Raw genomic sequence first — 144,179 nt, 5'->3', positions numbered from 1 at the left:
AGAAAGAAGGAGAAAGAAAGAAGAGAGATAGAGGGAGGAAGGAAGAAAGGAAGAGAGAAATGAAGAAAGAGAAAAGAAGAAAAATTAAAAGCAGGAAAGAAAGAAAAGAGAGAGAGAGAAAGGCAGGCAGGAAGAAAGCCTGATGGTGTGAATATTGTTTCATAGCTCTACAGCTGGAAGGGACCTCAAAGGCTATCTGGTCCAGTCCCCTGAATTTACAGATTAGGAAAGTGAGGCCCAAGGAGTTTAAGTGATTTTCCCAAGGTTACACAGGTAATAATCATCAAAGGAAGGTTCTCTGTCTACAGAGCCAGTGTGCTTTCTATTGTGCTACCCTGCCTCCCTCATGATGCTTTTTTGAAAATATATTTTATTAATGTATTTCATTATTATTACATCACCATAATTTCCCTCACTATCCCTCCCTCCCCCTCCCAGAGAGACATTCCATATAACAAATAGTATTTTTTAAAGACAAAAAAGGGGAAGATCAGATGAAAAGAATCAATATAACTGATCAATACATAAAAAATAGTCTGAAAAGGCATGCAGTGTACAGTACTTGTGGACCTCTCACCTCTGTAACGCAGTGGGGTAGAGGGGTCTTCTCCTAGCTCTTCTTTTGAGACCTGGTTGTTCTTTGTCATTTTACAACATTTGTATTTGATCGTTTTGTGGGTGTTCTTTCTGTTCACGTTGTTGTAGTCATTGCATAGATTGTTTTCTTGGCTCTGTTTCCTTCCATCTGCATCAGTTCATTTACCTCTCTGTACTTCTCTGTATCATGACATTCATCATTTCTTATAGCATAGTCCTGATGGTTTTTTAACATAATATTGACTTAGATTTACAAAACTTGTTTTATTTTTTAAAGCTTTTCTACCTTTCTTCTCCCATTTCACCCTCATCATAGCACTGGCAAAATCAAATCCCAGGTCCTTGACACATTGATGCCTGTGAGGGAGATGGAGCTATTCTCACATATACTCATTTTGCCAGTGAGAAAACAAGTACAGAGAGGGCAGTAGACTTGTGGGGTCACCCAACTGCTTAGTGGCAAAGCTAGGAGAAGAACCTCAAAGAGAATTAGGTGTGCTTTCTTTTTTTCTTGATTTGATTTAAAAGGACTACAAAGCATCTGGGGAGACAGTTTGTTAGAACTTGTTAATGCTGCCTTAAAGTATGGTAGAAAAGTTGTCTTGGAGGCATCAATAAGCAAACATTCAGTTCCAACCAATCCAACACATATTAATTAAGCAACTACTTTGTACAATGAACAATATTAAGTACTGAGGATACATAGAGAAAAAGGAAACCATGCTTGACCTCAAGGAGCTTATATTCTACTATGTGGACATAGATAACTACATGCAAACTACAGTATATACAGTTATAGAAAATAATTTTAAAACAGGGAGAACTCTAACAATTGAGGAGGGGAGGAAGGGTCAGGAAAGCCTTCATGTAGGAGGTGGCAGCTGTGTTGTGTTTTTAAGGAAGCTGAGGATTCTCTGAAGGGATGGTGAGATGGGAGTGCACTCAACAGAGTCAGAAGTTGCAATGTCCTTTCTGGGGAAGAGCTAACTGGCCATTGACTAGAATGTTGAATAAATTGAGAGAAGTAATACAAAGTAAGACTCAGAAGGTATATGGGATCCAAATTTAGGGGTGGTGGTGGTGGTTAATAAACGTCAAGCCAAGAATTTTGTGTTTTATCCTGCAGGCAATAGGGAGTGACTGAGAATTTTGAGTAGGGGTGTGACATGGACAGATGTTTTAGGAATATCAGTCTGACAACTGTGTGGATGATAGATCAGAAAGAAGAGAAACCAGCAAAATGGTGTCTGCTGTTTGATTAAAAACAATTCCACAAACATTAAGGGCCCAAAGGCCCACTTCTGACAATTACTGGCTGTGTAACCCTGGATGAATCACTTAACCTTTCAGTGCCCCGGGCAGCTCTCTATGACTCTGAATTGTCACACAGGTGCCAATCTTCATTGGTAGATGGAGTCTCTCACCAGGGGTTCCCTGTGCCAATTGAATTGTTCTATTTTTTTAAAGTATCAGTTACTGTGCTGGAGATACAAAGACAGTTCTTGCCCTCAATGAGTGTATTTTCTACCAGAGTTGGGGGACAGTGGAGATTTACACTTGTTCAGATAAATTGGATATGGTGAGGCCAAAGAAAAGATTCAGTCAATGTTCTGGTAGTCCTTGAGGAAGGAGAGAATACATTCATTTGGAGGTATCAGTGGTTTATAGACAAATTGGCTCCTGAGCTGAGCTTTGAAGGCATCTTGGCAACTAGATTTTTACAGGTAGTAATGAGGAGGGAGTGCAGTTTATGCATGGAGGACAGACCTGTGGGAAAGGGGTAAAGTTAGGGTTGGATATATACTTTTGAGAATCATTTGCCTAGAGAGAATAAAATTGAACCTTTGATAGTGTATGAGGAAGAACAATGAAATGATGGAGACAGAGAAGGAGCAGTCAAATGGGTAGGAAGAGAACCAGGAAAAAAATTGGAGTTATGGAGACTTAAAATGTTGCTTCTTCTTTTTGAATGAATGGCACGACTATCAATTACCATTTGCTGTACTTACACTTCGAGGATTTTAAGTGACTATATCAGCTCTCTTCAGCTGTAAAAATCAATATGGTGATGGTCATTCATTCATCCATTCATCCAGCAAGCATGTATTAAGCATTTACTTTGCACTGAGTACTCCTCTAGGCACTGGAAGAAAAGGCGAAATTTAGATGAGACATGGTTCCTACCCCCACAGTTAGATCAAACAGCACACAATATTAAAGAAATAACCCATGAAAGATGACAGAGAAAATGGATGGCTTTATGTCCCTAAGATGGAATGAAAGAATGAGAAGAAAGAAGAACCAACCCAGTCAGTTTCTCCCATTGGAACCTTGAGCTGGGAATCTAATTGCTAACAGTTTTGTTGACATGAGCATTTGCTCTTAAGCAAAGAAACTTACCCTCTGACAAGTCGGTGAGTCACCTTGACTCTGTTAGCACCATTTTTCTTTCTGGAAATGAATGGCTAAGCTTGTTCAGTCATTCAATCATGTCCGACTCTTTGTGACCCCATGGACCATAGCATGCCAGACCCTTCTATCCTCCACGGTCTCCTAACATCTGTCCAAGCTCTATTCATCCCTTTCATGGCACTATCTCACCATCTCATTCTCTGCCATCCCCTTTTCCTTCTGCCTTCAATCTTTCCCAGCATCAGGATCTTTTCCAATGAGTCCTGTCTTCTCATTATGTGGCCAAAGTATTTAAGCTTCAGCTTTAGTATTTGACCTTCCAGTGAATAGTCTGAATTAATTTCTTTAAATATTGACTGATTTGATCTCCTTACTATCCAAGGGATTCTCAGAAGTCTTCTCCAGTGTCTGAATGCCAATTGAAGCATACTTTTTTTTCCACTCTATTTTTTCATGTTTTTTTAATCTGTGTTTTCTTTCACAACATGACTAATATGGACATAATTTTGCATGATTGCACGTGTATAACATATATCAAATTTCTTACTGTCTTAGGGAGGGAGGAGAAGAAGGAGGGATGGAGAGAATTTGGAACTCAGAATTTAAAATAAATGTTAAAAATGTTTTTACATGTAATTGAGAAAAAAATAAAATATTATTTAAGTCCAGTACTACAATTTGAAAGTGTCAATTCTGTGACACTCAGCTTTCCTCATAGTCCAGCTCTTACAGCCATACATTGCTACTGGAAAAACCATAGCTTTGACTATACGAACCTTTGGCAGCAGGGTGATATCTCTGCTTTTTGGGTTGCCATCCAGATTTGCCATAGCTTTCTTTCCAAGCAGCAAGTGTCTTTAGAGTTCCTGGCTGAATTTGCTGTCTGCAGTGATTGTTGAACCCAAAGATATAAAACAATTATTAAAGGGAACTCTTGCTGCCTCTGTCCACATGCAAGATCTTCAGAAGATTTAGAATTGGAGAGCAAGGAAGGAGATTTAAATGTTAGCACCTCCATGATATTGCTAGTTTCTGGTTGTTGTGCTATGGTCCCGGGAGCAGCTTCCTGTGCTACTCACTCCTTTAGGCCGACTAGTAGCCATTTGGAAAGATATTTCAGGAAGATTAAAAAAAATACAATGTAACAAAATGCTCCAAAATCATCAAGAAAAGAAGTAGTTCTGCTAGATTTTTTCTGTTACCGTGTGTCAAACAACCTCTCTCCCTTCTTTGACCAGAATTGTGTAGCACGAATGAGGTTTGAGAGCTTCTTATTAATGAGTTTTGTGTGTGTTTTCGAAGCTTGTGGAAAGTCCAATTCTGAAAGAGACACTTTGTACTGGAGTGCGTTGAGCAAACTGTCAGTGTGCTCACTGGAGTGGTACAGATCTAAATGTGGGCACTGCACAGAGGGTGACTTGTATAATGGCTTCTAAATGGGATTACTTTCAGGAAAGCCATACCTATGTGGGATATAACACTGGCAAGGGCCTAGCTGCTAGGAGTGGACTTGATCCTTCGGATGGGCAAGATCTGCTTTAGATCCTTCCCTGAATCCCAGAGCTCTCTGGGATGAAGAATATGCATAGCATTTTGTTTATGATTGCTACAAAATGTGGCCCAGAAATAGACTAATGTAAACCAATCTCAACACATGAATGTCTCCTTAGACCACATTTTCTAAGTTTATAAAATATGCTTATTATTGAACTGAAAATTCATTTCAGATTGTAGCATTTCATAACAGGAGCTGAAGCCTGTTATTTCAGTTGGGCTAATGAAGAAATCTGTAATTACTGTAATAGTCTCCATCCTTTACTTTCTAAAATTAACAAGCATGTCATTAGCATACACTGGATTTATAAACATGTGCGTTCTCCTTCCTCCCCCTCCCCACTCTGACCCCCTCAGGGATGTAAAAACTTCATGCTGGGCTTCAGAAATCTTTCATAAAACCACAAAAAAGTGGAATGCATATGTACATCAGGGCAGCATCTCCTCTGTGATTTTAGCCAACCTCTTAGTTATGGCAGAAGTCTTTAAAGCAATAAGTATTGACATGCTAAAAGCAGCCTTTTAGAAGCAGCAGGAACAAATTCAGAGGCAGAAGATCAGTACCCTGCATTTGGCAATATGGGCAGGCTAAGTGATTCTGAAAAATAAAGCAAATGCAAATGAAATGCATTCAGTTGTCTTGTCCTTGAGACTTTACATGCATTTAATACATGGTTTGTCAGCACCTTTTAGAAACTGGGCCAACACAGAAGGATGCCTTTAGAGAAAAACATGCTTCAGCAAAGGCCATTTGGATCCAAACTGATGGAAATGTGGAGGCAGATGAGGGCACTTACATTCTGTGGGCTATGTTAGAGCAAGTGTATATTTCTTGATTCTCCAGCTTTAGCTTTTCTATGACTTTGAAATTGGAGATGGAAATGTGGTATGGTTTGAGGATGGTATCAAAGCCTTTCAGAACTGTTTTGCAATAGATTATTTTTTTAGGACCTTACCTACAGTAGGAGAGGGAGTGTGGTGTAATGGGTAGAGTGGAGCCAGAGAGACCTGGATTCCAAGCTTTGCCTTACTGGCTGTGTAACTTTGGACAAGTCATCTAACTTCTCAGTGCTCTAGGAAACTCTATGATTATATGTTGCAGAGAATGGGCCATCTAGCATCAAAGGAGGGAGTTTCCTCTTCCAGGAGGTCCTTATACCAATGCAATTAGAGGCACAGTCCCTATCTCTATCTCTACACGTGGTAAGGAATACACTAGATCCTTGACCTTCGTTGGTGAGAAGACTATGTTCGAAGTTCCATTTGTGTTTATTAAAAAATTCAAGCACATCAGTCTTACATTTCTTGAGTTGACAGAGAAGATGTGGCCATTTCTTCAGATCATATCATTTCTGAATACCTCTGTCCAAGGTTAATAGTTAGCTTATGAAGTCTATTGGGCTTTGATGAAGAAAGGCAGTCTCATGATTGTCAATAACCACTTAACAGATGGGTATCCCTGGAAAACAGAAGCACTGTCAAGGTAAGCCATAGTTCTTCCCTTTTTGGAAAATGCAGTCATGTATGCTTAGGAGCTGGTTAGCTTTATTAGAGACTTGTTCATTTCAGTAGCCACATGTTGGATTTTGGAATCACCATTTTCTTTCTACATCAGCTTCTATTTGGTTCCTGAAACCCACAAGTTTGGTTGTAGGAAGAATTCTTTAGATATTTAATATACTGCCATCCCTCTAGATATGCTGAATCAAACTTCTTTTATCCTGTACTTCAGCCCTGCAGGAAGGTCACAGCCAGCTATGATCCCTTTGACAATCCCTCATATATTTTCATTTTAGGAGTTATTCTCTCTCAGGGACATAAAGCCATCCATTTTCTCTGTGGTTTTTCATGGGTCATTTCTTTAGTCTCACATGCTGATTGGCCAAACTATGGGAGGCAGGAACTATGTCTCATCTAAACTTTGTACTTTTCTCCACTGCTTAGAGGAGTACTCATTACAAAAGGAGTGCTTAATCCATGTTTGTTCAATGAATGAGTGATCATTACCATATTAATGGTTGGCACTGAAGAGAGCTGGTATAGTCACTGACAGTCCTCAGAGTGCAAGTACAGTAAATGGTAATTTGTGGTCATGCCATCCATTCCTCAGAGAAACAAGACCATAAGGCTCTGGATTTTTTAGAGCTTCTTGTGTGGACCAATGTGTGATTACTGGCTGCTCCTGGGTGTTGTGCTCTACCACTTCTGTGGAGTTGCACAGGATTTGGAGAAGAATATTTTGTGTGGCATAGACATAGTGCACCTGTACTTTGAAGATGGTGTTACTACCAGCCTCTCATATAACTCTAGCCTGATGGGAGCTCAGTTATGCTATGCGGAAGATAGAAGCAGATGTGGTCCCTATTGGCTCTTGGTTCCTGCTCTAATGAAAAAGACAAGGAGCCTGAATGTATTTTGGAAGTTCTCCTACCTTCTTTTGATCTGGCTTCTAAAGATGGTCCAGGGCTATAGGCAACTAGGTGGAATCATGGATAGAATGTCTGACCAGTTTTGGGAGATGTGAGTTTGAATCCTGTGTTGGACACTGGCTAGGTGTGTGACCCTGAGTAAGTCATTTAACCTTTCTCATCCTGTTTCCCCATCGGTAAAATGAGGATTGTTGGGAGGATCAAATCAAATGAAATTTTATACACACACACACATATACACATGCACATGTAATGTTTTACAAACCTTAAATGTTAACTATTATTAATATTTCTCTGGAGAAACATTTTCAGAGGTCAATTTCTTGATTTTTAGGCTGAGAGAAGAGTTCTGACTGCAGTGCAATGTTGGGTGAAACAACTTGCTGGAAGAACAGCCATGGATTTTTCTGTTCCCTTTGTCACTCAAAAGTTCCCTTTTCAAAAATTGGCTCTTTTTGGCCTGTCAATTTCTCTTCACCATTTGTCCAGAAAATAATCCCTAGAGAGCCATTGTAGACAAAGCCTCATGTTAGACATGACTCTCATACAAAAAGAGAAGGAAAGGACAACCCTGGCTGAAGGCTAAGCAACATTCATTTCAGCTCTTTAACAGTCAGATCCACAACTAATACACCCAGATAATACACACCAAAATCTCTAACAGGCAGTTATCAAGACCTTTTTTCCCACCTTCATTTCAAAAAAAGATACTCATTCCCAAACCCTTAATTGGCTGTAGTTGCTGTTGAGTCATTTCTGGTATTTCTGACTCTTTGTGACCTCATTCAGGGTTTTCTTAGCAAAAATACTGGAGTGGTTTGCCATTTCCTCCTCTAGATTGTTTTACCGATGAGGAAACTGAGGCAAACCGGGTTAAGTGACTTGTCCAGGGTCACACAGCTGGTAAGTGTCTGAGGCCAGATTTGAATTCAGGAGGATGAGTATTTCTGACTCTAGGCCCTGCCTCAATAGACTAGAGAGAATGAATTCCATCCAGCTTTCATTATGACCCTAGCAGTTGTTCTGGCACTATATATATGGAGACAGAATGATAGAGAGAAAAGAGAACTGAGTCTGGAGTCAGAGGGCCTTAGTTTAAATATTACATCTGAAACTACCTGATTGACCTTAGACAAATCACTTAAGCCTCCATGTGCCTCAGTTTGCTCGTCTATAAAATGAAAGGGCTTAACTAAATAGCATTTGTGGTCTCTTCTAGTTTGATATCTGTGATCCAAACGGAGGTGTTTGTATCTGATCCTAGGGACAATAGGGAACCCCTTGCGATTTTTCGGTAGGGGACTGATATGATCAGACTTGGGCTCTGCACTCTAGGAATATCACTTTAGCAACTGTGCAGAATATGCATTAGAGGGGGGACAGACTGGAGGCAGGAAGCCCAGTTAGGAAGCTATTTATATAGTTTAGGTGAGAATACATATGAGCCTGAGCTATTGTGTTGGCTGTGTTAGTAGAGAGAAAGGGAGGGATTTGAGGGATGTTGTAAAAGTAAAATGGACAAGATTCATCAGCTCAGATTGGATATTGGGGGTGAGGGAGAGTGAAAAGTCAGATATTACTCTGAGTTTGGGAACTTGAGTGACTGGCTGGATGGTGGTAACCTGGACAGAAATAGGGACATTAAAAGGTAGGGTAGGTTTGCGGGGAAAGCTAATATATCTGTATTGGACATGTTGTGTTTAAGGTGCCTATAGGCAGTTAGTGATGTGGGACTGGAATTCAGGAAAGAGACCAAAACAAGGACTTGGGGCATATACTCACATTTGGGAGGTGAGACATGAATGATGATCCAATGAAGGAGACTGAGACTGACCTGCCAGCCAATGTCGTAAAAACTCAGAGAACAGCCAGAAGAATGGAGTAAATAGTAATAAATGTTGTAGAGACATCAAGAAGGATGAGGACTTAGAAAAGGCCATTGGATTCAGCAACTAAGAAATCATTTGGTATAACGGAGTTTGAACCCAGGTAAGAACTTCCTTCTCTTTTTTGCAGAGGTGAGAGACTATAGATAGGGAATATTGTATATGCTATCAGACATGGTTGGTGTGTTGATTGGACTTGTTAAACTGCTTTTTTCCTCCCTTTTTTATTTTTAGTTACAAGGGATAGGTCACTAGGTAAATGAATTGCAGGCTAAGGTGGATCAAATAGGTACAAATGTGATGGTGATGACAATACTTTTGTTATTTTCATGACTCATAGGAAGTAGAAATGACATTTGAGTTTTCGTGTGTTTTCCATTGACCTTATTCATTTTGGGGGATTTCAAGATTTATTTTTAACTTCTTTCTGTGAAAGAGGCAGTTGAGAACAAGAGTGGTTTCCAAATCTTATGCAGAAATGATCTTTAAAAATTTACTGATCCTTCCGTATATTTTCATAAAATGATACATGCAAATGATTTTCTTAGCTCATGTTTTACCCAAATAAAATAATTTGTAATTTTTATAACAATATGAATCCTAAACATCATGAAATAATGTGAATAGATATTGATTCATAAAAATCCTTTTATAATCTTTATATCTATAACTATTTGGGAGTTATTTCACTTCTTAAAGGTTTCAGTTTTTAAAGACCATTTTCTTATTCAACTTACCAAAATGACATTAAGAAATATCTCAGGTACTGTGGTACTTTTAACTTCCACACAAAGATCATTTAGCTTTCAATTTACATGCTTTGTGTTCAAATGCAGTAAGTAACATGAAGACACAGCCTAATAGGGTCAAGATCCTACCCCAACTTAAGATGAAGGTGACAGATCAAGCCTCTTGAGATTTGGCATGCTCCACCTCAAATGTGACCTTGCTTGATCATGTGATGTTAAAGGTCTTTGCCTTGCATTCACTGTCAGTTGGAGCAAATTCACCCTCTTTGTCTACTTTTTGCTGAATTTTATGTGAATTAAGTTTATTTGAAAAAAGTGGATGTATTTACTTGTGTGGGAGTTGTACTAAAAAATATACAATATATAAAGAATATTGACTTTTTCCCTCTTGTACTCCAGCTCCCTGCCATAGTGTATATAATGTTGACCTTGAAGTCAGGAATACTTCAATTCAAATCTTGCCCGTAACACTTGGTAACTCTGTGATCATGGACTAGTCATTTGACCTCTTTCAGTTTCAGTTTTTTCATCTGTAAAGAGAGGGATGATAACATCTGTAGTATCTACCTTCCGAGGTTGATGTAAAGCTTAAATCAAATAATATATAAAGTACCTTGCAAACTTTAAAATGCTAGACATATAAATGTGAGTTGTTACTATTCTTGTCTTGCTATTTTGTACCCACTTGAGACCAGAGTGAGGGATGAAATTAAATTAGACTTTTAATTTTTGCCTTCAAAATTAATATTCTCTTAGCTCTTGAAATAATATTAAATGGTGTCCTCAGTACCTAGAGTCTAATTGGTCCTTCTAAAGAGAAATTTCTGGCTCTCCTTCCTTGGGATTGCCTCACAATTTTGGTACCCAGCACAAGTGGCACAAAATATGCCAGCTTTGTAAGACAAATTGAAATTAGAAAACCAACTACTTAAAAACCTCAATTATATGCCAAACTAGAGATGCTGGATATCAAAGTAAAGATGAACAAAACCCCAATTAAATGAATAAATACAAGTAAGGAACTTTTTAAAAAGCATAATAAGGTTTTAAAATTTTTTAAAAATAAAATAAGGAAACTTTTACCTAATTTGATTTAAAAAACAGGAAAACCAAATAATAGTTTAAAAAAAGGAAAAGTGAATTCATAACAAATGAAGAAGAAATAAAATAAATAATTAGAACCTATTTTGCCCTATACGTGCCAATAAAGTTGACAACCTAAATGAAATGGATGAATATTTACAAAACTATGAAATACCCAGATTACTAGAACAAGAAATAGAGACCTTAAATAATCTATTCTCAGAAAAATCAATTGAATAAATCATACATGAGCTCCCAAAGGTGGAAAAAAAAACCTGGGACCAGATGGATTTATAAGTGAATTCCTACAAACCTTCAAAGCACATTTAATTTTAATATTATGTGAACTATTGGGAAATGAAGGAATCCTATAAAATTCTTTCAGATGCAAATATGGTCTTGACACCTAAACCAGGGAGAGTCAAAAAAGAGAAAGAAAACTATAGCCCAATATCCCTAATAAACATTAATGCATAAATTTTAAATAAAGTATTAGCAAGGAAATACAGCAACATATCAAAAGATTATACACTATAACAAAATTTGATTTATAGCAGGAGTTGGTTCAACATTAGGAAATCAGCATAATAAACCACATTAATAAATATCTGCATAATAAACCACATTAATAATAACAACAAAAATCATATAGCATAGATGCAAAGAAGTTTTTGATAAGATAAAAACTCATTTCTATTAAAAACACTAGAGAACATGGGTATAAATAGACCTTTCCTTAATATAAGTAATATCTGTCTAACACCAAGAGCCACCATTATGTAGTGAGGTAAAATAGAGGTCTTTCTAGTAAGATCAAGTGTAAAGCAAAGACTTCCATTATCACCACTATTTAATTGTTATAGTACTGAAAATACACATTAAGTATCATTACTAGGTCTATACCTCCAAAAGATCATTAAAAGAGGAAAAGGACCTCTATGTTAAAAAAATGTTTTAGCAGCTCTTTTTGTAGTAGTAAAGCCCTGGAATCTAAGGAGAAGTCCATCAATTGGGGGACAGCTAAAGGAGTATAATGGCATATTATTGTGCCACAAAAAATATAAATTATAAAATGAATAACTTCAAAGAGAACTAGGAAGACCTGTATGAACTGATGCAGATCAAAGTGAGGAGAACCGGGAGAAAGATTTATGCAATACTAAGGACATCATAAAGAAAAATAATTTTTAAAAATTTGAGCACTCTAGCCAGGGGTGGGGAACCTATGACCTCTAGGCCACATGTGGCCTCAAGGCTGCAGCTTCCCCACTCCTGCTAGTCAGGTCAATGACAAGGGACTCCTCCAGAGGATCAAAGATGAATTGTGTTACCCCCTTCCTGTCAGAGAGGTGATGGGCTCAAGATGCATAATGAAGCATATTTTGGACATGACCAAGGAGGGATTTTATTTTGTTTGATTATGCATATTGGTTACAAAGTTTTTGGTTTTGTTTTCTAATGGGAGAGGAGATGGGAGGAAGAGGAAATGGATTTTTGTTAATTAAAAAAATAAATTGAATTTTAAAAAGAAAAAAAGGCTTTCAAGAGGACGTGGGGAAGAAGTAGGCAGAATCAGGCTGGAAAACATCTATCTGGGATAGTCATTGACCATTAATACTAAAGCCTTCCCTTTGAAATTGACTCCAATTTATATATCTACATAGATATATATCTGGTTTGTACATAGTTACTTGCATGTTGTCTCCCTTGTTAGACTGTGAGCTTCTTGAGGGCAGGGACTGATTTTGCCTTTCTTTGTCTCACCAGCATTTAGCAGAGTGCCTGGCACATAGTAGGTGCTTCAGAAATGCTTGTTGACTTGGCCTTCTCTAAGCTTTTGTATCTTCATTTGTAAAATGGGAGTAGTGATAGCACCTATTTCACAGGGTTGTTGTGGGGCTCAAATGACATAATGTGTTAAAGCATTTTGCGAATCTTTAAGGGCCGTATAAATGTGAGTGATTCCTATTATTAGAAAACTTGGTTGAATTTAGGAGCAGAGATTTCATGGGTTGAAGCAGGATTACATAGAGAAATTTTGGTCTGGTTTGAACAACAAAGGTAGTACATGGGAAAATTAGATAAAGGAAAAAAGAAACCTTAGCCAAATCATTTCAGACAAGCTTCTGTAGAATTTCTCATCTCTCTCTTTCTGAGTGAATTTTTTTTTCTGTAAGAAACATATGGATACAAAGGAATGGCAACATTCCATTTTGGGTCAATATCTCTAAATACTTCAGCAAGGGCCCAGAACAGGGCCTTTAACCTGGGGGTCTGTAGATTTCAAAGGGTTTGTGAACCAGGATGGGGAAAAAAATTACAACTTTATTTTCACTAACTTCTAACTGAGATTTAGCATTTCCTTCAATTTTGGATTTTAAAAACATGCACTTTATCTTAAGAAGGGGTCCATAGATTTCACTAGACTACCAAAGGGCACAGAGCACCAAGTGACAGCAGAAAAGTTAAGAAATCCTGGCCTAGAGGAAAGCGCCTTTATTCCTAGCTGCTGGGTAGGTTTAAAACTTGTGAAAGAAAGCAATTGTCCAAGAGAGGTCAACCTTTTACTCATCCATCCATTCATCAACAAACATTTGCCAATAGCCTGCCATGAACAAAATTTGGTATTTGACACTGTTGAGAAACAAAGATGAACAGGACCCAATCTTTGCTCTCAAGAAGGTTACAGTTCTCCGTAAGTAATGAATATGTTCAAGGTTAAGGGGGATTGGTTAAGGAAGTTCCCTGATCAATTTGATAAGCTCCATGGGAGGTGGGTCATTGAGTATGGCCAGGCCCAATGAATGATATCTTATTAGAAAATAAAAGTTAAGTTCTGATTAAGTCTCGAGTGACTGGCATTTCCCTAAAAAGAATCTGTGGGTTTGGAGCTATCCCTTGATGCCTCCTAACAGATGAGTTTCAGTGACCCATGGCTACCCTCAGGTTGGTTCATTTAGATTCTTGAGAAGATGGACTCTTTTAGGAGGAGCAGTCCTTTGTGCTGGCCTATAAAAGCGAGTAGGCAGATCTGCTTATTCCTTTTTGGATTAATTTTTTCTTTTCCTTTCCAACTTTCTTCTGGAGAGTTCACAGAAGTCTACATGCATTACACAAATAACTATAAAACCAAGAAGAATTTTATAAGGGCATGGGAAGTACAAAAGGCTATGAGGCGGCACATTCTGTGGTAGCAAAGAGCTAGAAATTAAGTAGAAACCCATTGATTGGGTAATGGCTAAGCAAATTGTGGTACATTAATGTAATGAAATAGTACTGTGCTATAAGAAATGATGAATGTGAAAAATTCAGTACATGGGAAGACTTACATAAACTGATGCGAAATGAAGTAAGCAGATCCAGGAAAAAAAACTAAACACAATGTCTACAAAAATGGTAACAGAATGACAACTGCAATCACCTGAACACTGTATAATTATAATGACCAAATTTGGCCCTGAAGAAGAGTTGAGAAAATGCATTAATTTCCCTTCATTGCAAAGGCAGAGGATTACGGATACAGAGTATTGCATACTTATGTGTTAGCTGGTCTTACTGAACTTCTTTTTTTCCTTCTTTCATTTTAAATTCTTTATAACAACGAATTATTCTTTGATAAGGGAAGGGGGAAGGATATATTTGGAAATGAATGTGATATGACAACAAAGGGCTCGAAGAACAAAACAAAGCAATGAGCAGAGAAAGTTTAGAGGAAAAATTCTGTGTCTCTAGTACCCTGGCATAATCTGGTTCTGTAGCCTTATTGAGCAGTTTTGTCCCTCACCCTCCTTTTCCTTCTCCTTTTCCTTCTCTTTCTCCTCTACTTCCTCCTCCCTGCCCTGCTGTCCAAACTTTTGACTTTTACTTCTTCATCTCACTTCCAGTTCTGAAGACCATGGCTTTTAAGGCCTTGAGGAAGGATTTTTCGGTCTTCACGGTTTGATGAATATCTACTGAGTTTGGATGTTTTTGTTGGTAATAGAGCAGCTGTTCTTGGACCCAGCATTCTTCATTTCCTGTCCTATAAAGTCCTATGGAAAAAGTGTATGGTTGCTCAGAAGAGTTGGGATTTGCAGTGCTAGGACTTCCTTCATGAGTGACAATCTTTAATTCCATCATGCTTGGTTTTTCCCTATGCTTTGCACCTATGTCTCAGGATCCATGACCTCACCATTTGCTCCTCTAGAATCAGGCACTAAAGAGTGATGTTCATGTATTAACCTATAAAGGGATTTGTGCCTATGTTTTGTTTCATTAGTAATTTAGTGATCTGTACTAATTCTCTTAAAATCAATAGACAAATATGATTATTTCAGTCCTCATATATTTTATTGTATCTTGCTTCAGTAAGTGGTGGGAAGATTTTTTTTGAACAGAACAGGGAGACGTACTCACTGCCCAATAATTACCTTAAAAGGGTTAATGTAGTCTGTAGAGGTGACTTATCACACATCTTTTTAGTACAGTAATAGTCTTGCAGAGGGATGGTATTTTTATCACATTCTCCATTATTGCTGTTCTAGCCCTATAATTTAAAGATTACAGCTCAAAACCTAAAGGAAAATGATTTTACAGCTATTGGTATTTAACATTTTAGCTAGTTAGATTAAGAAAAATGTGCCTGCTTTGAAATGTATTGTCATTCACTGAACTTTTAAAAAAAAACCCACAGATGAATTAATGCTTTAAAAACAATAATCAGAGCTCACTTTCCAGGCCCATGTGATTTTAACAAAGCTCCTTGCTTAAGATGACCTTTTATCTCAGGGTCTCTTTTGGACTTTTTGTGAAATGAGGTGGTTAGTGATTAATGGGGTTCTTGTCTTCTGCCTCTGTCTTACTCTTTCCCCAAAACCAAATCTAGAAATTTTGTTTGTTCAGAGTAGAGTTTCAGGAGGACTTTCTATAGATAGAAGTTCCTATAGATAGGCACTTGTACTGTTGGCATCGAGAAGTTTCATTGTTACATTGTGCTGTAAGAAATTATGAGGATGGTTTTGGAGAAACGTAGGAAGACTTGTACAAACTGATGTGAAATGAACCAGAAGAACAATCTATACAAGAAGAGCAATATTTTGAAAGACAAACAGCTTTGAAAGATTTATGAACTCTGATCATCACAATGACCAATCCCAAGTCCAGAGGACTCAGATGAAACAAACTACCCACCTCCTGATAGGAAAGTAATGTTCTCAGAGTACAGACTGAGACATATTGTTTTATGGACATGGCCAGTATAGAAATTTGTTTTGTTTTATTATACATATTTGTAACAAGGTTTTGTTTGTCTTGCTTTTTAAGTTGAGGGTAGGAATGGAAAGGGAGATAGAATGCAGATCTGAAAAGAAAATAAAATATAAGTAAAAAAAGAAGTTTCATTATTTTGGGGTTAGGTATGACTATGCTTCCTGGGAGAGGTAATATGCAGGGTGGGAAGTGATTATAGGATATTGGGGAGACTGTTTAATGAGAAAGAACACCCAGAAATGAGGAAAAACAAAATGGCACAGAGCCATCTGACTTTTTACTGCTTTCCTTCCCCAGCTCCTTTCTTAAAAGGTAAAATAAAATAAAACCTTAATTGTGAAGCCAAATTCTTTGGGCATGAGGAGGCTCAAGAGTATGCAGTGCATGTATGTAGTATCAAAAAACAAGATGCTTCATGATCAGAACAAAGTGAGAACCTAGTGGAGAAATGACAAAGGAAGGAGCTGGCCAGCATCTTCAGCGCCCAGCCCCGTCTGGGTACCCTATGAGTGGTTGAAGCTTTGCTAAGCAATCTTCTGACTTGGTCAGAATGTATCTTTTTAATTCTGAGTTCCATCATTTAGGAAGATGTTAATGAGCTGGAGAGTATTCAAAGAACAACAGGATGGTGAACACACAAGTCCAGGTCATGATGATTGGTTGGAAGTACTGGGGATGTTTAGCCTGGAAAAGATAAGACATGGGGGTAGGATCTGTTTGAATGGGCTCACGGGAGACTTTGATAGATATTGTGGGAATCTTGCCCACCCTTCTCTGTAGCAGACTGATTTCTTCCTGGAAGAGAGCAAGAGAAGGGGCCACAAGGCTAACTGCTCTGTTCCAGGAAGGGAGTGCCAGACTAGAATTATTACTATCTGCTCCCCTAAATATTGCTAGTCCAGAAGAATGATTTTTGGGAGCAAGACACTTTACTGATCACTATCCCTGAAAGGGGAAGGAGTATGCAAAGCTTATATCCTCGGTCTTGGTTCCTTCCCACCAAATGCTAGTTACATAAAGAGACTATCACAAATAATGAATAGCAAATAACCCATTTATCCAAGCAGATAGAAAACAGAAATCAGAGAAGTTAATACTGTTAAGAATATGCCAGAAAATATAGAGGAAATGAGCTCTTCCATTGGGGAGAAAATCTTTCTGCTCAACCAAGTGAGGTTCCCTGATTACACCCAAGGGGAAAATTCCCTTAAGTCTTTATGAAGGCAAGTTGGAAATCAAGGACATACTGAGGCACTAGCTACTCTATATGTCTGCCACTTCCCAAAGTTCTCTCTTTTTCTGTCTCTCTCTCTGTCTCTTGATTTTTCCTGGAAGATTTGTCCTGTTTGTGTTCTCTCTCAAGGCTCTCATACTAACTCTCTCCCTCAAGCTGACATTCACTGTCATTATTCTTTCCACCAGGTAGCAGTTATCTTATGGAAATACTCCAGTCTTTAATTCAGGGTTACATCAGGATAAACTTCCCAACAATTAGAGTTCTCTGTAAGTAAGATGGGCTGCCAGGGAAGGTGGTATGCTTTTCTTCCTTGGAGGTCTTTAAGCAAAAAACTTGATGACCACTTATTGTATTGTAGTAGATAGCACTTTTTGAGTGTGAGCTGAGCTAGATAGCCACTGAAATCCCCTATAAGTTTAAAATTGTATGATTCCCTGCAGAAGTTGAAGGTGGAGTTTTGAATCTGTGTACCATCATTGTGTTTCTTTGTACTCCTGGGATTTGGTTTGCTTGCTGAATCAAGGTGGATAGTTGCTTGGTCTGTGAAATAGCTACAGGCAACCGCCACATGCTGAATACTTTGGTGCGTTTGAGTTTATTCTTTTTTCATATTGTTATGAATAAAGAACTGTATACAATTATGCCATACTGTTGTGAGTAAATTATTGAAGCACTGCACAAATAAGAAGGGTAGAGTTTTTGTACTGAGGTGGAAACTGAGCTGTAAAAAGTTTGGTTGACACGTGCCAAACCCTTAGACTAACATGGCATTGAAAATCTACAACTATATATTTTTAAAGCTGATTTTATTCTTTTTATGTTCATAAATTAGAGGAGTTTAAATTTTTGTTATCTGAAATCATGTTCTGTTTCTTCCCAGGGCCTCTCTGTTTCTATGTCTTTGAGCATTTTTCTTTCTCCCTTCCTTCCCTTCCTTCCTTTCTTTCTTTCTTTCTTTCTTTCTTTCTTTCTTTCTTTCTTTCTTTCTTTCTTTCTTGACCTTTCCTTTCCAGTCCTTTATCTAATTAGCTACAAACTCTCTTCCCTTAGATTCAGCTAAAGCAGTCCCAAAGATATGGAGTTTGTTCTCATTTGCTACACAGATGTCTGACTTTGATATATTGATGGGATTCCAAACTTATCCACGTAGTTGCTACCATCATAGGTAGAGATCACTAGCCCTCCATGCCTTCTTATCCTGTGTGATTTCTGTCCATGTGCTTCCATAAACCTTCCACACAGGGTAGATCTAGAGTGCTGGAGGCCTTCTTCTTAATCTTTTCATATCTCTAGGGTACCAGTGTGGCATATGGGATTTATGTCTGTTTTCTCTCATTTTCACCATATGACTGACCCACTTAAGTTTTAGGTGAACCTATCTTCAATAATGTCTTTTTATGACAGTTCTCACATCATTGTGGATAATATGCTGTAGCCAACCTGTGCCTGCCATGTGTCTTTCAATTGCCCTCAGGACCATTTGTAATTCTGATTCTTCTGAGATCATGGTGTTTCTTGATTTGGAGCCATATAACATTGCCTAGAAAATGCTCATGTGAAATACAAGTTCTCTCAGCTACAAGCAGTTTGATATCATTGAACACATGACACAATTTCCCAAATGTAATCCAGTTGATTTCCTTCTCTTTTCCATTCTGTCAGAAGACTTGTATCTGTGCCTCATGAATATTTTCTTTGAGAATAAAGTCAGAAAGCACTGGCAGGCCCTAAACTATATCCTAACAGTCAGGAAATGACTGTTTATATAGAAGTAGCAGTAATTTCAGAATCAGTGGTAGGTGTATAGTCAGATCATCACCTGGTTATAGTAAGGGTTGAAATAAATTCCAAATTAGAAGACTGAAAATTCCTATGAGGCAAACCTGGATTTTGACAAGTGTGAGCACTAAACAATCACTTAGGACATATTTTTTCCTAAGGTTTACTGCTCAGATGGCAAACTGTTATGACCTTTGGGAAAATCAAGTTGGCTACTAAAAATACTAGTACTTTCTTCAGGGGAAAATATTTCACAAATCGGAAACAGAAAAAAAAAGCACATATTACTTCAGCAAACCCTGCCATGGGATAGAACCTGTAGCCAATTAGAACAGAGAAGTAACTCCCTTAGGCAGTCAGTGATCGCTCATTTTTGAGCTCATCTTTCTGAAACTTCCTGAAACATTGATATAGATGTAAAAGAACTTTGACAGGAGCTTCTAGCAAAGAAGTGACCAGGAGAATCTGTATACTCTGTTGAGACCTGCCAACCAGACTGAGACTGCTTCTGTTGATTGTATGCCTTTGTCTTCTTCGCATTAGGGAAGGGAATCGGGGATTTGGAATGGAGGCCCGATATTAGCAACTGTTCTAGGGTTACTAATGATCTCTGAGAAAAAGCTGTTTACCTCTTCTCCTCTCACTTCTTCTCTGGCCCTTCTGCAATCTGTCTTCTGAAGCCCCCCCCCCAAATGAAACTGCTCTCTCCAGAGTTATCAATGATTTCTTAATTTTCAGATCTGAAGATATTTTTGGACTTCAACCTTTTTGACTTCTCTGTCTTTGATGCCACCGACCGCCTCCTCCTGTGTACTCTGTCCTCTCCATGTTTTGTGATATTGCTCTCTTGGTACTCTTCCTACTTGGCTGACCGCTCCTCAGTATTCTTTGTTGGCTCATCATTCATTTTACACTCCCTGACTGTGGCTTTCTCTGTCCCAGGCCCTCTTCTCTTTCAACACCCTTTCTCTAGGTGTCCTCATCAGCTCTCAAGAGTTTAATTATCATTTCTATGCAAATGACTCACAGATTGATATAGCCAACCCCAGTATCTCTCCTGACCTCCAGCACTGTATCATCAACCTCCCATTGGACGTTTCAAACTGGAGGTCCCAGATATATCTTAAATTCATCTATATCATGTTCCCTATCAATTGGCGTTCTCCCAAAACTCCATCCTGGGTCCCTTTTTTTCCCTCTTCACACTCTCAGTGATCTTATTAGTTACCATGGTTTCAATTATTATGTCCGTGAAGATGATTCCCATCTTTACATGTCCAGCCCTAGTCTCTCTTCTGAGCTCCAGTCCCACATCACCTTTAAAACATCTCCACCTGTATGTCCTGTAGACATCTAAACCTCAATATGACAAAAATAGAACTTAGGATGTTTCTCCCTCCAAACCAGCCTTCCTCCTAACTTTTTTTTGTCAGTCAATAAAAATTTATTAAGCACCTATTATGTTCCAGGAACTGTGCTAAGCACTGAGGATACAAAGAAGGTCAAGAGAGTCTCCTCTCTCAAGGAGCTGGCATTCTAATAGGGGAGACAACTATGTATCAACAAGCTAGATACAGGATAAATATATATTATTTACAAACTGTGTACAAACAAGCTACATACAAGACAAACTTCCCTATTTATGTTTGGAGCACCGATATCCTAACCTCAGAGTCTCTTCACTCTCCCTCCATTCCCCCTCCCCCAATCCCATATTGACAAGCCCTGTCCCACTTCTCTCTTCCTTCAAGTCACTTGGCCACTACCTTAGTTCGGGTCTTGGACACTTGCAGTTAGAAACCTCCTACTCGATTTCCCTGCCTTCAGTTTTTCTCCCTCTGAGATGGATTTTCCACACAGCTGCCAAATTAATATTTTTAAAGTACAAGTATGACCATGTCACTCCCTGATCCAGAAACTTCAATGACTCCCTATTGCCTTGAGGATAAAATAAAAAGTCCTCTCTTTATCTTGTCAAATCCTTCATTATCTGACTCTGGTTAATCTTTACAGACAGACTACAAATTATTTCCTTCACAGGCCATTCAAACTGGACCACCTGCTATGATCTGTTTCCTATCTCTGTGTCTCTGGATGGGCTGACTCCGTGCCTAGAATGCTCTCCTTCCTTGCCTCTGCACCTTAGAAATCTTAGCTCCCCTCAAGGCTCAGCTCAAGTTCCTTCATGAGGCCATTCCTTATTCCCCCAGTTATTATTCTTTCCTACCCACTGACTTTGTACATATTTTGTATTTATGTACATATATTGTTACTTCCATATAGAGGACAAGCTTCTTGAGGGCAGGTACTATTTTGTGTTTTACTTTTATGCTCTCAGTGTCAATCGCAGGGTCTGGCACATAGTAATTACTTCATAAATGCTTGTTGCATGAATGCATGAATAAATGAATGCAGGGATTAGGACCCTTTGTTTTGCTTAATTGTTTACTAAAGGCTTTGGTATCTCAATTTATTTCTGATACTTTGACATTGAGGAAAAAAACATGTTTCTGCCTGGGCTATTCTGACTGGGAATGTGGGTTCTTTTGCATCTAATATTAAGCGGATTGTGAGGTCTGTAATGGGAGAGTAATAGCATCAGTTCAAGGAAAGTTTTTATTATCACATTACTTCCAATAGCAATGGCATCCTTTCATGGAAGCCGTAGTATTTGATATACGCAACTGGGAGGAATGTTTTTTCCTTTTCTGTTTTTTAAATTAAGATTTTTTATTTTTAGTTTACAACACTCAGTTCTGCATGTTTTTGAGGTCCAGATTTTCTTCCCCTCCCTCCCCTCCCCCTTCCCCCCAAGATGGCATGGAATCCGATATATCTTCTACATATAACTTTGCATTAAACTTATTTACACAATAGTCAAGTTGTAAAGAAGAATTATGACCAATCGAATGAATCATGAGAAAGAAGAAACAAAACCCAAAAAAAAGAGAGAAAAAAAAGAGAAAGCAGATAGTTTGCCTCAATGTGCATTCAGATTCCATAGTTCTTTCTCTGGATGTAGATAGCTCTCTCCATCATGAGTCCTTTGGAGTTGTCTTTGAACCTTGTATTACTGAGAGGAGGCAAGTCTATCAAAGTTAGTCATCACAAAATCAATGTATCTGTGGTTGTGTACAATGTTCTCCTGGTTTTGCTCCGCTCATTCAGCATTATATCATGTAGGTCTTTCCAAGTTACTATGAAGTCCATATCTTGGGAGGAATATTTTGGTGGGCAGGGGGAGATGGTTTGAGAATGTTGTTAGCAAATGGCTATGGAGTTTCTGAATAACAGCTTCCATACTTTCTCTGTCTGCATTCCCTCATGTAATAATGGAATCATAGAGCTGGATAGGGTTCCAGAGACTAACTACTCCTACCTATACCTGAATAAGAATCATTGAGCTTTTGCTTAAGATTTTCAATGACTTGCCCCCAAGACAGGCCATTCCACTTTTGGACAGCTCTAAGTATTAGGCCTTTCCCCCCTTCCATTATACCTAAATTTGGCTCTTTGTAACTTCCACCCACTGCTTCTAGTTCTTTCTCTCTGGGAGCAAGTAGAACAAGTTAGTCAATAAGCATTTTTAAGTTCCTGCTACGTGTCAGGCACTGTACTAAGTACTGGGGTTACAAAAAGAGTCAAAAGGCAGTCCCTGCCCTCCAGGAGCTTGCAATCTAATGGAGGAGACAGTAAGCAAACAAATAGCTATCAACAAATATGCATAAATAAACTATATGCAAGATAAATTCTAAATAATGAAAAGAGAGAAGGTGCTAGAATAAAGAAACGTTGTTAAAGAAGATGGGATTTTAATTGAGACTTGAAGAAAGACCTTAAGCAGAGATTAAGAGAGTGGACATTGAAGGTATGGGGGACAACTAGAGAAAATACCGGAAGTTGAGAGAGGGAGTGTCTTGCTTGTGGAATAGCAAAGTAGGCCAGTGTTAGTGGATCAGAATACATGGCAGGGAGTAAGATGAAAGAAGACTGGAAAGGTAAGAGAGGGCTGGGTTATAAAGGGCTTTGAATGCCAGAGGATCTTGTATTTGACCCTGGGGATGATAGGGAGCCATTTAAATTTGTTGAGTAGGGACTTGACATGGTTGGACTTGTACTTTAGGAAAATCACTTTGGTGTCTGAATGGAGAGTGGATTCAAGTGAGGGGAGACTTGAGGCAGGCAGAACCACCTGCAGAACCATCTCCCCCTGCCCACCACTCAGCACCTGGATTATCATAATAATCCAGGCATGAGGTGATGAGGGCCTGCACCAGTGTGGCAGTGTCAGAGATTGGAAGGGGATATATTTGAAAGATGTGGCAAGGGTAAAATCAACAGGCCTTGGCAACAGATTAGATATGGGGAGTTAGTGAGAATGAAAAGTCAAGGATGATATCTAGGTTGTGAGCCTGAGAAACTGAGAAGATGATGCTGCCCTCAACAGTAATAAGAAAGTGAGGCATTGTTGGGGGTGGGCACAGTTTAAGGGAAAAGATAATGAGTTCTGTTTTGAACAAGGGTAGAACAAGTCTTCTTCTACTAGGTGACAGACTGTTAGTACTTGAAGAAAGTTATCATGTCTCCATTGAGTCTTTTTCTTTTTCCAGGTAAAGCCTCCCTGGTTCTTTTAACTAAAACCCTTCGACATCCTGTTTGCTCTCCTTTGGACGTGTCTATGTTGTCACTGCACTTCCTAAAATGTGGATCCCAGGATTGTATACAGTACTCCAGATGTGGTTTGACTAGGGTAGAATGTATCCCTAGTTCTGGATATTATGCCTTTCTTTAAAAAAAATTGAATTTTTAAATTAACTAAAATACTCTTTCTCTTCCTTCCACCTCTCCCCCATCATTCAGAAAGAATGAAAAACAACCCCCTCATGACAAACGTGTGTAGTCAAGCAAAGTTAATCCCTATATTTGCTATATTAAAAAAATTTCAATCTACACCTTGAGTACATCAACTCTCTGACATGTTTTATCATGAGTCCTCTGGAATCATGGTTGGACATTGAACTAATCAGAGTTCTTGAGTCTTTCAAAGATGTTTATCTTTATAATATTGTTGTCATAATATAAACTATTCTCCTCATTTTGCTTCCTTCACTTTTTAACAGCTCATATAAGCTTTTTCAGGTTTCTCTGAAACAAGCCACTTTATTTCTTATAGCACAATAGCATTTCGTCACATTCATATTATACCTCATTCTGTTATTACCCAATTGAGGGGCATCCCCTTGATATCCAATTCTTTATGACCATAAAAAGATCTGCTATAAGTAGTTTTCGACATGTGGGAGCTTTTCCTCTTTCTTTGATCTCTTTGGGGTATAGACCTAGTAGTGGATCTAATACCTCTGGGTCAAAGGGTATGCACAATTTCATAAATTTTGGGGGGCATGGTTCCAAGTTGTTATTTCAGAATGGCTGGATCAGTTCACAGCTCCACCAACAGTATATTAATGTAACTGTTTTCCCATAGTCCCTCCAACATTTGCCATGTCACTTGGGATGAAACCTGAAAGTTGCTTTAATTTGCATTTCTCTAATTATTAGTGATTTGGAACATTTTTCATATGACTGTTGATTGGATTTCTTCCTCTGAAAACTACTGTTCTTATCTTTTGACAGTTTACCACTTGGGAAATGGCTCTTATTCACATAAATTTGAATCAATTCTCTATATCTACCTTAGAAATGAGACCTTTATTGGAGAAAATAGCTACGAAGATTTTCCATCATTTACCTGCTTCCCTTCTAAGTTTAGCTCCACTAGTTATGTTTGTGCACAAACTTTTTAATGCTATATAATCAAAACTGTACTTTTTACCATCTGTAATCCTCTCTGCATCTTGCTTGGTAATGACTTTTTCCCCTATCCAGAGATCTGACAGGTAATTTCTTCTTTGCCCCTCTAATTTTTTTAATGATTGTCATTCTTTATACGTCATATTCCCATTTGGAGCTTATTTTGATATGTGGTGTGAGATATTGGTCGATATCTAGATTCTGCCAGATTGCTTTCCAGTTTTCCCATCAATTTTTTTTATTAAATAGTGAGTTCTTATTCCAGTAGCTAGAATCTTTGGATTTATCCTGCAGTAGGCCATTGTGCTTCTTTATGTTTGTGTGCTGTGTAACTAATCTGTTCCATGGATCAGCCTCTTTGTTTCTTAACCAAATTATTACAGCTTTTCAGGATGCCACAGAACACTGTTGACGCATGTTGAGTTTTCAGTTTCCTAAACCCCTAGAATTTTTTTCAGATGAACTGTTACCTAGTCATGTCCATCCCATTTTTTTGAGCCTGTGTTAGACTTTACATTTCTCCCTAATAAATTTCATTTGTGTTAATCCAGTATTCTAGTCTGAAATTTATGCCCTTCATCCAAATTATTGCTAAGAAAGTTAAACATTACATGATGAAAGATAGATGAATGAAAAAGCATTTATTAAGTGATTACTTATGCAAAACACTATGTTTTAGTGCTGGGGCTATAAATAGAAAATCAAGACAATTCATACTCTCTAGAAGTTCACATTCTTAAAAGGGAGACAATGCATATATCATGTTTCAGCTGCAACTCCCTTGGTAGTCCCTAAGGTTCAATGGCAAAGCAGATGGTAATATTTCTTCTTTAAAGATGTTTCTTTTGAGAGAATCATATCTCCCCCCGCCAATTTTGAACAATCTGACCATGCCAAAGACTTACAATAGTGAGAACTTTCTTTTCTGGGTCTTGAGTAGTTGGGGCTGCTGAGGAGGTAGGGGTTATAGCACCTTCAGAGGCACTTGCTAATTTGCCTATTCACAAAGGTTGCTACTCTAGATGATATCTCTAGGTGCCAGGCTTGGAGCAGGATTGGTAGTTGGGGGAGGAAGGACAAATACTCTTTCCTGGGCTCTTAGGAATAGATCCATGGGACACTCTACTTGAAACCTCATGTTTCCTGTGGGTCTACCCATTCATGGAGAGAGAGGGGAAGGGTGTAGTTTTATATTGTATCTTTGTTCCCTTTCCTCTTTTCTTTAAGATTTTTTTATTTTTAAATTTTAAAAATTCAATTTTAAGTTCTGAATTCTCTCTCTCCCCCTTCTCCATCCATTGAGAAAGCAAGAAAAACCAAAACCCATTAAAAATATGTATAATCATGCCAAACAAATCCCCATATTAGCCACATCCCACTCCCACTCACCTCCCAAAAAGAGAAAAAAGAGAAAGAGAAGCAATCATACTTCAATCACTCTATCGATTCTGGTCTGAAGATCCTGAGTCCTTTGGAATTGTAGCTGGTCTTTGTGTTGATCAGAATTTCTAAGTCTTTCAAAATTGATTGTTTTACAGTATTTCCATTATTGTATAAATTGTTCTCCCGATTCTGTTTATTTCATTTGCATCTGTCTAAACAATTTTTCCCATTTTTTTTCTGAAACCATATTTCCTTTCCTTTTTCCCTATGCTGGTTTTCAAGGATTCACTATACAAGCTCATAAGATAATCCTCATTGACCCTCAGATGACTAAGTTTTGCTACATGATACTCTGGGGATAGGATTTCTAGACAAATATTAGCCATCTCATTGAAGAAATAGATCTATAAGCCCATTGCTAAGCAAGCCTAGGCCTATGGTGTCTTAGAAAGTGGTCTATATCCAAATAAAACTCCTTGGCTCAGGCAAGTCTAGGGCTTTTGAGAAACTGGAATAGAACAAAAGGTTGAAGTAGGATGTTATAAAGCAGTTAGGTGAGCAAATTTTGGCAAGTGTGTCCTCTGGATAGCATTCAGTAGATGGGGCCAGGGAACAGAGAAGCAGGGGAGACTTATGTGCCTTAGAGAGTTTGGCAGAAAGGCTCTCTGGCAGTTAGCTCAGCCACAAAGCTAAGGTAGTAGCATAGATGAGTATTATTTGGGTATCCAGCCTCTGGCATATCCTTGGTAGGATGACTTGCCAAATGGAGTCTGCCATGAATCTGGGCCAGGCAAGGTACATGGTCAGTGAGGAGTAATGTTAAAATATCGGTGATGGCTACTGTTCTTGCAGTGGTATGTGGATTCAGTTCTTAGGGATGCATTGAGTTCCTGCTCCTAGTTTCTTGTGAATTGCACTCCTTTGCCATAGACTATGGATTGCCCCATGCTGTAATCAATATACCGTAATCATGATTCTTAGATAGCAAAGGGGAACCCTTTGAGGGTAGAAGGTTTGAAGATGTAAAGAGTCAAGATAATCCTAGACTCTTATAGCCAACTTGCTACTTCATTGATTCCTCATCCAAGATGACTGAAATCTATAGAGGAGCAGCCTTGCCTATGGAAAACCAAAATACAAGCAACCAACTCTGTTGCAGAAGATATAAAGGGGAGACTGTCCCTCCTGGCTTTTACTTCTTTTTGCCTCAGATCTGTTACTTCTTTTTGATTTCTTTAGGTGGTTGCTACTACCATTATATGGCTGATCCTGTCATTATCAAGTGGTATGTGGGAAAATGAATCAGAGAACCATAGGCTTAAAGCTGGGAGGGACCTCAGAGTTTATCTAGTCCCACTTCCTCATTTGATAATCTTTTCCCTTTAGCTTCCTTATAAAACTTCAGCCATATCTCAGAGAAAAACAATAGATTTCAATATACTTGTTTTAAAGTAACAAAAGTAAAAACTATGAAAACCTAGAAATATGAACTTATAGAACACAGCTTTGTGATCTTAACTAACACAGATTGGCTGGCTGGTTATATCTTACAGTACACTAAATCAGTCTCCATTTCTTTTACTTTGCCTCAACTCTGGTTAGCAGCCATGTGACTAGCTTATTGGGTGCCATATTTAGCAGAAATCATTCAGATTAGTATCAAATTATATAGATAGTCATTTCCTGTTTCAAAGCTCAGACTCCCTTTTTGGGCTGCATACTAAGTTCCTGTTTTTGGTCTGAGAGGAACCTTCTAATTTTCAGTTCATTTGCTGGGCATAGATAGCTGACATAGTCTGAACTCAGTGAATGGTGAAGCCTTTCCTGTCTCAGGTTACTAGCTCTGTCCCCTTCCCTAAGTTGCTATGATGACTCATCTCTCAGGTGCCACAGGGGAGATGACTTCTAGAATCCTATCACTACAAATTTACAAGGGTAAAAAAAGGGAGTATCCTATAACAGGGAGCAGCATGAAGAAATGGAAAAAGATTGAAGAAGAGTATTTTTGGTGGTGGTGATGGTGGTGGTGCTGGTGGTGTGTGTGTGTGTGTGTGTGTGTGTGTGTGTGTGTGTGTGTGTGTGTGTGTGTGCAGGGAGGCACTGATGTTTTCTCAGATTACTCTAGCTTAAGGTGAAAGAACATTAGGGTCTGTGGATATAGGATTCCAGAATTTAGAGCAGGAAGGGTTTTTATTAATCAAGGTCAAACAACTAGTAAAACCTGAAATTCATATTTCAGTTTCCTGATTCTGAATTCTCTTTCTACTCTAGCATGTTGTTTCCTCAGTGCCCCTTAACTCATACCCAGGACCTCTCTTCCCTTATTCCCTACCCCTTTACCTTGTACTTGTTGGTGTCAGGACTCTGAAGAAAGGTGGTATGCAAGGCTTTTGCTCTTCAGCACTCCCTCACACCCCAATTCACGTTCAGACCTTTGGGCCCTTACACCTGCAAATGTCTAAACAGCCTTTTTTAGGGAGCACTAGATGCTTCACCCACAGCCTCAAGTCTGGGTTTCTCAGTGCATATCCCTCAGCAGCCCAAGTGCTTTATGTTTTATGGAGGCAGTCAGCAATTTCATGTCATTCAGGACATCACCATCTTGAAAAGGGGGCTTTGGTTTATCAATATGCTAAATGAAATCTTTATGCTTCTCTTTTATTGAAGTTGATACATAGGTTTCCTATGAAGTAGAGATTTTATATGTAGCAGATACTTTTTTCCCCCATTGTTCTATGGAAAATTAAATAGCTTGATATTTGAAAAGTGAAACCCCCTGCTGGAGAGTAGGTCTGGCTATTGTTGGTTTGGGTGAGAAAATTGGATGCACAGGCTCTGCCTGCTTAAGATTTAGAATTTTCTCATAGCAGGAGGGCCAAGACTTAGCTAGCAAAGTGAAGGGGGCTCAGGAAAGCTAAATGTAGTCTTCTTTCTCTCCTTACTTCCACCTTGCATTCCCCTCCTTCCTAGAAGCTCCTGGTACCCTACTTTCTCCCGCCAAGGCCAAGGCTCTTTCTCTCCCAAAACAGATCTGATTGGAGGTAGGAGTACTGTATTTAAAGAATAGGGTTGCTTGTGGTTTTTCACTGGTCTCCCCTCATTTCAGAAACGAAAGCCTGGCCGCCTGCTATGAGCGAATACTAAATCTTAAAAAGAAAGGGCCTGGTGCATCCCGTTCTCTCATCCAGATCAACAGCAGTCAGACCTACTATTAAACAGTGTATACCGTTGACTTAAGTCTTTGAATACTCTTTTATGATAGAGGCACAGACAGCAGGGGTATTGGAAAACGAGAACTGGTGGGCGTATAAGTAGGCCTCTTATAGGATCTTAGAGATGAGGCCTGGCGTGACGTCCTGAAAGGTCTGGGTCGCACAGTCGGCACCCAGGTATCTATCCATCCCGCCACCAAAAATGGAGCAGTGGCGGCTACTCTGCTTTTGCAGAGCCCCGTGGGGCAGGCGGGCGGGCTGGCATGCAGCTTGCAGGGGAGCTGTCCAGCAGGGGCCTGGGCCTGGGGGCGGGCTACACTCTAGCTGTGGACCCCTCCTCCAGGGGAGGCCAGCCCAGCCAATGGGCTCCCCGGGCCGGGCCATTGCCTAGCCCACGGGGCCGTCACGTGTCTGGCGTCTGGCTCGTCTGGGCTCGGTGCTGGTCTCCCTGCTGGTGTTGGGGAAGCAGGTTCGGGGATTGGCATCTGCAGGCGCGGAGCCGGAGCCCGGGCCTGCCGGGAATGGATGCGCTCGGGTTCCTCCGGCGCCACCGCCTCGCGCCGCGGCTCAGGGAGCCAGCAGGCAGCAGGCAGAGGCTGGCCGAGCCTGGGGCGCAGGGTGCCTCCTCCAGGGCAATCGCTCCTCCAGCTCCTTCTTCTTCTCCGTAGCAGCAGCAGCAGCAGCAGCAGCAGCAGCAGCAGCAGCAGCAGCAGCAGCAGCAGCAGCAGCAGCAGCGTCGTCGTCCTTGAAGCCGCCAGTTGCAGCCATCCCGGGCCCGGCGCGGCCGCCGCGGATGTGGCCCCCCGGCTCCCCCGGGCCTCTGCACAAAGAAGCCTTCGCAGTTGCTGGAGATCGAAGAAGCCGGAGTCTCCCAAGCTGTTCAGCCCTCACCCCGGCTACAGCATGGAGAAGCCACTCGTTGCCGGGCTGGAGGGGGGCCCCAGCGCCCGGGCGCAGCTCGCTGTGGTCTGCTTGGGTGAGTCCGGCTCGGGTGGGGCGTGGGGGGTGTGTATGGGAGAAGGGGACCTACGGCTCCCGGGCGGGTGTGTGTGTGTATGTGTGTGTGTGTGTGTGTGTGTGTGTGTGTGTGTGTGTGTATAGATTCTGAAAAGACTTGAATCCCCCCCCCAAGTCCCCCCACCACCCCACCCCGATTCTTTCAGCACACCTGCCCGGTGGCTCCTCCTCCCCTGGCCCCCGGAAGTTGGAGACTCGCCTGAGGTTGCCCCCCACCTATTGCCCCCTCCCCCTTACCCTATTTGCTTTGGGAGCCTAGGTTTACTGCGATCCGGAGTGCAGATCTTTCTTAGGTAGCGGTGGGGGGCGGGGAGAGTTGGGGTGGGAGGGAAGGGGGAGAGGATGAGCAAACCTAAGCCCTCCAGTTGCCTTCATCGTAGGCACTCCTCTGACAGGGCAGCAACGGGGCTTGGGTTTAAAAAAAGGGTAAAAAATCATTACATTCCCAGCTAATTGGAACTGCCTCCCTCCCCTCCAGGTAGCAACGCCACCTGAACTGAGCCCTAGGTTCATCTCAGAAGGTCGAAGCGGTGGGTCTGGGTCTGCCCTGGTCCCCATCTTCCACCAACCCCGTCGGCCTTTCCCGAGGGTAGGAGGTCACCGACAAGACTTTTAAGGTTCAAGGGAACCCATGTTGGAGACTTTACCATGACCTAAAGATGGGTCTGGGAGTCTAAAGTATCTCCAGAGTCTCATTGAACAACCATTATCACTCTAGACCTGAAACTTGGTAGAGATTCCATTCAGTAGCTTCCAGTTGCTAAAACCTGAGGCTTCATGGCTCTCAGACACAGCATTCATTAAGACGCAGGGAAGAGGGGCTCACAGAAAGCTGGTTGTGTGTATGGGGTGGGGGATGGGCAGCTACTACTGAGGGATTGTTGCATGGGACAGGACTGTAAGAAGGTACTTGGAGTATTGAAGCAGGAATTGTGAGGTCTGAAAACTCACCTATGTGTGGGTTTTGTTTCAGCCTCCATCATCAGTCCCTTTCCTTAATTTCCCCGAAATCTGAGCTGCTGGTTATCTGGCAGATAAAGTAAATTGTTCCCTGGGGAGGGAGGTCTCTTGCAGGTTGGCCTAGTTAGAACTGGCCCTATTTTGTGCCACCTGGTATTTAAATAGGGTCTCTGATTTAAGTGGGTTGCCCTGCAGAGAGCTGGACTTCTGAGACTTCCTCATGATGAACAGAATGCAGAGCATTTCAAACTGATAAGTTTTTGTACTAAAATGACCTCAAATGACCTGTTCTCCATTTGTCTCCAGGAACATTTGGTGAAGAAGCCTGTGCTAAGGGATCTGACTGTCAGAGTGTGTAGGGGTGGTGATGGGTCCTGCAGTGGGATTGGAGGTTTTCTCAGTTGGAGAAAGGAAGGGAATCTGAGAGCTCTTTTCAGGGATCTTTTTGCTAGGATTCTTTTTTTTTTTTTCCATGAGCAGCTAATTTTTTTTTCCCCCAACCACGGTTTGGATTTTGAAAACTCAAATTATATGCTGAATTCTTTAAAAAGTGTACTTCTAACTACAAAGATTAAAAAACCCCAAAGCCTCTCCCCTCCTCCACTCCTTTCCCTACTGTCTTTTCCCCAGGTGGCGGGAAAAATCCCCACCAGATTCCCTGTAGGCGAATTGAATTGTGATTTTAGAAACTGCCTAAAGCTGTCGAGTTCAGACTTGGGGAGCTGACTCATCTTACCTAAGAGGAGTAGAGCTCTCTGGGCAATTGAAGGAGCCCTCTTGTGGTGTGTGTGGTACCTGGCATTGCTGACATCACTGGCTCTGATCAGACCCCTTGGGGGTACTGCCAGGCCTACGTCTTGCTGCTGCTGCTTGTTACCTGGGTCTAGAAACTGTTTGCTGCTCTGTTCCTTCTGTAGCTTCTGATTGGGATTTTTCTCTGCTTTCTTAAAGGCAGGGCGGGAAGGGATGATAGAGAGTTACCCTTCTTTCAGCTTTTCTGCTTCTGCTCATATTGAAGTGATTCTTTTAGCCTTATGTAGTATTCTAGGACTGGGGAGAGACCTGAGTTTCTGTTTCAGGACTCTGGGCATATGTCTTCTTCATTCATTCAACAATCCTTATTAAGGACCCACTGTGTGCTAGTGCTCCCTACAGGGGATACAGGGATTAAAAAATAAATACCTGTTGGCTCCCCCCACCCCCAACTCTCTTTCCTTTCTACTCTTGGCCTTTTAATCTTCTGTCCCTCCCTTTGGTTTCATCTCTCTTGCTTTTCTTTGTGACCTTGGCTTTGTTAAACTGAGATAGCATTAGATGGTTAGCAACCCAGGAGGAGAGTTGAAGCCCTAGGTCAATAGGTGTGGTAGGAGGATGCTGAACTTGGAGCCTTTCTTTGGGAGAGGGGAAAGTAGAGAACAGAGCTATGGCCAGTCTTCCTGGTATGGGCTGTCCCTTACAGTCTTGGAGCTCTGCTAGATGGTGGCTATTGAATTAGACAGCCAGTGACACTCAGAAGGATGGGACTTTCCCAAGCTCTTCTTTTCTTCTTTCCAGGGGGTTCCTGTTTAATACATTGAGCCTCTAAATACAGAAATAGGTTGGATGGTCCAACCTGGGTCCTTGGCAAGATTATCAGAGCAAGGGTGGGGACAAGAAGAGCCCAGAACTCTGTCTGGGACCTAGATGGAGAAGGTCCCTTTCCAATATGTGTTCACAATGTGGGCAGGGAAAGGGATGTGGCCTGAAGCTTCAGGAAGAGCTGGAGTTGGAGAGTGGGGAGAGTAGCCAAGTTGGACACCCCCAAATTGGAGCCACTGGGTTGGAAGGCTGAACTTTGAGGTTGGGTTTGTACATAAAGGTTATTTTGGCTTTATAGTGGGAGGGGTATCTCAGAAGGTTTTTAAAATTTTTTCAGTGATTTAGAGTCTGGCCTAGTATGGGCTGAGTGTGAGGTTCAGAGGCTGATCAGATAGCTCTGCCTTGGTCATATTCTCCCTGTGTCTGCCCATAGCCTGCATCCAATTCTATGTTTGAAATGATTAGAAAAATTTCAATTGTATGTGGATTTTTTTAGTCCCTTCCCATTGGTGGGAGTGATCTAATCGATTGAGTGATAAGTGATTTTGGATAACCTACCAACAGCTTGACAATGACCACCAGAAAGATAGGATTGTAGAAAAGGCAAATGAACTTCATTAATGGTACTCAGGTGGGCAGTCCCATCTTGACCCTTAGGAATTCTGGGAGTGGTAATTTTTTGGGTGAGTGGAGCAAATGGGACTGTCACATAGGAACAGGGATGCTTCAAGCCTAGAACTTATCTTGGTTGACTTAGGGCCATGATATAACTGGATTATCTTAGAAGTAAAATACCACTCAATCAGACTGGAAAATTTTCTTTTATATATAATTTTAGTTATTTCACTCTAGCATACTATTTCTGAAGTTATACATTTCCTTTGGCCTTATAATTCAGTAAATATTTATTTTGTGCCCAATGTGTATAAGGAACTGAATTGAGTTGGTGCTTGATAGATAATGAGGAAGAATGATAGAATCCCTGCTCTCAAGGAGTTTATAATTGTAACCATAGGGAATGTATTGTGGTTGTTTGGAGGAATTGAATGGGGAAGGAGAGAGAAGAGAAACAGATACCAGGAACTAGACACTCTGGCTGATCAGATCTCTGAACCTAGGGAGGAAAGGAGGCTTAATTAAGGTTTAGAAGCTAAGTGCTTTGGGTTCAGCTTTAGAAACCAGTAGAGGTAAAGAAAAGAAAGAAAAAGAAAAAGAAAAAACAAAGGAAGGTAAAAGTCCTGGAGTCAAGGGAAGGGTTCCTGATCAGTTCCAAAGAGGACATGAGCTCCCTGGAAAGTTGGGGGGAGAAGCAGGGAAGTCCAGCCTAGGTCTAGGGCTGGACCCCTTTTGCACTTAGTATTTGTTAACTCATCCCTAGCATTGTGCTGCCCACTGAGACAAGATGGGGCTTGCCTCCTAGAAATTCCCAGTCTGGTAGGGATTAGACAACTAACTATAATACAAGGTAGAAGGCTGTAAGTGCTTAGAAAAGGGAAGAAGGGTTGGCGCATGGTTTGGGAGGGGCTTAGAGGAGGGTGAGATCAATTCTAGTTCTCCACCTTACCTTGCCTTATGCTTTTTTCTGATTGTTTTACAGGTTTGAGACTTGCCTCCCCAGGCAGACTGGGAACATTTTCGTGGGTGTTTTCCTTACCACCAAAGCTGGGCGGGATGTGTGTGTATGTGGGGAGGGGATCCAAACAGTCAGAGCTAGATACCTGCAGCTAGTCACTTAGGGGCTTAGGAAGGGGAAAGAGGCTCTGTGGGGGTAGGGAACTGGCTATGTTGTAGAGGAGAGGAGCATTGCTGTTGCTGCAGGGAATTGGGGGAAGGGTGTTGGTTGCTTTGGGACACTTTCCAGGGTCAGCTGATTTTTTTTTCACATAGTAAATGATTGCAGCATTCTGTAACTGGTCCTAATCCCCACCGATTAATTAGCCTATGTAATAGAAAGGCATTGAAAGAGCAATTTTGGAAAGCAGAGTCCCCTTTATGGGACTAGGAAAATTAATTGGTGTTTGGATTTGGGGGTATGTGTATGAGGGTGAAGATGAAGAAGGGGAAAGTCTTCCTCACTAACTGTGCTGGATAGTAGAAAGAGCCTTGGACTTTCTATGTCAGGAAACCTGGATTTAAAGGGGCAGGTTTTATAAAACCATTTTTTTCCATCTGGGCCTCAGTTTCCTTGATGTTTCTGAGTTGTGTCTGACTCTTCGTGACCCCATTTGGGGTTTTCTTGGCAAAGCTACTGGAGCAGTTTGTCATTTCCTTCTCCAGCTCATTTTATAGATGAGGAAACTGAGGCAAACAGGGTTAAGTGACTTGCCCAGGATCACACAGCTACCAAGTGTCTGAGGCTGGATTTGAACTTGTCTTCCTGACTCCAGACATGAAACTCTATCCACTAGGCTACCTAGCTGTAATATCCTCAGTAACCTATAAAATGAAAATATACACAGGGACACTAAGAGATAATTTGGCATAGTGGAAAAAGAGCGGCCGTGGAGTCAGGAAGACCTGAGATCACATCCTACTTATGGCAAATATTGGCTTGTGTGTACTTAGTCAAATCACTCAACCTCTCAATGTCCCAGGCTACTATCTAAAGCTATAAATGGCAGAGCAGGTGCCCATCTGCGTAGAAGGAGCTCCTCATAGGGGGTTCCCTATACTGGTAAAATCAGAGGTCTGTTCAAGAGTATGTGTGTGTGTGTGTATGTATGTATGTATATACATGCCTTGGTCAAGCTCCAGGTGAGGAACTTCCTCTCTCAATGCAGATGGGCACCTGTTCTGCCATTTATAGCCTTATAAATATACATACACACAAATACACATAAATTTATATATATATACTGCCTATTCACAGGGATGTTGTGAGGATGAAAGAAGATAAGATACTGTAGTAGTTTTATTTATATATATGATGTATTATATATATATCATATTATATATGATACATATTGTGTGTATATATATGCTATATTCTATGTATATATAGTATATATTGTGTATGTGTTTATATTCTATATTATGTGTATGTATGCTATATTGTATGTATGTGCATATATGTGTATACGAGTACATATGCTATGTTACGTATACATATGTTATATATTGTGTATGTATGTGTGTGTGTGTCTGTATATGGTAATATGGGGGATTTTAAAAAGCAAAGCACGTGGTCTTAGTTAGACCATGGCTTACATTATTAGTCCTGCTGTATGTGGCTTTTGGGGAATGAGATAAGGTCGGTAACATCCTATTTTTGTGTCTCTTGCAGTTAATCTCTTCTTAACTGGGAGGCTCAGCAGTGCAGTTCCTTCCTTAGGTAAGATGTGTCTATCATTTCCTCCAGGGGATTGAGCTTCCTACTTCCCCTGCTGCTGAGGCTGCTCTTTTATCCCCCATTAGGTGACTTCCTGAGTCTGAGCAGAACAGAGTCTGACTCTGAATGTATTTTCCTCTCTGTCCCTGTTTGGTGCTGATAATACTGAGAAATGACTTTTTTGTGTGTGTGCTTTTAAATGGAAGCTCTGTATCTGTGACCCCTAAGGCAACGCTAGGAAGTGAGGCTTCTTCAGGGCAAGGGACTGTGTCTGAAATGTAGTCTGCACAGTTGAATGTATATTTGGTAATTACCTAGCCCAAGCGGCAGTTAGTTGTTGAGTATTTCTTGTGTGCTCAGCACTGGGTAAGATGATATACAGAGAGGTCTAGCAAAGGGGGAGGTGAAAAAGCAGAAGTTGGTGTAGATTGGTTTTCTCCCCTCCCCCCTTTCTGATTTTTACCAAATTCTGATGCTGTCCACATTTATTTGAGGAGTCCCTCAGGGAACAGAACTTTTCAGGGGCCCATAATCTGACTAAGAGGCCTATCATCAAGAGTTACTTTCTTTTGGAAGAAACGCAGGAAAGTTTCTCAGGAACTCTGGGTTTCAAAACAGGTCCAGGGGCCCATTAATTATGTGTGAGCTTTTCCACCTTCCTTTTTTTTTTGAACTGCAGGCATGTTAGTATTTGCATTCTGTGATCTTAGGCTGGGTCTGGGGCTTGCTTATTTTAAACTGATTTGAAAGAAGTAGGCAAATCTTTATTTCTACATCTCATTTTAAGGCAGCATATGGTCTGCTAACCCTAGCCACAATTCTCCTTTTTTCCTAATTCTCTTTAGTATCTGACTCAAATTATCTTACTTTGATCGTATATTTTTTTGCCCTTGTGAAAATGAAAGATAGTGTACATCGAGTCCTTCTTGTGCTAACTAACACTGGATCAAGAGTTCTTAACTTTTTTGGGTCATGAACCTCTTTGGTAATCTGGTGAAGCCTAGGAACTCCTCAGAATAACATTTTTAAATATTGAAGGAAATGCTAAATTTCAGTTAGAGGTTAATGAAAATGAAGATGTAATTTTTTTCTCCATCCAAGTTCATGGACCCCCTGAAATCTATCCACAAACACCAGGGTAAGAGCCCTTGTCCTTGAGGCTACTTCCCTTTTCCAATTTTAGTGGCTATGACTTTGTGGTTTCTCCATGTTTTGTGTCTTATAATTATGTCATCTCTTCACAATATTCTCATGTGGTTTTTTGGGACAGTTTGGCCACTGTCTCCTGAGAGCATCTTTTTTGCTAAATTATTTTAGGAAGCTTTTTTGGTTTGTTTTTAAATCAACAATGACTTATCCCCCGTAAATATTAATATTCCATTTGACAAACCCTTTGGCTCCTTTTGGAGTAAGCCTGGCCTCTCTCCACCAGCTAATCTGTGGGTAAGATCCTTAGCCAATGTCTGCAGAGGCAAATATTCTGCTTTACCCTTGCTCTAGGACCACAGGGCATGTTGGAGAGTTGGAGAGACATCCGGAGCACTACCGTTTGTCTGACAGTGTGTCCTTGTGATGGAGGCGCATTGAACTTAGAAACATCAGGGAAATTGTGAGCCACAAATGGGGCTCTTGGTAAGAAAGGTATGAACACACTTGCAGGAAAGAATAGCTGTGTGCCTGCTGGCCTGGGGCCCTTCTGTGTGGGCTTATAAGCCCTTCTCTTCCCTCAGACTCCTGTGAATGATGGTCAGGTTTCTGGAGGCACATGAGCAAGCCCCTCATTTTGGCTGAGAGAAGATGTATGTATCTGGAAAATCTCCCAAGCAAAGGCAGACTTATTGGAGGTGTTAGGTTTTCTTACTTGCATGATGCTGCCTCACTCAAGGGTTAGAACTAAAGGCAGAGGACTCATGTATTGATCCCCCTTTTTGAAAATCTTTTCAGCCAATAGTGCATGATCAGTACTTGCATTTAAGTATTTTTAGAGACAGGAAATTGTTCTTTTGTTTTGGTGTTTCCTTGGTCCAGGAAAGAGGGAAAAGAGTGACTTGAATGTTGAACTCTGCCCTGATGGCTGTGCCAGGTTGAGGTGGCATCTTGACTCATATAACTTAAAGAGGTGCGGATTTTGTGTCTAGCTTGAGTAGAGCCAATTGTCCTCACTCCCACCCCCAGCCCCACCCCAACCTTCCTCACCCGTTGGATTTGGATTTGACCTGATTTGGACTCGAGTTTGATACCTGGTTATATTGTTTACAATCTGTATGACCTTGGGCAAACCATTTCACCAGGTCTGAGCCTCAGTTTCCACACAGGTAAAATGAGAGAGATGGACTAGATCATCCCTAAGGTCCTTTCCAGCTCTTAATCTGTGATTTTGTGAGAGAGACACGCATGTGTACATGCATTCCCTCTTTTACCCAGGACACTGCCAAGGGGAGAAGTGGCCATAATCCTGGGACTCTCAGGTTTAAGGAACCCTCAAACTCCTTTTAAAATTACAGATTGCATTATAAACAGTGACCCCCTCATTGACCAGGCCAGCTTGTGATTACTGTCATAGATCTGGCCTGTTCTTCATCCTCCCTAGCAGGATTCTCTCATCTTTCACAAATTTCCTCATCTTCCTTCCAAGGCTGTTCAGTACCAACAGCCCCATTTTGTATATGGGGATCTTGAGTCCAGAGAAGAGCAAAGCCTTGCACTGAGTCTGACTGTGTGGATGCCAGGATACAGGAACCCTGAGATGCTTCCTTCCCATCCCCAATGTATCTCTCTTTCTGAGCACTCAGCATCTCAGCTTTCTGGCCAGAATAATTCCTTAGGGCATGTTAAGTTGAAGAAACTTATTAAAACCGTGTGGCATGGATATGTTTGTGCTTTGGCCAACCAAAATGAGCAGCTGGGGGACTCTTGATTGTTTGTCTTAAATGAAGTTTGGTCAGACTGATGGTCTCAAAGGATGGGGAGCTAATTTATGCATCTCATCACTAAGTCCTGGGACTGTGGCTACTGAAGAAGAGGAGGGAGCAGCTGGCCTCTTACTGCTGCTGTACATATCCTTGCTGTCTCATATCCCTTTCTTACCCTTTGAGGCAAGGTGGACAGAAAAACTGAGTCTCAAAGTTTAACAGCCTTGACCAAAGGCCGTAGAGCTAGTAAGTGCTGGAAGGGAGAGCTGAACTTTGGCCTTCCTGGATCCATAACCAGTGACTTATTTTCTACATTGTGCTGCAAAGACAGTGTTGGTAGTTCTGAATCTTGTTTTCTTCTGGGCTTGGCAGGCTTTGTCTTAGTAGGAAGAAGCCTGTTTAATGGGGGCAGAACAAGCTTGAGGAATAGTCAGTTACACCTCTGAGATTTCCAGAATGCTCTCTCTCTCTCCCTCCCTTCCTCTCTCCATTCCTGCCCCCTCTCTCTGACTCTGTTTCTTCCTGTCTCTTTCTCTTTGTCTCCGTCTGCCTGTCTGTCTGTCTCTCAGTCTTCTCTCTGTCTCCCTTGCTCTAACTCTCTCTCTTCCTTCCCCCCCTTCCTCTCCCACTCTCTGTGTCTTTCTCCCTCCTTCCTCTCTTTGATTCTGTTTCAGTCTTTCTCTTTGTCTCTGTCTGTCCCACTCTCCTGCTATGTCTGTGTTTCCCTCTCTCTTCTCTCCACCCCACCCCAATCCGTCTCTTTGTCTCTGTCTATCTATTCTGGTCTCTTTTCTGTCCCTCTCTGTTTCTGTCTCTCTGTCTCCCTCCCCATACCCCTATCTCTCCCTTCCCCTCTCTTTTCCTCTCCTACTATCTCTCTCTCTGTCCCTCCCCCCACTCTCTGTTTTTCTGTCTCTGTCTTTCTCTTATCTCCATCTGTCTCTCTGTCTCTGTCTGTCTTGGTCTCTCTCTCTCCCTCCCTCTACCTCTGTCTCTCCCTTCCTCCCTCTCTTCTTCTCCCATTCTCTGTCTCTCTCTCTCTCTCTCTCTCTCTCTCCCCATCTCTGTCTCTGACTCTTGTCTCCTTCCCTTCCTCTTTTTCTCTCCCTCCCTCTCTCCTTCCTCCTCTTTCTCTTTTCTCAGGGAGGTTCTCTTTTTGTCTCCCCCATCCTTTCTGTCCCCCTCCCACACTTCCAAAGTGGAGATGAGCTCACACCTGCAGCCTCCATAGTGGTTGAGGATCAAAATGTCCTTTTGCAGAACTAAAGTGGAGGATAGAAATTCGGGGGGAGGGGGGGCTGGTTGCAATGCTTTAAAACCATGGTCTCAGTTTACAAAGGAAATTGTAATCTGAGGCATCTGATTTTTCTCTAAGTGTTGAGAAACTTGGCCACTGTAGATGCTCTAAAATATTCTGGCCAGATCAGCAAATATGTGAAACTTCACAACTCTTCCTTGGATCTCCTGATCATGACATAGTGATTACTTTCTTTTATAATTAGCTTTAGAGAACTTTTTCTAGGATCATAGATGTAGAACTAAAAATGACCCCAGAGTCTAGCGAAGGCTTTCCCTTCATTTTACAGATGAGGGAAAAAAAGTCAAGAACATTTGCTGCTTCTGGGCATGGCTCTTCCTGGATCTTTTCCCTGTATATAGTCTTGGGCTTTTAATATGGCAGAAGCCATGCAATCCACCATCCTTTATGAAAGATTTCTGTTACATGGTTCTTCCAAGCTTTAATTGCAGTCATCTTTCATATTTGTACAACATTTTTAGCTTCCTAAGGCCCTTTTATGTGCATCATTATAGGCAAGTAGGTTGTGTAGTAGATAGAGTGATGGGCTTGGAGTCAGGTAGACCTGAGTTCAGCTCCTTCCTTAGTCGCTTCCTAGCTTCATGACCCTTACTAGCAAGCCACTTAACCTCTCGCCATCAGTTTCCTTATCCGTAAAATGGATATGATAGTATCTGCCTTACAGGGTTGTTATGAGGATCCAATGAGATAATACGTGGAAAGCACTTTGCAAACCTTGAAATACTATATAAACGTTAGCTATTTCTCTTGAGCCTAATACCCCCTTGAGATAGGGAGGACATGTGAAGGTGTCTCCATTTTATAGATAAGAGAACTCAGTTCCAGAGACGTACTAGCTGTGTGATCCCGGGGCCTCGGTTTCCTCCCCTGAATGATGAGCAAGTTAGACCACATGACCTCTAAGGTTTCCTCTGGGGCATAGTATGTAGTAAGCCCTTAAAAATGCTTTATTGATCAACAGTCACAAGGTGAAGTGGTTTTCTCCAGGTAAGTCAGCGTCAGAGCCGATACTACTGATATGTTACATGTGAGTAGCACTTCGAAGTTCTCCAAGTACTCATATGACCATTCTCTCACCGGAGCATCACAACAACTGTGTGAGGTAGGTGAGGACTGAGGAAGGTGAGGTTCGGAGAGGTTAAGGGAAGTAATGGTAGAACCAGGAACAAAGTCTTCTTCCTGTGTCTTACTGGCTTTGATGTCTGGAAAGAAGGATTCAAATAGATTCTGTCTAGTTCAGTATATAGTGTTCAATACGTCAGTATATTTAGTGATAGCCAGGTGGCACAATGGGTAGAGTGCCTGCCTTGGAGTCAGGAAAACCTGAGTTCAAGTCTAGCCTCAGATGCTTACTCGTTATGTGACCCTGGGCAAGTCACTTAACCCGTCTGTCTCAGTTTCCTCAGATGTAAAATGTGGATAATAATGGCATTTACCTCCCAGAGGTGTTGTGAGGATCTAATGAGATAATATTTCTAAAGAGCTTGGAAAATCTTAAAATGCTATATATAAGCTAGGTATTATTATTTTGCAGATTTGTAGTCATATATAATTCCCAACTGGACCGTTAGCTTCTCAAGGGGGCAAAGTTGGTGTCTTCTTTTTCCTTGGTGTGTATGGTAGACACGTGGTTATAATCAGTTCAGCCTATCATTGATTTGTTGTCTCTGGCCTCTTGTTTCATGTGGATGAGTTGGGTCTCTTCAGCCAGCTGTGCCTTGCCTTTTTTTCTCTAAGGTGAAGTTAAGTCCGGTGTCAGGCACATGGAAGGAGGTCAGAGGAGACAGGAAAGGGAAGTAATTAAATGTTGGTACCTGCAGTCAAGGCTCGTCTGGTTCCTGAATCTGAATTTTGACCCTGTTGGCTCTTGATTCTCTCATCTGGTGTTATTTACAAAGCAAACCTTGCCAGATCTGGCCATGTTAAATGTCCCTGCCTGCTTACAAGCAGCTTCATTGTGGGAGCTCCTGGGCCTGGACCCTGTGTAACTGGAGGGTAGTAGTCTGGCCTTTTTGCTCTTGGCCCGAAGCTGTGGCCCATTTTGTGTGAGTTTGGGATTTGGTGGGTGTGGCCTAGGAATCCCTGACTCCAGCTCTGACCCAGCCCTGTTCATTTGGTTTCTCTGTTTTGTCTCCATCAGCTGCCTGCAGTGGGAAGCTGGAGCAGCACACGGAGCGGCGTGGAGTCATCTACAGTCCATCCTGGCCCCTCAACTATCCCCCAGGCACCAACTGCAGCTGGTACATCCAGGGGGACCATGGGGACATGATCACCATCAGGTACGGATGGGCTCTGGGGCTGCAGAAAAAAGGCTGGGGGGTCGGTCTACTCAATCAATCAACAAGCATTTATTAACTGCTTACTGTGTTCCAAGCATTGGTGATACAAAGACAAAAGCAAGACAGCCCCTGCCCTCAAGGAACTTCCATTCCCTTCCTGAGGCTTGGGAAGAGAGAGCTTTTTCCTGGGTTAGTTTAAGCTGCCTTGGAAAGTGTAGAACCTGGGAGGCCCTAGGGGCTGTCTATGTGTTCTTACATTTATATGTGTGCATGGACAGTCATATGATTATAGGTGTTAAGGTGGAAAGGATCTTAGAAATTATCTAGTCTAACCCTGTTGCTTTGATATGCAGAGAGGTTAAGTGATTTACACAGGTAGTTAGCAGAAGAGTTGGGATTGGAAGTCACGTCTTTTGCCTCTAAATCCAGCGTCGCCTCCACCGTGCCATCCTAACTCAAGGGGCCGCATGTGTCTATGGGTGAGTCTCCACCCAGAGATGTTAGAAATGAGGGCTTAACTTAATTGACAAGAATTAACAGTCTTGTCTAAGGACTTCCTGCATTTCAAAGGCCCTAGGACTTAAATGATAACTGTTGAGCAGTAACCTGGGCGCCACTTCTAGGTCTTTGCTAAGGGGTTAAGAGGTAGGGTTCCCCAACCTGAGTGAGAGACCCTTTCTAAGCTGCTGAAGCTTGAGGAAATCCTGAGGGGGAGCAGGACTGACCCCCCCATCCTTACAACACATACTTGGAGGAGAGGTATCGCCCTTGGAGCCTGGTTTGGGACGTGTCCCCAGCTCTTTCCTGGTTAATACCCCTGGGCTATTGGGTCTCTTCTGCATTTTGGAAAACAGAGGCATGGACAGCATGTAGGACTTTATTTGGAATCCTGTCTCATTCTTGTGCTCTTTCAGGGAATAGTGAGTAAGGGAAGAGTTGAGGTTTAGGGGGCCTCAAGGGATACCTAGGAGCACTCTGAGACTTCTTTAGGAATTGGTGAGTGGGGAATGGAGGAAGGCTGCAGCTTCTTTCAGTGAGAATTCTTTCTCTATGACAAGGTCCTTAGCCCCATTTGGGGGGTGTGGAATGGTTAGGGGGCAGTGTTGGGAAGCATCAGGCTTGGGATTCTCTATGAACTTCAATTTCTCCATTTATAAAATGAGCAAGGTCTCAAAGGTAGTAGGATGAGTGTGGTGAGAGGGGTGGGAACAGGGTGAGTCCAGTGGGACCTGACTGTGAGGACTTTTGTATGTGTCTTTTGGGATGCAGGGCTGAGGTGGGGGGTTGTGATGTCAGGTGAAGTTTGGGTGCCCAGGGATGGAAATTCTCAAGCAGCTAAGGGGTGGTTGATATTTGTATACATCCTGGGCTGCTGAAGTTAGGTGCCACCACTGCCCATGGCTACCAGCAAACACAGCCACCTTCCTGGCGGCAGTTGTGTACGAGGCAGTGACTCATTCTGCTACGCACCATCTGCTAGCTCAGCTGCAGCCTATGGCGGGAAACACAAGCTGCCTCACCATTCTAAGGAAACCCTCTGACAGTGGAGTGCTCTCAAATGCAATAAAAAAAGTCAGTCTTATCATGGGCAGGAGTGGAGAGGGAGTTGGCCCGTACCCCCATATGTTTGCTAAAAATCAGCCTTTGGACCTGAAGTCCAGGAACTGGTCATCACAGTCCTAGGTTCCTGCAGTAGCATCAGACAGTTCCTGTGCCCTGGCATTTCTTAAATTTCCTGATTGATGGCTGTGATAAGTCATGAAGTGGGTAGAAGATGAGTAAATCCCATTTAATAATTTTGCATGCACTGAGCTTAGGAGAAACTCACTGGGTAGCTGAGGTCCTGACTGCCAGAGGTTTTTTTTTTTTTCGTTTGGATATTGGCAAAGGCAACTCTGTTCTTCATGGGGAGAAAGTCTCTGCTATGTTGGGGTATGGGGATCAGATAAAATTGAGTGAGGAGTGTTAAAGACAGACCAGGTGAATGGATAGGGGAAGAAGAGGTGTGTATAATGAAGAAGTCAGTGTGTCAAGGGCAGACCTTGGAATCCATCCGGCTATTCTGAGGCTCGTAAGGTATCAGTCAACTTCAGGGATGTTCCCTAAGAGATGGTCTTGACCTCTGCTTACTGAGGCTTAGAATGATATAATTTGGGACACTCACACTAAGGACTATCCCATGATAGTCCTGACAATGGAGCCCTGATTTCTGTCTACACACTTTGGGGTCAATAGGACTAGCCACAGGAAAAAATCCTATAAATGCCAAGTATTTTTTGCAAGGCTAGACTAAATTGATACAAGTGCATTTGGACATAAATTAGCTTATATCACGCCACTGAATGACTAATCACCTAATACGGTCTCTTCTGGATAGAAATGTCAGGTGTCAAAGGCACAGAGCATACAAGTAATGCCGATGTTGGCTCCTGAGGACAGGGTTATCCCGGAGGGCCTAGGCTGCCTTCCATTTGGGGATTTGGAAGCATGTGTTTGTATTCAAGGGCAGTGGGCTGTGACTGGTTTAAGAAGGAAACTTTCTATGGTTGGGGTAGACATGAGGGAGAACAGGAAAAGGCATGTGGATTCTCATGAGTGGCCTGAACCTCATCCTGGCTACCTTATGGTTGGTCCTGCAGACAGTGGGGCCCCCTTTCTCATAATCCAGCTCATCCTGTCACCCACTAAGCCCCTTTTTTAGGAAGGGGGGAAGGAAATAAGCATTTACTAAGCGTCCATTACATGTAAGGCACCATGCTAACGGCTTTATAGATATTATCTCATTTGATCCTCATAACAACCCGGGAGGTAGGTAATATGATGATCCATATTTTATAGTTGAGGAAACTGAGGCAGATAAAGACCCTATGCCTGGGATCATACAGCTATCAAGTGTCTAAGGCCAGATTTCTGGACACCAGGCCTGGTTCTCCATCCCCTGTGGCACTTCCGAATGGGCAGTTGGTTAAACGTGTCTATGTGAGTGTACATATGAACCTAAGGTTGGAGTTGGAAGGGACCTTAAAGGTCATCTGGTCCTTTTTTTGGATAAGGAAATAGAATCCCATAGAGGCTGAGCAGGCTCACACAAGTAGGAGATCTGGGATTTAAAGCCAGGTCCTTTGCCTCCATGTATGGTGCTTTTCCCACTGTAGCACAAATTACTTTTGTCCACACAAATGCGAATGGGTAGGTGTCCACCGTCTCTCCCGTACCTCCTCCCTGCCGTGTGAGAGGACAGCCAGCTGGCCCAGCATTCTCAGCACAGGACAGGTGTCTGGACTGTCTTCCTTCCTGGCTCCAAGGATGTGCAAAGCAGTGCTTTCCAGCTGTTGGCGCCTGTCATGTTCCTCTAGGGGCTTGATTGGAAGGTGTGGGTCAGGACCATGGCATAAACATGGCATGGGTTGGAGTAAGAAGACTGAACTGGGGGAAAATAGGGTGTCTGAGATGAGATGATATATGTGCAGAGCCGCATACCAGGTGGGCACATGTGCGGGGTCCCTTGGGTATTTAGGAGTTGCCAGGGAGTTTTGACCTGCTTCCAGCTACATCATGTTTTGCTAATGTGCGTGCGTGCGTGCGTGTGTGTGTATGTGTGTGTGTGTGTGTGTGTTTAAAGAAACCACAGCTTGAATCTTTGCCTCTAAATACACCTATAGAAAGGGGAGGAACTATAAGCCTGCGGGAATAGGCAGCTACAAGGAAAGATTAGATTGGCCTGGGAGCGAGAGATCCCAGCAATAAGGATTTTTGTATTCATATTTTCTAACACAACTCTAAATCACCCAGATTTTTTTTCTTTGCTTGGTCTACCCTGAAGAGCACAGACCTTCCCTGTTCTAATGGACCTCGAAGGGCACTTTATCTCTGTGGGGTCACAATTTAACAACCTGCACTTCTCCCCTCCCCCCAACACCAACCCCCATTAGATAGGGATGGTTTGGGAAGGCTTCCTAGAGGGAGGGAATTTTAAGTAGAGTTTGTCAGGAGAGGAAGGAGAGAGGACCATAGGAACATGGATCTAGAGTTGGAATGAACCTCAGAAGCCAACAAAGGAAGGACGACAGAGAGGGTCAGTATTAAAGGGCCGTCATCTAGAAGAAGGATGTGAGGTATCCCATTTGATCCCCAGAGGGCAGAACTGAGAGCTGTGGGTGAAAGCTACAAAGAGCCAGTTTGTTTTTGATGTCAGAAAAAAATTACCCACAGTTAGTTATCCCAAAGTGAATGGGCTAGTGGGCTCCCCTTCACTAAAGCAAAGATTGGAAGGCCACTTTGGGCTGCCTTGTAGAGGGGATTCCTCTTCTGGTTTGGGCTGGACTAGGTGGTGGCTGAGTCTTCTTTATGAGATTCTGGAACTCAGAAGCAAGAGACGCATGATACACACATGCATGCATGAGTCTGTGGTTGTCTCTGCCTGGAAGAGGTAAAGTTCTGTTTTCTTCTTAGCATCATTTTGGCTCCCAGAACTCTAGGCTACTTTATTTTGGGGGCACTAGATCTCATTGGTGGGTGGGGGATCTTGGGCATAGCTTTTGAGTTGGGACTCGAGGTAGAGATGTAAAAAGGAAATCTGACTTCTGGGCTGTTAGTTTCAGCTCAGATGTTGACTTCTCCTTGTCTCTGACCTGACAGCCCGCTCTCCTTTCCTGGGATATGAGTCCCCATATCTGACCCCATGGTCCCCGCCTGTGGTTTGCCAGGCCTTCTTCACCTGTCTCTCCACTCCCCTGCTCTAGTTTCAGAAACTTTGATGTAGAAGAATCCCACCAGTGCACCACGGATTGGCTCATGCTGGGACCATCATCTCGCCGGGAAGATTACCGAATCTGTGGTTCGGCCATCCCCCCTGCCTTCATCTCAGCCCGAGACCATGTTTGGATCTTTTTCCATTCAGATGCTTCCAGCTCAGGCCAGGCCCAGGGCTTCCGCCTGTCCTACATCAGAGGTAGGGATGGGCTTCCCCACAGAGAAAAGCATGGCATGTGCAGGGTATTTTGTCCATGACTGGAGATGGATGGGAAAAAGGAATTGGTTGAAGTATCCTCTTCCCAACCTTAACCATTCTCATGGGGCAGCTAGGTGATACAGTGAGTATAGCACTGGACCTGGAGTCAGTAGGACCTGAGTTCAAATCTGGCCACACTTACTAGCTGTGTGACCATGGGCAAATCACTTAACTCCAACTGCTTTGCCTCCCCCCTCCAAAAATAAAGAATAAAACCTTGACCATCCTCACTTGGCCCCCGTAAAACTCAGCTTTATGGTTCCCCACCTTCCCCACCATGCCCATCCTAAAATGCTATCTCTGATGGGGAAACTGTGTTTGCCTTTCCTCAGGCTTTCCCAGGTTAGGGACAGGCCCCCCAAACCCCAAAATCTCCTTAATAACTTAATCCCTCAAGGGCAAGTCCTTCTAGCAATATCATCAGTTCACACTGCAGTGCTTCAATTAATCTGACACCCCCTGCTTCAGCTAATCCTCAGAACAGCCCTGTGAAGTAGGTAGTATGATTTTGTCTCCATTTCACAGATGAGAAAAATGAGGTTCTGAGAAGTTAAATGACTTATCCATAGTAACTAGAGCCAGTAAGTGGCAGAACCCAAACTGATATTTTCCTCTTTCCTTCCCCTAGGAAAGCTGGGCCAAGCAGCTTGCCAACCAGATGAATTTCTCTGTGGCAATGGCAAATGCCTCCCAGGCCCTTGGCACTGCAATGCCATGGATGAATGTGGGGATGGGTCAGATGAGAAGAACTGCTCAAATTTACCCACAGAGATCCCATCTAGCCTGTGCCCACCTGGCACATTCCCCTGCAGTGGTGCCCGTTCCACCCGGTGCCTGCCCACTGAGCGGCGCTGTGATGGAACTCAGGACTGTGGTGACAATTCGGATGAAGCCTACTGCCCTGATCTTGCATGTGGTAGGAGACTGGGCAACTTCTATGGGTCATTTGCCTCACCTGACCTCTTTGGGGCTGACCGTGGCTCTGATGATCTACAATGCACATGGCTCGTGGACACACAGGACGCCCGGCGTGTCCTCTTACAGCTGGAGCTGCAGCTGGGCTATGATGACTATGTGCAAGTCTACGATGGCCTTGGGGAGCGTGCAGACCGCCTGCTACAGACCCTCTCTTACCGCAGCAACCACCGCGTGGTCAGCGTGGAGGCCTCTGAGGGCCAGCTGACAGTGACTTACCATGCTCGAGCCCATAGTGTTGGCCATGGCTTCAATGCCACCTACCAGGTCAAGGGCTACTGCTTGCCTTGGGAGCAGCCGTGTGGGAGTGATGAGGGCTGCTTTTCCGAGATGCAGCGCTGTGATGGCTGGTGGCACTGCCCAGGAGGGAAAGATGAGGAGGGCTGTCCGGCCTGCCAGCAGGATGAATACCCGTGTGAGGGGGGCAGCGGGCTGTGCTATGCACCTCCTGACCGCTGCAATAACCAGAAGAATTGTCCCGATGGCTCTGATGAGAAGAATTGCTTCTCCTGCCAGCCAGGGACCTTCCACTGTGGCACCAATCTGTGTGTCTTTGAGACATGGCGCTGCGATGGTCAGGAGGATTGCCAAGATGGCAGTGATGAGCGGGACTGCTTGGCAGCAGTGCCTCGAAAGGTCATCACTGCTGCCCTCATTGGCAGCCTTGTCTGTGGACTCCTTCTTGTCATTGCCCTTGGCTGCGCCTTCAAGCTCTACTCCCTGCGCACACAGGAGTACAGGTGAGCACCTCGGGGGGAGGCCCGGGCCCTTCCCGTCCTCCTAGAAGTCTGGTTCAGAGGATAGGGCTCTAGGTCAGGAATTTTGAACCCTGAGTCCCCGTGTTACCAAGGAGTCAGTGGGTTTCAGGGAGTCCATGAACTTGAATGGGAACATAATTACATCTTCATTTTCACTAACCTCTAACTGAAATTTAGCATTTCATTCAGTTAAAAAACAAAACAAAACACTATTCCAAGAAGGGGTCCATATTCTAAGAAGGCAGTCCACCAGACTGCCAAAGGGGATCCTGATACAAAGAAAAAAAAATAAAATTAAGAAGCTCTGCTCTCGTCTAATTGCTACTGAATTGTCTTTTGTTCCTTCTGGTTTTCAACTCCATGAAGCATGGTCACATCTGCATCCTATTCACCTCTAACTGTGTACATCACAGCTAGGCAGGGATGATTGTCAACATTTTATGAATGAGGAAATTGGAGTCTGGAAGAGGGGAAGGAAGCAAGCTGCTGCCAGAGCTGGCCTTCTAATTGACCACTAGGCATGCTGATCTGATTAGTGGGATATGTGACCCAGAGGCTGGAACACCCAAGTTTGTTTCTGGACTTGTCCCTCCTTCCTCCCTGTCCCTTCACATGTTAGGAGATCCTGTTAGGAAACCCTATTTGGTCTTTTCACATATTGGTTTTCCCTCTTTCCTGATAGGTTTGCTTTACTGGCATCTCTTCCCATAGGCATTTGGAGACTTTGAGGCTCTGATTAGTCTGTATTTGGTGTTACTTCTGGAAGGTCCCATAGGAAGAGGGGTGTGTGCGTATGTAATGGGAAGGAGGGGAGGGATGGCGCCAGCATACTACAGTGCTGAACCAAACCACCATCTAAACACTAAGACTAATGGGTGCCACATAGGTCTAAATGAGACTGGAGCCCAGAAATAGGACAGAATTCATTGCCCAGGAGTTGGGCCTTCGGGATTTTTTGTAGTGATCTTCCTGTGGCCTTTTTATCCCCCTTTGAAGGTATAGGCTGGCAGCTGTGGAATATATGGGACGTTGCTGGGGACAGAGAGAGGGTTCTATCCTACATGGCCCATGGATAGGCCCTCCTCATGTGACTGGGACATAGAAAAAAGGTGCCTATAACAGACTCTTTTAATGCCAGGGCATTTGAGACTCAAATGACTCGTCTAGAGGCTGAATTTGTTCGACGAGAGGCCCCTCCATCCTATGGCCAACTCATTGCCCAGGGCCTTATCCCACCTGTGGAGGACTTCCCTGTCTACAATGCATCCCAGGTAAGGTGGGTCCCTGGGTCATGTTTCTGGATTCCCTTCCCTGATCCATAGGGGCCAGTGGTGATAATAGTGTATAATAGTGTGTGTGTGTGTGTGTGTGTGTGTGTGTGTGTGTGTGTGTATGTATGTGTGTTATGAAATTTTCCAAAGAGTTAATTTCAGACTAATTTCATTAAAAAAATAAACACAGGCTATATGGCCCTATTAGGGATGGCAGTAGCACTAAATCAAAATGCTGTTGGGTGCTAAAAAAAGATTGGCAGGGGCAGGTGTATCTTTAGCCCATTGGCTCAGAGCAAAAATGAGAGGGCATTTAGTCCATTCCCAAGCCCCTGTCCTTATCTGTGACATCATGGAGTCAAGCTGGCTTTGGGTCTCAAAGTAAAATGGTGGCTAGACCCAACAGAGCTGGCAGAGGCATGGACCAGGTGATGTCTTCAGGGCCACCCTGGCTTTGGGTTCTCAGATCTTTGAGGAAGTTGGGGAAGTAGTCTAATATCAGGGTATACAGAGGGAGAGAAGCTGTCGTGGATTCCAGGGTGGAGGGAGGAAGGCATGGAGAACGCTAGTTCCTTGATAATGGTGTTGGGCTTGTGTTGCAGGCATCAGTACTGCAGAACATCAGGACAGCCATGAGACGCCAGATGCGGCGCCACACTTCTCGCCGGAGCGCCTCCCGCCGCCGCCTGGGCCGCATCTGGAACAGACTGTTCCACCGACCCCGGGCGCGAGGGCAGATCCCGCTGCTGACTCCATCACGTGCCTCACAGACTGTTCTGGGGGATGGGATCATTCGCCGGGCCGGGGGCACCTCCTCAAGCCCCCCTGCATCCTCTACGGGGCCTCCCCCCATCCCCCCAGAGACTGTAGGTCAGGTTGTGAGGGAGGGGCCACCAGATGCTTCCAGCTGTACTCTGGTAACTGAAACAGAACCCTTGGGGTCCCCTGCCCCAGGCACCACAGCTCCTACTTGTGCAGCACATGGCCTAGAGCCCAGGCACTTGAACAAGGAGCTCAGAGCCCCCGGCCAGGCTGAGCCAAGAAAGGCTTTCAGAGACCCCTTGTCAGAAAGTGTTGCTGAGAGGCTCCAAACCCAGGGTGACCCCCATGGCACCAGTCCTCCCCCGCTGAGCGAGGGATCAGGTCGGCTGCCCCTCAGGAAGCGGGAACCAGTCTGCTCGGGCAGCTCCCTGTGTCCACCCCAGACATGCCAAGAGGAGCCCCTAGGTGTCCATGGGCCAACTTCACCCCACTCCTTGCTTTCTGATGCCAGTGATGATGAGTCCCTCCTGGTGTGCTGATGTGGTCCCTGCTACAGTGGAATGGCAGGAAGTGTCTCAAGTCTGACAGGTTGACCTCACGCTACTTGCAGTGACCGTTCCAGGGAGAGGTGACTGGACTAAACATGGGTGGATGGGGCCCCTGGTGGGCATGTCAGCTGTCACCACCCAGTGTGGGAGAATTCTCCTGCCCTTTACCACCTTTCCCAATTCTCCTTGTCCGTGTTTTACAATCAGGGAATACAAGATGATTTTTACCCTTGTTATGGTTTTCTTTCTTCCTTCCTTCCTTTCTTTTTCTTTTTTTCTCTCTCTCTGTCTCTCTGTCTCTCTCTCTTTCTCTCATTAGAAGCCTGGGTGGGTAGGTGGGGTTGGGTGTGGTGAAAGGGTCACATGGGCTTGCCCTGCCAGGATAAAAGTCATTGGCTCCTGGGAGAGCTCAGTGCTCTATCAAGTGCTCAGGTGCCTGAGTGACCTTTCTCACTGTGGGTATGATGGTGGATGCTGGGTGTCCCTGCCAGCTCTTTCTGAAAACCTCATTCAACATTTGAGGTATCCAGTGAAGGAAGGGACAAAGAGGGACCATGGGTCCAGTTCCAGGACAGTCTGACCTCGGTTTGGAGGATCCCCAAAGAAGTTATGGCTGAGATGGATTAGCTTGGGCCTGTATTCCTTCAGAAGGTGGGGTTAGACCAGTTCTTTTGGGGAGTGGTAAGGGCAGCCTGAGGAGGATGCTGTACTAAATCTGCAGGCAGAGAAGTAAGATTGGCTTAAGGCTGAGATTAGTCTCACAGTGGGCTTCTCTAACTAGACTGGAATGACCAGGGCTTTGATGTAGTGCACCAGATTGAAAGAGACCACATTAAGGTGACTTCTTTTCTTTCTCTACTTCCCCTGGACACAGTTTGTGGTACAGAAATTCCTAGTAACTTCTCTGATATCATCAGGTGCTCTTAGACACAGTAAGCAAAAGGATCTATGGGGCCCAGATGGGAATGGGGCGGGGGGTTCAGGAGGAGGTGTCTTTGTTTTATATGGTCCATCCATTCTCTGCTTCTATATTTTTGTCTCTGTCATAGCTATGGAGATGTCTTTCTGAACTTTCTTGTCTGTGTAGCCACCAGGCCTCAGCCAACATTGCACCTGTGATTACATAAGCAATCTCATGTTCTTGCTGAAGCCTGTTTGCTGTTTTATAGTTAATCCCGTTCCTTTCCACCTTCCTCTCTCCATCAGGATTTCAAAGTCTGAAGTTTTCATTTGCCATAGACAAGTCTCCTTAGGTTGGTAAGACAGTTGCTGAGCAAGCTTGCCTGTCTGTTCTCCAACACATCCAACCTGTGTACATATAGTCAGTGAAGGCTCAGGAGATAGGTTGTAAAGTATTATTGGGAAGGAAAGCCTGGGAGTGGGGACAAAGATTCAGAAAAACTCAGTGGTTCCCTCTACTGAGCCCCTTCTCGAGGTTGGCTGGGTCCCCCAAACCTGACCTCTCCATCTTTTCCCTCCTTTAAGTGCTCACACAATGGGATGAAGCCAGGTTGAAGGGAGAATGTCAACAATCAGGAGTCAGGGCAGTGTTTATATATATCCTTGGATCTGAATACAGGTGGTGATTCAGGACTGAAGTGGCCTTCCGGCCTACAGAGCCATGACAAGGGGAAGGGAAACCCCTGTGACTAGCTCTGGGGTGTCAGAAATGACTTTCATCAGGCTGATATGAAGGCACCCTGAAATTCTAGTGGGTCCTTTCCCTATGCTGCAGTAGTTCTGGATCCCTGCTGTTAAGGCTAACAGTCCCAGAGTACAGAGAGGAGGAGCTCCCCTGGATCAGCCGTCATCCAGATGAACAGCTATGGCCTTGGGTCTACTTGGCCCGTTCCTAACACTTCCATCTGGTCGTGGTTCCTGCCTTTCACAAATCAGCCTCAGTTCCAGCTGGCTTTCTTGGGCTCACCTTTATAGAAGAAGCATTGGCAAGGACAGAAGGACAGGGCAACTTCCCCACCCTTTTCAAGTTGACGCCTTTGCTGTTAGTCTCTTTGAGAAGGCTGCTTTGTTAATACCAGCCCCAACCATGCAGATGAGAAATGCTGAAGAATCACCCCAATCCTCCCCCCAGCCCTACCCTGTTATAATCTCTGTTGTCCCTGTCTTCTTCCCTCTGCTATCTTTTCCTGGCATCAACTGTTTCTTGTACCAAGCAGGTGTGACCAGGGGCCAAAAATGAGTGAAAGATAAGGGTATTCCATTTTTCTTGAAAAGATGTATGAGAAAGGAATGGGGTCCCCATATTCAGACTATAGGATCTTCTCAGGTGTGAGTGACTGGTGATTCCTCCACTCTCACGATTAAGCTACAGAAATGCGCATTTCTTTGATAAAGGTGGCACTCCCTCAAACTTGCTTACTGACCATATGCCCCCAGCTGTTGCCATCTAGGGCATGGACCATGAACAATGAGCATTGACTACGTTACATGGGATTACAAATCCAGCACATGTGGCCATATTGGTTCTATTTCTTTTTTTCCCCTCTCTGAGATGTGAAGCTCTTAGGCAGAGGTGGGAGTATGAGCCTACATCCCCAATCTGGCTGGCCCATCAGGACTTGAGCTAGCTCACCTGGCCTCTGTACATTGTAATTCCAAATCAGCCTTACTGATGGACTGAACCAAGTGTCAGAATTAACCAATTGGATCCTTGTTTTATTTATAGACTTCCGGTTGTCTGCATAGCTAAGGTGGGCTGATCTGGGATGGGGGCTGTTGTTTTGGAGGCTTTGCTATTAAAAGTGTCTAAGAAATATATCTTTTTTTTCCCCAAGAAAACTTTTTCAAAAACAAAAACATAACATGTAAACAAAACTACTTGAGTCTTGATAAGCATCTCATTGTGTCTTCAAAGCCTTTTCACTTCCAGAGGGGGTGGGGTGAGGGCAGGGACCATTTTCCTCTTCGAGGGCATCACTCTGAGGGTATACCACGAAGCACAACTTCTGGCCCGACCACGTAATGGACTCTAAGGCAGACAGAAGCCATTTAGGCAAGGGCTATGACCAACCACCCTGCTGTGAAAGTCACTTTATGGTTTGCCGATAACTGAAAAGTAACCCAGCCAGGATTCCCAGAGGAAACCTGTCCAGTTCTATCTACCCCTCAATAACACAACCCCAAAAGCTACTTCTTAAATCTGTCCATTGGAAAACAAACCCCATCCCCATACCTGCTGGTCTCTGAGGTCACAGATTCACAGACTGTCAGAGCTGGGAGGGACCTTAAAGGTCATCTCATTCAACCCCCTCACTTTACATGTGGTGAAGAAGGCCCAGAGAAGGGAAGGGACTTGCTGAAAGTCACATAGGAAGTTAGTGGCAGGGCCAGGACTGGAATTCAGTTCTCCTGACTCCTGGCCCAGAGCTTTTCCTACTGCTTCACAGTACAGTATTATCTAAGTATACTAGGAGCTGGTCAGGTCTTACCTGCCTTCCTCCCATATTTCCTTGCTCTCTACTTCCCTTCTTTTCCTCCCTCCCTACTTCCTGTCCTTCTTCCCTCTCTACTTCCCTTCCTTTCTTCCTCCCTTCTTTACTCCTTTCCTACTTCCCTCCTTCCCTCCCTCTTCTTTCTTTCCTCCCTTCCTACTTCACTTCTTTCCACCCTCCCTTCTTACTCCCTTCCTACTTCCCTTCTTTCCTCCCTCCCTCTTCTTTCCTTCCTTCCTTTTTTCCTCCCTCTCTACTTCCCTTATTTCTTCCCTCTCCACTTCCCTTCCTTCATTCCTTCTTCCTTTCTTTACTCCCTCCCTACTTCCCTCCTTTCCTCCCCCCCTCTTCTTTCCTTCTTTTTTTCCACACTCCCTACTTCCTTTCCTTTTCCCTTTATTTCCTCCCTCTCTTACTTTCCTCCCTTCCTCCTGCCCTCTTCTTTCCTCTCTCCCTACTTCCTTCCCTTTCTTCTTTCCTGCCTTCCTTCCTTTTTTCCCTTTGCCTCTTCTTTCTCGGGGTGACTAGGGGAAGGGAATGTGATTGGAAGGCCACAAAGTTGAAACAGTCATCTAGTCAGCACGTGGAGGAGCCCAGAGCATAGGGGCCCAGAAATGTACTTTGAAGATAAACTTTCCAGGGTCTGGAGAACTCTTCTCTCCTGTGGAGTTTCACTTAGCCTTTAATTAGGTTTGTTGGCTTTTCCTGGCCAATCAAGGCTCTGTTCCCTTCTCCTGAAGGCTAGTAAATAGCTTAGTAGTGTGGCACAGTGGAAAGAGGGCCAGTTCTGGAGTCAGAGGAGCTGGGTTCAAATCTTGTTTCTGACAGCTTACTACCTGTGTGACATTGGGCAAGTCACTTAACCTCCCTGGGCCTCAGTCTTCTTATCTGTAAAAAGAGGAAGCTGGACTAGATGACCTCTGAGGTCCCCTCCAGCTCTAGCCATAAGCTCCTAGAATCCTAACCCTCCTGCCAGCCTCCGCTCACCCCATCCCCTCACTCACCGATGAGCCTGTGCACAAACTTTGGTTTGTTTCTCCAGGACACACCCAGGAAGAACACAGGGACGCCTGTGAGAATGATGATGAGGCCAATGCCACAGACTACAGGCTCTGAGTAAAAGCTGAAGATCAGCAGAAATGCCCAAAAGGTCAAGTACGTGATTGGGATGAGAAGATTTACCTGGGGAAAGAGAAAGAGAAAGAGCTACAGGGGCCGAGGGGGCCAGATTCTCCCAGTAGTGGGATGCCCAGTCAACAAACATTTGTTAAATGCCTGCTATGGACCACGAGCTGCGCCAGGCACTGCAAAGACAGAAACGAGGGTGGGACAGCCCTATTCTCTGCCCACCCTTCTTTCAATTTCCCTTTCCCAATGATTATTGGGGAAGGGGCTTGATTTTTGGATCGAATTGGTGAAAAAGCATTTCTTGAGGGCTCTGTATGAAATGGTGGGAATGCAAAGATAAAAGTCAAGACAGAGTCCACTTTCAAGGATCTCGCGCTCTAATTATGGGGACGACATATATAAGAAAATTCAGCTGCAGGGCATGCTGAAAGACTTGGAATGGCTAAGAGTCCAGCGCTTGGGAGGATGACAAGCTGAGAACTCAGTGGCACTCAGGTACAAGTCTGTGGCAGCTAGGTGACTCGAGGGATACAGCACAGGGCCTGGAGTCAGAAAGACCTAGATCAAATCTGACCTCAGTCACATACTAGCTGTGTCACCCTGGGCAACACCCTTGGCTGCTGTTTGCCTTGATGTCCTCATCTGTAAGATGGAGATGATGATAACCCCTACCTCCCAGGGTTGTCGTGAGATAATAATCGCAAAGCGCTTAGCACGGTGCCTGGCATACATTAAGCGCTACATAAATGTTTGCTGTCATTATTAAGTTGGGTCACTGAGCAGGATCATACACGTGGGGTGAAAAGTAAGAGACAACTTTGACATAATGAGGTTTTCTTGGGTGTTTGTTTCCAAACTGCCTCTGAAGGTGGTTTTCAGAGATGTGGAGAGCAGTGGCAGTGTTGCTGGGATAAGTGTTGCCCCCAGTGGGACTCTGGTGACGAGATAACATTCCTTTGGATACACAAACGCTGGTGTGTTCCTTAGGTTTTGCTGTGTGCCCTGCTCGGCCTTGGCTGATGAGGCCGCTAGATGGCGCCATGGATAAAGAGAGAGTCAGAGGAAGAAGGCAGGCTCCGGTTCAAATAATGCCTCAGACACTTAGCTAGCTCTGCAACCCTGGATGTGTCATTTAGCTTCTTTTAGCCTCAGTTTCCTCACCTGTAAAATAAGGGTGATAATAGCACTGACCTAAAAAGGCTAATATTTATATGACACTTTGTTTGCAAGGCGCTATATGAATATTATTTTATCCTCACAATAGCCTTGCTATTATCATCATCCCCATCTTACAGATGAGGAAACTGAGGCAGTACAAGATTAAATGACTTGTTCATATTTGACCTCGGGTCTTTCCAATTCCATTTCCAGCTCTCTTAATCCATGTGCCACCTAGCTGCCAAAGGAGATAACACACGTCATGTTGGCAAACCTTAACGCACTACATAAATGCTGGTTATTGTGACTCTTGTTGTGGTGGTCTCTGGGCTCCCTAAACTGAGGGACCGGGAGGATACTCATAGCACATTCAGTCCAGGCGTGAGGCTGAAAGGCACTCACCTTGATGGGCCTGAAGAGCTTGGGTCTCTTCCAACGCAGCACAATCAAGCCGATGATGGTCACTCCGTAACAGAGGTAGTTGATGAAGGACACATAATTAATTAATGTATATGTGTCTCCCACAAGCATGATCACTGCTGTGGCTCCGCACTGGAAGTGAAGGGGGATTAACTGTTAGTGCATCTGAATGCCTAGACACAAAGACCTCCAGTTGTCTTCAGTGCTCTTATACCTACATGGACCCATTTACACTTACTACCCGGACTCGATGGTGCCTTCACTACTGCTACTTAAGCCTCAGGTTCAGTCCTTGCTAAGCTGGACCCAAGGAAGAAGAAGGTTAATACTTTTGTCATAAAGTTGGATTCTTCCTGGGATCCCCCTGGCCATGTAAAGATGGGATGAGGATGTTTGAGAAAGATGCAAATCTTGAGGGTGGGGGATCTTAGAGGGAGATCCTGGGGCAGGCGAGGGTTCTGTGTTAGAGGAAGGACTAGGTAAGGTTCAGGGAGTTTGGGGGATGAGAGCAAATTGACCCTGGTGAAAGGAGGGAGAAGACAAAAGGAAGGCAGGGTGGGAGTTGACAACTTTCATAATTTCTCAGAATTCCTCTCAGGGTGAGTGAGCAAGGCATGGTCATCTCTCTGTATTGTGGCTGGATCTGTGTCCTTGCTGGGAGAGATGGGGAGCAGGAGGTGGCCTTTATCGCAATGGGAATGAGAACCCTTTCCCTGGCTGGCTCATAGCTCACAGGGCTGCTTTGGGGATCACAAGGGAACATCGGAGTGTGCTCAGGGAAGCATAAAAGGTACGATGGGTGCAAGAGATGGTTAATGGCAGGATGTAGGTGGGAGAATGGAGTGGGGGAAGGAGGTGGAGTGGAGCTTTCATGTACCCATTAGGTCTGGCTCTGTAGCACTTCGGGGAAACAGTTTTCCAGGAATCTTCCCATCTCAGAGTGGGAAGTAAGTCTAGGATTCAGAGAAGTCCTGGATGCAGTGCTTTATGGGAAGCTGAGTGAGGTGTAGCTTTTTGTTTTTGTTTATTTTGTCTGACTTAACTCTCTTTTTTTTTCTTCTTTTTTTTTTAAAAAATTTAATTAATGTATTTTCAGTTTTCAACATTCACTTCCATAAGTTTTAAATTTTCTCCCCCTCCCTCCCCAAGATGGCGTGCCACCTAATATGACTTAAGTCTCTTGTTCTTGCAACCTTTATTCTGCATGTGTATTTTTAAGGGAAGTCCCATTTCTCATTCATAGCTGCCCTACAGGAACCCTCAGACTACAGCACCCCATTCCAAACTGCTTTAGTTGCCCCTTGGTCAGGGATATTACCTCTTCCACCAATGCCTGATCTAATGTGATGAGCCCAAACCAAGCTTAGGAGGGTGTGTGTGTGTGTGCATGTGTGTGTTTTGTGTGTGTGTGTGTGTGTGTGTGTGTATGTGTGCACATGTGTTCTCACAGATGGCTTTTAAGTTACAGTTGTAGACGCTCATCCCAGATCAGCTTTGGGATGGAGGCTACTTGGATTGAGGACATTGTTAGGTGATCAGTGTAGGATGAGGGAGTTCATGGGGGCATATTTTCTCTTGCCACTGAAAGGTTGGGATGAACCCAATGATTTAGAGTTCTACAAAAAAAAAAGAAAGCTTAAAAGTGACTCTCTCCCAGTGACTGTATAGACAGTTTATCTATTTCAGCCAATCTATGTGTCATAGTCAGATGTATACTAGCAAAGTAAAACTGAGGCTAATTATTTAAATGATTCAAGCAAGTTGACTTTCATTGCCCATGAGGTTCTACTGGTCCTGGCTTTGTGGTTAAGGGCACATAGGGAGCCTGCAGGGCCTGGTTGAGCCTTAGAATTTCCTTGAGCAGGGGGTCAGATGCAATCAGGGATAGCTAGACTTACACAGACGAGAAGTGCAGGGATGGGGGTGCAGTGTTGGACATGAATCATGGCCAGCAGGCTGGGAAGGTGGCCTTCACGGGCTCCAGAAAAGCATAATCTGGGAAAGAAGAAATACCAATCTGGGGCCTGGAGAAACTCTGCAATGGATACATCAGACAGTGGGGAATCGATGGCAGTGGTATGGAACAGAGAACTGAGCCCTAGATTTCTCTTCTCCTTCAGGGGCCTTATTGATTGGACACTGGCTTGATTAGCCTGTGATCAGTGGCTAGGGAATCCTTTCGACACCCCCAAACCCCCATTTTTCTCTGTATCATTGAGGGAAAATCTTCTACTGTGTCTTCTGATCTTCCTTTCAGCTAGGGTTCAATAGCCCAGGTGGAAACAAAGTTCTTCCCTTTCTCTACTCCAATTCCCTCTTGCTTTGTTTTGAGTGGAATTGGGAATTGTCCCTGACAGTTTCAATGTAAATGTTAATGGAGGACTCATTCCAGCTCTCTCTCACCTCCCTTGGAGGTCTTTAACCCTTCTCAGTCCCCCTGGCCATCACCCTTTCTTGATAGATCTAGGCTGCTCACCTGGAGGAGGTGAAAAGATATCCATTGATCCCTCCGAAGGTGGAGAGGGCGACCGAGACAGGCATGATCCAAGAGAAGTAGCCCAGTAGCTTCTCTCCAAATGTCTACAGCAATGGAAGACAGAGGGAGTGAGAAGGCTAGCCTGCCTGGGATGCTGGGATAGGGGGGAGCAGCGCAGTAGGCCTTGGGCTAGGCGAGGCCATGGCACTTACTACAGCAACAGCGTTGGAAGACAGGAGCTCCTGTGGGGACATAGCTGTGAAGTATGCCACGTTGGTGAACGTGTACACGAATGTCACCAGGGGGATGGAGATGAAGATGGCTCGAGGTAGGTTCCTGTTGAGAGAACATTAGGGAGTCATCAGTATTGGTGCTTGGGAGAGGGAGAGAAGGGAGCCAGTGGCGGTGGGGCATAGCTGAAGTGCCGTCTCCTGGCTACTGGCATGCCATCCAGGGCCATCTGTGATCCCTCACAACATATGTATCTTGGGGAGGTAGAAGACAAGAAGGGCAGAGGTCAGAGCTAAGAGCAACAGGTATAAATTTAAACAGTTACTGATGCAGTGCCTAGAGTGCCAAGAGTCAGGAAGACCCGAATTAAAATCCTGCCTCATATACTCACTAGCTGTGTGACCCTGGGCAAGTCATTTGATCTGTTTGCCTCATCTGTAGAATAATCGCACCTACCTCCCAGGGGAGTCGTGAGGGTTAAATCAGGTAACCAATGAACAGCATTTTGCAAACCTTAAAGTGTCATAGAAATGCTAGTCACTGTTACTGTTATTTAGGCTAGAAGTAAGGAAAAGCTTCCTAATGATTGCAGCTTTCTAGAACTGGAAACAGGCTGCCGTTGAAGGCAGAGGATTCTTTCTCCCTTGAGATCTTAAAGCTAGATGGTCGCTTATTGGGTATATTTAGAGAGGATTCCTAGTCAGGCATGAGATGGACCAGAGGGCCTCAGGGAAACTGGGGGCACTGGAATCCAGGAAGATCACTCAACTCCCATCTCACCAACAGTGAGTTCTGAGCCACGCCATGGACAGAAATGGCTTACAAGGGGCAATGGATCTGGTTTGTTTCTGCTTCCCTCCCCTGGAGTAGTAGAGGCCTGAATAATTCACACTCTGGATCTTTAGACCCGAGATAACAGAGAACTGGTGGTCCTTCTCCTGGTAGCCTATTGGTAAACCCTCTGGTACTGAGAGGATCAGGCCTCAGGATGGCTGCTGAGTAAGAAGGATTGGGTCTGGCCCCATCTTCCTCCTTTCTGGCTAGTTAATATCAGGTTCTACCTTCATTTCCTTTTTGGGCGATAATGCAACTGTCTAGGTTTTACTTTGTTTTAGCAATTGGTTTCTCCCCACTTTCCATACAGTGAGAGCCAACATCAAGCTTCCTCCTGCCTCCGCTGATTAACAAGGACTCCGAATTCCCCATATTTGGAAACACATGGGGCTGGGAAGGTTGCTCTGGGGTCTCACAGCTGCATGGGGCTTTATACTTTCTGAGGCATCTTAAATGGTTCTCTGGTTTGAGCTTCGCCACAGCCTTGGCTCTGCCCCTAACTCTCTGTGTGATCCCAAACAAATATTTAACCTCACTTGGCCTTAGTTCCAACATCTGAAGAGTAATGGGTTGGATGAGATGGTTTATAAGTCCTGTCCAGCTCTAACGTTCTTTGATTCTAAGCCCTGTGAGATAGTCAGGGCAGAGATTCACAGAAGCAGAGAATCCCAGAACTGGGAGACTTTTGAGGTTGGCAAGTCCCACCTCCTGCTCAATGCCAGAATCCAGGCTCTGAACACTTTTTTTTAAATACAGGGAAAATTGCTACTTCATAAGACAAGTTATTCCATTGCCAAATAACCCCATCTTTTCTTCCTTATACCATGCTAAAATGAACCTCTCTGTGACTCCCATTCATGAATTGTAGTTGGGCCTCCCTGGGGCTGAGCAGGAAAAACATGATCATTCTTCTACTTGAAGGTCCTTTATCTAGGTGATGCTAGCTCTCATCTGCTCCCCCAAGTCTCCTCCGCCCCAGGTTGAACATCCATCTGATCCTCTTATTATCTCTATTATACAGATGAGAAAACTAAGCCCAGAAGTTAAATGACTTGCCCCAAACCACCCAACAATACAATTAGTACTGGTTGTTTATTCTAGAGTTAAGAGACAAGAATACAGGTTTTCCAGCTCCTAGGCTCAGATTCTTCTCACTAGCATTCAGGAGGTATGGTACATCTACCCAAAGGCCACAGATCATTCAGTCTGCTCTCCAAGAGGTGGTCATTCCCTCCTAGAGAAGCAGGCTCCATTAATCTCGATCTTTGGAAAATCCATTCTTGCCTCTTGTCAACCTCTCAGATGAGAGACTCCCTGAGAGCAGGGCTCTTTTTGTGCCCTGCAAGGCTCTACAGACACAGAGAGGATGTTTGTTTCAGGCCTCCTTTCCTACTTAAAGAAAAAGGATGATAATAATAGTTGCCATAATTTATATACAGGTTGTCCCAAAAGTCTTAGTGCAGCTCCAAACTTTTGAAGTAACTTTTAAAGCTTGAAGTGGCACTAAGACTTTTGGGACACTCTGTATATTTTCTCATTTGATCCTCATAATAACTCTTTATGGTGAATAATTCTATAGGGATCATTGCCCCCATTTTCAAGTAAAGAAACTGAGGCTTCATAAGAGTTCAATCACAAGTATGATTGTCCATGGTCACGCAGCTAGTAAGTGCTGACTTTGAGATTCAAACTCAGGTCTCTTGACACCAAGTCCAGGGCACTAAGTTCTTATTGCTAGTTGGGGTAGAGGCCTCAAAAATATAGCCTTCTGTTTCCCTTGGGAAAGTAGCTATTGAAAACATACTCATCCAACTGGGCCACTCTTTGGCTTCCCTTTCCAGGACCTGTCTCTCCCTCCCATTCTCCCATCCTGGCAAACATTTCACATTTTGCATCATTCCTCCATCAAGGTCATGGGGAGAATTGGCTCTTGTCTCCCAGAGTCTTAGACCTCATCAGCCCTCAGATTCTTGCGGATGTTCACTCACTTGCGGGGATCGACCAGTTCTTCTGTAACATAGTTGAGGAAGTTCCAGCCACTGAATGCAAAGGATGCCTGCAGGAAAGCGAGTGCCAGGTGCCCCACGGTAGGTGTCATCCAGAAGCTAAATGCACTGCTGGGCTTCAGCTCCTCATAGTTGCCTGTGGAGGCCATATGGAGAATTGGGGGAAATGGGCTGATGGAGGTCTCCAACCCAAAGGACCCATTCTTGGCAAAGCAGCCTCCTTTGGGGCCCAGGAGCCAGGCCTGCCCCCACCAGCCCACCCACCCCTCTGTCAGTACCCTGGAAGATCTGGATGAAGCCAACGGTGATGATGAGGGCAAGTGCCAGCAATTTCCCTCCTGTGAAGATGTCTTGGATCCGTGTGGCCCATCGGACACTGGAGCCATTCACAAAGGTGAGGAGTACTGGGCAGAAGGAAAGGAGTGTTATTGGAAAAGAGCATGACACCACTAGGCACCACGTCCTGGAGACACGGCCACAAACTCAGGGGACAAAATTCTCTCCAGATCCCAGATTATTTATGCTGGTGAGCACTGGGCATATTTGGATAAACTCAAACAACAAAATCCACTCCTGAAAAAACTAGCATAAACTAATTTTATTTTAATGTCTAGGTTGGGATGGATTTAAGAAATCTCATCCCTATAATAGGCTGAGCAGGGTGATAGGCAGGTTGTTTTTTAGGTCAGTTGACTAGGAAATGGATGGTCAAGTGTACAGTTGTGTTTTATGAGGGGTGGAATAAAAAGGGGGTGGTCTTGAGCCTATCGGCCATTTGTCTATAAATATTCCCACAATTTCATGGGAAGTCTGAAAGATAAGGCAAAGCAAGTGTCTGGGAGAGGAGCTCCCAAATTGGGAAGGGGGACAGTTTATGCACAGCCAAACCCCCATCAGAATTTAACCTCCTCTAATAAGCTCCTCTTACCATGTTCATGCTATCCTAGGCAAGCTCCCCTATTACCCCCAAAACATTTAAATGCCTTCTTTGTTCCCAGAGGTGAGAGACAGAAAAAGAAGAGAGTGGGGCAGTGGAATGGATAGAAAGGTGGTCTAGAGTGAGGAGAATGACAGCCCTGAGCTGGAATCTCATCTTTGACATAATAGCTATGTGACCTTAGACAAGTCGCTTTAATTTCTCAGTGCCCCCAGGCAACTCTCTCAGCCCATCAGTTGCAGTGCAGATGCATATCTGCCAAGGTAGAAGGGGTTTTCTCATCAGAAATTCCCTCTCATTGAGGTCACAAGACTGGTCTAACAAAAACAAAAACAAAGGGGCTAAGCACTGGGGATAGCAAGTCAGGAACCAAAAATAGTCCCTGCCCTCAAGTGGCTTACATTCCATAGAGGGGGATACAATATTTAGATGGAAAAATAAACATAATTTGAAGAGGAAGAACCCACTAATAGCTATGTTGGGGAGGATCCTAGGGGTCTAATGTCTAGCTTGCTGCCCAGCCCAGGGGGCTTTCCCCATCACTTACTGCTTCTGACAGAAACTTCCCTTCTCCCTACCCCTGACACCCCTGACCCCTTGTAGGAGGGGGAGAGGACAGGACACCCTCATCCAGCTTTTCCCCACCCTCCTGTCTCAGAAGCAGACATAGCCCTGGGAGACTTTCTGTAGATTGGGAAACAAGGGGAGGAAAGACAGTGATAAAATAACATACGTAGGGAGTTCCACCATCTGGGAACATTTCTTGGATACAGTTCCCCTTGTGGAAAAGGCACAGGACTATGGCTGGAGCTCGGCTGGATCCTTGTCATCCCACTTAACCCAGAACCACCCCTCTTTTAATCTCAGAGATGGTAGTCCTGGGTCTTCCTCCCTGGGATAGGGAAGACTCTGACACCTAACCCACTTCTCTGGGAATAGGATGGAGGAGTGGGTGGGAGGAACTGGGTCAGATAGGGACTTACAAGGTAGACATTTGGAGGATTATTTCCATTTCAGAGTGAATGCCAGGTGTCTTTCTTGGTATTAATATATTTCCATTTTCCTCTTACTTGAGGCACAAGGTTGAAAAAGAGTATAGAGAGTTTGACCTCTGCAAAGGGAAGGAGGAAGGGACTGGGCACAATGCCCACCTTGTAGGAGGGTGTGTGTGTGTGTGTGGTAAGAGAGCCCCGAAGCCTTTCCCAACAAACCATGAAGTGGGTTCCCCAGGCACTATGGGGGGCAAGGAGGAAGGAAAGGAGACCTAAGACAGGTGGCACCTACATAGGCAGGCCATGGAGAGCATTCTGGATGCTGTGTAGGGGGGGATGCAGTTGGGGAACACCGGCTGGAGGACATAGTTGGAGAAGGTCAATGAGATGACGGCCAGGCTGGTGGGGTACATGATGAGCACGGCACTCCAAAGCAGCAGGAAGCTGGAATTAGAGGAAAGAGAGGGTCGAGTGTCATCTGCCTGGAGAGCAGGGACTGCTGGGAGCTGGAAGCCCCAGATCTAGGGGCCAGAGCAAAGCCAAGAGTCTATAGCCCATAACCTAGCCTCGACCCTGAAGCTCAGAACCCAGACCCATGGGTTTTTTTTAGTTTAGAGGGATCATAGGATCATAAATTTAAAGTTTGAAGAGAGCTTCAAAGTCATCAGCCCAACCCTTTCATTTTACACATGAGAAAACCAGAACGTAGAGTGAATAGTTAGATGACTTACCTAGGGTTGGGCAGCCAACCATTTACTAGTCTGTGGCAGCTTTCCCAACTCCGAATCCAGTACTCTGGTTATAATGGGGCTGCTTTTGATCAGGCCCTGGTCCAGGCTATTTGATACGACTGGTTGAGCTCCCATTTTCATTCATTGCCTTTGACTCAAGACCTGGCCCAGATGCCCTACTGTCACTTTTTCCCCATTGGGGAAGAGAAATAGGAAGGGCCTACAGCGTAGTGAAAAGAATCAGGCATCCTAGCAGTTATTTCTATGTCTGCCTCAAACTGTAGGACCCTGGAAAAGTTGCTTAACCTCTCTGTTTTTCACTTTCCGCATCTATGGGATACTCTGCAACCTCCCTAGGATTGGGAAGATTTTGGGTGAGGTGATAACCCTCTCCCCCCAGGCTCTTATAGTCTGTCTTCTCAAAAATGAGATAATGGTGATCAGTAGTGTTTTCTTCATAGAGCAGAAATATATCCAAAAGTAAATCAGTTAACAATTATTTATTATAACAAAGAATTGTGTGAGTGAATGGGTTCTACCAGCTCGCTTCTCATTTCATGGACTTATTATATATGACTATCAGGGAAAGGTTTTGTATTTTCTGCTGTATATTTGTGATTATTTGGTGACATGACTATATAATTTTGTGGCACATTACCGCTCCCCCCTTTGTTGCCAATTCTGCTACAAAGCTTCTGTAACTCATTTGTCTAGAATTTCTGTTCTTAGTGAACTTACTGGGTGGGCTGAATTGCTGTGGGAGGTGCAGAGGATTGTAAGGAATTAATTCTATACTTTCCTAAGAAGTATTTCTAATGTACTCAAGATGCTAAACATCAAAGCCTTTCCTTTTTCTTGATATGAGGGGAAAGACTTGGCTTAGGTTTATCAGTGATTTTGTTTGTATTGATTATATTACGATAATATGCTATTTTAAAGAGTTTTTTTAGTTTATTATTTTTATTTTTCAAGCATCAAGTATTTTTTTTTTAATTAGTCTATCCTTCCCACTTGGAGCAATTAAAAAACAAACAACTCCAAACCAAATCCCTTGATACATCTTTACATAGTTCAGCAAAACAAATTCCCACATTAGTATGTCTCTTTCTGCATTTTAAATTCATCACCTGTCTGTCTGTCAGGAGATGAGTGGCATGTTTTATCTTCATTCTTTCTGGACTTTCGGTTTATCACTGTGTTGATTAGAGTTCTAAAGTCTTTCAAAGTTGTGTTCCTCTATGATGTTGTTAGCATTATACAGATTGTTCTCCTAGTTTTGCCCATTTTGCTCTGAATCAGTTCATAAAGGTCTTCCTAGTTTCCTCTGGAAGGGTCCATTTCACAATTTCTCATGGCACAATGACATTCCATACCATTCATATACCATAATTTGTTTAGCCATTCCCCAAAATGAAGACACCCCCTTAGTTTCCAATTTTTGCCTCCCATGAAAAGAGCCACTATAAAGATTCTTGTACATATAAATAATTTTCCTCATTGATCTCTTTAGGACATAGACTTAGTAGTGGTATAGCTGGGTCAAAGAGTATGCACAGGTTGGTAATTTTCTAGACATGATGAATAAAGGGATAACTTTAAAAGATCTTTGGAAAACGTAAGGTCTTGTGATGCTATTACTGCTTCAAAAGGGGTTGAGGTTTCACATCGAGTCCTAAAGTGGAAAACGTTTAGGTCTTAGAGACCATGAGACCACACCCTTATTTCACAGAAGAGGAAACAGGGTTCCAGGGGCCCTAAGTCACACAGCAAGTTAGTCCCATCCTGGGGGGGGACTTATTCATTCTCTCCTAATACTATGCTTCAGTTCTGGCAGCTGCCTCCACATAATTAGTGGTAGCTAATTAGGATGGTGTGGGTACAACAGTTAGCCTTCATTCAGGTATTGAGATCATTTCAAAGAAGGCAAGATAGACCATTCAGTATTTGCGCATGCTTCTTACAACATAACATGGTGGAAAAAGAAAAGAGATGGAATATTGCAAGGATGATCAGCTGTGTAAGACTTAGTTATTCTGATCAAGATAATTCCAAAGACTCATGATGAAAAAGGAGAGAACTGATGAACTCCGACTGCAGATTAAAGCATACTTTTTTATTTTTCTTGGTTTTCTTTTGTAATGAGGCTAATATGAAAATGTTTTGCATGACTCACATGTACTGTATAACCAATATCATATTGCTTGCCTTCTCAAGGGCTAAGGGACGGGTGGGAGAGAATTTGTAGTTCAAAATCCTAAAAAATGAATGTTAAAATTTTTTTACATGGAATTGGGAAATAATAAAATAAATAAAAATATATTAAAAAGGAAAGAGCTAGATTCAAAGCTAGGATGGCCTGGGTTCAAGTCTGGACTCTGGACACATATTGACAGGCCCTGGCCAAATAATTTCATTTCTTGGTGCTTTAGGCAACTCTCAAAGGCTACCAATTGAAAAGAAGCCTCTGACGGATATTGATCAAGGAAGTTTACTCACCTGGGGATTTCCCTTAACAGTCCCCAAGCCCTGTCCCTCCACACCCCCACCCTCCTATTATATATTTAAAAAGCAATGATAATGGTAAAACAAGGTTATCATTTCTATACAAAGGTAATTCTTTATTTGGGTATAAAGATCCTAAAACGGTCCAGTTAGTAAGACAACACAAAGTTGAAACTTTTGAGAACATATTAGGGGCTTTGTCTTGAACCAGTCTTCCCTGAGTGCCTTTTTAAAGGGGAGCATCCTTTTGAAATGAGAATCAGACACTTGTTCCAATTTATTCAGACTTTTATATACTGGGTTTGCTTCAAGTGGAGTATTTCTGCTCACCCCTCCCTCCACCCAAAAGAGAAGAAAGCTCCCCCTCCCACCTTGGACACAGCAAAGCTCCCTTGTTTACAAAACAGGCAGATGAGACATAGTGAGGAGGAGGGAATGGTTGTAATTTGTCTGTTAGGTTCTGGGGGTTGTAGGCAAACATGTGCATGCATAGGCTTGGAAATGTACAACCAAGCTTTGGGCTACATGATATACAACGAGTACCTATCCCAGAGGTCACTCCTTGGTACTCACCCTGCAAGGCCTCCAAAGATTTCGGTCACATAGGAGTAGTCACCTCCAGATTTGGGGATGGCCACTCCGAGCTCGGCATAACACAGGGAGCCAAGGGCTGCAATTCCTCCACCTAGTACCCAGACCACAAGGGCGAGACCTACTGAGCCTGTATGCTCCAGCACACCTTTGGGGGAGATGAATATCCCAGAGCCAATGATGTTACCTATACAGGGGAAAGGGAGGAAGAAACATAGGGCAGGAATTCAGGATCCCAGTGTTCTCATGCTTCCCCCCAAACCAAGCTTAGGACTCATGTTCCGGTTATGGAAAAGGCAGCACCACCGATAATCCCAGACGGCAAATGATGCCCAAACCTTCCTCTTCTGTTTTAGAACTTGCAGGGTTTATTAGACTCAGATACTGAGCCTTTCCTGAGCAGACTGAGGCTCTGCCAGCTGGGCCATCAGGGGAGCTGGAGTCCAGCCCAGCTGAGAGGGATTGAGGATTCCCTGAGGTTAATCCTCATGGAACCTCTGGGACCTGAGTACAGTCCCTAGCCCATGTGCAACATCTCAGAAGCAGTGAGGTCTGGGAGAAACAGAATTGCCTGGGAGTCAGGAGACTTGGATTCTGGTCTCAGTTTTATCATAGACCCATTGGGGGAACCTAGGGAAAATTATTTCCTCTCACTTGGCCTCAGAGTTGGAAGAAGAATATCTGCCTAAGAACTATAACTAACATAGGGTGATTAAGACTGTGGTCCAGGGCACCAGGATTCAGGAGAACCATACTTCTTCCCCTGCAGCAAATGCCATTCCTGCACCTTGTCTTATTCTCTTTTGCTAGCCCTAGCTACCAAAAGGTGCACGCATCACCAGACTACTACCCTGAGTCCCATTGCCGTGGCATACCTTCCCTGGTCCCTCTACCCTTCCTCAAGATGCAAGCACAGGACTCTTAGAGAGACCGGCCATTTTCTCTTCCAGGGTGACCGGACGCACCCCCAGTCAGACCATCCTCTACACCATACTCCCCAGCTGAATTTGCACCCTGCACAAGAATTCCTGATTATGACTATGCCACAGAATCTTTTAGTGCGTTAGGCTGCATCTTAGGTCCTTGGGTCAGTTTGTGCTTTCATTTGTGTGGCATTCCCTGTCCACCTCTTGTGAGGACCCAATGAGATTATTAGATTTGGACCTGGAAGAGCAAGGATCATATGGCTGATTGGCCTCAGAGATGGAAAAGACCTGCTAACCCTTCATTTTCTGGAGGAGGAAAGTTAGATTGAGAGAGGGAAATTGAATTGCCCATGGTTATACAGGTAAAAAGTCAGCAGAATGGAAATTTGAATCCAAGTCCTCTACCTTCAAATCAAGGGACCATTCCAGTCCACCATGCTGTTTCTCAATAATGATTGTGAAAGCCACTTAGTAAACTGTCTAGTGTTTTGTAAACAAAGTAAGAACATTATTATTATTTACAGGGGAAGGGTCTGGCTTACGGAAGCTGCCAACTTGCTTGGCAATGCATTGGTGAGGATCTCTGAGCCAAGAAGTCTCCCAGGAGAATGAGCAATGTGTTTGCCCAAGTGCCTGAAATCTGCATAGGCCCAAAGGACCACCCTACCCCACCCCCTGCCATTCCTCATCAGATCCAGCACCTTCCCTGAAGCTGCCTTTGTCCACTGATTTGCAAAGATTAACATTGGAACCTCCTGCTTGTGAAGCAGATGAATCATCTCTGGAGCTCTTATGGAAAGATGCTGATGGAGATGATGGAAACAGGTGGAGAGAATAGAATTGGGGGATTTAAAGTTTCCTTGATCTGACACTGAGCTGTTCTTGTGGTTCATTGATTGGCAGCCAATCAGTGTCTAGCAACTGAGGTAGTTAGGGTTGGGAGAATGACTTAGTGTGTGAGGTGTGGGGAGTGACAGAGTGAGGGAGATAGATTAAAAATGGGGTATGAATACAGAGATGGGGAGGCCACTGCGGGCATGTGTGATGAGGGAAGGTTCCCTAAGAAGAGGCATCTGTCTCAGGACACCATTGATTTCTCCAACATCTAGGATGGCTCTGGAATGCTGCTGAGAAAACATTTTGTCCCCCAATCTTGAGGGAGGCATAGACTTCAGTGCAGGACAGAGAATACTGGATTTGGGATCAGAGGACCTGAGATTGAATTCCAGCTCTGTTGGCTTTAGGACAAAACCTTTCTTTCCCTGGGCCTTGGGTTTCTCCTTTGTTAAATGAGGAAACTGAAGTAGAAGTGAAGTAGTACAGCCTTTAAACCTGTTTTTATGAAAAATATCTAGGGGGCACAGAGGGAGAACTCCTGGGTTTTATGATCAGCACAGGCTGGAACTCATCCCTTTCTGGACAAGAGATTGTGTCTTTCCTCTCTGCTTGCTCAAATCCTGCTTGTCTTTCAAGGTCCAGCTCCAGTAACAGCCTCTCCATAACAGGCTCAGACCTATGATATCTCCCACCTCTCAACACCCATAGTATTCGTCAGACAGAGATGCTGCTATGCAAGGAACAAGTAAACTGAGTTTCTTGGCAAGCAAGGAACACCAGCTTCCAGCAACTACAGCCTGGTACTGGTACTTCCTTTCCTGAGCCTGAATCCAGTGTCCTGGCAATTCGATTCAATAAGCAGTTAGCTCTTATTATGTGCCAGGTGATGAGAATGCAAAGATGGAAAAGGAAACAGCCCTGGTTCCCAAAGAGCTTACATTCTACTGAGGGAGACAGCATGTACACAGATAAGTTAACAAAGAATATTTATGAAGAAAATACAAATTAACTTAATTGGAGAAAGCCACTTAACATCTGGGGGGAGTCAGAAACACTTGCACTGTGTCCTGGAGGGCGTTAGGGTGACATTAGGTGAGGCAGAGGAGAAAAGGGAGAACATTTCATGCACAGGGGGTAAGTGGGAGCGGGAGGGGGTCAGAGTAGGGAAGAGGCAGTTTAAGCTAACTATGGCTATGGGAGATGGAATGTCAGGCACAGGGAACAGTTTGCCTCGGAGGTAGAGTTCATGAAGGGGAATAACGTGAAATCAGTCTGGAAAGACAGGCTAGGGACAGATTATGCAGGGTTTAAAATGTCAAATAGAAGAGTTTATATTTTATGCTAGAGACAACAGGGAACATCTAAAATTTCCTGAGCAAGAAGGAAACGACATGGTCAGTCTTGTGCTTTAAAAAGATCTCTTTTGCAGTTTTCTAGAGCAGGGGTGGGGAACCCATGGCCTTGAGGCCTTGTTTGGGTTCAAAGGGCTTCACTTGAGGACCTAGAGGGCCACGTGTGGCCTCAAGGCCGAGGGTTCCCCACCCTTGTTCTAGAGGATGGGCTGGAAAGAGGAGAGACAGGAGATACTTTTTTTGGAGGAGGGAGGCTAGGCAATAGGGGTTAAGGGACTTGTCCAAGGTCACACAGCTAATAACTATCAAGTATCAAAGTGTCTGAGGCTGAATTTGAACTCAGGTTGTCCTGACTCCAGGGCCCATGCTCTAGTCACTGTACCACCTAGCTGCCCTGAGACGGACCAATTCACAGGTGACTGCAATAGTCCAGGTAAAAAGTGATGAAATCTTGAACTAGGGTGGCTATGTGAATAGGGAAAAAGAGGACTATGTGGAGGTAGAATGTATAGCACTTGTCAGCCATGAGGAGGATGAAGGAGAGTGAGAAAGTCAGGACTGACTGAGGTGGTTAAGCTGGGTGACTGGAAGGATCACAGTGCCATTGACAGACATAGCATCATTTTGAAGAGGGAACGTTTTAAGGGGAAAGACAATGGGTTCTGTTTTGGACACACTGAGTTTGAGATACCGAGTGTGGGATGTCAAGTTGGAAATGTCCAGTAGGCAGCTGGTGATGTGAGACTGGAGCTCAGGAGAAAATGCGGGCAGGATATGTAGATTTTGGAGTCGTCTGCATAGAGAGGATCACTGAATCCAGTGGATGAGATCACTGACACAGAACATGAGGGAAAACCCACACACAGTGGGCAGCAGAAGACGGATGATGATACAGCCAAGAGTAGTCAGCCAGGTAGAAGGAGAAGCAGAAGAGAACAAACCACCCATACTTCAGCCCTTCCCTTCATTTCCCTCCTATAGGAACCTGGACTCTAACCCTGGGACCCTGGAAATATGATACAATTCCTGCCCCACCTTATCTAGAATGGGGTCTCCATGTTACTTTCTGGCTATTTCCAAACCATGATGCTATGCATTCCCCCAGCTTCCATTTATGTGTTGTCTTCTCCATTAGAATGTAAGGACCTTGAGGGCAGGGAGAAACTTGTCTGTTTGTAATTGTACCCCCAGCAATTAGCACAGTGCCTGATACATAGAAGGCACTTAATAAATGCTTTAGCATGGGTTCATTCGGTGTCATGAAAGTCCAAGGAAGAAAGAGTAGTTAGAAGGAGGTGGTAGTCAACAGTGTCAAATATTGCAGAGAGATCAAGAAAGATAAGGACTGAGAAAAGGACATTGGATTTAGAGATAGAGATCAAGGCTAATCTTGGAGAGAGCAGTTTCAATTGAGTGATAACATCAGAACTAAATTGAAAGGAGTTAGGAAGTGAGTGGGAGGTAAGGCAGTGGGGGACATGAATGTAGAGGGCTTTTCCTAAGAGTCTGACTATGAAAGAGAAGAAAGGTATGGGATAACAGCTTGGGGAGGTTGGGCAGGATCAAGTGATGGTTTAATTTATTTATTTTGAAAGGCTGGGAGAGATCTGACTGAATGTTTCTAGGCATCCAAGAAATAGCCAGTGGATGAAGAATGAGTGAAAGTCAGGGCAGGGGAACATTAATGGAGAAAGCTCCAGAGGAATATCAGCGGGAATGGGATGAAGATTATAAATAGAAAGGTTGAACTTGGCAAGAATGGCCACCTCTTCTGATACTAGTACAAAGGAAGAGTGAATGAGGAAAGATGTTGAAATGACTTAATGTAAAGAATTGCAGAGAAAAGGGAACTCATGCTAGATAGCCCTGAGACCTTAAGGTAGGGCCCAAATCATGTCCTTCCAGTCCAGCTTCCTCATGAAACCAAGTACTTGGAGAGGAGAGGATCCGTATAGATACAACTTCTCTCCTTCTACCATCTCCCCACACTTGCCTTCAGGACCAAGTGATGATGGTGAAAACTTAAGGAACTGTTTCCCACTTTGACATGTTTGTTCTAACAGTAAATCCACCCAGGAGATATATTCTGGGGTCACAGAACAATAAGGTTTACATGTCAGGTAAACACCACCAGCATGAACTTAGAGAGGTGAGGAACGTAGCCAGATGGAAAACAGAGGAACCACCGGATAAAAGCCCAGAGATATATTTGTGTTGTATGTGTGTCTGTGTTGTTGTATTGTGAGAGTCTTTGTGGGTGATTTTGTTTTGTTTTGTGTTTTTGTGTGGTGAGAAGTATGAGGGTGTCACCACCTGCTGGCAGAACTTGGTAACCTATCCTGTTCTAGCCTTATCCTCTGAAAAAGAGAATGCTCTCTCCAAGAAAACAAGGGCTGGGGTGCAGAATGAGGAAGGATTGTCATAGGATCATAAATTTAAAGCTGGAAGGGAACTCAGAAGGCATCTAGTCCAATTCCCCATCCCCACCCCCATTTTACAGATAAGAAAACAGAGACCCAGAGACATTAAGTGATTTACTCAAGGTTCACAGGAAGTAAGAGGCAGAGCTGAGATTTGAATCCAAGTCCTTTGACTCCAAATCTAGCATTTTCTTTCTTCTATACCATGCTTACGTTGAGGCATAATCTGCCTCCTCATAATTATTGCCCTGTAGTTTTAGTTTTATTCTTCCTCATGATAGTCTTTCAAATAATCAAAGACACCAGTAATTCCTCCCTCTCCTCTACCTCCTTCCCAGTCCCGGGCTTTAGGGTAAACCTTCTTCAGTTCCCTCAACTGACTCTCTCCTTTTTTAAGGGCTGAGCTGCTGGGAATCAAGATGATTCAATCCCCCACTGACACCTGTAGTCAAAGTCTAGCTAGCAATTAATTATCCTTCAGGATAGGAATATAAACAGAACCAGGATTTATGAATTTTTAAATTGTTTTTTCCTGTCGTGGACATTAGCAAAAGTGCGCAGAAACTCTAAGGCCAGCAGCAGTAGTAGCAGCAGCGACAGCGATTTTTCCTATTTACAGTCATGTTAGAACAGGATAGTACCTCAAAACATCGAATGTCAGACCTGGGAGAATCCTTAGAACATGGAATGTCAAAACTAGGAGAGACCTTAGAACATAGCCCTTAAAAAAGCAGAGCTGAGGGAATTGAAGAATGTTTAACCTGAAGCTTGGGGTTGGGAAGGAGGTAGAGGAGAGAGGGAGGAATTACTGGTATCTTTGATTATTTGAAAGACTATCATGAGGAAGAATAAAACTAAAACTACAGGGCAATAATTATGAGGAGGCAGATTATGCCTCAATGTAAGCATGGTATAGAAGGAAAAAATGCTAAATTGGAGTCGAAGGACCTGGCATTCTGAGAAGGACCTTAGAACACAGACTACAAGACCTGGGAGAGTCCTTAGAGCACAGAATGTCAAAACTAGGAGACTTTAGAACACAATGGTATCCTGAGAAGGACCTTAGAACACAGCCTGTCAGAATTGGGAGAGTCCTGATAGACCACTGAATCCTAACTCCCTTCATTTATATGAGAAAACTGATGGGAAGAGGGAAAAGGGGGGAAAGGATGTGCCCAAGTGTAGGGTGGGAATTAATGGGGCCTCAATACCAGAACCCACATCTCCTGACTTGCATTTTTTTCTGCTGCTTTCCATCTGCTTTTCTGCCTGTATTCCATATGAATCTTTAAAACAGCAGAGAGCTCAAGACACTTCTCAGGAGGGATGGGAGGGTGGTGCATTAATTTATGGAAATGACTGTCTTATGGTTGAGTACCCTATGGAGATCTTCTGGGTCTCTCAGTGGGAATAGGAATGATGATGAGACATACGCTGGTCTGAATGGTGTACATAAACTTTCATTGGCTGGAAGAACTGCTTTGCAGTCAAGCTCTCCCAGGGACCTACATCCCAATATGATTGTAGAGGGATGATGGCTCCTGCTCCCCCCACCTCCCCACTAGGGGAGTGGAGGCATTGAGTGGGGCAGGTGCTGAGCAGAACTGTGTGCCAGCCTTTGCTGGGAGGTACTGGGGTTCCTTCTTTGCAATGAAGTACAATTAAAAGAAGCTTTGGATGGTTTGGGGCCTCAGGGAGGCTTTAGCATTATGGCACAGGCTACTAATTATGGAATAAAATGAACTTGTGGCCTAACTTTAATTTAAACATTTATGTTAAATTCCTAGCAAGTAAGAACAGGACCCTCAGTTAGAGCCCCACTGGGGAGTACCAAGTGGATTTGGGGAGGTAAGAATGTATAATCGGATTAGGCCAGGCCTAGCCCATAAAGATTTTTAAAATTAGTTCCTTTAGTTAATATTGACCAAGGGTCATTCTCATAATGAAATTGCCCACCCAGTAGTCAGGAAATTCCTGATCCCTGAAGGCTGATGGCTTGGGTTTTGGACCTCATACCCAATAGGTATGGGTGTATCCCAATGAAGTAGGTGGTGGGGCTGGAGGTAGGAGTGTCACATCAAAATGGAGAAATGAGGGAGTTGTGGTTTGGGGGTACCTGTAAATCAGTGACCTTGGGGAAGCACAGAGAGGTGGTGGCCACCCAGAGCTGGACTGGCAGAGATCACTGGAAGCTAAAAACCTGGGGGTTTGTAACTGAAAGTATCCCTCCTCTACCTACCCACCCACAAAGCAAAGCGAGGGATCAATCAGGGTGGGCCGATGCAAATCAGTGACCTAGACTACTTTACGGATTTAGGAAGGGTCAGGAAGAAGTTTGATGACAATTCTGTAGAAGGGATTTAGTTAAGGCAACAGAAAGAACTTACTGAGAGTGAAGGTGACTAAGCAGTTTTATGTACAATGAGATTAGAGCAAGAGAAGTATGTAGAACTTTATGAATAATCCTCTAACCCCACCTAGGATCAATTAGATGAGTTTTGCATAGATGGAGGGGACTGGCCAAATTGGCCCCTCAGAATATTATCAAGACCTGAGTCCTTAACATTTTCACACTGACCATCCATCAGCAATCAATAGTCAAGTGCCTACTTCATGCCCATCTCATCTCTAGGTATTCTTTTGTGCAAGGATGCCTAGTAATGACTGCTTTCCTTTCTCTAGGGCATCAAGATTTACAAAACATCCTCCTTAGAACAACCCTGTGAAGTATGTCATGCAAATCTTATTATTCCCATGCCAGTAAACTGAGGCCCAGAGTCTAATTAACTCTCCCAGAATCATACGGTTAATAAATGTCAGAGCTGTAATTTGAACCCACATCTCTTGTCAATCCCCAGCATGGGGTTCTTGTCACTACGCCCCATGCTCCCTCCAGCCACAAGCTATGTAGAGGGCTTTGTGGGCAGGGCCTGGGGAGTTGGAGAAGGTGCTCTGAGGATGAGGTCAGAGCACGTGGCTTCTCTGGCTTTGACACTGATGAAGTAAGCCTAGGGTGCCCCTCTCCGTGGAGCCCCGCTAGTTATCTGCAGAGACATAGGTACATCTTTATGAGCTCTGGCGGCCTGAGATCAGTGTTCCACAGCCCAGGTGTACCTAGATGCAGAGATGTGGGTTAACTTTGGAGTCAACAAGGCTCCAGGGGAAGGACTTTATCTACCCCTCATCACCTCAGAATGTCTGTTGCTATAGCCAGTGCTAAGCACACAGTGCCTGGGAATCATAAACACTTAATAAGTGCTTGTTGACTGACTCGTGTCAGGGTGTGCAGTGTCCGGTGCACCTGAATCCATTTCACATCACTGGGGTCACCTTGCACCCAAAAAGGGTGTCCTAAAAGTCTTAGTGCAGTTTTAAGCTACTAAAACTTAAAAATTACTAAAATCATGTATCGCTTATCACATCATCGATAATTTATACGGCATCCGTCAACCCTCTCCTCAATGGCATTTCTATGACATTCTGAAGCTTGCAAATGACTTTGTTAAAAGTAGCCTGTGAGGGAGCAAGCTGCCTATGTTATCTACAGAATCACAGACTTTGAAAGTGCTAGATCCTAAAGCTTTAAGTACTTAAAAGTACTTAAAGTACTCTAAACTTAACAGAACTTTAAGCTACAAAGCTTAAAACTATACCAAGACTTTTAGGATACGCTGAATAAGGGAGGGTGGAGGAAATAAGCAGGGAAGGTGGAAGCTGACTGTCACTGACTCCTGTGGATTTTCATAATATTACCTAGTATTTATATAGTACCTGCTATGTGCCAGTCACTGTGCTAAATGCCTTATAAACATTAAATCTGTTGATCCTCACAGTAACCCTGTTATACATCCACACACACACATACACATATATACACATATATGTATATATACATACATATACACACACATACACTATTATCCCCATTTTACAGTTGAGGAAACTGAGGTAAACAGAAGCTAAGTGACTTGCCCAGGGTCACACAGCTAGTCAGTATCTGAAGCTGGATTTGAACACTGCACCATCTAGCTTTATATAAGCTTACTTGTTCAGTCTCCCTCCTAGCTACCCTCTTCCTCTCCACTCCCTGTGCCACAATCCAGTCCAACTCCTCATCACTTATGGACTGTTGCAACAGCTTCTTAGCTGGTCTTCCTTCTTCCACTATCAGTCTTCCCTAGCCTATTCTGCACAAAAGTATAAGAATAATGTTTTCATAACAATACTGTTTTATTATTTATTTTATATATGCTATATAATACTATGTTATTATTTTATAATATACATATAGTGTATATATAATATTATTTTATAATTTATTTATATTTATATACTATATATAATACTGTTTCATTATTTTATAATATACATATAGTATATATACTATTTTATTATTTATGTATATAGTTATTAATTTTAAATTTATTTATATATTTATTATTACATTATTAAATAATACTATTTATGTGCCAAGCACTGTGCTAAGCACTTTGCAGTTTTTATCTCCCTTGTTTCCTCACAACAACCCTGGGAGGTAGGTGCTATTATTATCCCCATTCTACAGATGAGAGAGCTGAGGCAGATGGTCCTCAAGTTACTTGGCTCAGGGTAAGCCTTTTCTTTCTCTTTTTTTTCCTCTTTGTTACAAGTGATGACTTTCGGGAGGAAGGGGGATATATTTAGAATTATAGATAGGTAAAGGCAAAAAATGTCAATGGAAAAGAGCTACTCCTTTCTTGCTCATTCCTCACCCCCCACCCTTTAACAATTTGCACTGAGCCAGGCCCGCAGAGCCATGTAATAAACACTTCTCGAGTACAGAACGAGGAGCCGTGGCTCCACAGCAGTCTGTGTGAAATGAATCTGGAGGTTGTAGAGAGCTCTAAGCTCAGTACGAATCAATAGTAAGCTCTGGCAGCCAAGAACACAAGCACTAATGCCATCTCAGCCCGCATTGAGGAAGGCACAGTGATGTCAACATATCGATAGCAGCACTTTTCATTGTAGCAAAGAACCAGAAGTGAAGAAGATGCCCATGGATTGGGGAATGGCTGAACACATTGTGATACATGAATGGAATAAACTACTGCTGTGCTGTAAGAAATGGAGAACATGATGAATACAGAGAAGAATGGAAAGATTTACATGAACGGATGCAGAGTGATGAGAAAACAAAATGCACAATGTCTACAAATAACCAAAACTAAATATAGCAAAAATATGAGGAACAACCTTGGTCCCAAAGAAGACATCTCTTCCCTCCCCCCAACTCCTTTGCAAAAGTCAGGGTCTACAAATGTGTAACATTTCCTAGAATGTCAGTGTTTTTTCAAAGGGTTGATTGGTTCTACTGAATTGTTTTTTTCTTCCTCTTAAAAAAAAATCTTTGTTACAAGAAATGGCTCTGGGAGGGGGGATGGAAGGGGGATGCAGGGGAAATCTAGGCTGTGTGGAAACAAGGAAAGCAGGGAAGGAATTTAAGAGATTTTATGGAAGGAGAATGAATAAAATTGGTCAGCTGATTTGATATGGAGGGAGATGAAGATGGAGGAGTTGAGCATGACTTTGATTTTACCAGCCAGGAAACTGGAATGGACAGAAATAGGAAAATTAGGAAGAGGGTAGGGTTAAGGGGGAAAATTGTGAGTTCTGTTTTGGACGTGGTGAACTCTGAGATGTTTTGGGGACATCAAGGTGGAAGTATCTAATAGACAGTTGGTGATGATGACAGTTACCTTGAAGGGCCTTAAGTCCATATCATATGAAGATCTGCTGAAGGAATTAGGAATGCTTAGCCCAGAGAAGAGAAGACTCAGGGAGGACCAGAAGGCGAAATTAAAATATTTAAAGGGTTGTCATGTGGAAGAGAGACTAGACGTGTCCTATGGGAGTGACGGTTGAAAATCGCGAAGATGATGAATGATTAAAATGATCCCAAAGTGCCGTGGGTGGCCTTGAGAGGTTCTGGATTCCCTCCCTTTGGAGGTCTTGGCTGGATAAACCCTTATTAGGTGTATTTGGGAGGGGCTTCTTTTGGGTGGGACCAGAAGACCACTGAGGGCCCTTCCAACTTTTGAATGTGGTGATTCTGTGGATAATATGTGCAGCTGCTACCTTTGCATGGTATTATATTATGTTATAGTATATATACATGCTTTATATAATGTTACATGCTATACTAATATGGTACGTAGATCTCTCCTGAGGAACTTGAGATATCAAAATTGCAAATCTAAAAACCACACTGGGTTTAGGAGCTGGTGATGCCTCTAATATTACTTTTCAGAAATGGCAGCGGGGGGGGGGGGCAGTGTAGCAAGCTCACTCTAATTTCCTAGGTTGTGCAAGAAGACATTTGGGGGGTGGGTAAGGGAGGCCATGCCTGGGCCAGGACACCCGGAGCTGGAAGGTGGCAGCTACCATGCCAGGAGCTAAGCTGGACTGCGGGTGCCTGGCCAGGCTGAAGTCTGGCAGGGGCAGGACTTAGCATTCAGCTGGCCTCCTCACTCCTGGGGGGCAACTTCCTTTTCTTCCCAAGTCTTGGCCAGGCTGTTTCCCTGTTCATACCCTGGTGCAGCACCTCGGAAACCCAGCCCAGAACAGTCATGAGGGGCTACATAAAGATGGGACAGTCTCTAGGAAGTACCAAGGAAGGTTCAGGACTCTTGGCCTGAAGGACCAGGCTGGGCAGGGTGTTTGCCACAATTGGCTTGGGATTAATTAGGACTTTTATGTGGGGAGCCTGCAGAACGAGGGCCTTCACCTGATGCATTTGTAGCAGCTTTGCTTGTGGCCCCAGGGCCCCTCCTGCAAAGGCTGCTGCTAAGTTCTAGTGAGGTCTGTGGGGGCTGGCTACAGTTACAATGGGCACAGTCTTCCAAACCCTTGGCAGGACCTCCCACCCCCCGGCCCGTCCACTACTACAGGGCAAGAAGAAGAAATTGGAAAGCCCATTCTAGCCGGAAAGCCTGCTGCCCTCAGCCAGCCATCAGTTCTGGAAGGAAATGATCTTTTCAAACTTTCTGTAAAGACCCAGGCTGGGCTGTGATTCAGAATTCCTACCAAAGTTAAAAAAAAAAAAAGAGATTGTGAAGGACCTGCATCACCACTAGGGATACATATCACTCTCCCCAACTCAGGTAGGAATCCTTCTGTCCAGGGAAAATCCTTAGGCATGAAGGAGTTCAGCTACTTCTCTTAGGCCTCCATAAGGCAAGGATGGAGCCAGGCCTCCTTCCTATAGTCCTGACCTCCTAGCCTCCCCAGGACAAAGACCAAGGAAGGGATCACATTAATTGTTCCTTCTTTTCTACTCACTTGCTGTGGTCCCTTGGTCAAGTCAGTTTTAAGAATTAGAGGACTTAAAAAAAAAGAATTAGAGGACTTAGAACACATAGAAACACTTTATTGAAAATAAAATAAAATAACCCTGGGTGCTTTCCTCCCACAAGTTACTTTGCATGTGGTGTTGTTCAGTCATGTCTAACTCTTTGTGACCTGTTTTGGGCTTTTCTTGGCAAAGATAGTGGAGTGGTTTGCCATTTCCTTCTCCAGCTCATTTTACAGATGAGGAAACTGAGATAAACAGGGTTAAGTGATTTGCCCTGGGTCACACAACTAGTAACTGTTTGAGGTTGTATTGGAACTTAGATCTTCCTGATTCTAGGCCCAGCACTCCGTGCACCATGGCACCGCTTAGCTGCCCCTTTGTATATATTTTATATTTACTTATTCATATGCCTGTTGTATTCCACTCTCCCTATCACATACACACAAACAAATTTATTCCTCCAGTGGATCATGAGCTCCTCAAGGGTAGGGATTGTTTGATTCATATTCCTAGCACGGTGCTTGGTACAGAATCAACACTTAACTAATGCTTATTGAATTAAATTCCCTGAAGAAAGTATTTCAAACTTGTCCTCCTCTTTTCCCACTATCAACCACCCCCTCACCCTCCAATTAAAAAAATTTTAAAATATTTCACAATAAGGGGCCTTAAAGATCATCTAGTACCAGGCTATTACTGTGCAGACTTGGCAACAGAGGCACGAGGTGACATGCCCATGGCAAATGCTTGACTGACTCTTGGAGATCATAGAGAGAGTAAGTAGCAGGGGGACACTATGGATAGAGTGTTAGACTTTGAATTAGGAAGACCTGGATTCAAATCTCATCTTAGAAGTCGAATGGATCTATGGCCCTGGCCAAGTTGTTTCACCTCTGTTTCCCCATCTGGAAAATGGGGATAATAATAGAACCTAGCTGTCTCACGGGGATGTTGGAAGGGCCAAATGAAATGATGCCTATAAGGCATAAGCCTTAAAGCACCACATAAACATCCACTATGAGAGGCAGGATGGTGAATTGGATAGAAAACTGACCTCAAAGCTGGGAAGACTGTCCTCGGTGAACTAACTTCTCGGATGATCGTGGGCGAGTGACTTAACTTCTTGGCGCTCTAGGGAACTCCCTTTGCTACAAGTTGCGGAAGAGATGCTCATCTGCATTGGCAGAGGGAATGTCCTCACCTGGAAGTTCCTTATGCCAAAGCCGTCACATGACTAACCCCTATTCCCTATCCCTAAGATTATGTCTATTAGGTAGCAGAGTTGGATTCAAGCCCAGGGTCTCAGACTCTAAATCCAGCATTCACCCTGAAGGTTGTTTCCTGGGCCATGTTTAAGAAATGAAGGAAGGGGGAGGGGGTCTTTGTCTCCAGGCAGAGAATTAGTATCAGCAGATAAGAAAAGACGCTCTGAGGAAAGACTCCTTTTGTAAAGTGAATTATTCCATACATTCCCAACCCCCTTTGGTTTCTCTGGTTTTTAAATTTGGGTTTTTCCACACATTGTGTTTTCTTAGAGCAAAGCATACCTGTAAGACTCTGTACCAGGACAGTACTTTGTACTTCAACTGCATTTGCTCTCCACATTTTGGCTCTGACTTCTTTTGATTTTCCTGTGAGCTTCCTGAAGGCAAGGTACAGTATCTCCATTTCTTGTTAAATATAAATTCTTGGTTTGAGTCTAGCTCTGGGTAACCTTGGGCAAGCAAGCTATAAATGGGATTGGTAACACTTTGAAGAAGGCACCTTGCAAAACTTAAGCTTGATAGAAAAGTGAGCTATTACTTTGTCTCCCCCCCTCGGTGCCTAGACCACAGTGGGTATACCGTCTTACAATCACTATGAATTTCAAAAGTGGGGAGGCATGTTTGAGTTGAAGTGGAACATGTGGCATCAACTCAGCTAGCATTTGCTGACCTCTGCAATCCCACCCATGTGCCTGAATCTGAGGAGCTTCTAGACGAGGGCAGGAGGGGGTAGACAATAATAACTGACATTTATAGAGACATTTAAGGTTTACAAGCACTTTCTTCACAATGATTCTGTGAGATAGGCCATGCGAATATTACTTACATATACCCGTGAGAAGACCGAGGCTCTGTATTAAGTGACTTGTTCACGGTCTCACAGCTAAAGCTACTAAGTGTCTGAGGCAAGATTTGAATCCAGGTTTTTGATTCTAAATCCAGTACTGTTGACACTATACCAGGCTGTCCTGCAGCAGGCTGTGATAAGTGAATGCCTAAATGGGTGCTTCAGATTCTAGGTGCTGCAGGAATCCAAAGAAGGAAGAGACCAGGGAGGGCTTCCTGCAGAAGGCAGGACTTGAGGCAGACTCTGAAGGAGAAAATAGTCTATGCCCTCCTGTTCAGTCAAGCATCCAGACTTTAACTAGGTCTTCTGACAACAGGAGAAATTTAATTAGGTTTGTCTAAGACTGAGCTTGTATGGGGGGGAGGGAGAGGAGAGAGTGGAGATGTGGGGAGGGGAAGAGAGGGGGAGAGAGAGAGAAGAGAGAGAGAGAGAGAGAGAGAGAGAGAGAGAGAGAGAGACAGGGGAAGGAAAGAGAAGGAGGGAGAGGGGGAGAGAGAGAGAAGGAGAGAGAGAGAGAGAGAGAGAGAGAGAGAGAGAGAGAGACTGGAGAAGGAGAAAGAAGGAGGGAGAGGGGGAGAGAGAGAGAAGGAGAGAGAGAAGAAGAGAGAAGGAGAGAGAAACAGAGGGGGAGAGAGAGAGAGAGAGAGAGAGAGAGAGAGAGAGAGGGAGGGAGAGAGAGAGAAGGAGAGAGAAAGAGAGGGAGAGAGAGAGAGAGAAGGGGGGAGAGAGAGAGAGAGAGAGAGAGAGAGAGAGAGAGAGAGAAGAGACTGGAGGAGAAGAAAGGAAGTAGGGAGAGAGAGACTGGAGGAGAGAGAAAGAGGGAGAGGGGGGAGAGAGATGTGGGTCACAGAACAGTTCCAGCAGCTAATTCAGTTCATATTCATTAGCTGCAGTCATTTAGTACTCCTTCCCCTCTCCACCTCCTCAATTCACAAGCTACTTTGAACCACTGGCCTCAATCCTTGGTACTATTTCTCTAGGGACCACCCCCTGGGCTGGGCTGGACCAGGCCAGGCCAGGCCAGGCTGCCTGTGATGTGAAGGAGAAACCAAGTGGCCATTTGCCCGCTGGTGCCAAAGCCATTGCCCTTAGGGAACTACCAGGGAAATTGGCATCCACCCTGCTCTGTCCAACCCTCAGAGCTCCAGGGCCAGGTGGTGCCTGCAGTTCAACTAACATTCAGGAAGGGGTGAGGGAAGAAGGGAATTGAGCTATATTAGCTCCTTTCCTGATGCAGAAAGAGCCTGGAGTAGGCGGATACATGGGGTCAGCATGGCATGGCTCAGCCTTAGGGGACCTCTTTTGGCTAAAGTATCTATCAATAGGCGTTACTAAGGGAAGGAGGACAGTCAGCTTGAGGGACAAATTGCCAATTGCTCTGTGAGACTGCTCACTGGTAACACAGAGATCCAAGGCAGGCAATGTTCCCTCATTCTTTCCCTGCCTTCCTTCTCACTTATCTGATCACCTGCTGTGGGTAAAGCCCTGTGTTAAACCCTGAATTTATTTTGGAGTGGACTTAGGGGAAGATCAAGATGACCAGGCTCTTCCTCTGACATCTTAAAATCCCTAGCACACCCCTTAGCACCCGATTATCGCTGGCCTCCTAGTGTTCCCTAAGTTGTGTATGAATCTCATCTCCCCATTCACACTGTGAGCACCCAGGGATGTGTACGTCTCTGACTTTTCTTTGAGGGCAGATAGGTAGGACAGTGGATAGAGCTCCAGGCCTGGAGTCAGGAAGACTCATCTTCCTGAGTTCAAATCTACCCTCAGACACTTACTAGCTGTATGACTCTGGGCAAGTCACTTAACTATATTTGCCTCAGTTTCCTCTTCTGTAAAAAATAAGCTAGAGAGGGAAATAGCAAACTACGCTGGGTATCTTTCCCAAGAAAACTCCAAACTGGGTCATGAAAAATTAGACATGACTGAACAACAAAAAAACTTCTCTCTCCTCTACGATACAGCCCAGAGCAGGACTAGGGGCTCAGTAAGACACCGATGTGTACTATCCTTAAGTAGAGGCTTGATGACCATGGATCTTGTAGAAAAGATTCTTGTGTTGGTTGGACTACACCACAGTTTTAGCGCCAGATGCTACCTCAGAGGCAATCTAATCCAACCTCCTCTTAGGGAGGTCCCAAGGAGTGAAATGATCTATCCAAAGCACATGAACTTCAGGTAACAAAAAGGAGAGCCAGCATTTGAATGCAGGTTCTGGAATTTCAAATTCAATGTACTTTCCACAGCACCACAGGGTCTGACTTTTGCTAGCTCTCAAAGCCTAGGACAAGGGGATCCATAGGGTGGCAGGAGGAGGCTGTAAAGAACCAGGGGAGGGCAGAGGCTCAGGCCTAAGCCCTCTGAGATCACTTTCCACTCTGGGATTCAAAGATTCCATGGAAGTCAGGCTGGAGCCTAATTTAGTTCGGCAAAGTTACCTTTGCTATCTCTGCCTCCCACTTGTGTTTATCAACAGAGATGATCAACAGTAGCAAATGCTGAAGGGACTGACGTGTTCCCAGGCAGGACCACTTCACACTCTCAGCCAGGGCAGGCTAGGTATGGGCACAAGAGTCACTTGGTTGTTTATTATAATAATTATCATCATTGGACTGGAAATGTTTTATTTTCATCTTGTAGGGAGCTTCTAGTGAGGAACTTTCTTTTAGAAGGTGCCTTCTCTGCAAATTATAATGCTCGGTGAATTGTCTGAGACACTTAGAGGGTAAGTGACTTGCCTAGGGTCACACAGCCAGTATATTTCGGATACGGGACTTGAATCGCACATCTTTCTGACTCTGAGGCTGTTTCATTTAATCCACTAGACCTCAATGCTGAGCATGATGATAGTGATGATGGTGATGGTTATAGAAAAATAATTCTTTTCATCTTTTTCTGGAGTTAAGGTAGAAGGGATCCTGGGAGAAGCTGCTTTTACACTTAATGCCATGCAGACTATTGTATGCGTGTTTTTGTAGTTGGATCAAAGTATCATGATGTAAGCTCATCTCTGCATCCTCGGTATAAGCATCCTCTCATAGCGGGCAGGATGCTGGGAGATGGCATGTATCTCACCCTGTCCCCACATGACTGGGATTTCTTTGGCGAGATCCTTGGATTTCCAAAGCTTTCTGCTCCTTGTAACTTGGAGATTATTGTGGTGGCTGCTCTTCACATTTCTCTAGCACCCGAAAGCTACAAAGGGCTTTCCTCACTCACAACAGCCCTGTGAACTGGGTAGTGCCAATATCATTAATCCCATCCCAATCTGAACAGTGAAGCCCAGAGTGATTAGGTGACCTGCCCAGAGTCACACAGCTCTGAAGTTGTGGAGTTAGGACTCGAGTCCAAGGGCTCGGTCGTCAGGGACTGTGTCCATTACAGCCCACCGCCCCTGCTAGCTACCTCCCTGAGGTGCTTGGGCAGGCATGCCCTCAGCCCTGGTCTGGGGGGTTTATCACATTAAGATGTTTGGCCTGATGGAGCTTATGCAGCCGCCCGCTGCAGTCGCATGAAAGGGCCATTGTTCCCAGTGCTGTGTGGCTACCAGTCCTCCTGATGCTGACCTATTTAGTTCTGGGGAGTCAGAAATAAGGCTCTTCTGGGTTTGGTCCCTCCTGCAGAGCCCAGATGATGCACTGCACTTGAGACAGTCTTCCTTTCCACTTAAGAGATACCTTTAGATCCTGCCCCAGAAAATAGGCTCTAAGACGGAGGAAGCTAAAGGGGAGTTGATGTCCAAGGGCACAGAGTCCTCAGTCTGGGTCGCTCTGGTGTCAACAATATTGTTCAGAAAAAGCCTGGATTGTACCTTGCAGTAGGGATCTTGGGGAAGTTGCTTCTCCTCTTTGGGTCTCAGTTTACCCATCTGCAGAATAAGGGAGCTGGAGGACATGATGTCCAACTTTGACAGCCTGTGATTCTAAAGGCTCATCCTGATCCCAAAGTCCATATGTCTATGCTCTTCAGGGAACTCCCTGAGAACTAAGGGACCAGCCAATTCCCACAGGCAGGTCAGTTAGCTCCCTTCCACCCCCCATTGATCTGGGGCCGCATCTGCAAACTGGGGCTTGGCAAAAACCCAAGGCTGGCCCAAGCAAGATTGCTCCCAGCACAGCTGGATCAGGATTGGTTTGGTCTCCACATCTGAATGGAGCAGAAGGAAATGCATCCTGTCCAGGCAGCAAATCCTTCTATACCTCTGGACAAAAGTCCCGGTTTGCCCCCTCTCCTCACCCCCTTTAATAATAGGACAGTACCAGGATGATGGTGACTCAAACCCTTGCATTTACTGTCCATGCTAGCTGGCCCCAGCCCCACCCTGCAGGACTGCTGAAGTTTCAGGTCTCTTATCCTGGTCTCACATCTCAGTGGGGGATACAAATTTCACCCCAGGTTAGATCTGGCTCCTCAGAACTTCCTGTGCCAATACTGCCTTTACTCAGCTTTGACAAACCTCCAGGAAGAAAACGTTTCAAACCTTCCATCAACCATTCCTCTCCTCACCCCAGACAAGTCCAGGGAGGGGCAAATACAGTAACTGCGGTTTTCAGGAGACTTTTCAGGAAGGCATTTTTTTTAACACTCCCTGAGGCCCATTTACATTTAGCATGGAATCTCTGCATCTAAACTGATCATCCCAAAAAGTGTTAACTTCTCAGACAGATAACTCTAATAATAGCTTGAATTCCTATAGTTCCTTACAGGTGCTTAGGAAGTCCTTTCCTTATACAATTCTATGAGATAGGTCGGGGCAGACATTATTATCCCCCATTTTACAGATGAGGCAGCTAGATAACTCAGTGAATAGCATGCTGGGCCTGAAATCAGGAAGACCTGAGTTCAATTCTGGCCTCAGAGACTTACTAGCTGTGTGACCCTGGGCAAGTCACTTAACCCTGCTTGCCTCAGTTTCCTCATCTGTAAAATAAGTTGGAGAAGGGAAATGGCAAACCACTCCGGTATCTTTGCCAAGAAAACCCCAAATGGGGTCACAAAGAATCAGACATGACTGAAAAATAAATAACTTTACAGATGAGGAAACAGGTTCATCAAAGTTAAGTGAGGTTAACTCTAAAGATCACATTGCTAGAAATGGTAGAATAGGGACTTCACCTTGAGTCTGCCAGCTAGCATTCAAGGCACTTATTTACTGCACTGACCTGCAGTCTCTAGATTGAGAACGATAAATCCTTCTCTTTCTACAGCATAGTTTTCCCTAGGAACATCGCCCTTTTACACACACACACACACACACACACACATACACACACACACACACACACACATACATTCTTTGGAGAACCCATCCACTTGTGCCTAGACAGTGATTCACTAGGATACAAGATGTTTTCTACAGAGAGGAGGTGCTGGGGGAAAGGGAGAAACACTAGCCAAGACCCTTGGAGGCCTCCCTGACACCAGCAGCACCCTTTGGGCCACGACAGCTCAGACACAGATCTGCACGTGTATGTATGATGTGTACAGCTTCACATCAAATACACATGAAGGGCACTTAATGTACACCTCATACATGACCCATATAAGCACATGTGTATCACACTAAACATATGTATGAGCTTAAGCACATGAGCTCCTTGAAAACAAAGACTATCTTTCTTTTCTTCATATTCCCCAGCACATCCTGCGGTGTTTGGAATCTAGTAAGCACTCGATTGCTGTCTTACTTTATTCATATTATAGATATGTGTGGTGCCTACATTGTATGGCACACACGCACACACATATTGTACACATCACACACACTATGTATGTATGGTGCAGGGAAAAGAGCCTTGGCTTCAGAATCAGTGAGTTCAAATCCCAGTTCTGATACTTGCTACCTGTGACCTTTTTGGGCCTTGGTTTCCTCATCTGTAAGATGAAGAAGAGGGCTAGATGGCCTCTGATGTCCTTTCCAACTCAGAATCTATAAGCCCATGACTAGCACTGAAGGCATTTGGGTTCATATCCCAGAGCTACCAGTCCTTCACTTGGGACCTTGGGAATGATGCCCCAACTTATCTCAGACAATCTCTTCCTCTGTAAAACGGGGATAATACTTGGACCTTGCAGGGTGGTCGTGAGGAAGGTGTTTTGTAAACCTTGAAGAACTATAGAAATGTGAGATAGGATATGATAAATCACATACATGTGCCTGACATGCACATAGCTAGAGCTGTACTGTGCATGTGTTTCTTTCTGCACATGGGTATGACTTCGGGAATTTACAAAATCTCCTTTGAGATCCGTGAGTGTAAGTGTATGTTTGTGGTCCCTGCTGTACATACAGAAGCATGTCATGGAGAGGCCGAGAGCTTGAGTGAGGCCCCATCAGCTAGACTGGGGGGAGGACAAAGATAGTGAGGGCACATACTGTGAACTCACCTCCCCACAGGTGGGAACTTACTCCTAAAGTTGGGCTTCCTTCCTCTGCTGTCTTCACACCCGCATTGAGGATTCCAGAGAGTTCAGAGAAGGAATCTCTTAACCCACCCCACCCTCCCTTTCTAATTCTTTAAGAAATCTGGTGGTCATTAGTGGAGGGGGCCTGAGCCATACCCTACATAGGTCTTTGGGCTGGGCAAGAGGGACTTCTGTGCTTCTGGATTCTCACCAGGACCCCGGGTGGGCAGACAGAAGTTCAGGGGGATGCCGGAGCCCTGGCAGGAAGATCTGAGCTGCTCCTTTGGGGGCTGTGCTGGCCTAGCTCCTTCCAGGATTCTCTAATGGATCCTTCTACCCCCCAACATAGGGCCCTCTGCCTAACCCACTTTCTTTCCATCTCAAGCTGGCATGAAGATCTTGGCCCTTGGCCCAGGACCAAGCTCCTTGGGAGCTCTGCTCTCTCTCCACCAACTGTTCCAGCCTTAGTTAGAGACTAGACACTGCCCCTTGCCTCCATCTCCATCTCCATGCCCACCCCATTCCAGCTCAGCAAACTTTAGGTCACCAAGAGAGAGATCGGGGAAGTGGTACCTTCATCAGTTATCTGTTAAAGTAGGCTCCCTCCCCGTAAAAGGAGTGTCGGGACCAGATCTAGCCCAACATGTATATAAAATTCTTGCTTCATATTCATGCAGGTTGAGCCCAGGGATTGGAGAGAATTCAGATGGGGGAAAGGAGAAAGGGAAGCATGTGGTGGTCCTCTGAGAAAGACTATGGTTTCAGGCCCTGGAATCCTCAGTGGAGACGGGACTCACTGGTAGAAACAGGACTGAGTCAGACACCTGTGCACGTGGGCAAATTATTTTACTTCTTGCAGCCTCAATTTTCTCATCTGCAAAATGGGGGAAATATTACTTGTATTCGTTGACTAACACGTGAGGAAAGGTCTTTGTTAATCTTAAAGTGAGTAGGCAGATCTGAGAGGAAATGTCAATGAGAACAGGGAAATCTACTGAAGTATCATTAATGTAAGGCTTGAGAGAGGTATCTTTGGGGAATCATGGAAGACTCCCCTGCCCTTGGGAAAAACCTTTCCTCTGCCTTTCTCCTAGAGACCTGGGCTATTACAAAGTCTTCTTTATTGGTCTGGTCACCTCAAATCTCTAATATCTGAACTCCATCCTCCAGACAGCTGATACTGCATCATTAGCAACATTCCTTGGGTGCATTTTAACTGGGTGAAGCACCGTGTTCCTTGGAGGGATAAAACATGGATGGGGGTGGGGATGTTTGCGGAAAAGAGTAGGGTCCTTTGGGGATGCAGTTTAGGATGGATGATTTGTATGGATGGGAACAGGAGAAGGAGGAAGGAAAGGTCTACAGTCTAGGTGTGCGTGTGTGTGACATGGGGCTTGAACGGCCCCCTCCCCTTCCCAGCCAAGGTTTCTGGAGGCCCTAAGAGAGAAATGAGGGAGGAAGAGAAAATGTGGTAGTCATAATTGCACGCTGGGAGACAAGGAGGTCAGGGTGAACCTAGTTTGGAATCTAATCCCCTTCACTGGAGGTCATCACCCCAAACCTCGGGCGATGCCCCCCAATCACGTCTGGTTTTGAGTTTGAAGCTATCTAAATCTTGGGTTTCCACACGTAAATTTTTGAGCTAATTAAGGGATGGTGTTTGTTGTGCTGTTTGAGAACTCAGTCCATCCAGCATAAAGTTCCCATTGCCTGAAGGGAAGCTGAGCACATTTTAACAGTCCTTCTTCCCCTTGCCCCAACACCTTCAAATTTTGTTATCTAAGCCCCCGGACTCTAGGATACAAGGACAGGCCCTGCAGAGACTACCCAATGTCCCTCATACATGCCCACCCCAGCACTAATTTAGGTTTGAGTCTTTGTCACCAGTCACCATAACAGCTTCTCCACATCTTCCCAAGTACTTACTAGTATTTACCCCACCCCACCCACCCACCAGTTCATGACATCTCTCCTGAACTATTATAATGGCTTCTTAATTGCTCTCTCTGCTTCCAGCCTCTCTGCTCTCAAACTCACACTCCATACAGTTTTCTAAGTATTATTCATAAAGCACAGATCCGACGGAGTTATTCTGCTACTCAATAAACTTCAGTGCTTGCTGACAGGTTCTAGGATCAAACACAAACTTCTCTATTTGGCCTTTAAAGCCCTTTACAACCTGGATCTAACCTATCTTTCCAGGTTTATTCCCTTTCACGCACTCTTTGGGCCAGCCAAGTCAACATTCTTGCTGTTTCTCACACACGATGCTCAAATTACGTTCTCTGTACCTTTGTACAGGCTGACCCCCATGACTGGAATGCTCTCTCTACTCATCTCTACCTAGAGGTCCCTTCAAAGCTCAGCTCTATCACCACCTACAGAAGGATGTCTTTCCTGTTCCTACCTCCAATTGTTAATGCCTCTCTCCCAAACTTACTACCTTCCCTGATGCCTCCTTCCCTCTGAAGGTGAACACTTTCTTCTCTGATCTCTGATTAAGGCAGTGTCAGTAACTCGGTTTCCTCATCTGTAAAGTGGTGCCTACCTCATGATCCTTGGGGTCTACCCTATGCATGTATGAACTTCTTTTTATTTCCCCTCCTAAAGTATGAACTCGTTGGGTAGGTAACTGTCTTATTGGGACATTAAGAAATGGCATGATATGTTAGCCTGAGAATCAGGCTTATTCTAAGCTCCCATTACATATAGATTCAGCTCTAATCCTTACAAGCTCTATGACTGGGCAAACCATTCCACCTTTCTGGGCCTTATAGTCCTCACCCATAAAATGGGGCTAATAATACTTGTATGAGAATCCACATTCTAGAGGGGTTGTGAGGGAACCATTCTGGAAACTCCAAAGCGTCATGTAAACTTCAGATCCTTGAAACCTCAGTTTTCTCAGATGTAAAATGAGCATTTTTGATGAGATGATTTTGTAAGGTTTCTTCCAGCTTCGATAGGCTAAACACTTAAGTAAGAGCACCATTGCTTTAAGGCTGAAAGTAAGCTTGCTGGCCATCTAGCCCAGCTCCTCACTTTGCAGATGAGGAAACTAAGGCCTAGGGAAATTGTCTGACTTGCCTGGGTTCATACAAATAGGAATTGGCACAGCCAGGATTCAAACTCAGTTCCTCTGACTATAAATCCAGGGATCAAAGGAGCAGAGATTCAGAGCTAGAAGGGCTAGCTTTGAGGTCACTGAGTCCAACTACCTCATTTTACAAGTGAGGAAACTGAGGCTGAGAGAGTCTAACTGATTTGGTTGGGGTCACAGAGCTAGGAAATATCTCAGGCAGGATTCAAACTGAGGTCTTCTTGACTCCAAATCCAATGCTCTATCCACTGCAGCCCCAAGTTGCCCCTAAATCAGTAAGAGAAATTTCACTTATTTTTCCCATCCCTCAGGAAAGGCCACTGGTAGCACCTAGGAAGCTGCAGTAAAAGAGGAAGGTCGTGCTCAGAGGCAGCCTCTGAGTCTGAAATACTGGGTTATTGTGGCAAGTGTCAGTAGAGCTACGTGGTCTGAAACTATTAAAGGTCAGGTTGGAGTAATTTTAAGAATTTTTTTATGTGAAAACTTTTATATATATTTTTCCAATTACATGTAAAAACAATTTTTAACAATTGTTTTTTTTTAAATTTTGAGTAAGGAATAACTTTTACAAAGAGAAGCTGCACAGGCCCTCCAGCTTCTCAGTTGTTTTCCACGCTGGAATTTTGGAGGATTCCTCACTATTGCTGCGCTAGTGTTACCATAACTGCCAGAGTAGCATTTACTAACTTAAGTGGGGAGGGAGAGTTAGGGGCCAGACTCGTATGCTAGATTTGGCCTCCCAGAATGAACAGTGATGTGGCCCATAGCCCATGATGCAATTATTGCTACCAGAAAAAGTGACTGTTCAAGCCTTCTCAACATATATACACATCAACCATTCAGCCAATGAAGCCTGAACCCACCACAGCTATCCCAGACTCAATCTCCTCTTTTGGGACACTCAGTATGTTACACAATAAATGTCAAGTTTAGCTGGTCTAGATAGGGAAGCCATCTCAACAACATAGTCACAATGGGGTTGAGTCACAACAAACTACCTTATTGGTTTCACTGACTCCAGTCTTTCTTGCTCCAAGGCAACCTGCATCCCCTCCTCCTACTGGATTAATCTTGCTGATCAAACAGTTGTGATCAAACTAAATCCCTACTCAGAAATCTTCTATTACCAACATCATAAGTTTTAAACTCCTTACCTTGGTACTTAAGACCTTCTACAATTTTGTTGCAACCTACCTTTTCAACTACCATCTTCCCTCCATGTCTCTGGTCTCATGTCTCCATGACTCCCTGTTCCCTGTACAAACCCTATGCTTTCCCATCTCGGTGCCTTTGCTGAGTTTGTTCCCAATGGTTGGAATGTCCTCTCTTTCATCTCTGCCTTTTAAAATCTTGCCCAGCCTTCAAGGACCATCTCAGAAGACACCACCTTAAGGAAACCTTCCCTCATTCCCCAATCAGATATGACAGACATGATCTTCCATCTATAGCGTTTTGTACCTCTCTTGCATTTTCATTATGTTCTGATATGGTTTACAGCCTATTAATTTATATATTTGGGTATGTATTATGTAGGGTAGGTAGATGGTACAGTAGATAGAGTACAGGGCCTGGAATACTCCTCTTCCTGAATTTAAAACTAGCCTTAGACACTTATTAGCTGTGTGACCCTGAGCAAGTCACTTAACTCTGCTTGCCTCAGTTTTTCATCGCAAAATGAGCTGGAGAAGGCAATGGCAAACCACTGCAGTGTCTCTGCCAAGAAAACTGCAAATGGAGTCACAGAGTCAGGACTGAAAGGAAAAAGACTGAACAACAACAAATGTATTATGTGAGCAGCGAGGTGGCACAGTGGATAGAGCACAGGGTCTGGAGTCAGGAAGACCTGAGTTCAAATCCAGCCTCACACTAGCAGTATGGCCCTGGCAAGTCACTTAACCTTGTTTGCCTCAGTTTCTTCATGTTTCTCTCATCTCTCCCTCCAGACTGTGGAAAAACCAACATTTGCTTGGGCAAATAAGTAATTTCTCTTAGTCTCCATTTCTTCAGCTGTTGAAGACTGTAATGCTTCCACCATCTACTTTACAGGATTGTTGGGAGAGAAACACTGTTTATAAACCATAAAATTTTATAGCAGCATGAGTTGTTATTATTATTTATATATCTTCCCCCGTGGTTACTGAATGAATGATTGACGGCTTGGATGTACTTCTGCTGAACAGCTCTGAGAGAGAAGGAGAGTAAAAGAGACCTACAGGAGAAATCCTCCCCTGCCCTCCACCTCCCCCCAACATCCCAGGTGCTTCCTCACTCCTCTGTTAGAGGCCTGTGAGAAGGATGGAGGCCCCGAAGTGGGGCCATGGCTGGCTCTGACACACACAGCAGCACCTTTCAATTCCAGAAAACATTCACAAGGCACGAAAGGACTCAGGCTCCTGCACTGCTCACTCACAGATGCACTCAGAGGCACATTCCTAAATCTCGTAGGCAAGATGGACTGTCAGGGAGAGTTGTCAGCACTACCAAAGAAGAGAGTATTTCCCCTTGTTTGCTTGTTCATTTGCTCCTGGGGGAAGGCAGTCAGGCAGTCAAGCAGGCAGGCAGAGAGAAGTGGGCCCTTTCTGTGGACTGTTTGTTTTGGGTGAGAACAGAAAGTTTTTGTGTTGTGCCTTTGAAATCACATCCGGGTACCACACAGAGGTGGCCTTGTACAAGATCCCAGGCTGACCTCTGGGACCCCAGTGTCTGGGATGGGAGTCTGGACTGAGTCTGGACTGTAGTCCTTCCTTTGCTACTCATGCACTGTTTCCCTGGAAAATTCCTTTCCACCTCTGGGCCATAGTTTCATTTGTAAAATGACAGGACTGACCAACATGGTCTTTAAATTTCCTTCCTGCTCTTACATTCTTTAATAGGGTGGTCCTATGTATGAGCTTGGCCTAGATTTCCCTGGGGGAGACCATGTCAGGGGAGAGGACATAGTACAAGAAAGGGCAGAACAGGATAGCACAAGGTGGTCAGGGTGGGAAGGATGGAGAGGGAATTGCTCCCAGTTAATGGAAATGACCATGGCACCTGGTAGTCACACATACCCCGATTCATAGGCCATCTTCCTCCCCTGGGCAGAGATGAGGAAAAGGGCAGGGGTACAGGGCTGGATGAAAAGTTGAGCCCACAACAAGCATTTCCTAGGAGACAGAGTAAAAGTTACTAGCTAAGTGATAGTCTGCTCTCTCCCCCAAGCAAAAGCTGAGTCTTTGGCTGGCCATCAATGAGGACTCCCTAAGGAGTTTTGAGTGAGGCCCCAGGATATAAACTCCTGGAAGACATGGGTTTCATCCAGTCCTATGCTAGAGCCAGCTCATACCAATTTCATGATTGTTGAATTTTCCAGTGAGAGCATGTACACCTCAGAATTTGGCAAAGACTACAAATCAGGGTTTGATTTATTGTTCTGTGGTTTGTCCAGACTTTAAAAAGTAACGGAGAAAGTGTTAATAATGAAGATCACATTGGAATGTGTGTCATGCATATATTTTCTCCCCAGAGAAGCAGTTGTTAAGCATTTACCATCACACTCCTGGTTTCATCCATCTGTCTCTTTCGGAGCACCAGGCACAGGGCCATGGCACCAGTAGGTAATAAATATTTGACAGGACTGGTATGAAGAAAGCAGTTTGTGAAACTGGGAAAATGTGACTTATTATTATCCCATTTTCATCTTCGTTCAGCTAGAAATGGTCTTGTAATTGTAATTAAGGTGGGACTTTTTGCTTTTCTTTTCTGAAGTGCCTTTAATGATTCTGGCCTTGGTTTGAATGGGGCAGATAAAGTGGGATCTTTTTGTCTTGGTTATTTCTCAGCACAGAGACAATTGGGAGTCATTGATTTGGGACTATCCCACACCCAGCCTGGGTGAGATCAGAGCCCTCAGGGTTCTGAACAGGATATAATTGAAGATAGCTTGGCATTTGACTTTTGGGGCAAACTCATTGAAGGAGTGTTGAGACTCTGGGCAAGCTGCAAACTCCCCCCCAGCTTTGCAACCCAGAAGTTGGCACTGGTAACTATGTATTGTGATTTGAATCAGACGTCTATCTGTTGATGTTTGTAATTTCTGTTTGTATTTGCCTTGAAGTTCAGGGGGCTGATCTTTTCCCCCTGAACTGTGAATGATATTTGTACGTTTGATTAAACTGAGATTGTTAACCCCTTAAAGTTACTTTCCTTAGTAAAGCAGATCAAAGAACCTGTGCTGGCAGCTTTCTGGGTGCTGGTTGTGGGTGGATTTTACACCCCCACAGCAGATTGTTGCTATAGGTCTTAAGACAGGTCACTACCCTGCTATTATTTCTGTATATTGAATGTTCCGGTGACTTTTGCCGAGATGGATAAAAGTGACTGCTTTTGATGATTTAAGTTTTGGGATATAAGCTCATCTTCTGTAGGATCAAAAAGCATCTGTGGTACAACTGTAGCAGCAGATCAAATCACAGGAATAATGTGTACTTGTAATTGTACTCATGTAATTTTCATTTCTTCCAGTAGGCATTTACATTTTTAAAGCCTTTCTTTCTGTGAGACTTGGAGATAAGGAATACTTGGTGTGGTGACATCAATTAAACACATTGTTCTTAAATGTTTATCACTCAAATTTAGGTCCAGGTATCTGTTGGCGACAGGCTTGTCTGGGATAATGCTATGGTTCCTGTATAATTTATTTGTTGGATTATTAAGGTCATTTTGAGGTCTGTATTATAGTATGGAGATTTGTTGTCTATTAGGTTATGGATGATAGTGAGGTTCTGATGTATTCTCACTAGCAGGTTGTGTCTCACTAGGCATTCAAGAAGTCTGGGCTCCTTCGAGTCAACAAGCATTTATTAAGTACCTACTATGTGCTATAAGGATAACTCTTCTGTAATTTCTGGTGTCAATGACCTAGTCCTGAATTATTATTATTACTATCATCATCATCATCACCACCATCATCATCATATGCCATCAGAGCCAGTATGGCATAGTGAATAGAGAGCTAGCCTCTAAGGCTAGAAGACCTTGCTTCAAGTCATGCCCCTGACATTTCGGATGTGTGAACCTGGGCAAGTGACTTCACTTCTCAGTACTTTAGGCAGCTCCCTAAGACTGTGGGTCCCAGAAAAGATCACTATGTTCTTGCTTTGGTAGAGGGAATTTCTTTACCTGAGAGTTCCCTAGACCAGGGAAATCTCACATCCATTCTCTATCCCTACTATTGTAATATACCAGTTTTAAGGTGCTTTCAGTGGTTCCCCCACCCACCCACCCCCAGGAGGCTCTGGGCCCCACCTATACTAGAAAAGAGTATTTGCAGGCACTTTATGGAGTATGAGTCTCCCAACTCAACTGAGATACAGCATCTAGATAAACTCTGAGGACACAAGGAGGCCTGTGAAGAAAATACAAGATTATTCTGTACCTTTACCCATCCCCCAAGACCAGTGCAAAAACTGAACTGTCAGGGAGGTAAAGAAGAGACCTAAGATAACATGTTCAGCTGGAGCCATGAGAAGAACTGTACAGACAGAGGGAGGGAGCTAAGAAATGCTCAGAAAAATTCTGGCTTGGGATGAGAATTTGGGAGGTCTTATGGGGTATGTTCAGGGGAATAGCAGTTAAGACAACTAACCAGTCTTTATTAAATCTCTCCTCCTGACATCTGACCAATGCTTTTTCTGCTGAGTCTTCACAGAACAAAGGGTGTGGCTGGAAGTGGAGATCCATGACTCTTGGGGTGTGTGTGTGTGTGTATGTGTGTGTATGCACAAGTATAGTTTGAGAAGCTGAAATTTAGGTGTGGGGATGAGTAGGGGGTCCCCCTGGGCTCAGACATGATCAGTTGTGCTGTTACTATTTACATCTAGTACTACATTTAGGAATGTGTCTCCTTCCTTTTCTTACTAGAAGAAATTAGGATATAGAGTAAGTCCTTAAGGATCCTGGACTATGGGACACATCCCTGCCAAAGTTCCATGAATTCCTTTTGCTTCCCTCTTCCAGCACACACACACACACACACACACACACCCACACACCCACACCCACACCCACACACACTCAAGCGCGCACACCTGATCTTATTCACATCAGGAAGCAGAGACTCATAAATACACTGCCCTCTTTTCTTTCCTCCTTGACCCCACCGACCATCCTGAGGACAGTCATGGCTAGCCTTCCATCGGGGAAAGGAAGGAAACAGCAGTGATTTGATGCCCTGAACGGAGGCAGTACTGTATAATGGAAAGACAAATCTTGTTTTACTTCTGTGCTTGCTACCTGTGAAATCCTGAGTGAATTACTTAACCCATCTGGGCATCGATTTGCTTATCTCTAAAGTGGGGATGAACTAGATAATCTTTAGAATACCTTCTTCCTCTAAATTCTGTGATCTTATCAATATTCTGCCTCAGACCCTGGTGTCCAGGTATGGCCCAGCTGGATCCATGCATTCGATCCTGCTCTCTTACCTCATCCTGGAAGCTTTCTATGAGCATTATGGTCACACTGATCTCGCCATTCTTTCACCTCCTAGAGAACACAGAACTTGTTCTGTTCATTTGGCACTAGTTACATACTGTCTTATGTTATTAAGTCTTGTTTCAGAACTTCCTAATATTTAGCCTGTGCGACAATGGAATAGGTTGCTTTGATAGGTACTGAGTTTGTCATCACTGTCAGTATTCAAATAGAGATCTGCACTGAGAGACTAGATGTCCTCTGTGGTCCCTTCCAGCTATGGGACTCTGGATATGAGAGTTATTTCCTCAGTGGAGCATCTTGAGAAGTGTGTGAGTGTGTGTGTGTGTGTGTGTGTGTGTGTGTGTGTGTGACTGAGCCTGAGAGGCAGAGAGGAAGAAAGGAAGGAGAGAGAAGAGGAGGAGGGAGAGGGGAGGAGAGAGAGAGAGAGAGCAAGAGGGACACAGAGAGAGAAGAGACAGAGAGGACAGAGAGAGGAGAGACAGAGGGAGGGGAGAGGAGAGGGGTGGGGGGGAGAGGGAGAGACAGAGAGAGAGAGAGACAGAGAGAGAGACAGAGAGAGAAAGAACCTGTAAAACCCAGAACAGGGCCAGGAATATATTAGATATTAGTAAGTACCTCTTGATTTTATTGAAATATCTAGTGAGGGACAGGGATTGAAAATCTATTTTACACATGGAGAAACTGAGGAACAGAGCTGCTGACTGCCTGCCTAAGTTCACACTCAGTCAAAGATGGTGCTAAGATTAGAACAAGCAATTATTCTTATTCCCAGCCTCTGGAGGTCCTCCCCCTGAAACCTCTCACACTCCACCTGCCCCCTCTAGCTGGCTCTACCTCTCCCCTCCTTCTACGGCCTGCCCTCTGAATCCTCAAGGTCAAATACCTTCCTCATTTGTGTGCTCGATTCATTCCCTCCTCTTAAGACCAAGCTCCTTCCTAGTAGTACCTCTAACCCCAGGACTTGACACTTCTGGAAGCACTTTCTCAGTCACAATCTCACTTAATCCTCACAACATTCTTTGAATTACTCCCCCCACCCCAATCCCACAATGTGGGATGTTGTTATCCCCACTTTACAGAGGAAGAAACTGAGGTTCAGACGGAGAAATGATTTGAAAGTCACTTAGCCAGTTAGTAGCAGAGCTGGAGCCCTCACCCAAGTGTACTGCTCAGGACTTTTTGCCATAAATCCCAGCTGCTTCTCCCACTGCCTCTTAATTGCCACCACCTCCCTAGTCGCTACTCAGTCTGGTGGGGAAATAAAGGTAGGTCCAGGGGCTGAGCACCTGTAAGGAGAGGCTTCGATCTCACCCAGCCGCTCTGCAAATTAAACACGCAGCCCCATCGTCCAAAACCCTTCTCCTTTCCCCTTCTACCGCAACAATTTTTCAGCTCTCTTCCGACGAAGCTCTTGGCTACATCTTCTTTTGTTCATTGCTACAATTTCCTTTCTTCCCGCTCTAAAGGTTTTTGGTAAAATTTTCTCTCCTTTCCTATAAAGTTCCCACTACAAAAGTTCTTCGCCACAATATTGTCTCTTCTTGCTCCTCTGCTTTTTGCTACAGGTTCTCTGCTCCCGGGAGATTCTGGTGCGATAGCATCACCCCATCCCAGACCTGACCGCAAAACTTCTCCCCTTAAAAATCCTCCCCTTTGGGACATTCTCTGCAGCTACCAGTCCCTCTTCCAAAGCCTTGACACTCTCTCCTCCCAGCATCTCGACTCCCAAAGTAGCACCAGATGCTCCCGTCTTCTGGCGCCCAGCTTTTGGAGAGCAAGGACTAGCTTTGCTAGGGGAACTTTGCGCACTAACTTAGGTGCTTAAGAGAAAAGTACTTTTTGGCTCGGTGAGAGGAGCCTGGTCCCCTGTGATTGGGGAGGAGGAGGTGTCCCGGAAGAGGAAGATCACTATCCTGGGTTTGACGAGACGCGGTACTAGGGAATAAGAGACTGAGGGCTGGGGTGGGGGTGGGGGTGGGGGGCGTGCGCGCTATGTTCAGACTAGGGAGGTGGGAACTGGCGGCGTTTGATTCTATACATCGGGAGTCAGGGCACCCAGTACTGGGAAACTGTTTTGGGACCGGGAAGGCTCTGGCCAGGACAGGGAGAGACATAGCCCTGAGACTCAGTATTTCATCAGCTGTGGCTGCTCCTGGACTCGTCTCTTGGTGCCACGAGGGCAGATGGGGACACCGCCGAACCGCTCTATGCCGGGGGCCCTGCATCGCGGCTGTGGTCCCGGGGTGGGTGGTTGGAAAACCTCCTGGTTGCCGGGAGGTGTTTGTTGAGGGGAGTGGGTGCGGGTGAGGCACGTGTCCCTGACCTCTCGGGACCAGACCCATCCCATCCAGTCTCGTCCCTTCAAAGGAGGGTGTCCCGGGCGCGGGCCGAGCCGGGCGGGGGCGCTGCGTGCCGAGCGAGCGAACCCCAGAGCAGCTGGCACTCCAACAGGTCTGACCGTAGCCAACTTTGCTCAACTTGCTGGGGGCCATGCTGTTCCCGGAGTGCCCAATGCAGACAGCTTGCCCGGTGCCTGGGTCCCCAGCCCGACCCCAACAGCCTCCCTCCTGCTCCCTCCCTCTGTCCCGGCCCGGGGTACCAGCCCCTGCTCACCAATGATGATGGCACAGGCGCTCACCAGCCCAATCTCCTTCTTCAGTGCTACCCTCTCTTCTACCCCAGCTGGGGCCGGAGCTGGGGCCGCGGCCAAGCTGTCCGCGGGCGGGCTTGGGCTCGGACTAGGGCCCCCGTCCCCGCCCCCGCTCGGCTGCTGCGTCTGTCCGGCCATGTCGCTGTCCCGGAGTCCCCTACTCAATCTGCGCCGGGTCCGCGCCTCGCAGCCACCGGCAGCGCAGACCTGCAGGCGCATGCGCTGGCGCTCCGCCCGGGGTCCAGGCCCTATCCCTTGGAGGGCTGGAGGACGGGGGAGGGGCCCCAACGCGGACACTGACTGAGAGACCCTCCCTTAAAGCAAAATCTTCATCCCTGAGCCCCGTGGCCCCTTAAGATAGAGGACAAGAAAGAAAAAGTTTTAGACTGAGCTGCCAGGGTCCTGGAGAAAGTTTGAAGGGCCCCTGGAGCACCATTTCGTAGATCTGAATTTGGATGATCTGATGCCCACAAGCAGTGAGTTAGACCTAATCAACCCCTCGAGAACTCTATGCCCGGCCCTGAGGAAATGACACTTTTGATCCGGGGATACAGCTTATTAGGGGCATAAGGGAACCTTCAACCAGATGAGCCTCCAGCGCAAGGCTCTATAATACTGTCTCAGCACAATACCCTGGGAATGTTACAGACAATCTTCATCCCCCCCAGATGGGAGGGGACTTTGGGTTGTCTCCTGAAGGGCAAAATGATGGAGGACTTTGGGCATCCCACATTTTCTCACCTCCTATTCCCCATGACCAGTGATCCAAAGGTTGGGGACAGTTCAGTCGGAGGATAGGTCTTAGTCTGTGAGGTTAGAGGGTTAGTCTGACATACCAGGCTCAACATTTAGCCTGGCACCAGTGTTCATCTCAGTCTAGGGTAAGGGTCATGGCTTCCTCTGAAGTCAGACTTAGGTCTCAGTCAGATTGAGAGATGGGGCTATGGCTGGGGCCAAAGCTCTATTTGAAGTAAGTGTCTGGTCAGGGGATTTTTAATTAGTTCCAAAGATGGTCAACTCTAAACTTATGTCTTCATTCAACAAGTATTTAATTGAAGACCCTTTTGTTAAGATGGGTGCTTTGAGGAAGACAAGGGTGGTTAATATGTTGAATGTAGTCACCAAACATGTATTACATATACACTTCAACAGACATTCATTAAGAGCCTACTGTGCGCAAGGTACTGGGTACCATGATAGATAATCGGTTTAGTTTACATAGTTAAGATAAAACAGGCTCCTGGGCCTCTTGGAACTCATAGTTTAGTAGGGGAATAAAATACAAAACTCAATAATGATAACAGAGCACATGAAACATGTGCATTAGAGAGGTAGCAATCAAAGGGCTCTGGGAGCCTGAGGGAAGAGATTGCTACTACTGATTCAAGGAAGGCTTCATGAAAGGGGTATTTGGAAAGACCTGTAATGAACAGGTAGGAATGCAAAAGCTGAAGAAGGAAAGGAAGGGCCTTCTATATTTGGGGGGCGGGGAGGAGTGAGCAAAGAGACAGAAGCAGATGGAATGATGTATTTAGCAGACAGAGAGAGCAGTTTGGCCAAAGTGCAGAACGAGATGAGAGACAGAGTTGGAAAAGTAGGTTAAAACAGTAGTATGTGAGCTTATTGTGGACAGAAACTGCTTCACTTTTGAAGCTAGGAGGCTCAATGGATAGAGTGTTGGGCCTTGAATCAGGAAGATCTAAGTTCAAATCTATCATCAGACACTTACTATGTGATACTGGGCAACTCATTCAATCTCTGTTTGCCTCAGTTTCCTCATCTGTAAAATGGAGATTATAATAGCACCTACCTCTCAGGGTTGTTGTGAGGGTCAAATGACATAATAATTATAATATGCTTAGTACAGTGCCTGGCACATAGTTAAGTGCTATATAAATATTAGCTATTATTATCTATATCCCTCATATCTGGCAAACAGTAGGTGCTTATTAAATGTTTCTTGGTTGATTGATCAGAGGCCTTGTTTACCATAAGAAGGAGGTTGAATCATGGCATTGCAGGTAGAAATAGTAAAGTCAGGAGGATGAGCTGGTTTAGGGAAAAGATAATAAACTTGGTTTGGGATATGTTGAATTTAAGATGACTGGGGAACATCTAGATAGACATGACTTATATGTAGCTAAAGGTGATAAACTGGATCTCAAAAGGAGGTCATGGTTTTCAAAGTATATCTGGGAGTTTCAGTATTCGTGGGTGGGGAAGGGGGAGAATGAGATTGCCAAGGTAGATAGTAATGACTGGAAAGAGAAGAGGGCTAAAGATAGACCAAGGAGAGCTCTCATAATAGAGGTTAGGAAGAGGATGAAAAGCCATAGTGACAAGAGTGATTAGAGAGGAAGAAGGAAGAGAGCTTAGTTTCTCTGAAGCCAAGGAAAGAGAATATCCAGGAGGAAGGAATGGCGAACTATGCCAAAATCTGCATAGACATAAAGGATGGCAAAATTGGGATCCAAGAAGATCTCAACAAGCTAGAATAATGGACTGAATATAATTAGATCAATTTATACTTGGAATCTTGGATGGATCTTTTGCCGTGATCTTCTTTTGGGGTATGGAGGCAACCTTACTTTCTTGGGGGCTATGTAGACAAGCACAAACACTAGAAAGCCCTACTAAGCTGAGAAGGAATATGACACAGACAGTGGAGGGCATTTCTCTCCTCTAAGGAACATCTTGTTCATTTATGAAAGGCTTAGCAGGTTTTCCATTTGGCACTGAATTTTGGCCATAACAATTAATGAAGACCATCTACCAAGGGGTAGAAGGGTTGTGATCAGTGCTTACCTAAGAGAGTGGTCACAGAGACAAAATCACAAATGGGTCTGAGTTCTTGCTGACATGGGCACTTCTTTTCTTGGAGTATGTTGCAGCCATAGGTTTTCATCTTGTGCCATATTGGTCTATTTTTTTATTCAGATTTTCCTTCGAGGATCCAGCCATTGCACTGGAGACTTTCTTTGCTAATTTTAATATCTTAGGGATTCCACTGGAGCATGGTTTAGCCATCTGTTAGATCTCACTCTTCCTACATGTTTAGCTCACCTCCTAGCTCACATGGTTCTAAATGTTCTTGGTATCTTTTATGTCACATTTGGCATGCAAGTCATCATTATTAGGGCAACTAGGTGGCACAGTGGATAGAGTGCTGTTATTAACATGCTACCTTTGCTCACAACCTTCACATCTCTCTTCATTGCTCTTTGGGTAGTCTGCAATTGTGATTCTTCTGAGGTGATGGTGTTTCAGGTAGCATAAAATTAATAGGCCTAAATGTGAAGAGCTACCTGGGTTCAAAAAAAAATCGACTGCACAAATGTAGGATGGGAAAGTGTAACTAGGTAACAATTTGAGTAAAAAGGACCTGGGAGTTTCAATGGACTGCAAAGTTATTATAAGTCATCAGCATTAACCTAGCAACTAAAAAAGCACCCTAGGCTTCATTAATAGACACTTAATGTCCAGAACAAGGGAGATGAAAGTCTTGTTGTACCTTGGACAGACCGCACCTAGAACGTTGTGTCCAGTTCTGAAAGCCAAATTTTGCAAGGAACATTGACAACCAGGGGTTGGGGGGCAGAGTTAAGAGCAGTGAGTTATGGGGAAGCAGGCCTAATAATCAGAGTTTCCCCAAAGTGGAATGGATTGTACCCCTCCTCAAATCCAATCTTCATATTCTTCTAATGTAATCTTCCTAATCCAAGATGTCTTTAGTATCCTCTGTCCTGGCACCTTTGGTTTTCATAACAGCCACAGGAAACATGCTAAATTCCTATCATGTCATTCAAGGTCTTCCACAATAGGATGTTGCCCTACCTTTCTTATGTTCCATAAACTGATATATTCACAAGCCTTGGAACAGGCAGAGCTTATTCCTGCCTCTGCACCTTTTTCTATGCTCTTATCAACTCCTTTTCCTTTCTTTCTTTTCCAAAGTCTCTCCTTGGAGTATTCCTTAATTATTCCAAACTTTCTGTCTATTCTATCCTCCAGGAAAGATACAATGCTTTTATTTAATCTTAACTTTTGTCCACTAACAAAAATTTGTTCCTCCTACAAACCCCATTGGGGAAAAAAGGAAACAAAAACTCTGGAATAAATCAAAATAATTTCCACATTGGCCATATCCAAAAAATGTATGTCTCATTCTATACCCTGAGTCCATCACCCCTCTTTCAGGAAGTGGATAGCATGTTTCATCATCAGTCCTCTGGAATTGTGTCTAGTCCTTGCATTGGAGACATAACTTTTTCCAGAATTCTTTTTATAATTCTTTTCCTGAGATACGTAGGGGTGAGCACAGCCATACAATCCAATGATTTAGAACTAAAAGGAACCTTAGATATAATGAAGTCCTACATCTTCATTCCTCCCCCCCAACCCCATACCCCAAAGGAAACCAAGGCCCAGAAAGGAAAAGAGATTTGTCCAAGGTTAGTAAATAGCTGAGAGCAGGGCACTTTAACAGGGTTCTGATTCCAAACCCAGTCCTTTTTCCTCTGATACCATGTGATAGTATCTCTCCTAGCTCAGGTTAGGAGCTCCCAGAGGTCAGTCCCTGAGAAAGGGAAAGCTGATGCTCTGGATGAGCCCCAAGGAGCTCAACAAACTAAGATGATCTAACTTTAAGATGCCACTTAACAGGGATGAATATGGAACTTCACACTAGTTCAAAGACCTAACTGTACAATTTTGTTTGAAGAGATATGTTTGGACAACAGTCCTGTGAAAATGATCTGGGGGTGTTAGTGGATTACAAATTCAATATGAATCAAAAGTATGCTAAGGTGGTGTCTAAAAGTCTAGTGGTCTTAGACTGCATTCAGAGGGGTAGAATGCACGGGAGCAGGAAGGTGATGGTATCCCTGACTTTGGCCTTGCTTAGATCACGTTTGGATTATCCTGTTTGGTTGTGGATACTCCATTTTAGAAGGGACACTTGTCCAGAGGAAGTGAGCCTATGGAAAATCATGGCATAAGAAGGCTGTCAGAAGGAAGTAGAGAAATTTAGGCTGGAAAGGAAAGATTGGGCAACCCAGGGGAAGTACAGATCTTCAAGTATTTGAAAGTTTGTTATGTGAGAAGGTTCAACTCAAAGGGTAGAATTAGGAGCGAGGAGAGGAAGAAGAAAAGAGGCAGGTCTGTGCTCAGGGTAAGGAAAAACTTCCTAACAGTTAGAGCCATTCAGAATTGGCATGGGCTGCCTCAGAAGGTAGTAGAGGGCTTCTAGCAGGAGCTGGGCAATTACTTCTCTGGTCTGTTGTAGAAAGGATTCCTGCTGAGGTACAGGTTTGATTAGGAGACTTCTGTGGTCCTCTCTAACCTAGAGATCTTATGATAAATCTGCCCTGTATTTTCTTCTCCAGCTGCTGCTGCCCTTCCTTGTTCCTCCCTGCCCCCTCCCCAATCCTTTTACTCTTCTCAGAATAAGTCAGGGCAGGCATACCACATCTCAATAAAGATGAGGACCAGGGAGTGCTAGATTCCTGAGCCTTTTATGAGGATGTAGGAGCCCACAGGTGGTTGGACTCTCTGCCCTGGCCAATTCCAAAGAGGGACAGACAACGGACATCCCAGGCTCAGCAAACCCAAAGCTGGTGGAGAGAGAGGCTTCCCCTCACCGCCTGCCAACAAAATGTTCTTTTTTCCCCTTCCAGGCCCGGTGCCCAGGTCACACAGTGTCCCCTGAATTCGGATGAAGTACTCCCCCCGCCCCTGCCCAGCTAAAGGAATTGTTCCTATATTTCTGGGAAAGTGTGTGGTTCCCCCAGCTCAAACAGACTCTCCTGTGGGAGCTCCTGAGGGGAGGAGAGCAGCTAGAGAGCCTGATAAGGACTACCCTACCTGCTCAGGCCACATATTCTCTTGGGGTAGAGGGCCAGTGATCTGGGCCAGAAACACAGAAACCTCTGGTCCCCCAGCCACCTCACTGCCTGCAGCCCGGACCCATCTGCACTGCCTCAAGTCCCAACTTTGAAATGGGCCCAAGGCTGAGATTTCTCTTTTGCAGTGTCCTTTGATGCTCCCAGAGAAGGAGAGCAGAGGAGGGAGAGAGGGAGAAAGGGAGGGAGGCAGGGAGGGAGAGAAGGCAAATGGAGGAGGGATGGAGGGAGCCCAACTGGGGGGCCCAGAGGATGCCAACTGAATTAAACATGACCTGGCAGAGGCCCCAGGGAAGGCTCTGTTTGTCTACGCAGGGAGAAGGGGGAGGGAGGGAGAAAACGATGTATGTTGTCTACACAGGGAGGGAGGGAAGTAGAGAGGGAGAGATGGAGGGAAGGGGGTGGGGTGGAGAAAAACTCTGCACGTTGTGTGCAAATAGAATCGGTTAGAGGGATGTGGGAGCCAACATTTCCTCTGTACTCTCCCTGTGTCTGTCTGCGGGGAATTCTTGGTACACTTCCCGTCCTGCCCCAGATACCAGATACAGAGAGGTCAGTGCCTCCACTTTCTTAAAGAAAGCCTCAAGCCCTATCTACACCTGCAAAGGGGGGTGAAGCCCGGTAATTTAGGACTAAAAATGCATCTTCTCTAGAAATTTGCAGGTAATTTAAGTCCCCTCTGTTGGTGGAGACCCAATGCCCATCCTAGAACCCTTAGGGAGAGTGAAGGGACATGTAGAGGATTAGCGTCCAGACATAGAGGAGTCCCTGAGGATGTTTCTGGGGGCAGGGCATTTCACAAACTTTTGGGGGCCTCTGAAATTTAAACTTACCTTCTCCCTCAGAAGTCATCAGCAACTCAATTCAACTGAACATTAATTGAGCACCAGCTAATATAGAGCATTGTGTTATATTCTGGGAGATAATCAGGTGAATTAAGAAATGGTTCTTGCTGCCCTCAAGGAAATTATAGTCCAGCTAGTGGGGGTTGAGATGTATGGAAATAATGATAATACAATGTGCCAGGATAGAATTATGGAAATGTTATGTTAAAGTGTGTTGTTTTTAAAGACATTTTAAAAATCCAAGCGGGGATTTCCTTGGAGGGTACTCTTAGTGAGGAAACTCCCTCCCTGCAACTTACAGTCTCATCAAAATAATTTGATTGGGGCACTAAATTATAAACAAATTTTAAATGAATTAGGACACTGAGAGGTTAAGTGACTTGTCTGGGTCACACAACTAATATATGGACAGAGATAGAAGTTGAACCTAGGACTGCTGACTCTAAAGCCAGCTATCTCTACACACCACACTAGATTGTCTCTTATGAGAGAATACATAGGAGATAACAAGACTGAGGGATGAAACGTTTGAGAGAAATTTGGAATCAGCACTGGCTTCATGGAAAAGATGGTTACTTAGTTGGGAATTGACATCCTGTGCAGGAAATCAGGGAAAGGCTGAGCAGGCATGCAGTTTGGCTGGAGTGTAGAGTGTGTGAAGGGGAGTCTTGTGAAATAAGGCTGAATGGGTGGGTTAAAGTCAGATTGTGAAGGACCTTGAATGTCAGAGTAAAGAATTTGTTTTGTAATTTATAGGCAATAGAGAACCACTGAAATTATTGAGCAAGGATTTTTTTTTTAAAGACAGTTACATCCATACATTAGGAAAATGATTTTGGCAAGTGTGTGAGGGATGGCTGAAGGTGGGGAAGACTGGAGGTGGGGGTGGTCTATAGTCTGAGAGACTATTCCAAAGGTTCAGGTGAGAAAATGATGAGGACCTGTAGGGGTGTATGTGGGAAAAGGGAGAAGGGCTTCAGTCCCTGTTTTCTTCAATCTGTTAGTACAAACTCCTTAGCCACCCAGTCTAGGCTTCTATAGTCTGCCTCAGACCTACCTTTTCATCCCTATTACTTCTCCTATCTTGCATTCTGATCCAAATGGTGTCTTTGTTCCCAGAGCACTGAATGTTCTCCGAATTTCTAACTTGGCTCACATTCTTCTCTCCACTTGGACATCCTTCCCCCTCCTATTCACTTAGCTAGGTTCTTTCCATTCCTTCTGTCCAGGTAAAGTATCCCTTCCTTCAACTTTGCCACTTAACTGTATTACCTTGGGCAAATCACTTTCATTCTTGGGGTTCCCAATGACCTCATTTGTAAAATGAAGGTGTTGGAATAGATGGTTTTTATATCTCACGATCCTATCCATCCCTTCTTTGATCTCCTATGGCACTTACTGTCATCACTGAGGTGTGATGAAAGCGCTTATGTAGCTGGGTGGTGCAGTGGTTAGCATGTTGCACATGGAGTTGGGATAGACCTAAGTTCAAACCCTGCCTCAGATGCTGGCCAGTTTCTTTCATCCATCATGTGTTGAACATCTTCCATGTGTATGTCTCACTGTTGGTCTTGAGAGATGACAGAAATGTGTACTACTCAGTACCTGCCCTCAGAGAGCTCAGCCCACTACTGTTGCTACTCCTGGTAATGTTGGTAGGGTATATATAGTATGCAAACCCCAGGGCTAACATGGAGGCTATGTGAGGGACATAGAAGTAGCAGTTTCATTCAGGAGAAGGGGAGAGGGAGGAAGAGGAGGAAGGAGACTGGGAAAAGGAAGAATGGGAAGGGAGTATTTGTTATTTGGTAGCTTGGAACTCATGCCATCAGTACCTAAAGTTTGGGTTTTATCTATGTTCCTCATAAACCTGGGGGAGAACACTAATACTTTGTGTGCCTCTGGAGCAATGATTTCCAATTAAAAAAAAATCACATTCTTCTATCTATCTATCTATCTGTCTATATTTCTGGTGTGTGGGAGTGGGGCAAGGGGTGGTGGTGGTGTTGGGAATGGTACCGGTGCAGTTGTGATTGCCTGGGCTGGGGTTAGTATCCAACAACGTGAAAGGCTGATCCCTTTCTCAGAAGCCGGGAAGGTTGAAAGCTTGGGGCGGAGTGCAAGAGTTTTAGGTTGTAATAGGTGAAGGGCAGATTACATGCTACATGATTACATTGTTTGGAGACATAGCCCATTATTCGCTATTGAGGGGAGGGTGGTATGTAAGCCATCTTCTCACCCTGATTCGGTTGATCACATACCCTTTCCTTGGCCTCTTGGGCGGGGGTGGGGGGGGTGGTGCCTCTAGCCTCCGCTTTGGAATCACTGCTCTGGAGGAGTCTAGGCATGACCTACCAGCTTCACAGTCCTTTGATAGGGTACGGGCCCAAGCCGAGACCTTTGTCCCTCACCCCAAAAGAGTTCGGGTCCCATTTGTCTAAAAGGCCCTGGAAAAACCCCGCCTTGAAATCTCCTTGCATTTCCCCACTTGATCTGGCCTTCCCTTGAGGCCATAAGCCTTTCATTATCTCCATGCCCAAATCTCTGTTCAGCTACTTCCCACCTTTAATTCCATTCTCCAGGCTACTGGTCGCTTCCATCAAGATCCAACCGAGATTTGATCTCTAGTCACCTCAGGGTACTGGTCATTCCCATCAAGATCCTCCTTAGATTTGACTTCTAGTCAGCCCAGGATACTGGTCATTCCCCTCAAGATCCTACCTCTAGTCACCCCAGGATGCTGGTCATTCCCACTGAGATCTTCCCAAGATTCGACCGTTAGTCATCCCAGGCTACTAACCATTCCCATCAAGACCATCTCTGAACCCCCTCACCTCCAGACACCCCAGACTACTTAACCAGCTCTGGATTCCTCCCTCAGTCTTTCTGTATATAAGAACCATCTTGTTCCCATGAAAGTGCTCAGAATCTATCTAGCCTGCTTTCATTAGGGTTACAAAGGCTCGAGGCTCAATCTGGCTGTCTGGCATTAGCCATACAAATGCTCAGATTCCTTAAGAGTCTACCCAATGTGGGGGATCTTTAGTAAACTTTGTTTTACTTTGTTTGAAAGAAGGCTTGGGTCAAATTTGTTCGGGTAGGAACTGGCATGTTGCTATTTTGGGGTCCCAGCACCCCTAAACCTCAACACTATGGAGGCTTATTAATTGGTTGAGCTCTATGATCTGATTACCACTTGAGAGACCATGAACACCATGAAGGTACAGACTTATTTTTGCCTTATTCTCTTCTTCCTTGTGCCATTAACATAGTACTCCCAGAAGTAAACATTACCCTCTTCTTCGTTCCTCTATTAGCCCTTCTGTACTCTACTCAAAGTAAATGAGCCAGCCAGAGTCCTCAATGTAAAGAGAGTACTAGGTTTGAGGACAGAGGGGGAAAATGACAGACACTGGTACTTTCACAGTTTCATAGGAAGACCACCTTTCCCTAGTCCAGTAATTGAGCTCCTAATGTCTCAAAGGGCTTTCTCAGTCGAGATCCCACTAGGTCTTAGGAGGAAGGTAGAGCAGGGATTATTAGCCTTATTTTTCAGGTAAGTAAACTAAAGCCCAGAAAAAGAAATGATTGACCAGAGACCCAGCAAATTCATGATAGAGGTGGGATTAGAATTCAGGTGTCCTGATTCCCAATCTGGCAGGTTTCCTAGTGCCTCATTAGCATATTGCCCTTCAGCGACTAGGAAGAAGAGTGAGCTATTTTTCCAACCCCTCAGGGAATAAAGACAGAGGGCAAAATGAGCGCCTCACTGCCTCAGAGTAGAATCACAAGAATCTGAGCAGGAAGAGATGTCAGTTTTCATCTAGTTCAACTCATATGTAAATAAAAATCATCTCTATAGCATCCCCAATAAGGAGTCATCTAGTCTCTGTTGGAAGACTTCTAGTGCCAAGGAAACCATCACTTCCTAAGACACCCCATGCCACTTTGGGAGATCTAGGGTATTTTAACTTGGGGTTCATGAACTTTTCATTAAAAAATTGATAACTATTTCAATATAGTTGGATCTGTATGTAATCTTATATGTTTTATTTGATGCATTTGAAACATTAGGCCTATCCATAGACTTTTCCAACCTGCCAAAGGTCTCCATGACACACACATACAGGGTTAAGAAGCTCTCTAGTTATTTGAGAGTTTTTCCATATATGGAAACTTAAAGCTGCTTCTTGACAATTTCCACCTATGAATTTCTCCTAGTTCTTCTCTCTGGGACTAAAGTGAACAATTCTTGCCCATTTTTTTTTTTACATTCCCTCCTGCTATTCCCACTCTTCTTTGTCTCTCCAAATCCTACCTGCCCTCAAAAGCTCAGCTTCCGCCCTACCTCCTGGAGCCTGCACTGTTTCTCTTTCCCTTGAGGTTGGACAGCTCCCTTCTACACAGTGCAACTCGTAATCAGATCCGAAGCTAGGAGGGACCCCAGATGTCCTTTCCTCCAATGCCTTCATTTTAAATATGTGGAAACTGAGGCACTGAGTGATGATGTCACTTGCTTGTATTATCTATCTTGTTCTGTTGCACCAGATTGTCAGGTCTAGGTTTAGGGACTGCTCCTTTGTCTTTCTCCCTCTCCCCCTTTAACTATGAACCAGTTGAGGTCTCCCATAAACTAGAAATGCCTTGAGCACAGGACCTAGGTTTCCTCTTTCTCCTCTGGCCTCACTTCCCTAGCATAATTCAATTCAATGTAATCATATATAAGGCATAGTGTTAGGGCTAGGGCTACAAAGCTAAATACTGAAATGGTCTCTGCCCCTAAGGAGTTTATTTTCTACAAGAGAACAGTAGAGTATGTTCAGGGAATACTAATACCTCTGGTGTGATGGCTGCTGAGCCTTTTTCAGGGCTGCTTTCCACCTTTGGTGTCCACATGATCCACTTAATTCTCACCTGTGGCACCAGGAAGCTGTAGCATGCATAGCGGCTACACCTCAGTAAACCATTTCAGCAGATGGGCTAAACCAGGTTGAGGGTAACCCAGGGGTCTCAAGCCCATCAGTGAGTTGGGGGGGGGGTGTCTAACCTAAACATGTGAAGATTTTCTCTGGTGGAATGGGTGGATGAGAACAATTTGTTCCTATGGTCATGAAGGTAGCTGAAATAGGCACTGTGGGGCCCTTGGAGCTTTAGATATTGAAGATGCCAACATCATCCACTGCATCTCAAGCCATCATCAGTCATCTTAACTCTGTCCCACCATTGGACTGTGATGACTCTGGAGGAGAAGAATAAGTACAACTCTGCCTCACTTAAATCCAATTTACACATGACTCAAAAGACATCACCCTTACCATTTTACCATTTTTACTTATCTCAAAGTACTGTGGCAACAGGCAAGTGACAAAGCAGCAGGTGTAGATACACTTGGAGCTGTAATCACAACCCCACACCCAGGCCATAGGGTCATCTTCTCACTGAAAGCAGAGATTCAGCAGCCTGCTGGGTGTCTGAGCAACCTTTGAAGGATCACACTGCTCTCCTCCTGACATGAAGAAGAGGCTAGAAAAGGTGTCCTGAACATTTTCTGCTTACCCAACCCTGGCCTGAATACCATGGTAGGTGGGGATCCCACCCTGTGGTTGAAACAAAATAAGGTACAAAAACTTCTGCAAAGATGATTCCACTCCCCATCGGTACATGGAATGTGCACACACTTATAGACAACACAAAATTCAGTAGACCTGGAAGATGAACAGTTCTTGTTGTAAGAGAACTTAGCATCCAAATAGCAGCCCTGAGCGAAACAAGTGAAGGCCAGCTTACTGAAGTTGGAGCTGTATACATGTTTTTCTGGAGTGGCTGTAGTGAAGGGGAGCACCATGAAGCTGATATAGATTTTTGCAATCAAAACTAATCTAGTTAACAAGCTTGTATGCCCACCAAAAGGAGTGAATGACAGGCTCATGACAATTTGATTGCCACTTGTAGTAAAATGCCACACCGCCATCATCAGTGCCTATGCTCCTACCATGATGAACACTGATGAGGTTAAAGAAAAATTTTACAAAGACCTGGAGACCCTTATCATCAATGTGCCAAAAGAGAACAAGCTTATAATTCTGGGTGACTTTAATGCCAGAGTAGGCTCAGACTACCAGACATGGCAGTGAGTCCTTGCTCCCAAGGACTCCCTGGAGTTGGAAACAGCAACAGTAATGGTCACTTACTACTGAAGACTTGTGCATCTCATGACCTTCTCATCACCAACACTGTCTTCCATCTACCTAAATGCAATAAAACTTTGTGGATGCACCTTTACAGCAAACATTGGCATCTAATAGACTATGTGATTGTAAGGAGAAGAGATAGGATGTGAGAGTGAGAAAGGCAATACATGGTGCAGAGTGTTGGACTGATCGTAGACTTATCCTCTCCAAGCTAAATATTCACATTCAAAAAAAGTGGGGGCCCCAAAGCAAAATGACTGCCAGAAGAATTAATGTCAACAGATTAGAGTGCCTCTCTGAGTGAGGAACAATTTGTGGCTAACTTGGAGGGAAAGTTGAGTCAACACACAGTTGGCAACAGTGGAGCAGAAAAGGAGTGGGCAGCTTTCAAAGATTTGGTGTACAGCACTGCATTTGTTCATCTTGGTCAGAACACTCACAAACATCAAGACTGGTTGGACAAAAATGATGGGGAAATTCAGAAGCTGTTAAATGAAAAATGAGAACTCCACAGGGTTTTTACCAGCAGGATAGTTCATCCATCTCTAAGAAGGCAACATTTAATTCCATCAAAAGTAAAGTACAAGTGAAGCTTGGAGAGATGCAAAAATCTTGGCTCAGTAAGAAGGCAGATGAAATTCAGTTTTATGCTGATAGTAGTAATCCAAAGCACTTTTATGGTGCCCTGAAGGCTATTTATGGACCAAAGACCTATGGTGTATCTCAACTACTCAGTGCTGATGGAGCCTCATTGATTAGTGTGTTGGTAAGCAAAATGGCCTTTGTTTTCTTTGAGTAACTCAGTGTATTTCATTGAGCCTTGCTAGGTGCTGGGCCCGAGGCCCAGAGCCCTGTTAGGTGTGGAACCTATGTGGGTGAGGATTGGTGACTGGGGTGGAGCCCAAGATGGGGCTAGCTAAGGGGAGGTGTTAACTCCAGAGCCATGCCCTATTGGGTGTTAACCTAATCTATGTGGATGTGAACCTCCCAGGGTCCTAAGGGGAAGGGCCAACTCAAGAACCAATCACCAGAGCCTGGGCTCTGGTCATTCAGATGACGCTTGATGATGTCAAAAACTCTATAAGAGGAGAAAAGACAGCTTGAAGATCTTTTTCTGTTGGAGTTCTACCTGCAGCAGTGGTGGCGAGCATGATTCTGGGCCAGCCCTTGTTCCGAGCTCCCGGGCTGAACCTAGATGTTGGTAACTATGAATTGTATTTGGTCTGTCTGTTGATGTTTGTAATTTATTTGTATTTTGTTTTGAAGTTCAGGGTTCTGGCTTTTTCCCCTGAACTAAGTGAATGATATTTGTATGCTGAATTAAAGTAAGCTTGTCAACCCCTTCACCTTGCTTTCCTTATTAAGGCAGATCAAAAGAACCTGTGCTTTTCCGGCATGCTGGCAGCTTTCTGGGTGCTGGCTGTGGGTGGATCTTACACCCCCACAGAAGCTGCTAGCCGGATTGTTGAAACAATTAGTGATAAGGACATGATCCTAGAAAGGTGGGCTAAACACTTCCATACTGTTTTCAACAGACCATCATCAATCAATGCTGAAGCCATTGACTGTTTATCTCAGGTTGAAGTCAATCCCTCCCTAGGTGAAGTTCCAACTGAAGAAGAGGTTTTGAATGCCATTAGGCTCCTTTTGTGTGGCAAAGCACCTGGTGCTGATTCTATTCCAAGTGAGATTTACAAGGTGGGGGGGGTCCATTTCTCATATAAATGCTGACTGAAATTTTCCAGATTATATGGCAAGAAGAGGTTATCCCTCAGGAGTTCGTGAATGCCTCCATTGTCCATCTCTATAAAGGTAAAAGAAATAGATTGTCCTGTGACAATCACAGGTTGGGGAGGGGTCTTCTTTCTTAGTCATTGCTGGCAAGATTCTTTCAGAATCCTTCTTAATAGACTGATACTTCACCTGGAAGATGGTCATCTACCTGAGAGCCAGTATGGCTTCAGACAGGGCTGAGGAACAGTTGGTGTGGTGTTTACTGCCTGACAACTCCAGGAGAAATTCCAGGAGCAGAACAGAGGTCTGTATACATTTGTAGATCTGACCAAGGCCTTTGATGCTGTCAGTCATAAGGGCTTATGGAAAATTATGTCGAAATTTGGTTGCCCAGAGAAGTTCATCAGTATTGTATGTCATGATGGCTTGCTTGCCTGGGTTTTGGATAATGGATGATGCTCTCATGTTTTTATAGTAACTGATGGAGTGAAACAAGGATGTGTGCTTGTTCCCATGCTTTTTAGCATGATGTTTTCAGTCCTGTTATCAAATGTCTTCAATGAGGACAAGTACGGTAGCAAAGTCAGCTACCACACTGATGGTAAATTCTTCAACCTGAAAAGGCTACAAGCCAAGACTAAAGTGGAGGGACTGTTGGTGCATGATTTTTTGTTAGCAGATGATTGTGCACTCAGCTCAGGCTCTGAAGCTGAGATGCAACAAATTAAGGATAGATTCTCTGGTGCCTACGCTAATTTTGCCCTAACAACACCAAGAAAACACAGATGCTCCATCAGCCAGCACCATGCCATTCATATATGGAACCATTGGTTATAGCAAATGGAGAAATTTTGAATACTGTGGATCAGTTCACTTAGCTTGGCAGCATACTTCCCAGGGATGTAACATTGATAATGAGGTTGACACACATATTGCCAGAGCTAGCTCAGCGTTTGGAAGACTCCGAAGGAAAGTGTGGGAGAGAAAAGGTTAGATTGACTACCAAACTGAAGGTCTACAGAGCTGTTGTGCTGACCTCATTGTTGTATATCTGCGAAACCTGGACAGTCTGCCAGTGCCATGCCAGGAAACTGAATTGTTTCCATTTAAATTGTCTTAGGAAGATTCTGAATACCACATGGCAGGATAAGATACCAGATGCTAAGGTTCTTTCTTGAACTAAACTGCCAAGCATTCAAACTCTACTGCATAGTGCAACTCCGATGGGCTGGTTATGTTGTTTGAATGCCAAATGCTTTACCAAAAAGAATATTTTATGGAGAACTCACTCAAGTCCAGTGGTCACATGGTAGTCAGAAAAAAGTGATACAAGGACACTCTCAACATCTCTCTTAAGAACTTTGGTATTGATTGTGTGACACGGGAGACACTGGCACAAGACATCCCAGCATGGGTGTGCCTTCATCAGAGAAGGGGGCTATGCTCTTTGAGCAAAACAGAATTGAAGTTGCTCAAAAGAAATGTGAGATGTGCAAATTTAGAGAATCCACCCCAAAGGTTCACATGCACTATTTGTGCCCAACCTGTGGTATAGCATTCCGAACTTGTATTGGTCTGATCAGCCACAGTCAGACACACTGTAACTTGACTCTAACGTAGTGATGTCATTTTGGTCCTCTTCGAGAAGGAAGGACAACAAAGCAACACAACAACAGATAAGAAAATAAAGGGGGATTTGAGGAGGGTCAGAATGCTAACAACTGGAAAGATGAATGAATTTAAGTATTTTTATTAAGCACCTACTATGTGCCAGACACTGTGCTAAGTGATGGGAATACAAATGTCAAAGTAAGACAGTCCATGCCTTGGAAAGACAACATATATAGGGGAATAGAGACCAGTACATAATTTTGGTCTCATGAATAGAGCCATAAGTGACAATTGTCGCAGTCTTTCCAGAGTCAGTTATTGAATTGACAAAAGGTGGAAGTTGGAGAGGTCATGGGGATGGGGGATGGGTGGGAGGGGGATTATGGCAAGCTGCCCTTAGTGAGTGGGTTGGATGGGATGTGAAACATGGGCTGGGGCTAGCTAGACAGGGTTAGGTAGGTTTGTACTGACTCACCGACCAGGACTGCTCAGCCACCGGCTGGGAGTTCTGAAAGGGAATGGGTTAACTCGCCTAGGGAAAGACCTCTACAGGAAACTGCTGAGTTAGAATGAAGTCAGAGGTCATTCTATGGCCTTTGGTGTTTAAATCTAGAGGATGCTGTTGCAGGTGGGAAGGTGTTCAGGCAGGGGGGACCTTTGTACGCCGATACGGGGAATGGAGAAAGGAGACCCGATTTTCTCTTGATTAGTTCTGGGGAAAGTCAGACTGGGGCTTTGAAAGATTGTGAGCTAGAGGGATGGCCAGCAGGCTCTCACGCTGAGAGTTGGAGGGTCAGGGACACTTTTTTTTGGGGTCAGAAACACTTTTCATCATGAAATTCAGTCTCACCTCCCTCATAGACTTCTAGGAGAGAACACTTCCGTTGGGTTGGAGCCAAAGGGGAGAGTGTCCCTAGGGGAAAGACAGAGACGCTTGTGGCCTTCCCAGGAGGGATTAAGTGTCAGAGGCAGAAAAGAAGAGTGTTCCCTATGGCCACTGATATCAATCCCCACCCCTCTCTCTCCCCACCAAATAATCCTTAATTCTATCTGTCCTTCATAGCTATTCCAGGTGATGCCACCAGATGGCAGCCTCTGCCTGCTCATAATAGGAATCAAACTTGGCTTTACCCCTGGCAGACCTTGGCCTAGGGAAAGACCTCTGCAGGAAACTACTGAGTTAGGATGAAGCCAGAGGTCATTCTGTGGAAGGCTGGGGCAGACGATTGGAGGGTGAATGTCTGGCATTTGATGGAAGGGGTGGGAAAATGGGCACTTGGGGATTTTGGCATTTCTCTTCAGAGTCTCAGTGGCAATATTCCTACCCTGTGTTGTCTACCCTACCCCATCCCCCACCTCCCATTCCCTGCAGGAAAAGTGGCTTTAAACCATTGACTCCCTGCCACGCTGTGTCCCCTGTTGACAGAGGGTCAAGGTACAGAGCAGTCAGAAAATGAGACTGGATTTTCTGATCTCAAGGAATTGAGAAATCTAAGAACTGGGAGTTTCCTCAGAACTCAGGAAATCCAGCCCTCTACAGGATCCTCAAGACTTCATCCAGCTTCTGGGTGACCTCCAAGTGAGGGAGAAACCATCATCATCCCAGGCAGACTATTCCATATTGGGATAATTCTGATTATTAGGGTTTTTTTTTAACATGGAGCTTAACTCTGCTTCTCTGCATTTTCTACCCACTGCTCCTCAGTCTGCCTCCTGGGTCTAATCAGATTAAATTTAACCTTTCTTCCACATATTGGAAGATGTCCTCATATGTCCCCTTTTAATCTTTTCTTCTCCTAGCTAAACATCCCCAGACCTTCTGATGACCTGGTGTTCAATCCTTTCAGCATCCTAGTCATTCTTATCTGGACCTGCTTTAGCTTGTCAATGCCTCCATACTTGGATGGGTTTGTAATCTCACTGATGTGGGTCCTTCCTCCAAGAGGGCAAATCATAACCCACCCAAGCCTTCTCATCCTGTGGAACTCTTGTCCGTGTCCTCCTATAAATTCTCCCCAGGGTTACACACAGTGGGCTGGGGGCTAAAACTCTTGACATCATGTGTTTGCCATTAGAGCACTGCCTAGATATCATTGGAACACATAGACTATCCAACAGTTAGTCATGTCTTGATCTTGCTGCATGACCAGCCCATGTCTGGCCTTAAATCTCTTTGAAAATGTCTTTTGTGCCTTCTCGTTCACATGTTACAGCCTCTACATGCAACCTGTGTGCCTCTCCTTTGTCCTGCAGGTGACTCACAACTATCCTTTCTAAAATGTGGTGCCCAGAGTAGGACTCCATCTCTGGATACTGTGTTTCTCTCTTTTCAAAAAAAAATTATAAAAATTGTATTTGTCTTTTATTTATGAAATAAAACAAGCATTTACCTGACATAGTAGAATAAAAAAAGATGCTTGTACATGAAACTGAAAATCTACTATATACAACTTGCTCTTCCTGTTAAACATATAAGAAAGCTATCATGTATCCTTTTTTCCCTTTTTTCTTCCTCCCCCCTTGCCCTTGCCAAAGAGATGACTACCATTAGACACAAATATGTATATATATGTAAAAATCATTCTATAGATAATTCTATTTATCAAGTCTTTCTCTGGATGTCAATAGTGTCTTCCTTCACGTATCCTTTGTAGTTAATTTGGGTATCTATAATAGTCAAAATGACTTAGTCACTCAAAGTAGTTCTTAAAACAATATTGCTGTTACTGTATACTGCTTGAAATACTAGCTTTTTTCCCCTTCTGTCTCATACTTTTCACTAATAAGATGCCTACAGACTGCTTAAAGCCTCCTATTCTTTTCCATATAAACTGTTAGCTCCTCTTCCTTTCATTACTTGAAATCAGGTTACATTCGTTACTTTTGGGATAAATGTAAATTGAATTAAAAAGGATCAAGAGTGTGCTTTTGGTGGGTGGGATATGAAGCACAAGCTGGGGCTAATTAGAGGGAGTTAGCTTAGCGTACATTGTGTAGGCTTACTAAAAAATCAGGACAGTACAGTTCCAGGTGGCATCCCCAAAACTGAGGGGAGTAACTCCCCCAGGGAGGGCAAGACAGGCATGGCCTTTGGTGTCATGTCCAGTTTTAGGATAAATATAACATGGATTCGAGGAATCATTTATTCAGATTATTCATTAGTCAATTATTCCACAGTAATTCTGACTTCTTTGGATCTTGACTCTTTGCCAATGTGGTAATGACTCCCCTTGGCTTCATGTCATTTGTAAATATGATAAATATTCTATCTGTGCCTTTATCCAAGATTTGATGAAAAAAAATGTTGAATAACCCAGGACCAAGGACAGATCTCTGGGACACTCTTTCCATATTGACCTTGACCAATGAAAGACTGTAAGTTTTTTGAACAGTTCAGAATTTATCAAATTGTACCATCTTCAAGCTCATGTCTCCATATTGTCCATAAAAAGAGCATGAGAGATGTTGTCAGATACCTTTCCAAGTAAAAGATGTCAAGGTGTCCAGGGCAGCTAGGTGGTGCAGTGGATAGAGTACAGGGCCTGGAGTCAGGAACACTCATTTTCCTGAGTTTAAAACTAGCCTCAGACACTTTCTAGCTGTGTAACCCTGGGCAAATCACTTAACCCTGTTTGCCTCAGTTTCCTCATCTGTAAAATGAACTGGAGAAGGAAATGGCAAGCCATTCCATTATCTTTGCCAATAAAACCCCAAATGGAGTCACAAAGACTTGGACAACAACAAAAATATGCTTATAGCTTTCTTCTGATCTACTAGTCTAGTAATCTTGACAAATGAAAAATGGGCATGAAGTTAAGTTTGGCATTACCTGTTCTGATTTTGTAAAGTTGCATCGATGTCTTTTATTTTCATAACCATTACTTCCTGATATTCCTCCTTCTTCTTGCCATTGGATGCCCCCCTCCCTTGTAACAGGAAAAACAGGTAAGCAAAATCAACCAAGACATCTCATCTCCACATACCTCATCTCATGCCATATGCAACATTTCTCATCCATCATCCCTCTTATCTCTGCTTAGAGAAGGGATGCATATTACATCAGCCTTTCTTTGGGGTCAGAATTAGTCATCCAACCAGAGTTCAGTTGCCTTTCAGGATAGTTTTTGTTTACATCATTGTGATAATGGCATCTATTCTCCTGGTTCTGCCTTTTTCACTCTTTATGGCCTAGTGTTGAAGAAGTCTTGCCGGCCCTTAGTGATCCCAATTTCCCTTTCTAAATACTCACAGATCCCTGGAGCATTCCACCGTAGACCTCCTTCCAAACTGACCTTGGCTCACTAAAGACTAATGAGTCTTTGGTTTTGACTAGTTCAGAATCACCTAACTGTGCTGTCTTCTGGTTCAGGTAGTCACTAATACATTTCAGATGTTTTCCCCCTAGGATTTGAAGTCAAGCGCAACAGGCTATTGTTTTTATACTTTACTCTTTCCCCTTTTTTGAAAATCTTAGATGTTTGTCCAGTAGGTGATGAAGTGGATAGAGCACTGGACCTGGAGTCAGGAAGACTCATGTTCCTGAGTTCAAATATGCCCTCGAACACTCACTAGCTATGTGACCCCGGGCAAGTCACTTAACCCTGTTTGCCTCAGTTTCCTCATCTGTAAAATGAGCTGAAGAAGAAAATGGCAAACCAGTGTCTTTGCCAAGAAAACCCCAAACAGGGTCATGAAGAGTCAGAAATGTCTGAAAATGACTGAACGACAAGTCCTGTGGCATGTCTTTTGTTCTTTTTTTTTCTCCATGATTTTTCAAAGAGCAGTGATAGTGACTCAGTTATGATACCTACCAGTTCTTTCAGTGCCCTAAGCTGTTGTTTGGCTGGTCACTGGAACTCATTAAGACCACCCTAGGACCTAGTCCTGTCCTCCTCCAAGGGAAGTCCTGGAGGGGTGTTCATAATTCCTGGTGGACACTCTCACCCCTGCCTCCAGGCACCAGATGCCTTTGCTCCAGACTTGTGGGGTGATAGGGTGACTTGAGTGATTGGGATGAGGGGCTGGGAGGGCTAATAAATGCTTATAGAATTGAGTTGAATCATAGGCTGTCAGAACTGGTAGAAATCTGACATCTTCTGTCCCTCCTCTTTCCACAGAAGGGGAAACTGAGGCAAGCTGTTTAAGGTAACATAGTTGTGCTGGAACCCAGGTCTAGGCCATGTCTCTTACTCCAGGGTACTTTTCATTTCAACCTGGTACTGATAAGAGCTCACTGTGTTGCTATGGGGTGGAAGGGAGCTTCATTTGGTATGTGTGTTTGGATTGAGTCTTAATCAGGAGAAATGTGAAATGGGGAAGACTTTCTAATGGGGAGATTTCAGGAAGTGTAACAGGTAGTGGGGGCGGGGATTTTCCATCCCACACGTCTGTCAATAGCTCCTTGTTTACACTGCACTGCTATGATTTATGTTCTGATTCTTCTTGGAAAGAGGCTCCATTTTCATTGAACCATGCCTGCTCTGGGATAAGGCCCTGAGACTCACCTCCCTCCCATGGCAGGGAAGGTCCAGGTTTCCCAGATGCCATTCCTGGATCAACTGAAGGAGTGGGGGAGGAGGAGACCAGGGAGACTGGAACTGAAGGGCTTTCTGTGGGACTGGTGAGCATGGATTCCAAGTGTTCGTCAGGAAAGGGGCCTCAAAGGAGAGGCCTCTGGAACTTCAGTGTCTAATCTCCAAGCTTCAGGCACTATGAGTAGGAGGCTATCAGTCAGTATGGAGCTGCTCCAAGCAAAGTCCCAGTGATGTGAACCAGACTAGATTTCTTGTATTTCCTTTTTGAGGAGGAAGGAGGAAATGCTTGAGGTCAGTACCTTTTCTTCCAAGCCATCTCTGATAACACTCTCCCCCCTCTCTCTCCCCTCCCCTTTCCTCTTCCTTCCTTCCTTCCTTCCCTCCCTCCTTCCTTCTTTCCTTCCTCCCTTACTTCCTCCCTCCCTCCCTTCCTTCCTTCCCTCCTTCCCTCCTCTTTCTTTCTTTCTTTCTTTCTTTCTTTCTTTCTTTCTTTCTTTCTTTCCTTCCTTCCTTCCTTTCTCTCTCTCTTTCTGTCTGTCTGTCTATCCCACCAAGTTCATGTCCAGATATGGCATGACTGCTGGAGAATCCTTTTCTCAAAGGTTATTCACAAAGGTCACTCTTTGTTTTTCAGGGCCTTTGATGCTAAGTTGGCTACAAAACCTGGGCTTTGCTCTGCTGGGACACATCAATCCTTCTCCTGACATTTTGAAACTTTCAAGGTTAGAACCTTCAGATTAATCTTTTCCTAGAATAAAAGAACAAACACTGAGGCAGGCAAAGAACCCAGGCCATTTTCATGGCCTTCCTTGCAGTACCATCTCTCATTGGATACCATCAACAAATGAGTCAGACCAATAGAAAGAATCTAAGAGAACAACGGCAAAGGCTCTGGTCCTAATTCTTTTCAAAGTCATACTCAGTCCCAACTTTGCAGCCAGTCAAAGAGTATGCTATTCCCCACATTGTCGGCAGACTGGGACCACTCACAGAAGGTATACCTACTCTCCAATATCTCTTCAAGGTGCTTCCATTCCATGTCATCTCTACTCTCTCAGCAGCAGGTATTATAAGTAACCTCTGCCTACTTGGGGAATTTGCACCAGTCAAGTATGATGATGCATTCTGAGAATATGTCAGTCCCCCATTTCATAATGAACCTTTGATTTCATCTGTGTAGGGAGCTCCTGGTGAGGAACTTCCTCTCCCAGTACAGATCATCACCTTCTATGTAATTTAGAGTCTTCATAAATTGCTTGGCTACTCTAAAAAGTTAGGTGACTTGCCCAGGGTCACAGAGCCAGTATGTGTCAGAAGCAGGGTTTGAACTCACATCTTTCTGACTCTGAGACTCCTTCTCTATTGTCTCTACCACACCCCATCTCAGAATATTAAAAGGGAGCTGAGCTCGGAGTAACTGTAAAAAACGGATGCAATAGTATCAGACCCAGACAACAGATAATGAAGCGTGCTCCCTCTTGTGGATAAAGAAGTGAGAGATTAGGAGGACAGAAAGCTGCAGACGCTGATAAGGAGGAAGGTGTGCGTGGGGGGGGCGGGGGGAGGAGAGTACCAGTCCTCTGGATCACCTCTTCTCACCAGCACTTGTTCCATAGGCTTTTGGTCCGCTTTGCTCCAAGTGTGCAGACATTCAGTCACTGTATTGGTTGTTTTTGCTCAGCTATTTTTCTTTGTTAGGAGAGAAGGTTCAGTTCTGGGGTGGAGTGTGGTGTAGGATAGGTCCAAGGATGACTGCAAAGTAAGAACAAAAGGCATCAGCAAGACTATTTCTTTTAGGAAGTATTCTTTCCCTCCTCCAAATTTCCTAGTTCACACTGAATCTTTCCTTGGTCTCCCTCATAACCTACCACATATTATATTTTCTGCATACCTGTTATATCTGCTCTCACATGATGTAAACTCATTGACGAGTGGAACTATATCATTTAAAAAACCCCCAAACTTTCCATTCCCTAGGGACTAATCCAGTTAGAGCCAGACATACAGGCAACTGAGGCCCAGAGAGGGCTCATGATCACACACACATAGAATAGATACTTAATGAATGTTTGTTGAATGAATAAATGGATGTCTAGATTTTGCATAGCAGAGAAAATCTCTGGTCCTTTTTCAGTTTGGCTTGTGTGTGTGGTGTGGGTGTATGTATGTGTGTGTACCGGGTGCGGGGTGGGGCATGAACTTCAAGAACTCACCCCAATAGCTCGGCCAGAGCCAAGAAGATCAGCTTTTGACTCAGAATGAAACCCCTGAAGTGAATGGCTGATTTAATCAGATAGAAGAGGGAGGGCTCTCTAGATTCCTGGTGCTTTGATTGGGCACAGTTCCCTGAGAAGAACCCCAGGGCCCCATGCTAACTAGGAGAAAAGAGAGAAAGAAGAGAGGAGAGAAAGCTGCATAGAATGTCAACCTGACCCTTATCTGATCAGGAGCCTTTCTCAGGGATCCCAAATCCCAACTTGGTCAGAAAACTTTAAAAAAAAAATTAACTTATTTATTTTTAGTTTTCAACATTCACTTCCATAAGATTTTGAGTTCTAAATTTTCTTCCCCTCCTTTCCCTCCCCCCTCCCCAAGATAGTGTGCAATCTGATATAGGCTCTATATATACATTCATGTTAAACATATTTTCCCATTAGTCATGTTTTAAAGAAGAATTAGAACCAATAAGAGAAACCACAAGAAAGAAGAACAAAAAAGAGAGAAAGAGAGAGCAAACAGTATGCTTCGATTTGCATTCAGACTCCACAGTTCTTTTTTTTCTGGATATGGACAGCATTTTCCATCATGAGTCTTTTGGAGTTGTCTTAGATCCTTGTATTGCTGAGAAGAGCTAAGTTTATCAAATCTAGTCATTGTACAATGTTATTGTTACTGTGTACAATGCTCTCCTGGTTCTGTTCCCTTCACTCAGCATCAGTTCATGTAAGTCTTTCCAGGTTTTCCTGAAATCTACTTGCTCATCATCAGAAAATGTTTTAGGGGAACAGAGTAAGGGACAGTGGCTAAGGAATGGGCAAAGACAGCTGGAGAGAAAATGCAGGACTAGAGTTGATTGCCACTTCTGTTTCTAGTGCCTGATGTTGGGACTCATTCACTCAGTTGACAGCATTTTAAAAGTCGCTTCTAATGTGCTAAGTGTTGGGGATACGAAGAAGGCAAAAGCAGTTGCTTCCCTCAAGGAGCTTACATTCTACTAAGGCTGAGTCTGAGTGTAGGAACTGGAACTCCATGCTTAACCAGAAATATCCCCAAAATGGAATGATTGGATAAGGGAACCTAGGATGACACAAAGACTCAAGAATCAGAAGATTTGGGTTCTACTCCCTTTTCAGCCACTAACCAAGCAACCATGGCCATTTCACTTCCTATCTGCATAACTGGGAAGAATAACCCCTGCCTTTCCCCCTGGGGGTCTGAGAATGTGGATGAAAGTGCTTTGAGAAGGATGAAGGATCAGAATGTCCTCTAATTTGTGGTGAAAGCATCTCAGGGAGGTGGGGTCCAGTTTTGAGTTTAGGAAAGAAACTGGGATGTGAAGCAGGCTCTTAATTTCACCCCTGGTTTATAAAATGCTGAAATGGATCCAAGAGGCAGGGATAGGCTGGCTTCCTTCTGCCCCTGTTACAGATAAAGGAAGCTGAGGCCAGAGATTGAGTAACTTGCCCCGGGTCACATCAGTAGTAAGTGGCAGAGCCGATTCGAACACCGAACACCGAGTTCCTGACTCTAAATCCACTGTGCTTTCAATTGTCCCTCAAGAAATTCTCTCCTACAGGGTATCCCCTACCACCCACAGAGGCAAAAGTTTGAGTCTCAAGCAGTGGGCCTACCAGAGCCTATTGTTAAATTTTCAGTATGAATGTTTACACCTCAAAAATCATCAGTGCTACACATCAGGGATTGATTTTTATTGTTTTGATGATTATTTAGACTTAAGAAAGTGTTAATAATGCAGATGAAATTTATGAAGTGTGTGTGTATATTCTCTCCCTGCCTACCTGCCCCCCCACCTCTCTTATTAAACATTTAACAGCACACCTTTGGTATTAGGCCCATGGCTACCCCTTCTCAACAGCAGGGTTTCCCCAAATTCTCTCTCACTGCTCTTTGGGGGAATCCCGCTATTCTGATCCACCTTTCTCTCCTCCCCCAACCTAGTCATTCAGGAGCTCTGAGAAGAGGCAGCATCCTTTCATGGAAGACAGGTGAGCTCAGAAGGGGTCCTAGTGAGTATCTGCTCTTTCTCCAGACGCTCCCTCACTGCCATGGAGCTCCCACTTCTACCCTCACAGGCATCTGGGCCATCAGTTCTCTTTCTTCCCTGGAAATAGAGGCAGACCAACAGAGAGTTATCAGTGGCTCTTCCCTCCTGGGGAGCCAAGTGGCATAAGCCCCATACCTTGGCCCCACCAAGCGATCTTTATCAGGAGGGCGGCCAGTCTCCTTGCCCATATTTCTGCCCACGGATCTCAGCCATGGAGGCCCACATCTTTCTCATGCTTAGTCTTGGCCCTTTGGGCCCAGAGATCCCCTGGGGGGAGACTGCTGAGTGCTCAGTTTAGCTTATCCTTGATCTCATTCTCTGTGGGACCTCAGCCCCACTCCCCTCCTTCCCCCTCCTACCATCTCCTCCCTGGCTTTTCTCAATGCAGACAAAACTGAAACCCCACGGGGGCTGCCGATTGTGAAATGAATCATATCGTCTGGGCTGGGAGCCCCTGTCACTGCAAGATCTCAAAGTGCCTAGGAACAGGTGCCTTTTTGTGCCTTCCTAGCATCTTTTCAATGGCAATAAGTGGCAACTCCCATCAGATCCTTTCAAGGTTTGTGGAGAGGCAGGTGGAGAGACTGAGGTATAGAAAGATAGATTGCTTGCAAGACTCAGGAGCTCTATGATCGGTTTAGAAAGAAATGCTTTGTTTTGGGTGCCATATTTTTGGAAGGAAATTGAGGAGTGTGACCAGGACGAGGAGAGGACTAGAGCCCATGCTGCATAGAGATTAGGGTTAATAATAATAATAGCAGCTAACATTTCTATAGCACTTCCTCTGTGCCAGGCACTCTGCTAAGTGCTTTACAATTACCATCTCATTTTATCCTCATAACAACCCTGGGAAGTGGGTGCTATTTCTGTCCCCATTTTACAGGTGAGGAAACTGAAGCAAACAGAGGTTACATGCCTAGCCCAGGGTCACACAGCTACTGTCTGAGGCTCTATCCACTGCACCACCTATGTGGCTTTGAGAAGAGTTAGCCAGAAAAAGGAAAGAGGTGGGGAAAGGGGGAGCAGCAACAATTGTTTTGAATATTTGAAAAGCTGGCATATGGAGGAGAGATCAGATTTGCTTTGCTTGGTCCCAAAGGACAGAATTAAGACCAATCCTTATTGGTCTAGAGAAACAAAGTCTTGACATAAAGGAAGATTTCTTGACACTTAGTGCTGCCACCATGTAGAATGGAATGCTTCAGAAGGTCGACACTCTAGAGAGAGTCCCCTCTCACTAGAGGTCTTCAAGCTGAGGGTATTGGGATAGGGAATCCTTTTCAGTTGGGATGTGGACCATGTGTGGCCTCTCTGATTCCTTCTAGCTCTGATACTCTGACTCTATGACTTCATGGAGGGCTTTCCTACCACCTCCCCAGAAATCTGGGAGTGTCTATATATGGTGCCAGATTGTTTTGGGAAATACCTAGTTTGCAGATAACAATCCTTCCCCTTCCCCCCCACCCCAGTTAGACTGTGAAACTCAGGTGGCAGTGTATAAGACCTCCTCAGTGTTGAACAGGCTTTGTGCTCTTGAGCCTCTCAGTGCCTTACCCTTGTTTCTGAACTGAGAGTTTCTGGAGATGTTACTTTTGCCCCAACCCAAACCCTAATTCTAACCCTTGTTGTAGGTAAATCCTATCCCATCCCATGCCTTTCCATCCTAACCCATCCCATCCCATGCCATGCCATCCCAACCCATCCCATCCCATTCCAAACCATCTTATGCCATGCCATGCCATCCCATCCCATTCCAACTAATCCAATAAGCATTTATTAAAGACCTAATATGTGCATTGCACTGCGCTAGGTGCTGGGGATGCAAAGATACAAAAGAAATAGTCCCTGTCTCAAGGAGATTACACTGTTCTCAAGGGGACATAACATGTACTTGTTTTATATTTATATATGTATGTGTAGTATAATATATAACTAAAATATAACATATAAAATATATATTACATAATTTATAAACATATAAAATAAATAATTATTTGAAGTGGGACAAAGCACTCTTGTCTCAGGGGATCAGAAAAAGATTCCAGGAGGGGGTGATACCTGAGCTGAGTTTTGAGGGGATCCAGCAACTCTGCGGGATGTTCGTATTTTATCCTAAAAGCAACAGGAAGCAGAAAAGGTTCTTGAGTAGGTGAATGATGAGATCAGATCTGTGTTTAAGAAAGATTATTTGGGCAGCTGTGTGGAGGTCACATTGGAGAAGGGAGGAATTTGATAAGGAAGCTGTCGCAAATGCGAAGGACTTTTTCTAAAAAAAAATTAATTTAATTAAAAAAATTACCCAACCTTTATATGTTCTCCCTCCCCACCCCAAACCTCCAAAACAAAACAAAACACAAACTTTGTGACAAATGTACATAGTCAAGTACAATGACATGCTCACGCTTGTCAAGGTGTCTCTGTCTGAGAGGAGGTATTGAGTCTTTCATTTAGCATCATGTCTGCTCTTCACTGGGTAGTCAGTCAAGAAATGTTTGTGGATAATTCGACAAGAAATAGGGTAAGAAAAGGAGAAGAGTGAAAACCAGAGCCAAAAACAAACAACCCCAAGATATTGGCAGGTAGATGGCTATATAGAAAGGACACAGAAAGGACCCTAAGACCCTAAGAAAATGTCTCAGTACAAAAAGCCTAGTGCTTGAGATCAGGAGCAAAAGACAAACTTTTTGATTAGGGTGATTTGGATATCACAATGGACCCAGGGACCCTGTTTAGGGGTCTGATCTTGACAGCTGACCCCAAAAGGTATGTTTTTCTCTTTGGCTTACTAACTTCAACCTTGTCTGAGAAATCTCCAAATATGTACAAATATAGCTAACAGTAACTCCCAATTCCCATGTAAGCACTGAAAGTAACAAATACATATCAGGTAAAGGACTGTCCTGATTTCACCCTATGGGGAAAATGCAGGTGGAACAAAGGATTAACAGGAGTCCGTAAAGAGATAGAGAAAATGCACAAAGCACTCACAGTAGTTCAGCTCAGAAAGACCTGAATTTTGGGGCAACCCTGACATCTAGGAAATGAGAAGGCTGTGTTTGGGGAGGAGTTACTGGAGTCTGGGAACTAGTCCAAGAAGCAAGGAAAGGGGGCCAAGGAGAACAGATTCGAGATGGGGGTGGGAGTGGGGCAGAGCGAGCTGTGAGACTTTCTCTGGCCACCCATTTTATTTGTACAGGGTCTGAAAGTTAATTGGATTTTTAAAAAATCCAAAGTTGTAGAGACAGACAGTGGCAGAGACAGAGAAAGAGACATAAGGAAAGGCAGAGTGCTCTGTTCCGCTGTGACCCGCTCTGCTTCATCCTGATTCGCCCCACCTTGCACTGTCTTATCCTGTCTTGTTTTGCCTTGCTCTCCCTCCTCCCCTGTCTCTCCCCTGCTCAGCCCTGTCCTGCCCTGCCCCGCCTTGCCCCATCCTTCCTTACCTGATCTTCCTTTTGCCTTCCCAGTCCTTCCCCATCCTTGTCTCCCCTGACCTGCTCTGCCTTTGTCTAGACAGTAACCACATTGCAGTCTTCTTTGCAGAAAAGATTGGTCCTAGAGGAGCAGGACCAAGTGCTCCCCACCCCCAGCTATTGCCCAACAGAGCTGGAGGAGGGAGGATCTGAGGTGGCAGTAAGGCCCAGGATCCCAGGGGAATGAAGTCGCCTTCTGGGGAGCTGATTCTAAGGACGGCAGGGAGTGTAACCCCTGGTGGGCCCTGGGCATCGCCTGGGGAATGGAAGGCAGAGCACCAGCTAAGATCATCACAGAGACCTGGGGGTTGGGGTGGGGGAGGTTGGCTTCTTTCTTCTGCCCAGTTGTCCGCTCTCCTGTACCATGCCGGCTTCTGCTACTCGGCCTTGCTTCTATCAATCTTTTGCCTGGATGTCTGCCCCCACTTCTGCCCATTCATTTTCTATCCACTCTTCCAGACCTCACGAAGTTTCCCCTGACCATACCAACTGTCACTGATTCCACCCCACTCCTTGGAACCCCCCTTGCTCCTAACTTTTGGATCTCACTTTGATTTTCCATTCTGGGATCAGATTCCACAATTGTCTCCCATGGTTCCAACTGGGCTCTGGTCCTTGGGAAATGAGGGCCAGCTCCCCTCCATCCACTCACTCCCCATTCCCCAATTTGACCCAGCAAGGACCTAGCACACAGGGGCTAAGAAAGCCTTTGATTCAGTCCCAGGCTCGGCTCACTGCTGGCTCTCAGTGGCCAAGGAGCCTTGGGCTCTGGCACAGGGTGGAGATGAATGGAGGTGCAGGTGAGACTGCAGGGAGTGAAGGTCCATAGCTGAAAACCCAAGTCTGGGGGCATTTTAGGGGCTTTTAGTACTTAATAACTCTGTGGCCTAGGGCAAGTTATCTCCCCTTTCTGGACCTCAGTTTCTTTTTCTGTAAAATGGAGGTGTTGGACTGGATGACCTATAAAATGTCTTCTAACCTGCAAGGTCTAAGACTCAACAGCCAGGGAGAGGAAAGGAAGTGAGGACAGGGCAGGGCAGGGCAGGACAGGACAGGGAAGGGCAGGTCTTCACACCTATGCTGTTTCCAGGACACCCTCCCTTGGAGCTTCCCTGAGGCTGGATGCCCTTCCCCATTAGCTGCAGCCCAAGGAACAATTTCAACGCCAGCATCTTTCCCCCAATTTCCTGCATGGTCCTGGAGCTGACGCAGATGGCCCGGGCAGTTTCCCAGCTAATCCTGCTTTTCTTGGCTAATTTGGATGTGCCTATTCTGTGCTGGCCCCTCCAGGGCCTGGCTGAGGCCCCCAAACTTTCTGCCTCATGTCCTGGAATGTGCCCGACCTCTGAGAACAAGGACTCCTCGTTCCTGTCTGTTCACCTGTTAGGACCTCACTTTGTGGGAAGATTCTCGAAAAGAGCCTGAGGCTAAGAGTGAGGAAACCAAGGTCTAGCCTCAGCCCCACCTTCTCAGTACCTATCTTGAGACCTTGGACAAGTCTCTTTCCTTGTCTGAATCTGTTTTCCCCTTTGTAAGAAGTAATTCATCTGTGCCCTGCCTTCCTCACAGGACAGGGGGGCTCAGGGTCAGATGGGACCGAAGAAAAGAGCACTTAAATTTGGAGTCAGCAGGCCTGAGTTCAAATCCTGCTCCTGTCATTTACCTTCTCTGGGCTTCACTTTCCTCATCATGAAAGAAGATTAAATGTTTGCCTCAGTTTCCTTGATCTGTAAATGAGCTGGAGAAGGAGATGGCAAACTGCTCCAGTATCTCTGCCAAGAAAATCCCAAATGGGCTCACCAAGAGCTGGTCATGACTGAACGTGACCTTGGATTCAGCCTGTGGCAGAAATACCCAAGATGGCCAGTAGGTGGCACCTGAGCCATACGAGACTGAGAAGAGCCCCCCCCCCCCCCCCCCCCCCCCCCCCGCCCGCACTCACCTGAGACCCAGCTTCTGTCCATCAGAGGGCAAGGTCTTGGCTCTTTTATTTCCATCCCCACATCTGATGCCCCTGGGTTCCTCTGGCCCCTAGACTCCTTTTGCATCAGTGACTCCCTGCTCCTCATCCTCAGAGGAAGCTAGATTTAGAGCTGGAAGGGACCTCAGAGGCCAACCTCCACATTTTACATATGAGGAAACTGAGGCCCAGAGATGAAATGACTTGTCTAAAGTCATAACGCCAGCAGAGGCAGGGTTTGCACCTGGGTCCTCTGACTCCATGTCCACTTACATCTGCTCTATTCTGGGGCTACAGCTTCCCAGCCCCTACCGCTTTCTGTTCCAAGCTCCCAGAGCTCTGTCTCAGGGATCCCTTGGCCTCTGGGTCCTTCTCGCCCCTCTCAGAAGCCTTCTATACCTGCTTTGTGCCCATGGTCCCCAGCTCCCTTCCTCTTCGTCCCGGGTCTCTTCGGACGCTCCATCCCTTGTCCCTCAGGCTTCCACCTCCCTTCTAATGAGCTCGTTTGGAGAACTGCGCTGGGGTCTGGCTTGTTAGCTACCTCTCCAAGTGTTCCTATGCAAATGTATGCAGAACAGGATGGAAATGAGGATTCAGGGGTTTCTTGGAAAACTCTAGTAGTTTCAAGTCCCAGAACAGTGTGATCTATAGAGAACTTCAGCTAATCCTGGGCCCCACTGAGAGAGACACAGAGGATGATGTGTGGTCTGGCTTGGAGCCCTTTTGGGGAAGAGGGGAGGCTGCACGAAAATCCCCAACCCCACCCATCCAGTTTTTGGACCAAGCAGGAGTAAGGGTGCTGGAGGGTAGCTCTTCCAAGGAGCTGACCCAGAGAGGGTCACAGGGGCACAGGGGTCCACACCCTCCCATAGTCTGGTCTTTGTCTGGCTTCTCCAGTTGTCCCTGCTATCAGAATAGATAGTCCCTCTAGTTTTTACACACAGTAGTTCTAGCTGCAGGACTGAGGGTTTGTGGATAGAGTGTTAGACTTGGAATCAGGAAGATTCTGGTTTTGCATCTTGCCTCTAGCTGTGTGACTCTGGGCAAGGCACTTAACCTCAGTTTGCCTCAGTTTTCTCATCTGTGAAATCCGGGTTGTCGTGATGATCAAATGAGATATTATACCTAAGCACTTTGCAATCCCTGAAGTGCATTAACGTTGTTATTGTTTTCCCCGAGAAAGTGTACCTTAGGTTCTGAAATCTTTATGATTCTCCATAGGCATGAGCGCCTGGTAGCTTTCTTTGACTCCTGAATCAAATGTTAGCCAAGTTACTTCTTGAGAAAGCACTTATGGACAGGGCCCCTGCCTAGACCCCTCTTGGTGTACCTGACAGGGGCTGGCCTCACCTCATGTTCAGGCTGGGGTGAGGATCCCTGTAAGTATCTGTGGGTGTATGGAGGGTGGATTGCTTTGTCAGTCTCTGGCAGAATCTCCTGAGCTGGGATTTTTTACTCATATTCTATCAGTCAGAGAGGCGTCGCTGAGGGCCTATAGGGGCCAGAGAGAGTGACATGGGGGCCCACCGAGGCTGGGCCTGGGCCTGAGGCCAAGATGATGCATGTGGAACAGAGAGTCTTGGCTGCAGCTCATCTGGTCCTAATTTATAATTCCAAGCTGGCCCGGTCTTTGGGTTGTAATAAACAGCATCTTATATCCAACAAATCACTTTTAGTGCCCCTGACCTTGACCCCAAAAAGGCAAATCTGCATTGTCAGCCCCTCTCTGTCTACTTGATAGGGGTGCAGGCCTGGAGAGGCCTCTGGGAGGCCCACAAGAGCCAGAATTGGTACTGTATAGCTTCATCTGAGTCTTTCCTTCTGTGTGTACAAGGAGGCAGAATTAGGAAATGCAGAAATGCAAATTAGGTACTTGATATCAGGTAGACCCCAGATCTGGGTTGTTTTAGCCTCACTAGGGTGTGGGACAAATGGACAGGTTGGATGGATCGCAACTTGTCATTGTATGCCAACAAGCTGGCGTTCTCCACATCTAGCACCCCATCGCTTACCTCCATGCTTTTGTGTAGGCTGGCCTCACCTCATGTTGGAGCTGTGTCTGTGGGTGTATGGAGGGTGGAGTGTGGTGCTTTGTCAGTCTCTGGCAGAATCTCCTGAGATGGGATTTTTGCTTATACTCTGTCAGTCAGAGAGGCATAATTGAAGGCTCAGAGGGGCCAGGGAGAGAGATGTGGGGGCCCACCGAGTCTAACTCTCACATAAATAAACAGCATTTCTATATATCACCAACATAGCCTTGCAAAAAAAGATGGTAAAAGATATTTCATTTAAAATAACTGTAGACAGGGGCAGCTAGGTGGTGAAGTGGATAAAGCACTAGGAGTTAGGAGGACCTGAGTTCAAATGTGGCCTTGGACACTTATTAGCTGTGTCACCCTGGATAAGTCACTTAACCCCAATTGCCTACACCCACCCACCCCAAAATAAAATAACCATAGACAATATAAAATACTTGGGAATATACCTGCCAAGACAAACCCAGGAACCATATAAACATAATCACAAAACACTTTTTATACAAATAAATTCAAATTTAAATAACTGAAGAAATATTAATTGTTCATGGGTGGGCAGACCCAAAATAATGAAATTGATAATTTTTTACCTAAACTAATCTACTTATTCAATGTCATTCCACTTAAACTACCAAACAATTATTTTATTGTGCTAGAAAAATAATAACAAAATTCTTTTGGAAGAATAAAAGGTCAAGAATATAAAAAGAATTAATGAAAAAAATATAAAGGAAGGAGGTCTAGCTTTACCAGGTCTTAAACTGTATCATAAGTTGGTAATCATCACAACTATCTGTTACTGGCTAAGAAACAGAATGGTGGATCAGTGGAATAGAGTGGGTATACAATGTACAATAGTAAATTATTATAGTATCCTTGTGCTTGATGTAAAGATCTAAGCTTTTGGGACAAAAATAAATCGTTATTTGGTGAAAATTGCTGGGAAAGCAGTCTGGCAGACACTAGGTTATAGATCAATATTTTCTACCATTTACCAAGATAAGGAGATATAAGTAAATTGGAAGTACCTGGAACATATTACTTATCAGATTTATGGGTAGGAGAATTTATGAATAAATAAGAATTAGCATTGTAGGATGTGAAATGGATAATTTTGATTACATTAAACTAAAAAGTTTTTGTGCAGATAAAATCACTGTAGCCAAGATTAGAAGGAAAGCAGAAAATTGGGGAAAAATTTTAAAGACAGTTTCTCAGATAAAGGCCTCATAGCTCAAATATATGGAGAATGGAGTCAAAGTTATAAGAATATGAATCATTCCCCAATTGATAAATGGTCAGAGGATATGAGCAAGCAGTTTTTGGAAGAAGAGATCAAAGCTATATAGTCATATAAAAATGCTCTAAAGCATTATTGATCAGAGAAATGAAAATCAAAACAACTTGAGGTATCTCATATCTATCAGATTGGCTAAAATGATAAAACAGGAAAATAACAAATGTTGAAAGGGATATGGAAAATAACAAATGTTGAAAGGGATATGGAAAAATTGGGACACTAATACACTGCTGGTGGAATTGTGAACTAATCCAACCATTTTAGAACGCAATCTCGAATCATGCCCAAAGTGTTATAAAACTGTGTATACCCTTTGAGTCAGCAATACCAAGATTAGGTCTGTTTCCCAAGGTGATTGGGGGAAAAAGGGAAGGGACGTAAAAGTTCTGAAATACTTATAGCAACTCCCTTTGTCGTGGCAAAGAAGTAGAAATTGAGGGGATGTCTATCAATTGGGGAATGGCTGGACAAGTCATGGTATGTGACTGTGATGGAATACTACTGTGCTCTAGAAATGACAAGCAGGTTGATTTTAGAAAAAACATGGAAAGACTTGCGTGAAAGAATGTAGAGCAGAACGCTGTGTGTAGTAACAGCAATATTGTTCGAAGAGTAACTGAATGACTAAGCTGTTCTGAGTAATAGGAATATTCAAATCAATTATGAAGGACAGATGAAGGAAAATGCTATCTACCTTCAGAGAAAGAACCAGCACATGGAATTTTTATGTTTTGTACAGTTTCAGATATATACTGATATAAAATGTTGGCCTTCTCTTAAGTGGGGTTGGGAGGAAGGAAGGGAGACAACTTGGAACTCAAAATGTAATAACAACAAAGCAAATGAACAAAAAGAATGCAAGGGCAGGGACTGTATTGCTTGCTTGTGTTTGTATCCCCAGCACTTAGCACGTAATAAATATATAATAGATGTTTCAGCTGCTTTTTTCTCTATTTACTATATATTTGTCTATCATCTATCTATCAATTGTCCATCTGTAAATCACCTATTAATCATCTGTCTACTCAATAAACTCCAGTGGCTCCCTATTACCTAGAGTCAAATAGAAAGTCCTCTATCTGGTGTTCAAAGCCCTTTATAACCCATCTCCCCACCCCCATCTTTCCTGTCTTCTTATACCTTATCCCTATCCCCCTGCCACAGTATACTCTGATCCAGTGACACTGGCCTCCTGTTGTTCCTCAGTGAGACATTCTGGTTCCTGACTATAAGAATTTTCACTGGCTGTCCCCATGCCTAGAATGTTCTCCCTCCCCACCTTCACCTGCTTTCCCAGTTTTTTTTTTAAGTCCCAGGTAAAATCTCGTATTCTATAGGAAGCCTTCCCTAATCCCTCTTTATTCTCTCTAATGATTTTTTTCTGATTTATCTTGTATAAAGCTTGTTTGTATGCAGTTTATTTGCATATTGTCTTCCCCATCAGATTGTCAGCTCCTCTAGGGCAGGGATTGTCTTTTGTCTTTTTGTGTTTTTATTTCCACCACTTAGCACAGTGCCTGGCACATAGTAGGCCCTTAATAAAAATGTATTGACCATCTTGTAGGGCAGCTAGGTAGTACAGTGGATAGCATGCCTCATCTGAAGTCAGGAAGACTCATCTTCCTGAGCTCAAATCCGGCCTCAGACACTTACTAGATATATGATCCTGGGCAAGTCACTTAACCCTGTTTGCCTCAGTTTCCTCATCTGTAAAGTGAGCACAAGAAGGAAATGGCAAACCACTCCATTATCTTTGCCAAGAAAACCCCAAACGGGGTGAAGAAGAGTCAGACACGACTGAACAACAACAAAATCTATCAATCTATCTATCTACCTATCTATCCATCATCTATCTGTTTACCTATCCATCTACCTATATCGCCAGCATCTCTTAGTGACTCAAACATTGTAGGTGCTTAATGAGAGCTTGCTGGATTTGAACAGGGATTCCTGCAATCACAACAAAGCTCCTTATCTCCACATGCAGACACATGTGGAGACTCATGAGCACACAGACATTGCAAGACTTTCTAACACACATCTCGATGACAGAAACAGGCTCTTCCTGTTTGTCTGTGCTGGGGGTGTGGGGTGGGGTGTGGTGGGGTGGAGCTGGTGATGGTGGGGGATATTAGAGGACAGCCAGTAATAATTTTGATCACTTACACTTCTATCATACTCATGCTTTTTTTTTTAAAGTACTTTCACATCCACGATCTCTTTGGAAACATGGAAGCAGCCCTGTGAGGGAGGCAGAGCAGGTCTTGTCTATCTCATTTTACGGAGAAGGAAACCAAGGCATACAGAGATGGAGGGCTGTACCTAGGTTTAGCATCAGGGGACACATACACAATACCTGTCTCCCCCTCAAAAAAAAAACCAACCCAGCCCCACTCAATCAGTCACATTATTAGTAGAGTGCAATGGACAGACCACTGGACCTAGAGTGAGGAAGAGCTAGGTTCAAATCCCACCTTCGATAATTATTAGCTGTGTGATCCTGGGCAAGTCACAACCTCTCAGCCTTAGTTTCTTTATCAGAATAACAGCACCTACTTAACAGGATTTGTGTGAGTTTTAAAAGAGATTTGTGAAATGCTCTGCAAGCTTTAATATGCTCTATAAAGGATAGCTATACAGCTCTATAATTCAACAAATAACATAATTTAACATTATTATCACAACCGGGAGCAGAGGTGACTATTGATCCCATGCCCTTGCCTCTGTGTTCACTCATTATCCCCTGGTACCGCATGTTTTAAAAGCCGCAGGTGCTCACTGGTTCCTATAGGAAATGGATAAACCCCCGAGAGACACTATTAGGAAGACTTGGGGGGACAGGGGAGTTGGAAGTCCAGCATCTAGGGCATTAGAAAAGGGTCAGCAGGGACTACTTAGGGCTTCTCTAGCTTCTCGCCTATTGCCTTTCTGACCGGCTCCTTGGCTTCATTTGGGGCTTCTCCATGCCCTTGCGGGTGGTGATTAAGGTCATATGATCATAGATTTGAAACTGAAATGGACGTTAAAGGTCAGATGGCCCAACTTCCTCATTTTACAGATCACAAAATCAGGACACACTGGTCTAGTCTAGGCAAAGTGACTTGTCCAAGGTCACAGAGCTAGTAAGTGGTAGGTAGCGTTTGAATCCAGTTTGCCTGACTTCAAATTCAGCAGCACTTTTCCCTAGGCGCCACAATGGAGGTTTCAAGGAGTCTTTTGAAAACCTTGGGTGTTCAGTTGTGTTTTGAGACCTTGGCTGCAGGTCCAGGGACCTTTTGCTCGTGACTGGGACATTCAAGGGCTTACACTACTGCAGGATGATGAAACATCTCCATTTCTTTCTCCATTGTCGTGAATTTGCATTTTCATTTGATTGCTGAACAGACATTTATCAAGCTCTCAATGTGCACAAGGTACTGTACTAGGTGCCAGGGTTACAAAGCTAGAAACAACAAGAAGAAACAATACCTGCCCTTCGGAAACTTACATTCTTTCAAATATGCTTATAAACTGCACCCTCTGATGCTTAGAAATGTGTTTGCTTAGGTGGGTGAAATTCAGGAGGAGAACTGTAATTTTTAATATTTTAAAGTTGTTTGTAGTGGATAGAGAGCTGGCTTTTGAGCAAGAAGGCCAGGGTTCAAGTTCAGCCCTGGCTCCAAGCTGGCTGTGTGAACCTTGGCAAACTAGTTAGCCTCTCAGCGCCCCAGGCAATTCTCTAAGATTTGCGTTGGTAGGGATTGGGATCTCCCAAGACTGATAAACTCATATGGTGAGTAAAAGAAATAAATACAGTCAATGTTTTTACAAAAAATTAAATAAAATAAAGCCACACTCAAGCAAGCTTCTTTGGTTGCATTGAATAGTTGAGTTCCAAAAAGGTTGGCTGCAAACCGAATCTGATTCTTCTGTTGACATATATTTTAAACTGAGAATGAGTATCCAATGGAAAAAAATTCTCTATAGGCCAAGTTGGAAACTTCCTAAAGAGTGGAATTAAAAAGACCCCAGGCTTCGGGCATGCTGGACATCAGGGGAGTGTAGGGCTTCTTTGCTTGCTGGGAATTGTAGCTTAGGATGGTCTCTCCAGGGCTCATAGAATCAATCCTTAGGGGTATCTAGAAGGATGCGCAGAGTGTTAAAGGTAGAAAGAAGCTTGTGGATCACCTAGCACAACCTCATCCTATTGCAGATGAGGAAACTGAGGCAGAGGGGAAATGACTTCCCCAAGGTCATGCTGCTAAAAAGTAGCAGAGTCTTCATAACTCTAGGACCAGTGCTCTGAGATAGGAAAACTGGAGCTATCTTCATAGGAGACCACCCTCTTCTGACACTCAAACTCATTTTTCCTTCACAGTTCATTCAATCAGTGATTGATTAATTTGAAGTGATTTCTTGACTCAATCTGTTAACGTGTATTTCTTTTTTTAAATAATATTTTTTCCCAGTTACATGTAAAGACAATTTTAACATTCATTTAAAAAAAATTTTGAGTTCCAAATTCTCTCCCTTCCTCTTTGTCATCCTGCTCTGGGAGAGGGTAAGCAGTTCGATATGAGTTATACATGTGCAATCATAACATGTATTTCTTTTTTTTTTTTTTGAGGCAATCAGGATTAAGCAACTTGCCCAAGATCATGCAGCTAGCTAGTAAGTATCTGAGGCTGGATTTGACTCCAGGGCCAATGCTCAGCCCTCATAGCATGTATTTCTTGAAAACATACTGTGTGCCCAGAACTGCGCTACGTACTATGGAGCATAACCTAATGGCATTATTAATAGCTCACATTTAAGGTTTATAATAGTCACTATATAAGGTTTATAAATAGTCACTTTAAGGTTGATAAATCCTTTTTCTCATAGCAACCTCATGTGGCAAATATTATCCCCACTTTATAGATGAAGAAACTGAACCTGAGAGAGTTAAATAATTTGCTTATGAGGGGCAGCTAGGTGGCCCAGTGGATTGCGCACTGGCCCTGGAGTCCGGAGGGCCTGAGTTCAAATGTGACTTCAGATACTTACTAGCTGTGTGATCCTGGGCAAGTCACTTAACCCCGACTCCCTCCCTGCCAAAAACATGCTCATCAGGTCACACAGATACTAAATGTCAGGTGTTCTAAGTCCCCAAGTCCTTTTACTAATCTACATTACCTTGAAAGAAAGTCCCTGACCTCAAGAAATGGACACACTAAAGGGAGAGACACAAAGTTGACTCCAGGATCTCCCACAGGCTGTTAGACGCTTTCCCCACAAGACCATGAGAATTTCCAACATACCAGGGGTGGTCGTCGGGGTGGGGGGGACAGGGAACGTGTCAATTCACAGTTCCAATATTGAGCTTTCCTTTTGTCACAAGTACAATCCCTACTACAGCTGGGCTATGATGGCCCATTCCTCCAGGAGGTGGCACCATCTCTATATGACGTGAACCGTGAACCCTCCTTCATGTTGGAGGAAAGGCTGCAAAAACATTTTAAAATCATTTTCCTATAACTTACTATCATTTCTGCTATCTGTGCAAATGCATTTTAAATACAAGTAATTAGATTATAATTCTACTTTGAAAGAAAAAATTATCTGCCTATTTTCTTTGCCTTATGGATCAAAAAAAAGCATTGTCAATTGATGTTGGTCCTTCAAGGTATTCTTAAATTCCAACCCTTCTCGTTCATGATCGTAATAATAATGATAATAGGAGTAGTATGGTAGTAGCTAGCATTTATATACTGCTTTTTAGGTTTGCCAAAGCCCTTCACAAACATCATCTCATTTTATCCCCACAACCACTCTGGGAGGTAGGTCCTATTATTACACCCATTTTACAGATGAAAAAGAGAGAGATTAAGTGTCTTTCCCAAGTTCACACAGCTCGTGTCTGAGGCCGGATTTGAACTTGGGTCTTCCTGACTATCTACTACACCAATGATCTAAGTTAGAAATAGACATGGTGTTATGTGAGAAGGAGCCTGGAGTTTGAGTCAGAAGACTTAGATGAGTGGATCTCTTCTGCTTGCAGGGACCCCAGACCTCAGATTGCAAAATCCCTGACTGGTTCTCCCAGGCCCCTGGCTCACCAGTCCCCTTATCCCACCTGGCCCTCTGGCTCCCAGCCCTCATCCTGGCTTCTCAGCTTTCTTG

At 44.2% G+C, this 144,179-nt stretch overlaps 2 protein-coding genes across 2 annotated transcripts; one reads left to right on the top strand and one right to left on the bottom strand.

Annotated features, from left to right (window-relative positions):
• The first annotated feature begins 29,798 nt into the window (after positions 1-29,798).
• On the top strand, positions 29,799-52,378 carry LRP3 (LDL receptor related protein 3). The gene is made up of 7 exons (XM_036751387.1): positions 29,799-30,355; positions 36,218-36,265; positions 42,633-42,771; positions 47,514-47,722; positions 48,411-49,497; positions 50,654-50,786; positions 51,389-52,378. The coding sequence occupies exons 1-7, from the start codon at positions 29,905-29,907 to the stop codon at positions 52,085-52,087; spliced, it is 2,766 nt and encodes a 921-aa protein (XP_036607282.1). The 5' UTR covers positions 29,799-29,904; the 3' UTR covers positions 52,088-52,378.
• A 2,365-nt stretch (positions 52,379-54,743) lies between these two features.
• Positions 54,744-103,337, bottom strand: SLC7A10 (solute carrier family 7 member 10). Its single transcript, XM_036748379.1, has 11 exons — positions 103,133-103,337; positions 69,537-69,741; positions 66,023-66,174; positions 64,080-64,205; positions 63,784-63,937; positions 60,943-61,066; positions 60,731-60,834; positions 60,153-60,249; positions 58,237-58,386; positions 56,553-56,730; positions 54,744-55,085 (listed from the first exon to the last, which is right to left on the bottom strand). The coding sequence occupies exons 1-11, from the start codon at positions 103,305-103,307 to the stop codon at positions 54,955-54,957; spliced, it is 1,596 nt and encodes a 531-aa protein (XP_036604274.1). The 5' UTR covers positions 103,308-103,337; the 3' UTR covers positions 54,744-54,954.
• Between the last annotated feature and the right edge of the window lie 40,842 nt (positions 103,338-144,179).

This window comes from Trichosurus vulpecula, chromosome 3 (genome assembly GCF_011100635.1).
Source record: "Trichosurus vulpecula isolate mTriVul1 chromosome 3, mTriVul1.pri, whole genome shotgun sequence".
NCBI classification, from domain to species: domain Eukaryota; kingdom Metazoa; phylum Chordata; class Mammalia; order Diprotodontia; family Phalangeridae; genus Trichosurus; species Trichosurus vulpecula.
Note: the sequence above shows the minus strand (reverse complement) of the source record. Positions and strands in the feature narration are given on the sequence as shown.

Coding starts and splice junctions, on each gene's coding strand:
- LRP3 (XM_036751387.1), top strand. CDS start 29,905: ATGCGCTCGGGTTCCTCCGGCGCCACCGCCTCGCGCCGCGGCTCAGGG. Junction 36,266..42,632: donor CAGTGCAGTTCCTTCCTTAG/GTAAGATGTGTC, acceptor TGTCTCCATCAG/CTGCCTGCAGTGGGAAGCTG. Junction 47,723..48,410: donor CCGCCTGTCCTACATCAGAG/GTAGGGATGGGC, acceptor TCCTTCCCCTAG/GAAAGCTGGGCCAAGCAGCT.
- SLC7A10 (XM_036748379.1), bottom strand. CDS start 103,307: ATGGCCGGACAGACGCAGCAGCCGAGCGGGGGCGGGGACGGGGGCCCT. Junction 58,387..60,152: donor TCCCTGCACTTCTCGTCTGT/GTAAGTCTAGCT, acceptor CTTCACTTCCAG/TGCGGAGCCACAGCAGTGAT. Junction 55,086..56,552: donor GTTTGTGCACAGGCTCATCG/GTGAGTGAGGGG, acceptor TGTCTGCCTTAG/AGTCCATTACGTGGTCGGGC.